The 144,179-nt window shown below is 37.7% G+C and overlaps 2 protein-coding genes, 1 non-coding gene and 1 pseudogene across 14 annotated transcripts; 2 read left to right on the forward strand and 2 right to left on the reverse strand.

Annotated features, from left to right (window-relative positions):
• Positions 1-9,087: 9,087 nt before the first annotated feature.
• ATF2 (activating transcription factor 2) lies at positions 9,088-111,777 on the reverse strand. 12 transcript variants are annotated; one of them, XM_041773731.1, is made up of 16 exons: positions 111,573-111,773; positions 110,679-110,794; positions 96,918-97,002; positions 96,208-96,304; positions 81,621-81,695; positions 79,269-79,338; positions 72,957-73,053; positions 69,824-69,942; positions 69,560-69,688; positions 64,641-64,819; positions 63,696-63,810; positions 61,146-61,232; positions 43,080-43,229; positions 39,827-40,033; positions 30,133-30,238; positions 19,765-25,687 (listed from the first exon to the last, which is right to left on the reverse strand). In XM_041773731.1, exons 5-16 carry the CDS (start codon positions 81,650-81,652, stop codon positions 25,461-25,463), a joined length of 1,518 nt encoding a protein of 505 aa, XP_041629665.1. In that variant the 5' UTR covers positions 81,653-81,695; positions 96,208-96,304; positions 96,918-97,002; positions 110,679-110,794; positions 111,573-111,773; the 3' UTR covers positions 19,765-25,460. The 12 variants fall into 12 exon arrangements, with proteins under 12 accessions (XP_041629671.1, XP_041629665.1, XP_041629668.1 ...); XM_041773734.1 differs by lacking the exons at positions 96,918-97,002; positions 110,679-110,794 and adding an exon at positions 92,560-92,615; XM_041773732.1 differs by lacking the exon at positions 110,679-110,794.
• Positions 86,062-86,271, forward strand: LOC121501567 (annotated as a pseudogene).
• Positions 111,778-122,939: 11,162 nt separating the features above from the next.
• ATP5MC3 (ATP synthase membrane subunit c locus 3) lies at positions 122,940-126,012 on the reverse strand. The gene is made up of 5 exons (XM_041773742.1): positions 125,947-126,012; positions 125,700-125,807; positions 124,608-124,685; positions 123,886-124,079; positions 122,940-123,199 (listed from the first exon to the last, which is right to left on the reverse strand). The coding sequence occupies exons 2-5, from the start codon at positions 125,736-125,738 to the stop codon at positions 123,085-123,087; spliced, it is 426 nt and encodes a 141-aa protein (XP_041629676.1). The 5' UTR covers positions 125,739-125,807; positions 125,947-126,012; the 3' UTR covers positions 122,940-123,084.
• Positions 126,013-133,768: 7,756 nt separating this feature from the next.
• Positions 133,769-133,870, forward strand: LOC121472387. Its single transcript, XR_005982873.1, has one exon. It is a non-coding gene; the product is annotated as a U6 spliceosomal RNA (small nuclear RNA).
• Positions 133,871-144,179: the final 10,309 nt, after the last annotated feature.

Consider the following 144,179-nt stretch of genomic DNA (forward strand, 5'->3'; position numbering starts at 1 on the left):
TCCACTCCTCCCTTCTGGCAGACTTGGGCTCTTTCCCCCCAGATCCCAGGGACACCAAATACCCACAGGGCAGTACTGCGAACCTTCCCAGGGGTTGCTGGGCCTGATGGTGCAGGAGCTGGGCTTCCCTGGTGATTCCTGCTTGAATGAAGGTAGTGGCCGCGGAAATGCAGTCACTTTTACTTTTATTGATAACTCCCTCCCTTTCACTCCTCATGAATAGATTCAAGTGCATGAGCTGTAGACGTGAAGACTGAGTCCCAGGCCTCTTATGTGGGCAATTGTATCAACAGCTAAAATTCCCTGGGATGCAGCATATGCCAGGAATGGTTCATAGTGTTTTATGTGCATTTAAACTCACCGCGATCTTCACATGGAGGAAGTATCATTACTCATATTTTAGGAATTAGAGAAGCAAGATACAAAGAAGTTAAGTAACTTGCCCAAGGTTACCAGCTAGAAGGTAGTGGGGTTGTGCTGCAAACCTAACTGATCTGCTTTTAGAGTCATTACGCCAAGGGGGTGCCATCTATTGAAACAGGAGAAATGAGAAGAACAGACTTTATGAGGGAGGACGATGGGTTCAGTTGATGAGCATAATTCTAGGGCGCCTGGGTAATGCCCAAGTGGAGGTCTTCATCGGGCAGTTGAAAATCTGAGTCTAGAGCTCAGGACAGAGACTGAGCTAGAGATAGAGATGCAGAATCATCAGTGTATAGATGTACCTGGAGCCATTAGGAGTGGGAATGATCATCCAGGGAGAGTGTCTAGAGTAGAAAAAGAAGAAAGGTTCTGGAAGAGACATTTGGGGATTATAAGAATAAAAACCTATCAAGAAGTCTAAGAGAGGTGGAGGAAAAACAAGGAGAGTACAGTGATCTAGAAATCAAAAGAAGAGATTATATCTTAGGAAGAAGTGATGGCCAGTGGCATGGCATGCTCCTGATATGCCAAGTGTAATAAAGGGTGGAAAATGTTCATTAGATGTGGCACCACGAGGGCAGCTGGAAATCTTGGCAATACAGAATCAGTGGAAGGGCATCGATTAAGGCCAGACTGGAGGGGCGCATGGAAGGAAGCCCTTTAAAATTGTCTGATTAAGAAGGGGAGGTGTAGTAGGGTGACAGTAGAGACACGAAGTCAGGGGAAGGCTTTTGTTCACAAAAGGAGAGGACTGGAATTACTTACATAATTATGGGAAGAAGGATTAAGGATGTCATCGGGTGGTCAGCAAACACTGGTGGTCCTGAAGTCCTGGTCGTGCTCCCCAGGCTGGATGTCAGCACAGGGCGACAAGCGGGCAACCAGAATGCAGAATTGGGGCTTTGCCACACAGGGCAGCAGAAGTTCAAGAACATGAGCTTAAAAATCTTGGAAAGAGTGTGATTGAAATGACAGGCATGGCATCTTAGAAGAGACAGTGGAGGCAGGGGAGGAGGGGCTGATGGGAAATAGGCAGGGAGGAAGGAATAAGAGCTTAAGGTCAAAGAGAAGGATGTTTGAGCAGGGAGTTCCAAAGGGGGGGAGGAGTTTTGGGTCAGGATGGCCCAAGGTGGGGCCATGGAAGCTGAGCTGAGATCTCAGCATGAAGGTGACGTCCCTCAGTTATCAGCCCACACTTGTGGGTTAGAGGGACAGAAACTTCAGGTCCTACCAAGGGACGTAATAAAACGACAAGGCAGCCTGGTGCACATAGACTCTACGATGTCCGAAGGCTGGAAGAAACGCTGTTATGGGTGGAACTGTGTCCCTTCAAAGTTCCCGTGTTGAAGTCCTAACCCCCAGGACCTCAGACTGTGACCTTATTTGGAGGTTCAGTCTTGAGAGGTAATCAGGTTACAATGGGACCTAATTCAATATGACCCCCCTTGTAGAAGGGGGTGGGGAGTCTGGACAGGGAGAAACGCGCTGAGGGAAGATCATGTGAAGACACAGGGAGAACATGTGAACATGAAGACGGCCACCTCTGAGGCGAGGAGAGAAGCGCGGCCCGACGCCTCCTCACATCCTTCACAAGGACCCAGCCCTGCCCACCACCTTGATTTTGGACTTCGATGAGACGATAAATGTCGTTTCTGCCATCCAGCAGCCCCAGCCAGTGAGTACAGATGCCCTCCCCAACTCTCCCGGGGCCTCCCCTAATTTACATTACTGAATAGAAATTAGGCCGCTGCTGCCAAAGGGCCTGGGATTACAGCGATGGCTCTGGGTGTGTGTGTGTGTGTGTGTGTGTGTGTGTGTGTGTCTGTGTGTGCAGAGTTCCCTGAAGTGCACAGATGCCTGAGTCCTGAGCAGAGTCAGGACTCACTGGACAAAGAAGACGGTGGGGACACAAGTGGGAGGACGGGCCTGGTGTCTGCTCACCACCTGAGGTCCAGTCCTCAGGACTCGCTCAGCCTACTACTGGTTTTGTGGTGTTCTCCTCACTCCCATGCCTTTGGGTCTTGAGGAATAGCCACACACAGGCTGCTCACGGTGATGAGGCATTGAGCAAGGATCCTCCAGAACATAAGCTCGAAGAGGGACGTAGGGTTTCAGGCAAGAACTCAGTGGACGCTGAGAGGAGCAGCCAGTTCCCCGTACCTTCCCCCGAGCTGTTTGGTTACAGCCAGAAACACTCAAAGACACACTCTCCCAATCCACGTTTCAAATTAAGTAGCTTTTAAATTTTATTTCTTCCTACCGCCAAAGGGATTCTTGATCTCCAGTCTTCCAAAGAATAAAATGAGGAAAACTTTGCTAATTTAATATGAGCAGCCGTGGGGAGACTCCCACTCCAACCATGTCCAGGACCGTTGGCCACCAGCCTTCCGGCGATGGTCACTGCAAGGACAAAGCAGAAAAACAAGGACAGCTCCAGAGGACACGTGACCTGGGGGACTTTCTCGCGGCCGACGGTTCTGGGCCTAGAATTCTTCGTCCGCTCTCGCCTAGATGCCTCTCTCCTGAGCACCAGCCTCTGCTAAGTTTCCAGCTTCCTTTGGTGGGAGTGTCCACCTTTCAGGGGGTTTGCCTGCCTCCACCTTGCTCTTCCCAAGTGACATTTGGGCTCAGGACAAGGCTCAAATTTCATAATGGCACCGAGGAAGGATGGCCCGGTCCCTAAGCTGTCATCCTGTCTTGGTCGGTATCCTTTGAGGTCTTGTCTGCCGTGTGGCCTGGCGCCCCCTGGCCGTGTGCCATGGGTGGGTCCTGCCCGAGTGACCCTGCCACTTTTCCAGGCTCTCAAGTCTCTCAGCACTTCCGGGCCCCTTCTTCGCAGTCCAGGTCCTCCCAGCTGGATTCCTTGTCCTATTCTGGAGGGTCTGGGCCCCGGTGAAGCTGCCCTGCAGACAGTCCTGCCATCCACTGCTAACCCGCTTCCCGAGATCATATTGTTCTGGCACCATCCTAAACAAGGCATCTCTAGGAGGCTTAGCACCATTTTTTGTTTTTCCCCATGTCCTGGAAACCAGGAAACAAGGCCATCTGCTTTGAGTTTCTCCAAATCTATCTGCCGGCCATCATCACCCCCTTGCATCAGAATTTTGGCCCCAAAGTGGGGGTCAAGGAACAGACCCTCACATGTGTTGAGTACGCGCCCCCTCCATCCCAATCTCTCCAAGTTCCTTCCTAACCCAGAAAACATGACCTTTATGCCCCATTCTGCAGTGGTCTTCTCAGGAGCTCTTCCGATGCTCTGTGATTCAGTTTCCAAATTTAATTCTCAGTGTTTGGACGCGTCGCGAGAATCCTCGCCTCATTCAAGTGCTTCATTCTTGCGGTGGAAACCCGTGACTAGGGATCCCTGGGTGGCGCAGTGGTTTAGAGCCTGCCTTTGGCCCAGGTCGTAATCCTGGAGTCCCGGGATCGAATCCCACGTTGGGCTCCCTGCATGGAGCCTGCTTCTCCCTCTGCCTGTGTCTCTGCCTCTCTCTTTCTCTCTCTCTGTGACTATCATAAATAAATTTAAAAAATTAAAAAAAAAAGAAACCCGTGACTAGCTCTTCTACACGTGGCTGTAAAAGGCCAGTTTTGAAAGTTAAAACCAAGCTGTAACTTCCTTGTTCTAAACTGGATCCATCAAAAAAAAAAACCAAAATTAAATAAATAAATAAATAAATAAATAAATAAATAAATAAATAAAAAACTGGACCCATCAGTCCTCGGTCGCTCATGCCCTTAGAAAACTGTTCTGCGGGGGATCCCTGGGTGGCTCAGCGGTTTAGCGCCTGCCTTCGGCCCAGGGCGTGATCCTGGAGTCCCGGGATCGAGTCCCACATCGGGCTCCTGGCATGGGGCCTGCTTCTCCCTCCTCCTGTGTCTCTGCCTCTCTCTCTCTCTCTCTGTCTATCATAAATAAATAAATCTTTAAAAAAAAAAAAGAGAGAAAACTGTTCTGCTTGATGGTTGGGGGAGAGGGTGAGGGTCAAGAAAGGAAAAGCCTATCACTTAATATTACACGTTACCCCGGTACAGAACCCTAGCTCTGTCACTTCCTGTGTGACCCTGGGAAAATTATTTATCTGCCCCGAGCCTTGCTTATAATCAGCAAAATAGAGAAAATAAATAGAAGTTTACTCATGAATTTGTTTGGGGCCTTCAAGTGAGGTAATTTGGGTAAAGTGCTCAGTGTAATATGTGGCACAGTTCTGGCTTTTGCACACGCACACTGACTCCTCAATTCCATTTTACAACAAGGCAGAGTATCAATGGACAATGACAAGAATGTTCTAGATATGTGGAACGACGAGGTGGTTGTATATGGGAGAGGTACTAAGAGGTTGCAGACTCCAGTCCACCAGTAAATTAGGCCAGGGGTGGGTTAAACTCCCAGGAGAACGTCTGGAAGAGTCGAGGGCCGTCTCCAAGGCACGCCAGTGTTCCGAGGGGGAGCAGACGAGGCGTAAAGGGTGAGAGGGACGGGGGAAAGCAGGGGAGTGTGACATTAGAGAAGTGGAGGCACGAAATCCCTCCAGTAAGGAAGGACCGAGTGCTTGAGCAAATGCTGCAGGGGGGCCCTGGGAGCCCAGATTCCAGCCCACTGAGGCAGGCAGGCCGTGGCTGGAGGCGGGAAGGGCCAGCAACCTGCAAGGAAGGGAATAGGGCTAAAAGCAGAGGCAGTCACTGAGGAAGTGTGAGGTTTGTCTGTCTCGATGGGACGGGAGAGACGTCCCATCGTCACAGGCCGCAGCCTGGGGAGTCAGTGGGGGGGAAAGCAGGGAGCACAGAGGGAGGGCCATCCTGGGGCGGCATCGGGCCGGGCTCCCACAGCAGGACGGGAGGAGACCAAGTGGGCCCAGCTGTACCTAAGTGTGTAGACTCAGGGGTGGGGAGTTGGGTGCCTCCCCAGCCCCTGGCTTCCCTTTCATCTGTGAGGTCATGGGCAGGGCCATCGCCTTCAGAGAGATGGCACATGGATAAAGGGCTGGAGAAGGAGGGGGTGGCGGTGACACGGGGGTCGGGGTGCATACAGAGAGGGGGCACCGCAGGGCTCCTTGATCACCCAAGAAGGCAAATTGTCATCACACGCTTTGAAAATGCAACATTTTAAATGTGGGGAGGATATTTTGGGGAGCCTCAAAGTGGAGACTGTGTTTATCCCATTGGCTATGAACACGCTATTGGAACCCATGCGTAAAGCAAGGAGCATTCAATGATATTTGGTGCGACAGGGTTTCATCTGTCCAGGTTTTTACAGTCATAAGCCTGCCCCAAACCCCAACTACGTAAGCTCTTTAATGTTTTAATATTAAACTAAAGTTACCTGGTAAAATAAACCAATAGTGAATGGAGTCCAAATTTTCTACAAGAAACTTATGTTCTCTGGACTTTCAAAATATGTCTACCTACCTACCACTAGGTGGGGTTTTGTTCAATTAATTCAAAAGTAAAATTTTCATTTGATTCCTTCCAGAAGGAAAATGTACTGGAAAGTAAACATGCTGCCAGTTGCATTTCAGCCCTATTTACCTTCCCACTAACTCCAGTTTTCTAGACTAGCTATGGTATAAATGGAAACTGCTTCCAAAGTGTTGCACACCGTCGCTTTGTCTTTAAATGGAATGGAAATGAGTAGGTCTCTCTTTTTTCTGCCCTTGAAAGGATCCAGGGAGTGGGATGATGCAGGGGGCCAAGCCCTATGTGGAAGAGAAGTATAAATGTTGCCTGGTGGAGAGATCACTTTGTGTTTATAATTTTATATCTTCCTTTTAAAATGAAAATTTTGTACTTAAAAAATCAAATTCCCTTTTACATAAAAAATACTGGCTTTTTTTTTTACCTTCTTATTTAATAGTGCCTACCACTCCTAAGGTAGACATACTAAGTCTTCTGCAATTTCATTATTTCATTAAAAATGGGGTGTCTGGGTGGCTTAGTCGGTGGAGCATCTGCCTCTTGGTTTCGGCGAACTTTATTAGAAACCAAAATTACGGATCTCCGATGAAAGTACTCCAAGCTAGAATGAACTATTTAAGTAAAATAAAAACATTTTTCTCTCACTAGAAATGGCAACTAGGATTTTATGCATCAACCCAAAGACGTCCTTTCTCTCTGTGTCCAACCTGGGTTGGAACCTGAATTCTGCTACTTACCAGCCCCACGACCTTGGACAAGCCTCTAAACCGAGGCTCTTCTGCCCCTAACGCCAGTATCTGTCTCCCAAGATTGTCAGGTTGAACAGATTTTTTTTTAATGTAATGTTGTTTTAATGTAGTGTATCAAGTTTCTTGATAAAAATCAGAAATTAAGTACGAGTGCATTTTTTCTTTATTTTAAAGATTTTATTTATTTCAGAGAGAGAGAGAGAGAGGATGGGGGGGCAGCAGGGGCAGAGGGAGAAGCAGACTCCCCACTGAGCAGGGAGCTAGGCGTGAGACTCGATCCCAGGACCTCATGACCCAAGCTGAAGGCAGACGCTTAACTGACTGAACCACCTACGCGGCCTACATTTTTTCTTTTAGAATCGTTGATATCTTTGCTTGAAAATGCTAAATAACATATCGCAGCTGTGCAGGCTCTCTTGTTTGCTTTTCCCCTTCTGTTTGGTTCAGGTGTAGACTAGACCCACAGTGAGGCTCCTCCATCCCTTCTCCGTTGTTCTAAGAACTCCAAACATTCCACATTTTGTGATGCTCTTTGACTTTGCTGAGGAGTAGGGGTGACAGGGCAGGGACCTCATAGCTTCCCTCTGACTCCAAGCATCTTTACTGCCTCCCAAATCCTGTCCCCCTCCCAAATGAGCCCCATTAGCTGTCATCTTATGTCATCCAACTCCCTCACCCCTCACTCTTTTTCAGGTTGGAGCACCTATGACAGCTCAGTCTGCTTTCCCCAGTCCCTTCTAGACTTCCACGAAACAAAACATCTGATCCTATCGCCCCTGGGGAAACAAACAGAGGGACTCACCCGATGTATTCCACATTTATCTCACTGACAACGATGCCCCTATGATCCCACAGCAGACGCTGGACGAGTGCGCACTTTGGAAGCAGTTGGCAAGAAACAAAACAAAGGACTTTGAGAACTGAACATTTACCCCAGGACTCTACGCCAAACCCCAGCCTGATGGACTTGGGGCTTTCCCTCCAGTGTACCCAAACCTACTCTTACCCAGTTTAAATAGCTCTTTCTAAATCAATGATCAAATCCACACCTCCCACTCCCCCTCCCCCCTGCTGCCCAAATGAGCAGAGCAAATCTGGCTATAGGAGAAGCTCTGGCTCAGGGCTGCACACACTTTGCCTGAGCCCCTTCCTCTTCTTGTAGCAGGAGGCGGGCTGGTGATGAGGTCCTGGGCTGGAGCCTCTTTGGCAAGGGTGATGGCAGGTGACTGCAGACCCAGAGGACGAGGGCCCAGCCAACTGCCTATGGCAACGGCATAGAGTCCAAAGAGTGCTCAAGATGATGGGAGAGCTAAGAGGCCACATGGACTCTCGGATGGTCACTGGCCACCCTCCCTACACCTGCCCTCCTGATGGCAAGGTATATTAAAAGTCTGCTATATAATGTCAGGTGAGCTCCAAAGGACACCTAACTGCAAATCCAACTCTTCTGTGACACTCTTTTTGCACTCTAGCTTGGCTATGTATTAAAATATTTCAAAAAAAAAAATAAAATATTTCAAATATTGGGGCTCCTGGGTGGCCCAGTCAGTTAAGCATCCAACTCTTGATAGAGTTAGATAGACCTGATCTTAAGATCTTAAAATTTTAAAAAATTTTTAAATTTATTTATCATAGTCACACACAGAGAGAGAGAGAGAGAGAGAGAGAGGCAGAGACACAGGCAGAGGGAGAAGCAGGCTCCATGCACCGGGAGCCTGACGTGGGATTTGATCCCGGGTCTCCAGGATCGCGCCCTGGGCCAAAGGCAGGCGCTAAACCACTGCGCCACCCGGGGATCCCTTGAAATTATTTTTAAAAATTTCTTGATTTCAGCTCAGGTCATGATCTCAGGGTTATGAGATTGAGCCCTATATTGGGCTTGCTCTGGGTGTGGAGCCTGCTTAGGATCCTTTCTCTCCCTCCCCTCCCTGTGCCCTCCCCATCGTCACATGCTCTCTAAAATTAAACACACACACACACACACACACACACACAAATATTATATACCTATTTTTATGTATGGGGAAGAGACAGAGTTGTATTCCACATTAGCTCTATCTGCCATCCTGAAGTTCTCCCCAACGATAATAAACCTAGAATTCCAATATTAAAAACAAAAAGTTAATGAGGAAAGCAGAAGCACTAGTTTTATTTTCGTTTAAAATATATTTATTTCATCTTACCCTATGCATCTTTTTACATGGTTATAATTAGAACATAAATCATGATTTTAATGCTTGTTTAATATTCATTGGGTTCCCATGCAATGCTTTTGTAGTGAATTTCTTAATGGCTTCTGCTTGTTGTTCAAGTAGAACATAAATATAATCTAATTTAGAGTTAGATACACCTGATCTTAAAATCTTGAAATTATTTTTTAAAATTCCTAATCTGGGGGTGCCTGGGTTGTTCAGTCGGTTGACGTCTGCCTTTGGTTCAGGTCCTGATCCCAGGATCCTGGGATCGAGTCCAGCATCGGGACTGCTGCTTAGTGGGGGGGTCTGCTTCTCCCTCTGCTGTCTGCCCCTCTCCTCACTCATGCGGTCTCTCTCTCTCAAATTAATAGAATCTTAAAAAAAAAAAATTCCTACAAAAAAAAAAATCCTAACTATGGCTTTCCTTCTAAACACAATTTTTCTAATAGACTTTCCCTTTAGGAAGATACAAAGTTGTTTTAAGTTTTAGAAAGAAGTTCTATATTTTGAGATGAGTTGCTTAAACTGGGGCTATTTTGGTTTGTCTTGAAGGAGGATGATGTAGTACTGGGTCGGTATCCCTCCTCTGTCCAAAGGAGTATTTATATTTCACTCAAATGAAAGAATGGACCTCGGAAGCATGATGAACACAAGAGAAAATCTCCACAGTGGCAGTTTAGGGCATCAAATCACTGGCCATTTCTTTCAAATGTTAGTCAAGTAAATGTGCTCTTGCTGTAAGGATTTGCAATTGTTTAAGATTACAAACAGCCTCATGAGAAGTAACATAAGGGGACAGGAATTTGGTCATGGTGTTTGAGTGATCTCAGTCCTACAACTAAGAAACTGAATTCTGGGCAGCCCAGGTTGGCTCAGTGGTTTAGCGCCGCCTTCAGCCTAGGGTGTGATCCTGGAGACCCGGGATCGAGTCCCATGTCGGGCTCCCTGCATGGAGCCTGCTTCATCCTCTGCCTGTGTCTCTGCCCCCCCCCCCCCTCTGTCTCACCAATAAATAAATAAAACCTTAAAAAAGAGAGAGAGAGAGAGACTGAATTCTGTAAATAAGCAGTGAGCTTGGGAGAGGATATAGAACCTCGATTGAGATTACCGGCCCAGCCAACACCTTGATTTCAGCCTGTGACACTCAAAACAGAGAAGCCAGTTCTGTCAATGCCCAGACTTCTGGCCTAAAAAAAAAAAAAAAAAAAAAACTGAGATAACAAATAAGTATCGTTGTAAGCTGATAAGTCGGTGGTAATTTGTTGTACAAATAGAAAAATGAATGCATCTTTTACCCAATGATCTGTTTTATTGAGTTACCATTGACATTTAACATATTAGTTTTAGTTGTACAACATAGTGATTTAATATTTGTATATATTGCAAAATGATCACCACAGTAAGTCTAGTTAACATCCATCACCACACATGGTTATAAAAATTTTTTCTTCGGCTAAGAACTTTGAATATTTATCCTCTAAGCAACTTTCAAATACGCAGTACAATATTATTAACTATAGTCACCATGCTGTACATTCTATCCTCACTGGATACGGAGTTTATACATTTTGACCCCTTGCACCCATTTTGCCCACCTCCCCACAGCCCCAAATCTGGCAACCATCAATCTATTCTCAGGAGGTTTTTCTGTTTTGACTTTATTTTTTAAGATTGTACATAAAAGTGAGATCATACAGTATTTGTCTAGGTCTATCTGACCTATGTCATTTAGCATAATGCCCTCAAGGGTCATCCATGTTGTCACAAATGGCAAGATTTCCTTCTTTATAATAGTACTCCATTGGGTGTGTGTGTGTGTGTGTGTGTGTGTGTGTGTGTACATTGGATATACATACACACTCATCCATCTGTGAACACTTAAGTAGTTTCCATATATTGGCTCTTCTAAGCAATGCTGTAATGAACATGAGGGGGCATATATTTTTTCAAGTTAGTATTTTAATTTTCTTTGGATAAATACTCAGAAGTGGAATTGTGCACCATATGATATTTCTATTTGTTGTTGTTTTGAGGACCCTCTATACTGTTCCACAATAGCCACCCCAATGTACATTCCCAACAGTGCACAAGGGTTCCCTTTTCTCCACGTACTCATCAACACTTATTTTTCTGATAATATCCATTCTAAAGTGATACCTCATTGTGGTTTTAATTTGTATTTCCTTGCTGATTTGTGATATTGGCCGTCTGTAGGTCTTCTTTGAAAAAATATGTTTCCTCTGCCATTTTTATATCAGATTTTGGGTTTTTGCTATTGAGTAGGAGACCTTATACTTGCTTGGTATGAGTTCTTGATATATTTTTGCTATTTCTCCCGACCAGACATATGATTTGCAAATATTCTTTCCCATTCCATAGCCTGCCTTCTCATTTTGTTGAGGGTTTACTTTGCTGTACAGAAACCTTTCAGTTTGATGTAGGCCCACTTGTTTATTTTTGCTTTTGCTGCCTTTGCTTTGATGTCAAATCCAAACACTCATCACCAAGACTGATGTCAAAGAGCTTACTGCCTATATTTTCTCCTAAGAGTTTTAGGAATTAATTTTAGTGAATGGTTTAAGATATTGTTCAGTTTCATTCTTTCGCATGTGGCTCTCCAGCTCTTCCCACACCATTTCTTGAAGAGACTGTCCTTTCCCCATTGTATATTCTTGGCTCCCTTGTGTAAATTAATTGACCTTATTTGTGTGACTGTATTTCTGGGCTCTCCCTTCTCTTCCATTGATCTGTGTCTGTTTTTATGCCAATCATACTGTTTTGATTATTATAGCTTTATAATGTAGTTTGAAATCAAGGAGAATGATGCCCCAGCTTTGCTCTTCTTTCTCAGGATTGCTTTAGCTAATTGGGGTCTTTTGTGGTTCCATACACATTTTAGAATTATTTTTTTTCTATTCCTGTGGAATTTTGATAGGGATTGCAGTGAGTCTATAGATTACTTTAGGCAGTATGGACATTTCAACAATATCAGGACATTTTAACAATTTAATTATTTCAGTCTCTTTCCATTTATCTGTGTCTTCTTCAATTTCTTTCATCAATATTGTATAGTTTTCAGATAGGTTCTTTGCCTCCTTGGTTAAATTTATTCCTAGGTATTTTATTCTTTTTGATGCAATGATAAATGGGATAACTTTCTTACATTCTCTTTCTTCATTATTAGTGTATAGAAATGCAACAGATCTTTCTGTATTCATTTTATATACTGCAACTTTACTGATTTCAATTATTAGTTCTAACAGTTTTGTTGTTGTTTTGGTGGAGTCTTTAGGGTTTTCTAGGGCTCACCTGTAAATAGTGACAATTTTATTTCTTCCTTTGCAATTTGGATTCATTTTCTTTGTCTTGCCTACTTGCTCTGGCTAGGATTTCCAGTACTATGTTGAATGAAAGAGCAAAAGTAGGCCTCTTTACCTTGTTCTTGATCTTACAGGAAAAGCTTGTAGCTTTTCACTCCTGAGTACGATGTTAGTTGTGCCCTTGTCATATATGACTTTTACCATGTCAAGGTACGTTTCCTATATATTCACTTTGTTGAGAGGTTTTATCATAAATGGATGTTTAATTTTGTCAAATGCTTTTTCTGTGTCTTTTGAGATGGTGATAGGATTTTTAGCCTTCATCTTGTTAATGTGGTATCTCACACTGATTGGTTTGCAGACAGTGAGCCACACTTGCATCCCTGGTATAAATATCATTTGATCATGATGTATGATTCTTTTTTTTTTCAGATTTTATTTTTATTTATGAGAGAGAGAGAGCAAATGTGAGAGCAGGGGAAGGAGCAGAGGGAGAGGGATAAGCAGACCCCAAGCTGAATGTGAGGCCCAACGTGGGACTTGATCTTAGGACCCTGAGATCATGACCTGAGCTGAAATCAAGAGTCAGATGCTTCACTGACTGAGTCACCCAAGTGCCCCTGTGTGATTCTTTTAATGTTTTGCTGAGTTTGGTCTGCTAATATTTTGTTGAAGATTTTGAATCTATGTTCATAAAGGATATTGGGACTGTATTTTCTCGTGGCATCCTTGTTTGGTCTTGGCATCAGAATAATGCTGGCCTTGCAAAATGAGTTGGGAAGTGTTCCCCCTCTTCTATTTTTTGGAAGAATTTGAGGAGTGTTATTGTCTTTAAATGTTTTGTAGAATTTGCCAATTTGGTTTTGGACTTTTGTTTGTTGTGAGGTTATTGATTACTAATTAAGTCTCCCTACTTATAACTGGTCTCTTCAGATTTCATATTTCTTCCTGATTCAGTCTTGGTAAGTTTAATGTTTTTAGGAATTTATCTCTTCCTTCTATGTTGTCAATTTATTAGCATATAATTGTTCCTAGGGGCCTTTTATGATCCTTTGTATTTCTGTGGTACTAGTTGTTGCATCTTTTTTATTTCGAATTTTGAATCTTCTTTTTTTTCTTGGTGAGTCTAACTAAAGCTTTGTCAATGTTATCTCCTCAAAGAACCAGCTCTTAGTTTTATTGTTCTTTTCTATTGTCTTTTTAGTGTCTATTTAATATATTTCTATTCATTTAAAAAAATATTTTATTTAACAGAGAAAGAGAAAGAGCAGTGGGGAGTGGCAGAGGGAGAGGGAGCAGACTCCCTGCTCAACAGGGAGCCTGAGGATGTGGGGCTCCATCCCAGGACCCTGGGATCATGACCTGAGCCAAAGGCAGACATTTAACCAACTGAGCCACCCAGGGGCCCCCATTTATTTCCATTCTGATCTTTGTTATTTAGTTCCTTCTACTAAATGTGGCTTGCCTTTGTTCTTTTTCTAGTTCCTTGAGGTGTAAAGTTACATTGTTTATTCGAGACTTTTCTTGTTTGTTGATGCAAGCATTTATCAGAATTAACTTCTCTCTTAGGACTGCTTTTGCTATGTCCCATGTTTTGCTGCATTGCATTTTCCATTTCAGTTTGTCTCAAAATGTTTCTCTTTTGATTTCTTCTTTGGCCAACTGGTTGTTCAGTGGCATGTTGTTTAATCTTCACCTAGTTCTGAATTTTTGAATTACATTTTCTGAAAAATTATCTCTTTATCAGGTTTTTAGGTTATTGTTATGGAGTTGTTATTCTACTATTTTATGTCTCTGCTAAATTTAATCCCTTCTCAACATTGTTATTTTTTTGTTACAATTTAAAAAGTTTATTGAAGTAGAATCTTATATAAGGAAAAGGACACTAACCATAACCCTTTCTTTCGATTTTTAAAAAATATCTTCCCCAGGGGTTTGTCTTTTCCACCGTTCCTTCTTCAGAAGCCAACTTTGAGCGTTGTAACTACTCTCATTTAAAAAAAAAAAAAAATCCATTTCCACTGGCATTTTCCTTTATCATTTTTTTAGTGTTCTTTGTTATTGTTTTCATAACTTTAGATTGTTAGTTCATTTTCAACCTTTCTTCTCTTCCTATTTATGAAATTCCAGCTACACACTCTATGGTCCTATTTTAGCAGGAACTCTCAGGCTTTGACATCTTGGGTTTTCAAGATCTTGCACTCTTAAATAACAGTTAAATAATAGAATTCTGGTCTGTTGTTTATCTCTCAGTGTTTTTCAATTTTTAAAATGAACTTTTTTGGGTTGGGGGGGCTTCAAAAACACCATCAAGTAGAGAAAATACTCCTGTGTTAACATTTGGCAAGGATTCTTCAGCACTTTAAAGATATTATTCCCTTTTTCTTCTGACATCCATTACAAATTCATTGTCATTTTTTGGTTCTTGTTCCTCTGTTGCTCTGCTTTTAAGATGGTCTCTTGGTCTTTGGTGTTCTAAAGTATTAATGTGGTATGTCCAGGTAGAGATTTAGACTTATGGAAACTGTTTCTTGATTTTGAGGACTCACGTCTTTATTGTAGATAATCTCCAGTCATGATCTCTTTGAAAATAATTTCTCCCATTCTTTTAGTTCTTTTCTTCTAGAATCCCTATTAGACACACATAGGAGCTTCTTAATCTAATCTGACTCACAACTTCTCTCTCTTCTATTTCCTTCATTATCTCTTCACACATTGTATGATTTTTAAAAAAAGATTTATTTTATCATGATAGACACACAGAGAGAGAGAGAGAGAGAGAGAGAGAGAGAGAGAGAGAGAGAGAGAGAGGCAGAGAGAGAAGCAGGCTCCATGCAGGGAGCCCGACGTGGGACTCGATCCCTGGTCTCCAGGATTGTGCCCTGGGCCAAAGGCGGGCGCTAAACCACTGCGCCTCCCAGAGATCCCCAATTTCTTCAGGTCTAATTTGAGTTTACTATTCTCTGCTTCTAGTCTACACTTAGCATACTTGCCTTTTAATTTCAACATGTATATTTTTCACTGGTAAACTTTCTAGTGATTATTTTTCAAATCTCCCTGTTCATATTTCATAGTGTCTCATTTTCTTACAGTTTTGAGTTCTTTTATTCCTTAGTCATTTTAATGTGTTTGTATTTTCTTTCAGATTATTGTTTTATTAGCTCAAGTTCTCGGTGCTCTAATCCTCCTGTTGTTTGCTAATCCTATTTTGTGGCAGTTTTGTTCGTTTGTTCCAACATACACTTATTTTTAGTCAGGCAATTTTTTCCTGATGCGACACTTGAGTATGACCTGGACTGCAGGAATGTTCACTTGTAGAAATGTTTCATTTGTCCCCAAAATTATCCCATTAATTTTTCAGCTTGATTTCATAGATCATGTGGATGGTGCACATGGAAACAATGGAACTCAACTACACAGAGCAGGGGTGTTCCATTTTTTAGGGGAGACTTTCTTTTAAGATTGTATTTATTTGACAGCAAACAAGCATGAGCAGGGGAAGCAGCGGGCGGAGGGAGAGAGAGGAACAGGCTCCCCGCTGAGCAGTGGGGCTTGATCCCAGGACCTTGAGATCATGAACTGAGCAGAAGGCAGATGCTTAACTGACTGAGCCACCTGGGGCCCCCCCATGGAACACAGGCAGTAACAAGTTTTCTTTTGTCTTTGTGCTTCCAAGGTATTCCTTTAATATAAGGGTGTAGTTTCAAAAATCAGAAAGCCCAGTATTTCTCTGCCATCCCCTGATGGGAGATAAAATCCAAGTGCCTATTGTCACTTGCTCAAACCATTGTACTGTCCCATAGGTTTAAAAAAAAAAAAAATCACATTGCTAAATTAAGTGGCAATTTTCATCTTCACAACCTTTGACATTTTTGTTGCATGTAAATCACTTGTTTTAAATTTTGCTTCTCGTGTCTGTGGTGGAAAACACACTTTTATTTGGGATTAGGAGATGGGTGTATATACTGATCCTGCCACTTACTGGCCGTGTGGCAGATTAAATAACAACTTTTGAGGTTGATTTCTTGTTTAAAATGAAGATGGGGCGCCTGGGTGGCTCAGCTGGTTGAGCATTCGACTCTTGGTTGTGATCCCAGGGTCGTGGGATTGAGCCCCGTGTCGGGTTCCACACTCAGTGAGGAACCTGCTTGGGATTCTCTCTCTCCTCTCTTTGCCCTTCCCCCCTATACACACTTTCTTTCTCCAAAATAAATAAATCTTAAAAATATATATAATAAAGTGAGATAATGCCATCCTCATAGGATTCAGAGGTTCTAATAAGTTAATATCTATAAAAGTATGTAATATATTGTAGAGCACCACAGAAACGAGTTATTATACTATCTGGGTTCTCTCTCTCTTATAATCATATGATAATATTCAAGACTTGATCTTCCACCTGTCTCCCATTACATCTTGTCTTTCAAATAATTCAAGATAATTCAGCCTCAGGATTTTAACAATCAACTTCTAAATTTGCTGTCAATTCTTTTTTCTTAGTAAAACCGTAGTATTATCATAGGGTTGGGATAATGATTGAATGAGATAAATGGAGGTACCCTAGTCAATGATATACTCACTGGAAAGTATTACTACATTTTTATGTGCTTCTTGGATATTTACATTTTAAAAAATTCAGTATAATTAATATACAGTGTTTTATTAGTTTCAGTTGTACAATATGGTGATTCAACAATTCTATATATTACTGCTCATCCCGGAGAGTGTGCTCTTAATCCCCTTCACCTACTTCAACCCCCACCCCCCACCGCCTCTCTGGTAAGCACCAGTTCTCTATATTTAAGTCTGTTTTTTCTTTGCCGATTTGTTTTCTCAAATTCCACGAGTGAAATCATATGGTATTTGTCCTTCACACGACTTATTTCATTTAGCATTATACCCTCTAGATCCATCCATGTTGTTGCAAATGGATGTTGCAAAAGATTTCATTCTTTTTTTACAGCTGAGTAATATTCTATTCTATTCTACACACACACACACACACACACACTACTTCACTCCATCCATTCACCTATCATCAATGACTTGGGTTGCTTCCATGACTTTGTTATTGTAAACAATGCCGCAATAAACATAGGGGTGCATATGTCTTTTTGAATTAGTGTTTTCATATTCTTTGGGTAAGTACCCAGTAGTGGAATTACTGGATCATAACCTACTTCAACTTTTTACGGAACTTCCATACTTTGTTCCATAGTTTGCCTTCCCACCAGAAGTGCAAAAGGGTTCTTTTTCCTCCACATTTTTGCCAACACTTGTTTTGATTCTTGTGTTTTTGATTTTTTTATTCTGACAGGTGTGAGGTGCTATCTCAGTGTGGTTTTGATTTGCATTTCCCTGATGATGAGTGATGTTGAGCATCTTCTCAGGTGTCTGTTGGCCATCCGGATGTCTTCTTTGGAGAAATGTCTGTTCATGTCTTCTGCCTGTTTTTTAAATGGACTATTTGCCTTTTGGGTGTTGAGTTGTAGAAGTTCTTTATGTATTTTTGGTATTATCCTCTTATCAGATATCTCATTTGCGAATATCTTCTCCCATTCAGTAGGTTGTCTTGTTTCCTTTGCAGTGCAGAAGCATTTCATTTTGATGCAGTCTCAACAGTTTATTTTTGCTTTGTTTCCTTCAACTTAGAAGACTTATCTAGAAAAATGTTGCTATGGCTGATGTCAGAGAAATTACTGTCTATGCTCTCTTCTAGGATTTTTATGGTTTTAGGTCTCTCATTTAGGGCTTTAATCCATTTTGAGTTTATTTTTTATATATAGTGTGAGAAGGTGGTCCAGTTTCATTCTTTTGCGTGCAGCTATCCAATCCAATTTTCTGAACATTTGGTGAAGAGACTGTTTTCTCCCCCACTTGTATATTCTTGCCTCTTTTGTTGTAGATTAACCAAATAACTGTGGGTTTATTTCTGGGTTCTCTACCTATGTGTCTATTTTTGTACCAATACTATATTGTTTTGATTACTATAGCCTGATAGTACATTTCTTGAAATCTGAGATTGTGGTATCTCCAGTTTTGTTCTTTTTCAAGATTGCTTTGGCTATTTGGGTTTTTTTTTGTGTGTGTTCCATACAAATTTTAGTATTATTTGTTCTAGTTCTGTGAACAATGCTGTTGGTATTTTGAAAGGGATTGCATTAGACCTGTAGATTATTTGGGGCAGTATGTTAACAGTACTTGTCCAACCAGTCCATAAGCATGAAGTATCTTTCCATTTGTTTGTGTCATCTTCAATTACTTTCACTGATGTTTTATAGTTTCCACAGTACAGGTCTTTCACCTCCTTGGTTGAGTTTATTCCTAGGTACTTTACTCTTTTTGGTGCAATTAGAGATGGAATTGTTTTCTGCTACTTCATTATTAGGGTATAGAAATGCAATAATTTCTGTATGTTGATTTTGTATCCTGTGACCATACTGAATTAATTGCTTCTAGTAGCTTTTTGGTGGAGTCTGGACATTTGTATTTAATCTCCAAAATACTAATCTCCTGTCCTGCCCAAATTAGCTCCCTTTCCCAACTTATTCTTCCACCATTCCCATCTTTTAAGCTTGAAAAACGGGAGTCTTCCTCTTTTGCTTTTCATCATCTTTTAGTCTATACATTCTAAAGGTATTTCTTGCAAACTATTTCTTAGACCTATTCCTTTTGCTACCCATTGGCCCTTCTTCCCTAGTCCTTATTACAACTCATGCCTGAATTACTGCAACTTGGTAGCTGATTTTCATGTGGGCCAGCCTATTACTGTCTGTTCCTTAATCCACTTTTCTCATGTCCCTTTTCTGAAATGTCCCAGTCAACTTTGAAGACCTCTATAATCTTGACCTATTCTAGCCACACAGTATCATTTCTCATTCCCAATCTTTTTCCAGTTTCTCCATTGTCGTGTGAACATATTTCTCTAACCTCTTATCATTCCTTTCTTCTTTCAACCCCAACCTCATTCATAATTTAAGGTGAAGCTCAAATCTAATGTGGTCTGTCTCCTTTTCTGAACTTACAAAAACCTGTTTCGTAAGTTGTACACTGTGATTATTTCCTATCATATGTGTAACAAGTATGCTGTTTTTCCAAATGGATCCTACTTGAAAGTAGGATCCTGGTCTTTATTTCTACTATGGTCTCTGTAGTCCAACACCTCAGTACAAAACAGGTGTTCACTAGTACTTAACAGCCAAATTCTTCTCTTCCATGGCCTGTCATTTAGTGGGCCAATCAATGCTCATAAGTACTTCCACCAGCAAGAGAAACCTAAAATATTTTTTTATGTTAGAAATTCTAGCAAAGGGGCACCTGGGTAGCTCAGTCAGTTGAGCATCTGACTCTTTGATTTCAGCACAGTGATTTCAGCACAGGTCATAGAAGGTCATGAGATCGAGCTCTGTACTGGGCTCTTTTTTTAAAAAAAGATTTTATTCACGAGAGACACACAGAGAGAGGCAGAGACACAGGCAGAGGGAGAAGCAGGCTCCCTGTGGAGAGCCTGATGCAGGACTGGATCCCAGGACCCCAGGATTACGACCTGAACCAAAGGCAGATGCTCAACCACTGAGCCACCCAGGTGCCCCCAGTAAATATATCTTAAAAAAGAAATTCTGGTAAAAGATTGGGGTGGGGGAGAATTCTGAGAGGGTAAAATATTTTTAAATTAATATGATTTTATATATGCCTCTGATTACAGCAAGCGTACAGATGTCTTTTATGCAAGTTCTTATATTACAAAACAATGTCAGTTTCAACAACAGCTATTTTTGAGGCACTCATACAGCTTCTACAAATAGGACACTTATTAATGAAAAATGATAATGGAAACATCTTTTCAAAATTGTTATCTAATGTTACCTTGTCACAAATACACTCTAGTCCATAAAAAAGAACTGCAGCCAGTTTTATTCTACCTTTAATATTATGGAAAAGATTTTAAGAGCTTTGCTTGTAATGTGTTAACTTAAGCTGTTGACAAGGATGTTTATGCATTAGCAGATTGACTCATGGTGCTGGAAGTCACCTCAGAAACCATTAGCTGAGCTGAATAAATTGAGATGTAAAATAAGTACTTTCCTAAAAATTTAGCAGTTGGGGAAAGTCAATAGTTATTGGATTTTTTAAATGTCCAAATTAATGCTAGGATAGTTATATTACCCCCATTTTTTCACTGATGTTAGTTAGACCCTATGACAATTTTAACAAGTACAATTTATCAAAATGGACAAAAGAACTTATTAGCTACATGTTTAAATTAAAAGATTACTAGTAGAAAAACATGAAACAATACAGTAATAATGGGTAACGCGAAAGGGTTTACTTTTGAACATAAATGTATTGACAAATTTCATTTCCTCATAAACATAATGCACTTGTTCCCAGTGGAGAAACTTACAACAAATAACTCTATCATCTTAAATTCTGCTAAGTAAACCCCATTAAATAATTATTGCTTAGATTTTGTGTCAGGCTATAGAAAATCACATCTCTAATTTACATGCTTTTAAAAAAATCAGCAAATATAATTTTAAAAGGTCCTCTTTTGGGAGAACATTCTTTTTTGGGTGGTGGTGCTGCGTCTACTTTCACAGAAAGCAAAACCTAGGATTAGTGAATAAAGTAAACCAACCTTTGACGTGACAAGTTAAAAATGAGATTTAGACTCAAATATTTTGTCAAACAATTGAGATAATGCATGATAAAGCCATGGCAACTATTTTGTGAAATTCTAGCTCAAGGAATGATCTTAAACGTAAAATTTAATACAAAATAAAGAGGCAAGGGAAAGCACTGTGACAATGACCAGGTTATACTAATGACTTCCCCTTCTCAAAAAGCCACTGGAAAAATTTTCATGTTTGAGAAAAAAGATGCAGCCCACTGGCTCACTGCTGAATAACAAAACCCTTTTAGAGTGCCATGACATATTTGATATTTTACAATTAACTTTAGATTTGGTGCTTTGGACTGCTACAATACAATAAAACTGTATTTTCTTTTATTGTAGGTTCCAGTGTCACATGGCCTTTGTTATTTTAGAATATATCTTTTAGTTTTGAAACATTTTCACTGATTGTGCTTTTTCTATGGCAATATATATAATTGGCAACTCACCATTTACTTAAATGGTAGGATGCTTTTTCCAGAAAGGTCTTTATTCTAAATTTTATGTGTGCTTTTCTCCACATAGAAGGATGTTAACTCTCTAAGATCTTAATATTTTGCCTCAATGAACACCCATGTCTCAGTCAATTATTAGACTGGAAATACTTGTACTTTTTTTTTTTTGTAAAGTGAGAATTTGTATTTAATAATAGTTTAAAGAAGAAATGATTTTCTATAACTACATCAGACACAAAATAGTAGAACTTTCCTTCAAAAGTAACCATTATCCTATGGTCAAGGTATCTAGAAATGTCAGACTGAAAATATTTTTCTTCTAAATGTCTTTTAGAATTAATTGTCTTGATAACTGTGTTCTCTAGGCATTTTTTCCTGTGTTTCTGTGCATGTGTGTATTACATAAAGGAAGGCCTAGGAGTAAACAGGGTTCTCCCATAGTTACATTCTCACAATTCTTAAAGTCAAACATTAAACACTATAGTAGTCTGAGATGCAGAGTTAATAAAACTACATTTAATAGTAAGTATACACCAGAGACAAGATTATCTTTCCTGTCCTCTGAAACAAATCAATGCAAATGTGAGTTTGACCTTTTAAAATTTCACCAAATTTTGTTAGAGAAGTACATCAGATTGTCTTCATGAAATCTAATCTCACGTAATCCAGATTATGTACATTTGTTAGAATGTGTACCTTAAAGTAAAAAATTGCCATGTGATTTTTCTTTTTTTTTTTGCATTTCTTTCAGATTGGCTCAATCTGAAAAAGACTGAAATACCACTTCATGTGCTCTCTAGCCTATTTCTTCACTTAGCCCTGACCACTTCTAACATAATATACAATGTACTTGGTATGTTAATTGTGTTTCCCCAACACCTTCCCACCCACCCTCTTTAGAATGTAGCTCTCCACAAAGGCAGGGATTTTTGTGTTTGGGCTACTGGTGTATCCCAAGGGCCTAGAATAATGAGCAACACACCAAGTTAGCACTCATTCACTGAATAAAACAATGTTGTACAAGAGTTCAGAGATATAACAGCACGGGGGTCGGTGAGCAAATCATGTTGCAGGCCACTTTAAGGACTCCAGCTTTGAGAGTACAATGAGGAGTGGGCTCCAGGACTTGGAGTAGAGACATGCTAAAAGTTGAGTCATATTTGGAGAGCACAAATGTTGTGCTTTTGTAGCTGTTGTACTGAGGATGGGCTGCAGTAGGAAGGGTGGAAGCAAGGAGACAATTACAAGGCAAATACAGTAACATGCGTGAGGAATAATGAGTGCACGGATCAAGATGATAGCACTGTGCAGGGTGAGAAGTGGTTGAATTATGGATTGTTCTGAAGGTGAAGCCAATAGCATGTCCTGATAGCCCGGAGGTAGGATATGCGAGAAAAGAGGAATCAAGGATGACAACAGAGTTGTCCTGGCTTAAGCAACTGGAAGAATGGAGCTGTCATCTGTGCCTTATGAAAGACGGCTGGAGAAGCGTACTTGAAGAGAAGGTGGGGGATGATGAAGAATCAGTGCTGGACATGTTACACTGAACTGCATTTGACATACAAGTTGGACATGTTATATTTAAGATCTTTTGTTAGGCAGTTGCCAAGAGATGCCAAAGGCTGGTGGATCTGTGTGTGGCTGTAGTTGAGGGAATGTTCCAGGCTGGGGATCATTAAAGGTTCACTGTATATGAATGGGGTTTAAGGAATGAATGCAGAGAAGAACAAGGCCTGAGCACCTTGCGGTTGAAAAATTTTTGAGAAGGAATGAATTTTATCACAGAAAGAGACTACCTGGTTCTTCTCAGGTAATAAATGTCCTGAAGGAAAAAAAAACCCCGTATCATTATCAGGTGATGTTACTTTATGAAAGATAGGTAAGGACAAGCAAATTATGAACATAATTTAAAGATAGAATTTATTCTCTGATGGTTTACTCATGCAAACTGCACATAAAAGAAAGTAGTACAGTTTGTGTAACATTGCAAATATAAGGACTCAAAATGCTAGGTACAGAAGTAGTGTGACATCCTGAAAGTCAAAATGGAATTTGTGTTTATACAACTAATAATGATTTTTATTTGCTGAGTACAGACTGATTTACAATGAAAGTTTTGCTAACCTTGATAAAAGTTCATTAACCGTTTACATGACTTCTTACACCTATGTAGTTTTATTTTACAGTTGCAAGAATTCCTGTTACCAAAAAACTTTAACTTGCATAAATAATAAAATGAAAGAAAAATGTACTGAAGGACTTAGGAGAGTGAAAAATTGAGGCTTTTCCTAACCCATTCAAACTACAATAAAAAATAGCCTTCTTGCAGAATTCATATTTTGTGCCTTTGAGATCAACTCCTTAGCATAACTATGGCAAAATCACGATTAAAAATTCATTACTTTAAAATTATAAAATCAGTTAAAAATAAAAAAAATTTAGAAGTAGAATTATCAACTAAAAACGCTCACTTTTAATAAGCCAAACAATAAAAATCCTATTATCTTCATACTTAAAAGTCCTGAAATGTCATTTGTATAATTTGAATGTTTCCCAGTCTGGAACTTAGGCAGGTGGGATATTTCCTTGAATTATCAAGGATCTTCGATATAGGTTTTTTAAATGTCAGTCTCATTAGGAGATGGCACTGAGACGTTCGTAAATAGTGTAGTATAGATGCAGAACAAACTACACAACTTATTATAAATGCATTACAGATATTTACATAATGGAATCCTGCTTGAATGCCAGAAGTTGCTACTGGGTAGGACTCAACTATTTTACAAAGTTTTCTTACACACATCTACTACTTTATTTTTAACAATTTAGTCTATTTTAAAATATTGTACTGTATTTTGAACATAACTGCAGAATAAAAATAGATAATGGCACATTAGAAAACTCAGTATCCCACAGATGATTGGATAATGAGGAAAGTGTACCTACAATCATCTCATCAGAAACAAACTACATCATGGAATGTTAGTTATCCAAGCCTGCACAGTAATGACATTTTAAATTGCAATCATCTATTGGCCAGCATCACACTGAAGGCATCGTTAAACATTCAAGCAAAGACTGCTGGCATAAACTATTGAAAGAAACATACATACACACACATTCATACACTCTCTCTCATTCACTCTTGCTTCTCACATTATAATTACATTGTTCTAAAGATAGATACTGATTTTTTTCCCACGAGAAACGTTATCAAAATTTGCTACTAAAAGATGACAGTGCTTTCACAAGAATAAGTACAAGTTAGCTTGCAAGTACAAGACAATGGGGGGTAAACAGTCTTAAATTTTCTAAGTAATTTTTAGGCTTTTTCTGGCAACCATACCATACTTGATTATGCATAAACTTCTCAGTTTGTAACCTGAAATCTGCAAAAAAAGAAAACCAAAACCAAACCTAATTTCAAAAAATTATTATATCGGATAACCCTGTATCATAGATTATGTAATTTCGTATTTTATTAGCCTCAAAACATACGGTCTAAAATACTGAATTTAAGACTTGAAAAATAGTCATTTTGAAATGATAAAGGATTCCAAAATTCATGTCTACTTAAAATCTTAAAAGAAAATGCACGATTAATGATCTTGATTTAGTTTCAGAGTGTGCATAAAAGCACCGTATGTCTCTCACCATGTTTCACTCACTTAAAAAAAGTGTTCGCTAATGTTATTCCTTTTGCATAATGTGCAAAATAAAAGGCAAAAAGATTAAAAGCAAATCTCTATCTTTCTCTTGCTAGTGCTTTATGACCTTGTTATTATTACAAAGTCAATAGGGACTATGCAGAACTTTGGTATAAATGATAAACAATACTACCATCACAGCTGAGGATTAAGAGGTGGTCAAAAGAAATGGAAGTGGGAAGAGATTCAGTAACACCCCCATTTATTAAAACACCACCAAATTAAAAGTGAAATAAACCACAATGAATTATAATACAATTTACACATTGAGCACAGAAAATTAATAAATCTAACAATATTTATAAAAAAAGCAAAATCAGTCTTTTTCCAGAGACTAAAAACTGTTGTTCAGTCTATCATCAAATGCTGCTACACCAACTTTAGAGCCGAATTTAATTTCAAGTAAAAAAAAAAAAAAAAATTTACAACCACAGATTTCGCATAAATGGAAACTGGTCTTTCCTTGATTTCCCTTTGAAGTCACTAATGAGTATCTAAAACTGCTGCACTGCAGGTTTCTAATCAACTTCCTGAGGGCTGTGACTGGGAGGCAGGAGCCATAACAATCTGCGAAAGCGCAGGCTCTGTACTCTGGTCCGCCATCTGCGTGAGGACTGAGGTGGCCACAGCTTCGGCCTTGGAGGTTGAACTGACTCCATTGGATGTGCTGACAGAACTATGCTGTATAGCTTCTGTATGTGGACTACTTGGCACTGACAGGTCTTCTGAACTATCATCTTTATCGGCGGCTGAGTGGAAAAAAGAAAAGTTACTGTTTCTTAAAAACATCTCTAGGAATGTGTCAACAGTTTGTCAATATACAGAGTGAAAAGTTAGGCTTTTGCAAAAATTGGTTATTGAGTTAAAGTGGAATGACTGGAACTAAATAAATGAAAGGTAGCTGCAAGGAAGGAAGCAGGCAATTTCACCGCAACAGGTCAGATGAAGGTACAACCAGACACACGGAGGCATCTGTATGCCCAGTGCTTCACCGAACAGAGCTGAAGTATTTGCTAAATAGTGTTAAAATCAGGTACGAATTTAAGAGACAGCCTCTTACAGATATAATCAAACACTTATCAAGTAACACATCTAACAAAACCAGTGTGTTTGCCTACATGCTATTCTTATTGAAAGATAAAAAAATTATAACCACATGCATAAACAAAATAAATTCTTACGTACAAATTACATTTTCAAATTATTCCCTCTGCATCTCCAGAACTATATTTATTCTGGCTGACTCTCCATCTACTGTAGCAATGGGTGATTACAACACCTGATTCTAATGATGCATCCACATGAGAATAAGCAATATTTAGAATCTAAATGCCACCAGCTGTTATAGCTGCATGAATTAATTGAGGTTCTAATAAAAAACTATATAAAACTCTAGACACTGCAATGGAAAAGATATTCAGAAAAGGGCTTAAGTATTTATAAAAAGCTACCAACTTTTAGGCTTGAACAATGAAATTCCTACACCTTTCTCATTTTAACAGGATAGAATCCAGTTATTTCATTTAGTGAAAAATTTGATATGTACAACACCCAAGTAGTTATAGTGTATGTAACTCATGAGATATAATGATAACACGAACCAGTAACTATAAACCCAGTGCCAAACTTAAGAGAACACTGCCAGTAACAATGATGCTTCCTAGAGAATCCTCTCATCAAAAGTAATCACCATTCTGATTGTTAACCACTCACTTAGTTTTGGTTTGAAGCTTTATCAAATGGGTGTGTGTTCCTACACAATAGCATTTGGCTTTATCTTTGAACATCCTGAAAACTGTACCATACTGGATGTATTCCTTTGTACTTTTCACTTGGCATTAAAATATTTAGTGCTTTAAAGTCATAAGCAGGCTTTCTACCAAATCTCGCAATGCATACTGGCCTGCTTACTGCACAGGTGCCTATTCTAAAAGTTAAGCATTAAAAAGACTGTGGATCCTATGCAACAGGACTCATCCCATGATCTGTAATGCAGAAGGCAAAGGGGCAAGAACCTGGCCAGCTTAACTTTAGTTCAAATAAAATTCCTCATTTTGAGAGTTTTCTGAAATACAGTACTTACAGAATTTTGACAAGTTTGCCTCAAATCAACGTATTTTTGGAAAGCAGGTTTTAAAATGTATCTTCTCTATACATCTGCTATAAATGCAAAATCACACCTCAACATAAAAGCTTGACTTCAAGATACAATTAAAAAAATCACAATAATCCTTTTAAAATTATATAAAGCAGAAAGGATACTTTTCTGATGAAACAATAACAAAGGTTCTAAAATATTTATATTTCAGTTAAACAGCCAATACAATAGTTATGTGTTCAAAGAAACCCAAACCCTGGCAATGACTGAAAAGAATACTAAAAAAAAAAAAAAAAAAAAAAAGGTTCTCTTTATTTCACCACTCTTCTTCCACAGGAAACAAACTGACCTTTCTCTCAATGTTAAGTTCTAGGGGATACACCAGGTCTCAAAAATAAAGAGGCTGATCTGTGACAAAAGGTATAAGTAAATATAAATACACAGTGGAGGCAAGGACTCAAAATGAAACAGTAAATTGTGATGATAAGTGCTTACCTCCAGACTTTAAGAATTAGGTAAAGCAAATCTTTAGGCTGTACAAAGCATCAGTATACAAAATATCTTTATAATATGATATACCTGCACCTTTGTCTACTTCTAGAGGTGAGGAGAGAAAAATCACTAGTTTAATAATAAGCACTAAAAAGATACCAGATCTTACTGCACTCTAAGAGCCATTTTCAGCCCTACTTAAAGCTACAAAACCCCCAACTGTTTGACAATTCACTCTATGAAGTTTTCTACCTAATGTTCATACATATTTTCATTAATGAAAATATAAATTCTCAATTACATTTAGGCCCAAGAAGCTTTCCTTCCTACTTATAGTTATGGAAACAAGTATAAAACCATTTTAATAATGCCCAGAGATCTACAAAATATGAATTAATGGTAGTAATAAGATCACTCTTGTGCTTATTCTTAATAGAATCCAAACATTAAAAATTTATTCCTATTTTCATTCACATTTTATACTATATCTGATTGTTAAGGTGACCAACTGTCATGGTTTTCCCCTTTCATCCTATAAGATAGGGACTTTGAGTATTAGAACTGAGAACCTATGTGTATGCTTTATACTGTCACCTTTACCTGAAGGATTTTGTAATATTCCTTAATTTTTATAAAACCTCAATTCCACAAATGCTTTAAAAGTATTAACTATTACAACTCAACACCATTAGCAACAGCTGTGTGCTACAACATGAATAGTGTCAGATATTTGTGAATCTCCCCACATTTTCTCCAAGATTTAAATATTCACTTTATCTACCTTGACCACTAAACAGAGAAGTCATATTTTTCTTCTAAGACTTCAAACTTGAGAAATTACTTTAAAATCTCTACAAAACCCAATTATCTCCCCAAGAGCTGAAGGAACTAATTTTATGCTAAAACTACACTTTTACTTTAGTCAGTTTGTCTAGATGACTAGACAGAAAAAATGTAGGAATAACTTCAAACATCAAAAATATCTTATTCATTTCTTATAGCCCATACAATCTAGCCATAATATATATTCCCTAAAAATTTATTAATCTAGACTTTCAGTGTATTCTAAGGGTATGTATGGCACATAAATCCATACATCTAGACCTTAAAAATATCTTTATAAATTATTACTTAAAATGAAAAATTGGCTTGCCTTTCCTGAGCATATGCTGCCTTGATTACAGAGATAAAACTGTTGAGATTATCTAAGAGATTATCTAAGATTAAAAAACTGCAGATGAGATAAATTTTTAGTTGGATGTAACTGAAGAATTCATTTTCCTTCTAACTTTATAGATTCATTTGTATATTTCTTTTTGAACTATCAACATTCAAGAGAGCTCTCTTGTTAAGAAAATCATATATGCATAATGCTGAACTCAGTAGCTTCTATAGGAAATTATGTTGTTAAATCAGATGGGAGCCATAATGGCCTCATCCCCGCAGCAATCATTGTTAATACAAACCTCAAACATATTTCTATATGAGTCCAATTTACTTCACAATGTGTTTCACTATCCCGTGAAAATGACTAGATATCAAAGGACTGAGATTTATTTGCTCAAAACTGACAAAAATCAATGTTCTAAATATATATGGCAATAGAGAGTTGCTAAATCTACTGAATCTTTTAAATTAAAAAATATTGCCCATTTTGATGAAACTGCTTACAATGACTACAAGTAAAGATGGTGGCCATTAAGTTTTATCGTGAGCACCTGAGGAACTGTTTGCATCCAATACAAAATGTTTCTTTCTTTTGAATTACTGACACTGGCAAATTAAAATGAAGTGGATACATATGGTTGAAACAATCTTCACATTTACAAATATCCTGAAATGTCACTAAATCATAAAAACGAAAGCTGTGGGTTATATATTATGAATGTTGCCTAATGCATCCCAGCTCTGTTATTTGTTACAAATTTGTGTACGATGGACAAAATTGGCCATTTATTCAAGAGTAACAGCTGGCTCCAATATTGTGCATCTTAACAAAAAAGAAGGACATTACAAGATGGAAAAAGCACAATTAACCTCTAAAATGCTGAAAACAGAAGAATCTCATTTTGGGGAAAACATGTAAGAGAAAATTAAAAAGCAGATAACTTAAATAGTGTTCTATTTTAGAATTTTTATGACTAAAGGACTCAATATAAAGATTCACAATAAAAATGGCACAATGCTGAGACTTAAGAAAGAACAAAAGGATCGGATACTGGAACTGGGTACTATGTATTATTAAATGAAGATAGTTAATTTTTAAAAACATTACTGAATGGAGGCTGGAACAGAAGTAGTGTTTCACGCTAAGACAAAATGTTACTCTGGAAGATAAAATACCATCAGTACTTAACAGTTTATTTTAAATTATTAACCTGTTTTGTTGATGTATAATAATCCTCAGAAAAAAAGCCAGAAATAGGAAAACTCAACTCTCTAGATTCTAAAAAGTATATTACCCATTCCATAATAATCTTGCAGAAGTTCTAATATTTAATATTAAATATTATACTCCAGTCTGTTTTTTAAATGGTAGCTTGTTCGCTCTGGCAGTATTTCACTCATGTAGCCTAAGGCTATAGGTAATGGAACATTACTCACTATGATAGCCAGATTTCTTCTGCATGGCGGTTACAGGGCAATCTTTATGAGCCAGAAGAAGCTGTTTCAGCTGTGCCACTTCATTTCTCAGCAGGGTGACTTCACTCTAGAGAAGAAACAACTTATGTACCTTAACAGCATCAGACTAAACATTTCTTACTGTTTATAACAAGTGAAAATTAAGAACATTGGATATCTTTAACAGAATATCAAGGAATAAACAAAATATACTGCTTAAATAGGTTTGTTCAGTACACATCAGTTTTCATATTTTAGCATTTATACAAAAAACTTCTATAAAAATTTAAATGAGGTAATGACATGACTGGATAACATACTTCAAAGTTTTTTACATTACCATTTGCCTTGGAACTGTTTATGTATTACAGGTTACCTGTAGAAGATACTTTACTTATGTTGCATGCTCTTTTGATTATTTGAAAAATTAGAAACATCAAGGGAGTCAGAATGAATTTTCACTGACTCTATGTACTTGAAAATTAAAAATTTATCCTAGAAACTCAATTAAGCAAGTTTCTAGTTTTCCAGAAACTATGAAAAGCCCCACAGGGGAAATCACAATAACCAAATAATCATGGATACCTAAAATGCATCAAAGTACTTACTGTCTCGGACACGGAACCAATGAAAGGAGATGTATTATTGAAATGGCTTAGTTGCCCTTGATCTAGGTAATTTGTACACATCTAAATTTAAATCTGATAAATGGTGATTTGTCCTAGTCTTTTACTTTTTAAAAAAAATTTTTTATTTATTCATTTATTTTAGAGAGAGAGAGAGAGAGAGGGAGAGAGAGGGGGCACAAGTGAGGAGAGGAGCAGAGGAAGAGGGAGAGAGAAGGGGGGAGAATCCCAAGGATTCTGGCACTGAGTGTGGAACCCAGCATGGGGCTCGATCCCATGACCTTGAGGATCACAACCCAAGCTGAGACCAAGAGGTGGATACCTAACTAACTAAGCCACCCAGGCACCCCTTGTCCTAGTCCTCACTAAAAGATGAGCATTTCAGCCTTTGTTTTGGATGCATATTAATCTGGTATATTCTATATAAAAGTTCCAAATTAAGAGATTTCCTTTGATTCCTTTTGGTTACCCCTAAATATTAAAGATGCAGAAATTAATGATAATTACCAATACTCAAGAGTTAGAATTAAGGGGCACCTAGGTGGCTCAGTTGGTTAAGCATCTGCCTTTGGCTCAGGTCATGATCTGGGAGTCCTAAGATGAAGTGCCGCATCAGGCTCTCTGCTTAGTGGGGAGTCTGTTTCTCCCTCTGCCCCTCTCTCTGCTTATGTGCAGTCTCTCTCTCTCACTCAAATAAATAAACTCTTTTAAAAAAGTTAGAAATAATATGAATTAATAAAATGGTTAAAAATGCTTAATTTACAAACACCTCTACTCACCTGGACTTACATTAACTTTGAGTATTCAAATTTCATCTATGAATCCAAAATTAAATAAAGAAATACAACAAGCATATGTACTTTTGTAAAAGCTCAGGCACTTTGTTTTCCATCCCTTTGTCTCTTAACAAGAAAGCTGAATATAAAATAATTTAGCAGACTAGTTTCATTAGGTCCCCTTAAGTGGTCAATGACAGAAACATAAAAATTCAGAGAATAAAAGTTAAGCAAGTCTATTGGTTCAAATAGTTCCTCGCACCCCTATAACAACAAAATACAACAATGTATTAAAGCACAGAACAAAAAGTGATGATCACAGTAACTCTAAACATTAAAAAAAGGTTAAATTCTGTTCACAATATTGTATTTGAGACAAGAATGGGTGTGTAGTGATCAAAAATACAAAGGGAAATTTTTAGAGTTTAGAGTTTTGCTTTAAAAAAATACGCTATTTAGAAAAAAAGCAGCTGTTTATTTCTATGGAAGACTACAGTCATTAATGTATCACTAATTACAGCTCTTTATTAGTGACATCAAAGATGAGAAAGCACGTTATGAATAATCTAATATAAATCCCAAATTTCTCCCTCTCTGCTGCGTCAGCTTGATTTTGAGATTCCTAACAAGTTTCTCTTATTAATTTCTGTGATATGAAATAGGACTGGGTATGTATTTTTAGTCCACAGTAATATTATTTTATAATCTGGTACCTGTGACCAGATTCACATTAGTCTGAACCTATGAAAAAAATATTTAATCATTCTGACCTATACATATTGAAGTTTTATAAATACACATTGCTGTCCATTATCAAGTAAAAAAAAAAAAAAAAAGATAAGTTTTCTTCTTTATCTCATCTTGCTAATTTTTTCATTCATCTTGTCCCCAGACCCATATGCATATATGTGTGTACACTTATGGAGTATTTACTACACAGGACTGTAATTTATTTATTTGTTTGCTACCTCTGCCAGATTGGGAATTTCTCAAGAACAGGGATTATCTTGCTTTTTGTATCCCTAGACTACAGCACACAGCCTTAGCACAGACTGAGTACATAGTTATATTTTAGAACCATGTAAATCTATGTCCATGAGGTTGGGGGAAAAAGTCCAAAGAAGGTGAAATTGCTTAATTGCTTATATAAAACCAGTCAGAGGTCCTAATTTCATTATTTAAACCAACAATCTCACCAACATAGCTTACACTATTCATTTCCTCAGACATAAAATGAAAACTGGCATATTTTACAGTATCCTCTCAATTATAGAATTTTAAAAATCACAAATGCCCTCTCTCCTATATATTCTAGACACTCAGCATAAACGATATTATGATTTATTTTGTCAAAGTAAAATATTTGTGGTAAGATAAAGCAGATGCTGAAAAAATTGTTAATGCTAATCTAAAATGAAATGTAAATTACTTTGGCAATGTCTGTATCATTGCTCCATTCCATCTCAAAGGTTAATTATATACTAACGAACAGTTTGTTTTTGTTTTTTATTACAGTTTATGTGAAGCAGATTAGGCTGATAAAATCATGACAGATTAGCCAATTGATTAATCGATGAAAGCTTTTCATGGATACTTGGCCATAGACTGAGGACCTGGTATTCCAAAAATTTATGATCTTTGATTTTCTAGTTGAACTACTACCCCCCAAAATAAATAATATTGGATAATTTCTTCTTTGGGGAGTTTCTCACTGGTAAAGGTACAGTTTTCTTTATGTTAGGTCTTTCCAAAAATCAATGATTAGGTATCAAGATTCCCATCACACAATTCCAAGGATTGTCATGGATGTAAAAATCTTACACTTGAGAAAACATTCAATTTATGTCTGTAACAATAGAAAAAGAGATAACTGGGTTCTTAATATTTTGGAAATACTTTGCCAAATGGACTCTTCTCTTACTCTCTTTAGAGTATTTTCAGACTTTGTTTCATGTCTGTCTCCTCTGCTAGACCACAAATTCTGTTAAATGCAAGGACAATGTCTTTGTCACTGTTGTATCTCCTGTGTCTAATAACATGCCCTGCACACAATAGATGCTTAATGACAGAATGAATAATAAATAACTAGCATTTGCATAGTGTATTTATAACAGACTTCTCTATACCCTCTCTCTCATTTGATCTTCATAATAGTACTTATTCTATGAATATGACATATGGGGAAGTAAAGGCTCAAAGATTTTTAGTAAGGCCTAGTATAAAGAAGTACTAGGTCTCAGGCTCATAAGAAAATGCATCAAGTATAAGTGGCATCACTATTACCCGTTCTCCCTCTAGAACATAGTTAAAAATCAGGGAAAAGAAGGAAGGCTGTAATAGCACAGAATACTTTTTTTTTCTTCAGGAATTAAAACCGGTGTAGCATCTTCCAATTGTCACCATTCCTTTTTATTTCAAGTGATAAATACTGAAAAATATGGTTTGGGTATCAGAAATAAAAGATTTGATCCTATTCCCTTTTGAATCAATAGAGCAATAACCAAACTTTTTCTGTATCATTAACTTATGAGTGAAAACTCCTCACGTATCCGGCTATGAGGAAATGCTTCTATTTTTTTAATTTATTGAGCTTCTACTCTACACATATTATCCACAACAAAAACTCCTAAGTTTTATATACAGACCAACTGTTAAGGAGCTACGGTTAGTAAAGAATCTACCTTTGATCACAAAGGAAACATGCTGAAATTGTAAGCTGCAAACAAAATTCCAAAATGAGTATAACTGAAAAAGCCATAAAGAGGTGAAAAATTTTCAAGTAAAAGACAATAAAATCATGTATTACCTTGAAAAAATAATAATTTATAACCAACAGTATCCCAGTTTTGGTCTAGATTACCATGTCTCTGATGCAATTTGATGCAACTGTCTTTTTAGCAACAATTTTAGAAAGTCAAAATATAATCAATCAGTGAGTGGGCAAGAAAGTTGAATAATTAATGTTCTTTAAAACCCAATATGGGAAAAAAAAATTAAAAAAAAAATAAAAAAAAATAAAACCCAATATGGGGACGCCTGGGTGGCTCAGTGGTTGAGCGCCTGCCTTCAGCCCAGGGCGCGATCCTGGAGACCTGGGAACAAGCCCCATATCAGGCTCCCTGCATGGAGCCTGCTATTCTCTGCCTATGTCTCTGCCTCTTTCTCTCTGTGTCTCTCATGAATAAACAAATAAGATCTTAAAAAAAAAAAACCCAATATGTATTTGGTAAAAATATGAACAGTTACACCTCAACACTCGTTATGATTTATCTATAATATATAAGTAACCATGGGTCATTACTGCCCACTATACAATCAGCTAAGCCTATGTCACATAAAGGATTATTAAGGAAATGTAGAATTGATGAATGTTTTCACATAAAGTAGAGTTTAATTATTTCACCGACATTCAATTTGCTTTACAAGTCATTCTGTTCTTCACAGTTAATGGTTTTGCTGTTGGCAGACTGAAATTTTTCTCCCTGAATCTATCATAAGCATGTTAACTCTTTATACTCTGAAAACAAGAATCTGTCACTTTTTTTAAAACATTTTTTTAAATCTTTATTTATTTATGATAGTCACAGAGAGAGAGAGAGAGAGAGGCAGAGACACAGGCAGAGGGAGAAGCAGGCTCCATGCACCGGGAGCCCGACGTGGGATTCGATCCTGGGTCTCAAGGATCGCGCCCTGGGCCAAAGGCAGGCGCCAAACCGCTGCGCCACCCAGGGATCCCCGAATCTGTCACTTTTTAAAACTGTTTAATTTGATAACTAAAAAACAAAAAATAAGAATCAGATATCCACCTAAACAATAGAGAAAGTCATAATTGAAGCACACTTCCTTCCTAAACTATTCATGCCCTCAAAAGCCTCTTCATTTTCTCCTGCTACATGTCATTCCAAAATTCGATTTAGGGATTCATTCCTATATCGATTTTCATATTTACACATTTATCCATCTAATTATAAACTCTTTATTAATGAAAAAGAGCTGTGCTATTTTAGTGTACAACTATTTTTTTTGAGTAATTTATTGAGGTGACATTGCCGTGAGCTAGAATTAACCATTTTAAAGTAAACAATTCAGTTCAGTGGTGTTCAGTACATTTATAATGTTGTACAGCCACCTCCCTCAATCTGGTTATAAAACACTTCTGTCAGTCCAAAGTAAAACTCCTCACCCATTAACCAGTTTCTCCCTATTTTCTACTCACCTCCCCCTGCCACCACTAAACTGCATTTGTCTCTATGGATTTCTATTCTAGATACTTCTTTTTCTTTTTCTTTCTTTTTCCTTAGAGAGAGAGAGAGAGAGAGAGAGGGAGTGAGACAGGAGTGGGGAGGGGCAGAGAGAGAGAGAGAATCTTAAGCACGCTCCACACCCAAGCGGAGCCTGATGCGGGGGGAGGGGGGGGCTTGATCCCACTACCCTCAGATCATGATCTGAGCTGACATCAAGAGTTGGACATGACAGAATGAGCCACCCAGGCAACCCTCTTCTTTGTATTTCATATAAATGGAGTCATAGGTGGCTTTTTTCTGGCTTCATTTAAGCAAAATGTTCAGAGCTTCATCCATATTCTAGCATGTTCATCCACATTCACTCCTTTTTATGGTTGAATATTCTATTGTATGCATATACCATAATTTATTCATTCCTCCACTGATAGACATTTGGGCTGTTCTCAACAACTTTCCTTTTACCCCTAACAATATATTATAGGTAATTTCCCAGGTTAGTATGAACATCATTCTTTTTTTCTTTTTTTACAGAAATATTTTAAAGAATATCCTGCTAGAGGATACCTGTGTGGCTCAGTCTATTAAGCATCCGACTCTTGATTTTGGCTCAGGTTGTGACCTCAGGGTCCTGGGTTTAAGGCCCACATTAAGGCTCTGTGCTCAGGGAGGAGTCTGCCCATCCCTCTCCCTCTGCCCCTCCCCCCATGCTCACGGTCTCTCTCAATAAACAGTATCTTAAAAAAAAAAAAAAAGAGAGAGCATCCCTGATAACACATCATTTCATCACCTATCTTCACATTCTGATACACAGTTCCAAAATTAATAACACTTTCTTATCTAACCATGATTCCATCATCACTTAGTGTTTTTGATTAAAAACACGGATTTTAGTAAAAAAAAAAAAAAAAATACGGATTTTAGGGCAGCCCCAGTGGCCCAGCGGTTTGGTGCCGCCTTGGGCCTGGAGTGTGATCCTGGAGACCTGGGATCAAGTCCCGCGTGGGGCTCCCTGCATGGAGCCTGCTTCTCCCTCTGCCTCTCTCTCTGTGTCTCTCATGGATAAATAAATAAAATATTTAAAAAAAAAAAAAAACAAACGGATTTTAGAGCCTGAGTGGATCAGTCTGTTAAGTGTCTGCCTTTGGCTTAAGTCATGATCTCAGGGTCCTGGGACTGAGCCCCATGTTGGGCTCTCCCACTCAGCATGGAGTCTGCTTCTGCTTCTCCCTCTTCCCTTCCCCTGGTGCTAAAAAATAAAAAAATAAAAAAAAATAATGGATTTTAATTTTGTTTATAATTTGAGGTATTAACATTACATTCAACTTTAGAGCTTAATTTAAGAATTTCTTGAATTTGATTTTTTTAGATTTCATTTATTTATTCATGAGAGACACAGAGAGAGAGAGAGGCAGAGGGAGAAGCAGGGTCCATGAAGGGAGCCTGACATGGGACTCGATCCCGGGTCTCCAGGTTCAGGCCCTGGGCTGAAGGTGGCACTAAACCGCTGAACCACCCAGGCCGCCCTTGAATTTGACTTCTATTTGAAAGTTTCGTGCTTTGAAAATGATGCATTTGTTAACCTTTACCTCAAGGATGAATCTTGCCTTTATTCCTCCAATCAAGAAATTTCTACCCAGATTAGGAAACACAAAAATGTAAATATACTTTACAATAATGACATTTAATCATAGTTTGTATGGTGGAAAAAACATGAGATGAATGAAACAAAGATTACATTTATCTTGAATACTGAATTTTCCAGGGTTTTCTGAAATAACAAAGTCCTGTTGCTATTGGTAATGGGCTGCAATTAAGGAAATAACAATATCTCGTGAAAGCTGTTAATACTGCTATACCTTAGGTCAAAGCAGAAAACTGGCCCAATCTAAAGTTGAAGACTACTCTGTAAATGATACTGTACATTTCTATGCCATTGTACAGTTTTCAACCTTCTTAAACTTCCTAAAAATTACAATAAGCCAAATCACAAAGGAAAATATTGATAAATTTAAGACTTAAAATTTATGTATTTAAAAATACTTGCACTCATTCTAATTCAATTGATTTATGCAAAAAATTCTCAAAGAAGTAGGATCAACAGGTATATTCTATGGATAAGACAAATGAGGCTAACAAAGAATGACAACTAAAAAATAGCCAAGCTATTCAGAAGAATAATTTTGTTAAGAACAGAAAAGAGAAAAAGAGCTAAATCATTTTGTGAATGTAACATGAGTATCTGAAAATTTAAATGACAATACTTCATATTTTAAGAGAAACTTGGCAAAGAATAGCCATTTTTTAAGAATATAAATAAGTTAGTAACTATAACCTGTTTCATTGTATTTAAGAGGAAAAAAATCAAGTTTTTTTTACAAAGTTATAAAAATAGTTCTTGAATAAGAATCTATCAGATGATAATACAATATTAAGATATCCTCATATGTATTTATTTCAAGTCTCTGATGTGATAAATCATGTTTAAATTTTTTCTAAAAAAAATAAAATAATTTTTTTTCTAAATGGTTAAAATGACTAAAAATAAATTTTGCAAGACATTTGTTCTAGAACTCATGCATCAAATATCTAAAGCACAATATAGAATCTTAAAAAAGGATTGTCTCACATATGAAACAATTTTTATAAAATTTACATTAGGTTAAGTGCTGTGTCTTATGTTAAAAACTTTTTCCTAAGAATTGAAACAGACATTTATATTGGTGACATATTTAAAGATAGATTTTTAAAAAGAGCAAGTTTCAACATCAATTATTATAATTATACGGAAAGATCTGTTTTTCACTGGGGATGGCTTACTCAGAAGACTGGCCAGTAACAACTACAATTCATTAACATCAATTTTCTAGTTAATGCTCATCAACTGGTTCACAAGATCTTCCTGAGAATATTCACAACATTAACAGAACAAAGAGAGGGCGCCTCGGTGGCTCAGTTAAGCAACTGCCTTCTGCTTGAGTCATGTTCTCAGGGCCCTAGGATGGAGCCCCAGTTGGACTTCCCACTCAACGGGGAGTCTGCTTCTCGCTCTGCCTTTCTTCCTTGCTCATGTTCTGTCTTTATCTCCTAAATAAAATCTTTAAGAAAAGCAAAAAACAAAACAAACAAAAAACCCACAAAAAAAATGAGGGCGCCTAGATGGCCTGCTCTGTTAAGCCTCCTATTCTTGATTTTGGCTCAGCTTCTTTCCTCCTCCTTCCCTCCCCTCCTTCTGCCCCCCCACCCCCAACTCGCGCGTGCGCACGCTCTCTCTCTCTCTCTCTCTCCTCTTGCACTAAAATAAATAAATCTTTAAACCAAACAGTAAAAATAAAAGGAAGAAAGAAAAATAAGAATGAAGAAAATAGACTTCATGCTATCTGACATAATCACTGGAAATCTTAGCAAAGACTGAACAAGAAGGAGCCTTAAAATCTGTATATCCCCATGATGTTCCTAAGAAACCTATCTGAGGTGCATTTGCACGACATTATGAAATCATTTCTACTGCCATTGGCTATATTGTACCTGTTCTGTGGATGATTAGAGCTCTTCAGTTTCCAAAACTATCAATCTGACACTTTTCCCAAGCACCTATATTCACTCCAAATAAACACAACAAAATTTATAATTCAAAGAACCAAAGAACTTTAAAATGTTACCGAAGCAACTTTACAGTTGTGATAGAGACCAAATTAGAAAAGTGAAACACCAGCCATATTTTAAATTTTAAGATTCTTTGTTTGAACTTTATACACCAGAACTTTACAAAGTTTAAGCCAAGCAGTTTTGTTACTTTTGTAGCACACAAGTGAAAACTTATATTTAGTATTTCCTCATTGTGTCAGTGTTGCAAGTTTTGTATTACTTCACCTCAGTATTCAAATAGTTTTATAAAACTATGCTTCACTACAGATCCCATACACACCCAATATTGTGTGCTAAAATGTCTAGATGGCTAAATGGGAAAAACAGGAAAGAACTAAGTTCACAATTATTAAAATTAGACAAAATATATATATATGCACCATACCTGCAGTTGACCATTTAATGAACTCAAGTCTTCTGCTTTCTTCTCTAAAGACTGAACCCACACTTTCCTTTTTTGTCGGCATCTTGAAGCTGCCGCTCTATTTCGCTCTAGAAATTTCCTCCTTTTTTCATCAGGATCTTCATTAGCTGCTCTTCTTCGACGACCACTTGTATTTTGGGTCTGTGGAGTTGTGTGAGCTGGAGAAGCCTACAGTAAACACAAATGGAAGTTTTTTATGTTTGTATCCAGTGAGAACACAGGCACAGTGAAGGGTGGCAGAAGAAAAGAGCTACTAACTTTGTTTTCTAAGTCTCACTGTATATATCAACATTTTGGGGTGACATGAAAATCACCCTGTGCTTTAACAAATTCCTTGAAATAAATAAGCACTGCTAAAATAAGATTCTAATTCACTACATAGTGAATATATTTAAAGTTTGTATAACGTTTTCATTTATATAGAAATAATAAGAAGTTGAAAATGCAACATAAATGAACATGCATAGATCTTAAATTTTTCCAAGTGTACTTTTTAACATTACGGTATTATATAATCCTTTGAAAAATTATAAGGTACTAAAGTAAAAAATTTAATAATTTATTTAAATTCACTGTGAGAAACCATTTACTTGCTATTTTTGAAGTAAAACTTTAAAAGTAAAAATCGTAAAATTTTCTCTTAAAAACTAGTTTCTCTAAAATTGAGAAGTACAGTAGTGCCCCCTTATCAGTAGGGAATATGTATGTTCCAAGACTCCCGTGGATCCCTGAAACCACAGATAGTACCGAACCCAATATATACCATGTTTCTTCCTATGCACATATTCCTATTATAAAGCTTAATTTATAAATTATGTACAGTAAGAGATCAACAATAACTTATAATAAAATAGAACAATTATAACAATATACTCTAATAAAAGTCATGTGAATGTGGTCTCTTTTGCTTTTAAAATACTGTCTTGTACCCACACCCTTCTTCCTGTGATGGTAGGAGATACATGCCTATGTCACGATGTGAAGTAAAGTGACTGATAAAGGCATTATGACATAGTGCTAGGTTACTAGTGACCCTTCTAACAATCTGTCAGAAGGAGAATCCTCTCCTTCTGGACCATAGTTGACTGTGAAAACTCAAACTGCAGAAAGCTAAACTGCAGGTAGGAGGGAACTATATAGTATGTACATATTTTGGTATACTCAGCTTTTCTTCAGTTTTTAAAATTTAGGGTCAGGGACATGTGATTATTGATGCTCATTTTCCTGGTGTGTAGAATCCCACAGGTGTCCAGATTTTAATTTTAATTGCTTCCCTTTGCCTTTCAACAGATCAGCCTAGTTATCTCGGATCAGCCAGAGACAGTTTTCGGTCACTGGTAATATTATCTAGTATCTGGGATTATAGAACAGCAAGTATTTCCAAGCCTCTCTCAAATCCCAAAATTATGCCACAGAACACTTGAACTTGGGATGTAGGAAATGAACCCCTGGAAACAGTGCAAAGGAAATGGCACTTTGTGATCACAGGCTCATGACCCAAGGAAGCCTGAAGACAATCTTTTATGTATAATTATATTCCAAAATAGTGTGAATAAATAAGACTTCTATCTTCTAATCTACATAATAAGCAAAAGCCTTATATATAAGCTCAACATAAGTTCTGCAAGGAAATCATCAAACTACTTTTCACTCTACAAACTCCAAAAGACATACATTCTCATCTAATTCCTTTTCCAAATAGCTAGCATTAAAAATTCTGAGGGTAATTTAATTTATACTTTAATTGTAATAAAGATTAAGTATTAAATTAGACCAGTTCTTTTACGTACATAATTGCAAGTTAATCTTTTAGAAAAATATTTCTATGGCTTGCTTCAAGAATGGCAACCTTGAAATATTTTCTTTTCTTCATCCTCTTAACTTATTGATAATAGCAGGTTTTTTTCTTTTACTCATTTGGCTGAATAGGAAAGAACAGTTTTTAAAAAAAGTTGACAACTCAGTTATTACAGCAAAGGCTAATCACAAGTATTATAAGCAGAAACCAATAAAGAGCTATATTTGTACATTTTTACAACTAACAAGGATTAAGGCTACTAAAAAGCATATAGTCCTCTCCCTTTCCCTCCTTCCACCGATTCATTCATTCCACATTATTAAAAAGAACACAGGAACTATCTTAGAAACTAGTGATATAATAGTTAACAGATAAAGTCCTGCCTTCATGAAGCTTCCATCTAAATACAGTTTAAGGATATAAATAAAAGTGAGATCCAGATAAACTATAGAGTTAGTGTAAGAAAATAAATTATATATTCATTTCAAGAAAAATTATATATTCATTTATTTTAAATTATATATTCAATTATTTTAAATAAACTTTTAAAGATGTAAAAACCACACATATAGCTTGCAGACCATATGAAGAAATTCAGAAAACATGAATTATCTCTGAATTACGACATTAAAAATAATACACTTATTTTCCTTCTCTCTTGGTCCCTAAATTGTTTAGTAGATGACTACCACAACTACATTCCACTTTATTCTAAGATCTGTGAAGGTAAAATACAGTTATTTAAAAAGTTACAATTATGAGGTAATCTAAAACTTGTGATTTACCTGTTTCTTTAATTGCAAAGTTTTGCTGTTTAATGCCAGTGGTAATATTCTTTAAGTATCTATATCTTTTATCTTGAAAGTTCTAAATAAAGTTCTAAAACACTTAATACAGTAACCCTGCCATGTAGAAATGCAGTGTAGACAAAATAGACATATCAATTATCTGATACACAGTCACAAACCAGAGATAAATGAAAAGGACCTCTAGTATTAACAGTTTCCATAAAAGCATACATATCTGCTCCTTTGGTGATGTTTCTCAAATTTTAATTCAAGTATCATTTGATTTATGTTAGTAATGTAATAAATACACACCATGTAAACATTACTCGTTGAATACAATCAACGGGAAAAAAATGATTTAAAAAGTGTCGATGTCATGTCAGGCTAACACATATGGACACCTACAGAAGCATTTATAGGGTGTTCTAATCAGCAACTTGACTATTTTATCTATTTTTGGTATCAATACTTTTACACTGAATTATCTTTTCCAAAGATTTTTGGTACACTTTTGAATTATGACCAGAAATATTTTTTTCAAAGTATATAAAATAATCATTTAAATTACACTGTATTTGGGTTTTAAAGGATGATAACAGAGCATGAATGATAAAAACCACACACATACCGGTGTTTCTGTAGTGGATGTAGCTGGCTGTTGTAATGACTGTGGTCGAGATTCCTCTGACTGAGTTCTAACCAATCCGCTACCATGACCTTTGACAGTATCACCATTGGTAACTGGAGGATGTTGCTGGGTCAAAGCAGCTTTTAATCTCTGAAATGCAAACACCAACTTAAAATAAGAGTTCCCCCGCTTTCCATTCAAATTCAACTCCCAGCAAACTCTTTGGTTAACAAAAAAGTTAAGGAATGCGTGAATACATTTGATACCAATAGTAAGACAAACACTTGGGGGAGCTTTCTTGAGTTTTTCTGTCTGGTACTAGAGGATTTCACACTTTGCTGTTCCTAATCAATTTTAAGAAGAGTGAAAAACAAAAACACTGTTGACTGAAAATAACTAGTTCTGTTCAACTAAAATAAGCAACATAAGTTAATTATGTACACTTTTACCTATTTTCTCCCACCTCATTCCTGTATCTCCATCTTCTCAGGCTCTGCCTAGATTCTTAAGCCTAAATCTCTTCCAAATTTGGGACCAATTAATCTCTGCTTGATGGTCTGATGTCAGTGCCTATTTGGATAATGACCTGATGTTGCATTTTTTAGGCCACTATATTAAAGTCAGAATGAACCTCCTAGAATCTACAGCTAGGTTCACCTCCCTTAGGTCTTCCCTGTCTCCAGTAAGCAGATTTAGTTCCAAGTCTATCCCCTCTACTAGGTTCCATTTGCCATTAACTGAATTGCACTTGACCCACTGTCAGAGTATGAACGATCGATCTAGTGTTAGAATGAGGTCCTAAACATTTATGGCTACCTCTTAATAAAGGTACAATTTGCATAAAACTTATTATTCTACCAGCAAAAATGTATATGTGTCTTATCTCCTCAACCAGATAGTAAGGTCTTTCAAGAATAGAGACTGCCCAATCTTTCTTTGCACCCGGTTTAAGCAACTGGTACACTGATTGATTTGCTACATGGCCAAGTAACAGATGTATTTGTTAAGTGACATAAATTGGATTCTCTGACAAAAATGGCACAAGTGATATTTGGGGTAGTTTTATTATTAAAAATACATAAATATGAAATACTTAGCACAACATAATCATACTGTCTTAGAAATGAAAGGGACTTGAGAGATCTAGGACTATGATTGTTGATATTGTTTTCGTAACTGAAATGTAGTCCTTGAGCCCAAAATAAAGTTCCAGAGACAAGTGCTTTTAAAGAGGCCTCCAGATGATTTTAGTACAACTGCCTTCATTTACTCGAATTAAGAGCAACTTAGAAAACTGTACAACTGTCTTTAAATTTCTAATATCTTTGTTTTTCTCTATGCATATCTCCTTTCCATCTGTAAGAGATCCAGACCCCTTAAAAACTAAAGCATACATGAAAAAGTCACTACAACTTACCAAGGCAATAATTATACCTAGACAAGTGTTAATGGACATTTTCTCTATACTGCTTTCATTATAGATGCTACGTATCATTTTATTTTTATTTTTAATTTTTAAAAAAATTTATTTATGATAGTCACACAGAGAGAGATGAGAGGCAGAGACACAGGCAGAGGGAGACGCAGGCTCCATGTAACGGGAGCCCGACGCGGGACTCGATCCCAGGTCTCCAGGATCGCGCCCTGGGCCAAAGGCAGGCGCCAAACCGCTGCGCCACCCAGGGATCCCTACGTATCATTTTAAAAACAAGTCAGTAGTTTAAAAAACAAGTTTTCTGGGGCACCTGGGTGGCTCAGTCAGTTAAGTGTCTGCTTTCAGCTCAGGTCATGATCCCAAGGTCCTGGGATAGAGCCCCCAAGTTGGGCTTTGTCGGACTCCCTGCTCAGTGGGGAGTCAGCTTCTCCTGCCTCTTCCCTCACTCATGTCTTCCTTCTCTCTCTCAAATAAATAAATCTTAAAAAAAAAAAGTTTACTGAAGTATAAATTACATATGGTAAAATGAAGTCTTTTTTGTGCACAGTTCTTTGAGTTTTAACAAGTGCATACAGTTGTGTAACCACCCTCTACAATCAGGATACAGAAGAGTGCTATTAACCCCCCAAATTCCCTCGCACTCCTTTCTTGTCAAAGCCTCCTCCCACTCCCAGCCCCTAAGAAACCACTTATCTGCTTTCAGATCCCAAAAGTTTTGTTTTCTCTAGGATATCATATAAATGGAATTATACAGTATTACAGCCTTTTGAATTTGGCTTTCTTTTAGCATAATACACTTGAAATTCATCCATGTTATTGGTACTTTTCCAAGGAGTTTCAACGAGGACAGTGTCCCTACTTTACAGATTAGGAAACATGAGATCATTTGCCCAAGGTCACATTAGTGGCTAAGACACAAGAAATTGAGACACCCGTAACTGCTGGGTTAATATGGACATGGATGTATTAAACTAAAGTTTGATAATGGGCCAAAGTAGTTGGCTACAACCAACAGGACTACTTAGACTAAGTGGTCAAAGAGCTCAAAATAGAAAGACAAGAGTTTAGGGATGCCTGGGTAGCTCAGTGGTTGAGCGTCTGCCTTTGGCTCAGGTCGTGATCCTGAGGTCCTGGGATCATGTCCCACATCAGGCTCCCTGTAGGGAGCCTGCCTCTCCCTCTGCCTGTGTCTCCATGTCTCTGCCTCTCTGTGTCTCTCCTGAATAAATAAAATCTTAAAAAAAAAAAAAAAGACAAGGGTTTGAAAGTATAGGTCAATATAAACAGAACAAAGGAGGAAAATCAGGGAAGGTAGTCAGTCTGCGTAACTGTATCTTTTAAAAACAGCGTTATACATCAAAGTTCAATAAATAGTCTACACTATTAGGCTATAGGCTTTCATTTCTGGGTATAAAATGTGTATAAATATAAGTAGTGGTTGAGATGTGAAGCTTGGTAAGTTATGTGTTGATAAAACACTTTTAAGTCCTTAGGTAGAAAACATCATAGAATTGAAGAGCATTTAAAGTTTTATAGTGAAGAGCTTAACTCTTAGAATTAATGAAATACAGTAACTGCACATAGGGGAGTCTGAAGTACATAAACATCACTCTCTTGAATAATCTTTAGTAGGGCAAGTTACTACCTTATAGAGCACTTAAAAGCAGCATCAGTATTCATTCATTATCCTCTCTTGACTGCCCTAGTGTATACAGTACTCACCTAGTGAGGAAGCTCTAATGTTTGCTTCGTGCTGTTACATTGATTACAATGGGTCTGACTTAGAAAGTGTGCCACTGGGTACAAAATTTAAGAAGAAAGATTTTCAAGGGTTAATTAACACTGCTCTGAACTGTGTGTGTGTGTATGTGTGTGTGTATTTATTTTAAAGAGCAGTAAAAAAATACATGTATGCTAAAAAATTCAGAATGGGCTAGGTGAAAAAAAAAGTCACTAAATAGAATTCATAAAAATTTTATAATATAAGGATATCTATAATCCACCCATATATATTTGTTAGAGACATCTTAAAAAATGACAAATAGCATGGGTCAAAAATATTAATGAAAACATATATAAATACCACAGGTATTTTGGAACTAGAAGATATAATGATGATCAATTAATACAATCACCAGGTTAGAGATAGGCTAACTAAGGTCCAAAGACTGAATGAAGTTACTTCTCCAAATCAGAGAGTACGTGAGAAGAAGAGCAGGGACCCTGGTATTCTATCTGTTTACTCCGAATTCATTGAATATATCTTAAACAAAAGTTTTGCCTAACTAAAGCTTTTGCCTATATTAAGTATTCTAAGTATGTTAGCAATCAATAAGAAGAGTATCAGACACTGGTCAGTTCATTTCTCTCAATACAGAAATTTAATATAATAAAAAGATTAAGTATTCAGAGAAATTTAGTTAAGATCCAAAATGTATTCTCCAACATGTAAAATAAAACTTAAGTATAATTTTAATTTTAAACTAGAGGCATTGTTTGAAAGAAAACTAAAATATCTTTATTACTGTATTTCTAAGCAGACTAGTGTTTTAATGTTTGGAATTAACTTTTAGCAATGTAAAATTCAAGAACTATATCAAAAACTTTTTTCTTAGGTATAAACTGTGTCAAAGGATCAATAGTTACTTGTGCTGACCAATATTACTTACTCATTTTTAAGAAGTAATCTGCTAAAAATAATTTGCTATTCAAATTCTAGGTTATATTTCACACTCCTGAAAACAAATTCTATCACATCTGTCAGAACTTAGTAGGAACAAACTACTCCATCATAGTTCAAAGAAAAAACATAATGTTCTCTAGAAACAATTTATGAAAAAGTCAGATCCATATTTCATATGTGCCACAAAAGCTCATCAGAGTAATAACCCTCCTTCTCCTGGGTGTTATCCTACCATCTGCTGCTCTATTACTTATCTTTATTTTGCAACTAATTAACAGCATAATCTTCTAAATTCAGCAAGTTAATTATCATTATTGTGGTCTTTGCAGCATCATCAGTCCTCATGAAGTCTTGTCTCCCCACCCCCAGAGAACATATGAAAATGAAGTAGGTTGGGAGAGAGTCTGTTTCTTTGGAGTGGGCTCATTAGGTGTTTGCTGATTAGCCTGGCATGCAGAGGCAGGTCAGAAGAATTCTGCTGAACATGAGGTTCCATGCAGGGCCCAACTAAGTTAATGTAGGTTTCTGAACATTTGCCAAGATGCCCTCTGTCAGCTCTCAGTAGAAACCCCCCGCAGAAAACCTACTGGCTACCTACCGTGTGCAAGGATATTTCTGTTTGTCACACAAGACTTAAAGGAACGACTGTGGAGAATGCTACATAAATACTTTATTAAATCTGAACAATACTCTTAGATGATTAATATTTTCTTATTCATACAAGTTACTTTTTGATTACAAATAATACATAAGAAAGTTGTTTTATTAGAAGAGTAACACAGATGGAAAGTTAACTATGGTTTATGTGCTTAATTACAAAATTCCTAAACCTAAATTTAGTGAAGTCCACTGAAATTCTGTGGAAGACTGTAGATCCTAGGAATCTTTCTGTAGTACTAAAATTTAAAAATACTAGATAATCTTATATTTGTGGACCCCTACCTACACTTCTTTTTCTTGGCACATTCTCACTTTTACAAAGACCTAATGTTCCAAGAACAAAAAAGCTTGCTCAGGAGAAATTTCTTTAGCAAAAAAAAAAAAAAGGGGGGGGGGTGGGGAATCCATTTCAATATTTATAGTAGACATAGACAATGCATATCGTCTCCCTATGAGCCGTAGGCATCTGAAAATAAGGGCCCCACAAACACATCCCTGGCTATCTTGGAATACAAATAAGTTTCTCTTTAGCTATAGTGTGCTAGTCATTCTTAGGTATTCCAATGCCATTTCTCCTACATTTATTTTTTAAGGTATCTTCCACTATATTTCATCTTAATTTTAATGTAGTTAATAGAAAGTAGTATATTCATTTCAGGTGTACAATATAGTGATTCAACAATTCCATATATAGCTTAGTGCTCATCTAGGTAAGTGCACTCTTATCCCCTTCATCTATCTCACCACCCACCCCCTTCTCACTGGTAACCATCAATCTGTTCTTTGTAGTTAAGAGTCTGTTTGGGGGTTTGTCTTTTTTGTTTTGTTTCTTAAATTCCACATATGGGTGAGATCACACGGTATTTGTCTTTCTCTGACTGGCTTATATTGCTTAGTATTATATTATATCCTCTAGATCCTTCATGTTGTTGGAAAAGGTAAGAGTTCATTCTTTTTTATGGTAGAATACTATTCCATTGTGTGTGTGTGTGTGTGTGTATACATATATACATACACACGTATGTATGTATATATATTACTTCTTTATCCATTTGTCTATTGGACACTTAGGCTGCTTCCATAATTTGGCTATTGCAACAATAATACTGCAATAAACACAGGGATGCATATCCTTTTGAATTAGGGTTTCTGTATTCTTTGGGTAAATGCCCAGTTGTGAGATTACCCTGGGTCATAGTATAGTTCTATTTTTAATTTTTTGAGGAACCTCCATACGGTCTTCCACAGTGGCTGCACCAGTTTGTATTCCTGCCAATAATGTATGAGGTTTCCCTTTTCCCCACATCCTCGCCAACTTGTTTCTTGAGTTTTGGGTTTTAGCCCTTCTGTCAGGTGTGAGGTGGTATCTCACTATGGTTTTGATTTGCATTTCCCTGATGATGAGTGATGGTAAGCATACTTTCATGTGTCTGTTTGGCCATCTGGATGTCTTCTTTGGAGAAATGTCTGTTCATGTCTTCTGCTCATTTTTTAATTGGATTATTTGTGGGGGTTTTTGGTATTGTGTAAGTTCTTGATTTATTTTGAATACTACACCTTTATTGGATATATTGTTTGCAAATATTTTCTCCCGTTCAGTACGTTTTTTGTTTTGTTGTTTCTTTTGCTGTGTAGAAGCTTTAGATTTTGATATAGTTTCAATAGTTTAATTTGCTTTTGTTTCTCCCACTTCAGGAGACATACCTAGAAACATGTCATTACAGCCAATATCAGAGAAATTACTTCTTGTGCTCTCTTCTAGGATTTTTATGGCTTCAGGGCTCACATTATGATCTTTAACCCGGTATGCCTGGGTGGCTCAGTAGTTGGGCATCTGCCTTCAGCTCAGGCCATGATTCTGGAGTCCCGGGATCGAATCCCACATTGGACTCCCTGCATGGAGCCTGCTTCTCCCTCTGCCTATGTCTCTCTCTCTCTCTCTGTGTCTCTCATGAATAAATAAAATCTTAAAAAAAAATCCTTAATCCATTTTGAGTTTACTTTTTGTGTATGATGTAAGAAACTGGTCTACTTTGCTAACACCATTTGTTGAAAGACTTTTTTCCAATGCCTCCAATGTTGAAGATTAATTTACTATATAATTGTGGGTTTACTTCTGAGCTCTCCATTCTGTTCCATTGATCTGTTTGTCTATTTTTGTGCCAGTACCATACTTTTTGATTACTACAGCTTTATGATATAACTTGAAATCTGGAATTGTGACACCTCCAGTTTTGTTCTCTTTAAAGATTGCTTTGGCTTTTTGGGGTCTTCTGTGGTTTCACACAAATTTTAGGATTGTCTGTTGTAGTCTTGTGAAAATTGCTATTGCTATTTTTGATACAGATTGCATTAAATTTGTAGATCGCTTTGGGCAGCATAGACATTTTTACCATATTGTTCTTCCAGTCCACAAGCATGGAATGTTTTTCCATTTGTTTGCATCATCTTCAATTTCTTCAATGGTTTATAGTTTTCAGAGTACAGGTCTTTCACCATTTTGGTTAAATATATTCCTAGCTATTTTATTATTTTTTTGTGTAATTGTAAAAGGGATTTTCTTAATTTCCTTCCCTTTCTGCTGCTTGTTACTTTATAGAAATGAAACCAATTTTTGTATGTTGATTTTGTATCCTGCAAACTTAATTAATTCACCAGTTCTAGTAGTTTTTTGGTGAAGTTTTTAGGGTTTTTCTATATATAGGACCATGTCATCACCAAATAGTGAAAGATTTACTTCTTCCTTACTATTCTGGATGTCTTTTATTCCTTTCTCTTGTCTGACTGCTGTGACTAGGACTTCTAGTACTGTGTCAAATAAAACTTACCTTGTTCCTGACCTTAGTGGAAAAGCTGTTTTCACCATTATGATGTTAGCTGTGGATTTTCCATATAAGGGCTGTATTATGTTAAGGTATGTTCCCTCTAAGCCTACATTGTTGGGTGTTTATCATGAATGGATGTTGTACTTTGTCATATACTTTTTCTGCATCTGTTGAAAAGATCATATGGTTTTTATCCTTTCTCTTATTGATGTAATGTATCATGTTGATTGATTTGTAAACATTACATCACCCTTGCATCCCTAGAATAAATCCCACTTGATCGTGGTGAATGACTTTTTTAAAGATTATTTATTTATTCATTCATGAGAGACACACAGAGACAGGCAGAGACATAGGCAGAGGGAGGCAGAACTTGATCCCAGAACCCTAGGATCATGACCTGAGCCAAGGGTAGACGCTCAACCACTGAACCACCCAGGTGCCTCTGAATAACTTTTTAAATGTATTGTTGGATTTGGTTTGCTAATATTTTGTTGAGGATTTTTGTTCATCAGAGATAGTGACTTGTTCTTTTTTTGTGGTGTCTATCTGGTTTTGTAGCAGTGTGATACTGGCTTCCTAGAATGAATTTGGAAGTTTCCTTCCTCTTTTATTTTTTGAATAAAGTTTAAGAAGAATAGGTTTTAATTCGTCCTTAAGTGTTTGGCAGAATTCATCTGTGAAGCCATCTGTCCTGGACTTTTGTTTGTTGGAAGTTATTTGATTAGTGATTCAACTTCATTGCTGGTAATCAGTCCGTTCAAATTTTGTTTCTTCCTGATTCATTTTTGGGAAGTTACACATTTCTAGGAATTCATCCATTTCTTTTAGGTTGCCCAGTTTGTTAACACATAATTTTTCATAATATTCTTACAATCCGGGAAGCCCTGGTAGTTCAGTGGTTTAGCACCTCCTTCAGCTCAAAGCATGATCCTGGGGACCTGGGATCGAGTCCCACATCAGGCTCCATGCATGGAGCCTGCTCCTCCCTCTGCCTGTCTCTCTGTATGTCTCTCCTGAATAAGTAAATGAAATCTTTAAAAAATCTTTAAAAAATAAAGATAAAAAAATAAAATCTTTTTTTTTCTTACAGTCCTTTGTATTTCTGTAGTTTATGTCTCCTCTTTTGTTCCTGATTTTGAGTCCCTCCCCACCTCCTTTTTTTTTTGGATGAATCTGGCTATAGATTTATCAATTTTGTTGATCTTTTCAAAGAACTAGCTCCTGATTTCATTATTTTTTATATATTCTTTATCATTTATTTTGGCTTTAAGCTTTATAATTTCCTTTCTTCTAATGAGTTTTGTTTGTTATTTTTCTAGCTCCTTTAGGCATAAGATTAGGTTATTTGAGATTTTTCTTGCTTCTTCACAGATCAGTATTGCTATAAACTTTCCTCTTAGAATTGCTTCTGCTGCTTCCCAAAGATTTTGGACCAGTTTTTTTTTTTGTTTGTTTGTTTGTTTTTTGTTTTTAAGGATTTATTTATTTTTTTCAGAGAGGGAGAGAGGCAGAGACACAGGCAGAGGGAGAAAGCAGGCTCCATGCAGGAAGCCCGACGTGGGACTCGATCCTGGGTCTCCAGGATCACACCCTGGGCTGCAGGTGGCGCTAAACTGCTGTGTCACCAGGGCTGCCCGACTTTTCATTTTCATTTGTCTCCATTTATTTTCTGACTTTCCCTTTAAATTGCTGATTGACTCATTTGTTGTTTAGTAGCATGTTTTATTTGTTCTCTTTTCAGATTTTTCCTACTGGTTGATTTCTAGTTTCACTACAATGTGGTTGAAAAGATGCACAGTATAACTGATCTTTTTGAATTTGTTGAGACTTATTTTGTGACCTAATATATGATCTATTCGGTTCCAAGTGTACTCGAAAAGTTTGTATTCTGCTATTTTAGGATGGAATATTTTGAATATGCCTATTAAAACATACGGTCTAATGTGTCATTCAAAGCCACATTTGTCTTGTTTTTTTTATCCATTCTGTCACCCTATTTCTTTTGATTGGAGCGTTTAGTCTATTTACATTCAGAGTAATTACTGATAGGTATGTATTTACTGGCCTTCTGTCATTTGTTTTGTTTTTGTAGATCTTGTTTCTTTCTCCCTTGCTCTCTTCTCTCACCATAAGTTGGCTTTCTTTAATGATATACTTGGATTTCTTTTTTTTCCAATCTATTACTGGTTTTTGATTTGTGGTTACCATTAGGTTTGTATATGACATCTTCGGAACCACATGTCATTTTAGCAGAATCACTAGTACACTATTTAGCATGGCATTGAGAGATTATGATGACATAGGTCAAATAAATCCTTAGGAGAGATGAAGAATCAAATAAGAAGGATGTTTAAATAATTTTCAAAGATTTGAAAACAACAACAAAGCAAAATCCAACTGAAGCACGAAAGAAAAAAATTTTAAGTTTTACTGAGGAAGGGTAGCAAGCAGACTGACAAAGAGAAAAATTATTTAATGTGTAACATGAATCTAAGAGATATGAGCTGGATGGAAACCACTCATTTGGAGAGTATGGATTTGGAGTCTTATCATTAATGGAGAACAGTCATGTCCTGTGATCATTTATCTAGTCCTGCGTAGGTCATTAAGAAACCTACACATACACTGGGATCTGAATCGAGTCTCAACTTTCTTCAGGGATGATACAATTATTTCCTCATTTGTTAAATCTTTTTTTAGCCCACAGGTACTTAATACTGTAAACTAATGACACTGACATTTAATTTAGAAAAAAACTGTAGCTATTTGGTATTTTATGTCCTAAAAGTAATTAAAATAACTTGCCACAGAGTTTAACAGGTTACCTTTGAATTTCAATTTAAAATGTTTAAGAGATCAATTTAGTCTTGTCAGTTGGAAAAGCTAAAAAAGCTAAAAGCTTTACCAATCTTCTAATACTAGACAATTTAGGAAAACCAAACCTCACTATAAGTTTAATTAACCTTTGAAGTTATTAAAGTATTTAGGGAAGTTTGTTAGACAACTGAGTTACCTATAGGATTTATTAAGTCTCAAATGAAGTTTAGAATGTTTTAGATTAATTGTATTTGAAGACCTTTAAAAGCAATCATTATATAATTGGATTTGTAAACTGGCCTTGAGAATTCAGGGAAGAATTAAATTTTTGAATTTGTAACTTTAATAAATCTAATGTTTTTTGTTTTTTTTTAAAGTAGTCCCTCCAAAAAAAAAAAAGTAGTCCCGCCGGGGATCCCTGGGTGGCGCAGCGGTTTAGTGCCTGCCTTCGGCGCAGGGGTGATCCTGGAGTCCCAGATCGGGCTCCCTGCATGGAGCCTGCTTCTCCCTCTGCCTTGTGCCTCTGCCTCTCCACGCACCCCCCGGCCCCCCCCCCCGCCCCCCCCCCCCACCCCCCCGGGCTCTAGTGAATAAATAAAACCTCAAAAAAAAAAAAAAAAAAGTAGTCCCTACATAATGGTTTTTGTGCACATGGGCACCAAAACCAAGAAAAAAAAAATCTCATTGATATGATATAATCCTAACTGTTGAAAAATATAAGTAATGGCCTTTAAAGGTAAGAAGACTTTCTATGTTCACCAGAATCATTTGCAAGAAAATTTTCAAAATTTAAATTTAAACTGCTAAGTTTAAATTTAAACTAAGTTTTTTAGTACCTAAGAAATGTTTGTTAAATAAATAACAATAGAAAGAAATAATTGTTATAGAGGCTGAGACCAAATATATGAACATGAATCAAAATACAATAACCAAACTATTTTCAGGTTATTTCCTAATGTTGGTAGACTGGTTTTGTATTTATAACAATATGTAAGTATAGTTGATGATGGCATGCAAGCAATGAAAATTCTTAGTCAACAATGTTCATTTTATGTTACTAAGATAGAGAAAATAGACTAGTAATATTTGATAAAAATATAAAACCAAAGGTGAAATGTACAGTAATTTCTGTATAACCACCACCAAAAAAACCCCAATTAATCAGAATTCCTTTAGCATACCAGGCAATTGGTAACAAATTGGTAACAAAATTGTTACCAGTTCATGTTACCTGGATAGAAATGAGCCAAACAGGTATGATATATTAGAAAACAGACAGGGCAATCAAGTATACCAAAGGTGGTTAAGTTCCCAAATCACGATGTAATTAAAACAGAAATCAGTAAGATAAAAAAAAAGCCTCCAGATATTTGGAAATTATACAATATACTTTTTTATAACCCATAGCTCAAAGAAGAAATCACATATTAGAAGATAAATAATTAAATATAGCAAATCAAAATTTGTGAATAGAAAAATTTACAGCTTTAAGTGCCTATATAGGAAAGGTAAACAGATCTAATCAATAAAATCTAAGCTTCCACTTTAAGCCAAAAGACATAGGCAAATTAAACCTGATTAAGAGAAAGGAAATATTAGAGATAAAAGTAGCAATCAGTGATAGTACAAATATACTATTAAGAAAAATAAAGGCAGGCTACAGACTAAGAGAAAATATCTGTATGTCACAAAAGTTTTGTATTTATTATATCTAAAGAATTCCTATAACATGATAACAAGAGACAACCCAATTTAAAAAATCAGCAGAAAGATATCACAAAAAGCATCTGGAAAAATCAGAAATGCAAATTAAAACCATATGATATTGCTATAAACTCCTAAAAATGTCTACAATTAAAATGACAGATAAAACCAAATGCTGGCAAAAATGTGGAATCAACTTGAATTCCCATACTCTACTTGTGAGAATATAGACGTCTGGCAAAGGATCTGGCAGTTTTCTTACGAAGTTAAATGTGTAACTATCCTCTTACTCAGCAATTGCACTCTTCAGTAGACATACCAAATGAAAATAAACATCCACATTAAGAGTTATACAAGAATGTGTATAGCCATTTTGTTCATAAAGCTCAACACTGAAAACCATTCAAGTGTCCATCAACAAGAGAATGGATAAAGAAATTGTGGTATATTTGCACAATGGAGTATTACTCAGCAATAAAAAGCAGCAAACAATAATATATTCAACAACATGGGTAAGTCCCATAGACATATGGTTGGCTGGACAGAAGAGTATATATTAGCTCTAGAATTTCATACAAAAGGAATCAATTGCTGGCGACAAAGATCAGAACAATTGGGAAGTTGTACTGACTAGGGAGGAAAATAAACTTCCTCGGTAGATGTTAATCTTCTATACCATGATAGTAGTGTGAGTTACATTAATGCACTTATATATCAAAATTAAAGTTGGTTCATTTCAATGCATATAAATTTTACATTAAGAAAGGCCTATTACCAATAACCAGGGAGGAAATTGAAGCAGTCATCAAAAACCTCCCAAGACACAAGAGTCCAGGGCCAGATGGCTTCCCAGGGGAATTCTATCAAACGTTTAAAGAAGAAATCATACCTATTCTACTAAAGCTTTTTGGAAAGATAGAAAGAGATGGAGTACTTCCAAATTCGTTCTATGAGGCCAGCATCACCTTAATTCCGAAACCAGACAAAGACCCCACCAAAAAGGAGAATTACAGACCAATATCCCTGATGAACATGGATGCAAAAATTCTCAACAAGATACTAGCCAATAGGATCCAACAACACATTAAGAAAATTATTCACCATGACCAAGTAGGATTTATCCCTGGGACACAAGGCTGGTTCAACACTCGTAAAACCATCAATGTGATTCATCATATCAGCAAGAGAAAAACCAAGAACCATATGATACTCTCATTAGATGCAGAGAAAGCATTTGACAAAATACAGCATCCATTCCTGATCAAAACCCTTCAGAGTGTTGGGATAGAGGGAACTTTCCTCGACATCTTAAAAGCCATCTACGAAAAGCCCACAGCAAATATCATTCTCAATGGGGAAGCACTGGGAGCCTTTCCCCTAAGATCAGGAACAAGACAGGGATGTCCACTCTCACCACTGCTGTTCAACATAGTTCTGGAAGTCCTCGCCTCAGCAATCAGACAACAAAAAGACATTAAAGGCATTCAAATTGGCAAAGAAGAAGTCAAACTCTCCCTCTTCGCCGATGACATGATACTCTACATAGAAAACCCAAAAGCCTCCACCCCCAGATTGCTAGAACTCATACAGCAATTTGGTAGCGTGGCAGGATACAAAATCAATGCCCAGAAATCAATGGCATTTCTATACACTAACAATGAGACTGAAGAAAGAGAAATTAAGGAGTCAATCCCATTTACAATTGCACCCAAAAGCATAAGATACCTAGGAATAAACCTAACCAAAGAGGTAAAAGATCTATACCCTAAAAACTATAGAACACTTCTGAAAGAAATTGAGGAAGACACAAAGAGATGGAAAAATATTCCATGCTCATGGATTGGCAGAATTAATATTGTAAAAATGTCAATGTTACCCAGGGCAATTTATACGTTTAATGCAATCCCTATCAAAATACCATGGACTTTCTTCAGAGAGTTAGAACAAATTATTTTAAGATTTGTGTGGAATCAGAAAAGACCCCGAATAGCCAGGGGAATTTTAAAAAAGAAAACCTTAGCTGGGGGCATCACAATGCCAGATTTCAGGTTGTATTACAAAGCTGTGGTCATCAAGACAGTGTGGTACTGGCACAAAAACAGACACATAGATCAATGGAACAGAATAGAGAACCCAGAAGTGGACCCTGAAATGTACGGCCATCTAATATTCGATAAAGGAGGAAAGACTATCCATTGGAAGAAAGACAGTCTCTTCAATAAATGGTGCTGGGAAAATTGGACATCCACATGCAGAAGAATGAAACTGGACCACTCTCTTTCACCATACACAAAGATAAACTCAAAATGGATGAGAGATCTAAATGTGAGACAAGATTCCATCAAAATCCTAGAGGAGAACACAGGCAACACCCTTTTTGAACTTGGCCACAGTAACTTCTTGCAAGATACATCCACGAAGGCAAAAGAAACAAAAGCAAAAATGAACTATTGGGACTTCATCAAGATAAGAAGCTTTTGCACAGCAAAGGATACAGTCAACAAAACTAAAAGACAACCTACAGAATGGGAGAAGATATTCGCAAATGACATATCAGATAAAGGGCTAGTTTCCAAAATCTATAAAGAACTTATTAAACTCAACACCAAAGAAACAAACAATCCAATCATGAAATGGGCAAAAGACATGAAGAGAAATCTCACAGAGGAAGACATGGACATGGCCAACATGCACATGAGAAAATGCTCTGCATCACTTGCCATCAGGGAAATACAAATCAAAACCACAATGAGATACCACCTCACACCAGTGAGAATGGGGAAAATTAACAAGGCAAGAAACAACAAATGTTGGAGAGGATGCGGGGAAAAGGGAACCCTCTTACACTGTTGGTGGGAATGTGAACTGGTGCAGCCACTCTGGAAAACTGTGTGGAGGTTCCTCAAAGAGTTAAAAATAGACCTGCCCTACGACCCAGCAATTGCACTGTTGGGGATTTACCCCAAAGATTCAGATGCAATGAAACGTCGGGACACCTGCACCCCGATGTTTCTATCAGCAATGGCCACAATAGCCAAACTGTGGAAGGAGCCTCGGTGTCCATCGAAAGATGAATGGATAAAGAAGATGTGGTTTATGTATACAATGGAATATTACTCAGCAATTAGAAACGACAAATACCCACCATTTGCTTCAACGTGGATGGAACTGGAGGGTATTATGCTGAGTGAAATAAGTCAATCGGAGAAGGACAAACAGTGTATGTTCTCATTCATTTGGGGAATATGAATAATAGTGAAAGGGAATATAAAGGAAGGGAAAAGAAATGTTGGGAAATATCAGGAAGGGAGACAGAACATAAAGACTCCTAACTCGGGGAAACGAACTAGGGGTGGTGGAAGGGGAGGAGGGCGGGTGTTGGAGGGGAATGGGTGACGGGCACTGAGGTGGACACTTGACGGGATGAGCACTGGGTGTTTTTCTGTATGTTGGTAAATTAAACACCAATAAAAGTTAATTAAAAAAAAAAAAAAAAAAAAAAAAAGAAAGGCCTATTAAAAGAATAATGGAGGGATCCCTGGGTGGCGCAGTGGTTTGGCGCCTGCCTTTGGCCCAGGGCACGATCCGGGAGACCCTGGATCGAATCCCACGTCGGGTTCCCGGTGCATGGAGCCTGCTTCTCCCTCTGCCTGTGTGTCTGCCTCTCTCTCTCTCTCTCTCTCTGTGTGACTATCATAAATAAAAAAAAAAAAAAAAAAAAAAAAAGAATAATGGAGGGAATGCCTGGCTGACTCAGTGGTTTAGTGCCTGCCTTTGGCCCAGGGCGTGATTCTAAAGTCCTGGGATCGAGTCCCACATCAGTCTCTCTCTCTCTCTCACGAATAAATAAAATCTTAAAAAAAAAAAGAAAGAAAAAAGGAAAGAAAAAGAAGAAGAATGGAGTTGGGTAGGGAACGGTCTGAGGCACAGATAAGAATGGCAGTTATATTCCTAATAATTGAAGTTGGAGATGGGTACATGAGGGCTCATTATACCATACTGTTTACTTTGTATATGTTTGAAATTTTCCATAATGGAAAGTTGGGGGGGTGGGGAAGGAAAGACTAATTTCTGAGTCTTTCTATTTAATTAAAAAGTACAATCTTATTTACCACTTCAATTAAAATAGGCCATCACCTAAATATGGCTATTTTAACATTAGCAAAATTCTAATAAATTTAATTGGATTGTTAAATTTAAGTGTGGCAATCTGTGACTCCCCATGCTACTTTTTGGGCCTTCAACCAATGATTGTTTTCCATATATAAATTTATTAAAGTTATAGCTTTGATTTTTTTTCTAACATATAAGCACACAAAACATTTTTATTCTTCTTAATTTCCTGATGACCTAAAAGTTACTCAAGGAAGTATTAAATGTAATAGTTTCTACAAATATGGCCTACTCTTCTTACAGCCAAAAGTATTTCTTTAAATTTGAATTGTTCCTTTTGAATTAATTTGTTAGGAAAAAAAGTCCAAAAAAAAAAAAAGTCCACTGAATATGTAAATATATTTTTAGATGCAGTGTACAACAGATCTCTTTAATTCCTACTACTCCACTCAGTTCTCACTAATTGAATTTTTCACTAGTACAGTATGTCTATAGTAGGAAATGTAAAAAACATTCCCCATGAAGCTGTTTTGCTCTCAAGTGAAGAGGATTCATCTTGTATTTCCAAAGCTTTGAGCCAAACATGCTGTTATGCAAAAAAAAATTCCCTTTTGGGTTTTCAAAAGTTCTCTCCCCCCAATCAATGACCAGCTAATTTTCATACTTTTCAACCACTGTTCACTTAGATGTGTGTAAGTTTTACTGGCAAAGTCATCACATGCCAATTTCAGACTGATTATTTGCAATAATGGAAAACAGAGGTAAAGACTTAAAGCTTTGCAATATATTATATAATCGCTTTTAAACATGTAATTTTATATTGTTATTACAGTGCCCAGAGACAACAGGTATCTAATAACTACTGATTTTCTAAGAATGTAGAGTCATTAATTGATGTTAAGAATTAGCCCTAAAGTAAGTTAGGATATAGAAGGGAGAATTACATGGATTAAAAAAAAAAAAACAAAAACAAAATCAACAGCACCTTTAGGTTTTTTATCAAGGAATTTAGCATGTTTATGGAATCTGAGCTAAGAGAAACTCTAAAAATCAAAGTTTAATCTCTTTATCTTACAGATAAGGAAATAGTCTCCTCAAAGTCAAAATGGCTTAAGAGTAGTAAATAGCAGTTAGGATTAAAATTAAAACACGTCTCCTGACTCCTAATCTATAGCTCATCCCTTAAACAACACCAATTTCTTAGTGTCAATACACAACCCCAAACTATGGTTTTTTTGGGATGCCTGGGTGGCTCAGTGGTTGAGTGTCTGCCTTCAGCTCAGGATGTGATGATCCCTGAGTTCCCGGATCAAGTCCCACATCGGGCTCCTGCATGGAGCCTACCTCTCCATCCTCTGCCTATGTCTGCCTCTGTGTCTCTCATGAATAAATAAAATCTTTTAAAAAAGAAAAAACTATGTTTTTTCTTTGTATATTATGTGTAACATTTGCTAACTTGTATATGATTTCAGAATTCTTAACATTGTTCCATAATTTGTGTCACTGTTTATGAAACCATCTGTACTGCCTTCAGATGATTACATCTAGTTTCAGCTGTAATATTCCCAGCCACCACCAGGAGGAGATTTTGTTTAAAAAGCTACAGCCAAAAAACCAAACCAACTGCAAGAGCTAGAACTTTACTCCCAAATCCATCCATTTAAGGTACCACTAACTAGTCTTTACATTTTCTGGTTCTTCTAAAGTGTGATGCATTCCAAATTTTATAAAATGTGATATATCTTGTATATTTGAAGCAGGCTTTAATGGAAAAACTAATTCAAAACAGGCTCAAGAAATGTACAGAACAAGTAAATCTTGCTTACCATTTTTGCTTCTGACTGTACTGGTTGAGGGGAGGAAGGACCTGGAATTCCTGGAACACTAGGCACCATGGTGACTGGTCGAACAAGCTAAAATATATTGAAAAATAATTGCTAGAGAGTATATTCAAAATGATTGTGCTATATCTGCACAATGGCTATAAAAATTTGAGAGTTCAGAACCAGAAAGCTGTAAATCTTTATTGATCTTCTGTCCTGATTTATCCTTTAAAACTTGTCAATTTCTGAGACACTTGCTTCTCCAATCTCTAATTTTCAATGTCTTTTTTTAATCGTTTCTTCTTACAGAAACTCATAATTTTTAAACCGATGCAAAATTTCCCAAAGATCTGTCATACTGACATTTTGAATGTGAAAGGAAAAACATGTCAAAACTTGTGACAAGGAGGCAAATAACTTCACAATGAATTTTGCTCTTCTAATGCAGTTTATAAAATACATAAAGAAAGATTTGTTTGTATATTAATATGCACATAATGACAAATAAAGAACCTGGTTACCTCAAATAATTTCTCTAGAAATAATATGGAACAGATTGTTTTCATTTTGCATACCTTTTTAAAAAAAGCTAATATTAACATTGGTAATTAGTTATTATATAGCTACAGTAGCTCTCCTTGCATTTTAGTTTTATCATAATTATATTTAACAGGATAACTATATAATCTCAAATTCAAGGGCAAGAATGTTTCCCCCTTCAAAAATATCCTAGAAAAATAGGAAGTAGTCACCTAATATCTGAGTCCTTATAAAGTCACTCAAATAATGCATTTTGAACAGCAAGGTTCTGTCTGAAGATGATACCTCATCTTATAATTATGCCAATCAGTGCTAATTTTCAATACTTAGCAAGGCCACTTGGAAGAATGTATTAATAAAAAATATTTCATATTAATTTTAATAATTTTCCTGGGGGTATAATCTCACCAAAATGTTGGAAGTTATTGTAAATAGACTTTTAAAAATAATTTTTAGGGATCCCTGGGTGGCGCAGCGGTTTGGCGCCTGCCTTTGGCCCAGGGCGCGATCCTGGAGACCTGGGATCGAATCCCACGTCAGGCTCCCGGTGCATGGAGCCTGCTTCTTCCTCTGCCTGTGTCTCTGCCTCTCTTTATCTCTCTCTATCATAAACAAATAAAAAAAAATAATAATACTTTTTAAAGGCACCTGGGTAGCTCAGTCAGTTAAGCGTCTGCCTTCAGCTCAGGTCATGATCCCACAGGTCCTGGGATCCAGCCCCACATCGGGCTCCCCGCACAGTGGGAAACCTGCTTCTCTCCCTCTGCCTCTGCCCATCTTCCCTGCTCATGTTTCTGCTCCCTCTCTCAAATAAAATCTTGAAAAAAAAATTTTTTAAGCTATATAATAAATGATTATATTGTACTGATCAGAAATAAATATCTGTAAGGTAAAAGAAAAAAACTGTCTTTTTATCATATGAAGGAGTATTAGGGCTTGGGTAAGATTTCTAGGAAGATATACATTCAGAAAGTGTTATGTTGAAATTACTTAGGTGAAAACAAAAAGTGTTTTGAAAAAAACTGTGGTAGGTGTTTTAAAAAATCCTTTTTTTTTTTTTTTTTAAGATTTTATTCATTTATTCATGAGAGATACACAGAGAGAGGCAGAGACACAGGCAGAGGGAGAAGCAGGCTCCATGCAGGGAGCCCGACGTGGGACTCGATCCTGAGTCTCCAGGATCACGCCCTGGGCTGCAGGCGGCGCCAAACTGCTGCACCACCAGGGCTGCCCTAAAAAGTGATCTTAATGATGAAAACCTGAACACTGAAGACACATTTGAAGAAGAGTTTGAATAAAATTGTTATATGAAAAGTGAGAAAAGAAAAACTATTTCTTACTCAAAAGAATGTGCATTTAAATATTCTCTATATTATTAAGTATTACAAGTAGGTGTTTAACTTGCCTATGACTTTCAAAATTTATATATTTATATTTAACATGCTCAAGAAACTTCTCTTTTGGATCTTACATGCTGATTTACCCTTCAAATGGTCAATTTCTCTGAGACATTTGCATTAGCAAACCGAAGGACTGTCTACTGTTTTAGACTGTTTAGATTTTCACATGCCTGGGCCAGCAAAGGAATTCTGTAAACCCAACTTGACCAAGTTCAGAGAGTGTTCTTATAAACAATTCCTACAATAATCGAAGTATCATGGAGTTACTGGACATGTGTTCTAGTATAAATATCTTCTTAAAGAATAGAACTATGTGTTAATATTTTAATTCTATGAACTAGTCAAATTGAAATGGGTTAAATAAGGATAAATTTCTTAATATTAACAATTTAAGGAAAAAAATTTTTGGAAGATAGAAAAACATTTTCTAGTCAATTATGTTTCCCTTTACTGGTATATGCTACCACTAAAAGGGGAGTAAATAATACTAACTACTACTAAGTATTTTGTTGGATTCAGTTTCATAAACCAATCAAGCATCTGTAAGTGTATTTTCTGATTACAAAGATCAGTTTGGTATGAAGAAAAGATTTAGTCTAAATCTCAAACTTACTGGGACTGCAGCTGGAACATGCACATTAGAACTTGTAATTGATGCAGGAATAGCAACAGGCATGGTCTGTCCATTAGGAAGATGCAACAGAAGAGGAAATGGGCCTGGTACAGGACTAAGAAAAATAGAAGAAGGAAAGTTAAAGATAAGAAATCCTTATTAGTCATCTCTAAAAATATGAATATTTTTACTATTTTTTAAAAATATATTTTAAAAATATTTTCTAACCATCACAAAGCAAATTGCAAATTTTTACTATTTTTAATTGCATCTTAAATGTATAATACATAAAGCAGTGTGGAAAAACAACAGGGGAAAAATAGGAAAAGTTAATGGATTTACTTAGGACAAGCTCCAATGTTAAATGAGAAAAATTCTTATCAGAAGCTCTTGAGGGGCACCTGACTGGCCCAGTTGGTGGAGCATGCCAACTCTTGATCATGGGATTATGAGTTTGAGCCCCACACTGAATGTCAACATTACTTAAAAATAAAATCTTAATAACAAAACAAAGAAAGCTAGAGGGATATGTGTTAAGAACTGAAAATAAGAGACTGCCTTAAATTCATAAAGTTGATTTGTTTTTAAAACTAAATTTTAGTTGGGGTGCCTGAGTGGCTCATTTTGTTAAGTGTCTGACTCCTAGATTTTGGCTCAGGTCATCATCTCAGGGTTGTGAGAGTTTAGATTCTCTTCTCCTCTCTCTGTTGTTCCCCCCTCCCCCAATTAAATTTTATATATTTGTTTTCTAATCTATTAGATAATATGAAGAAAAAAAGACAACCCAAATACTTTCCAAAAATCAAAGCATGCAGAATATGATTAACACATACCCACACATACCCCTAAGGCTACAATTTGAATAATTAAATGTCTTAAGAAAAACTGTGACAAGAAAAACTTAATTCATAAACAGTTTAATGACTAGCCCAAATCATCACTTACACGATTGGTCTGTTGGAGGATGGTGCCTGGGTGATTACAGTACTTGAGGTTGGTGAAGGTACTGCTTGCTGAATAATTACACTTGAGTCAGAACTTGTAAGCAGCACGTTGGGAACCTGTAATGATGCTGGACGAACGATAGCTGATGTGGGCTGTGCAGTTTGTGCCAATGGTACCTCCTATTTAATAATGAGATAGAGAAAGAGTAGGATTTAAAAATGTAAGTCAATCCATGACGTTAGAGTGAACAGAATATAACACACTTTGAAAAGTGTCCACAGGATAAATATCCTCCCCCAAAGTAATTTCATGTTAACTTTATTTAAATAACTTAAATATAGTATAAAGAAAATTTTGGAAGTAGCTATAAAGCTTTTCAAATGCAAAGTTCATATTTTAATTTAAAGACATCAGAGTGGCTTTTTGTTTTGTTTTTCTCAGTACAACTTGTTTTCCTATCAATCCAGAAATAGGCTGGGCAACTTGGCTATGATTCCATGAGAATTTCTGTGAAAAGTAAAAATATAATCTATTCTCATGGAATTGTAGAGCTTAAAATCCAGAGAGACTGCCTAGTCCTACTTCATCATTATACTGTAAAAACAGGAAACAGGTCCAGGGAGACTGGGTTTATGGTTGATACAAATTCAGTAATAGAAATGGTTAAAAAAATTTTAACACAATACAAATGTTTGTAAATTTCAGGTAGCTATTACTATCCCCCACTCCTGATAATTTCCCAATGTCAAAAGGGCAAGGAATACTGATTAATATCCTGAATGGAAAATAAATAATTACTAGAGTGAAATCTTTCTAAATTAAAGGAAAACACAGGGCAACCTGGGTGGCTCAGCGGTTTAGCGCTCGCTGCCTTTGGCCCAGGGCATAATCCTGGAGACCTGGAATCGAGTCCCATGTTGGGCTCCCTGCATGGAGCCTGCTTCTCCCTCTGCCTGTGTATCTGCCTTTCTCTCTGCTGCTCATGAATAAATAAAATCTTTAAAAATTAATTAATTAGAGGAAAACACAGAATCTGTGAGTTAGTCAGGACTTTAAAGATGGTTTTTCCCCCCAGTTTCACAGATTAGGAAGAGATTAAGGGCTTTACATAGAACTTCTTAACTAGTTAGAGTAAAAATTGGGTCCATTGTGTTCTTAGAATGGGTCTTTATGCTGCCTATTACCAAATCTTATTAAGCCCCTTGGAAGAAAGATCAGCTAGTACTATTGGAACTTCATTTATTCAACAGGTTTGAGAATTTATAGCATACCTTTAAAGGGCTAGGGGAAGAGACAATAAATAAGTAAAAGAAGAAAATTTCAGATAATAATATGTTACAGAGTAATACTACAGCGTAATAAATGATGAAAGATTAACTGAGGGAAGGTTAGAGTTGGCTACTTCAGAGAGCAAGTAAGGTGAGCTTCTTTGCAAAAAAAAATGGTGCTGAATGAATGGATACTGAAAAAATAACAAGCGAGGGGGAGAGGGAAGCAGTACTAAGAGTAATGTCTTCGAGGTAGGAGATAACTTAGAATATTTGATGAATGTAACACAGTGGCATGAGGTGAGGGCTGGATGAGCAGATAAGCTCAGATCAACGAGAACTTAAGAAAGGAGTATTAGTCTTTTTTTTTTTCTTTTAAAGATTTATTTGAGAGAGAGAGAGAGAATGCACCCATGAATGGGAGATGCAGACAGAGGGAGAGGGAGAGAGAATCTTCAGCAGACTCTACGCTGACTGCAGAGCCCAACACTGGACTTGATCCTACGATCCTGAGATGAGCCTAAACCAAGAGCTGGACATCCAGCAGACTGTACCACCTAGGCACCCTTAAGAATATTTAGTTATCTTAAATGTAATGGCAAACCACTGAAATATTTTAAGCAGAAAAGTGACTATAATGTGTTAAAAACAAAGCCATCTATAGAATATTGGAGATGGAAGCAGCAAATCCAATTAAAAGATAATTGTTACTAATCCAAGTAAAAGATGATGATGGCTTGGAGTAAGGTGGTAACACTGAAGACTGAAGATAAATTGAGAATATTTCAGAAGGTATATCTGATGTCTAAGAAGATTTGCTGTTGCTTTGGCGTAAAGAAAAAGAGGGAGGCCCTTGAGTGGCTCAGTTGGTTGAGCATCTGACTTTGGCTTCTGTCATGATCAGGGGGTCCTGGAATTATGCCCTGCATCGGGCTCTCCACTCAGTGAGGAGTCTGCTCATTCCTCCCCTTCTTCCCCCACTTGTGCTTTCTCAAACAAATAAAATCTGAAAGAAAGAAAGAAAGAAAGAAAGAAAGAAAGAAAGAAAGAAAGAAAAGAAAGAAAAGAAAAAAAAGAAAGAAAAGAAAGAATAAAGAAAGAAAGAAGAGAAAAGAGAAAAGAGAAAAGAGAAAAGAGAAAAGAAAAGAAAAGAAAAGAAAAGAAAAGAAAAGAAAAGAAAAGAAAAGAAAAAAGAAAAAGATGGCACTAAGGATTCTTGGTTTGAGCAACCAGATGGGATGGAGAGAAAATTTACTGAGATAGAGAAAACTATGGAAAGAATCAAGAGCTCTGACTTAGATATATTAAATTTAAGATGTCTATTAGACATAGAAAAAGAAATGTCAAGATGGGAGCTGTAAATGAGTATGGAAATCCAGAAGATATCTTGGTTGACATAAGTTTGAGAGTCAACAGCATGTAGCTGGTTTTTTAAATTTATGGGTGTAGATGAGATCACCTAGGAAGAAAAGTGAGAAAGACAAGAGAAGGCAGCCCAGAACAGACTTTTACAAGTTGGCACAACTATGCCCTATCCAGAGAGAGGCTATAGACCTATAGACAGAAATGCAGGAAGAAGGATTACCCTAGAAAGATCTAAAATAGCAATGAAGAGGGAAAAACTGTTGAGTGTGGAGGAACTGGAAAGCTCTTTAGAAAAAAAGATATTTATATCACAGAGTTAACAGCATTTTCTATTAACTGTGATTCTGTGGAAACGATCTTTATGTCCAAAAAGAACAGGATAACACATTAAGATAATGATAAAGTGCAACCATTAAAAATTTTTCTAATGACATGGGAAAGTGTTCATTATACTACAAAAGTAAACTAGGATCAGGCTGCCTATAAAAATATTTTTTATTGTTATTTTATTTTATTTATTTTTAAAGATTTTATTTATTTATGAGAGACACAGAGAAAGAGAGAGGCAGAGACACAGGTAGAGGGAGAAGCAGGCTCCATGCAGGGAGCCCGACGTGAGACTCAATCCTGGAACCCCAGGATCATGCCCTGGGCTGAAGGTGGTGCTAAACTGCTAAGTCACCAGGCTGCCCTATTTTTTAAATGTTATTTTAAATTAGAAAGTAAACTGCCCAGCGAGAAGTCTGCTTCTCTCTCTGCCACTCCCCAAGCTGTGCTCTCTCTCAAATAAATAAAATTTTTAATTAATTAATTTATTATTATTTATTAAAAATTTTTTAAAAAGTAAACTACGGTTTTTGAATTTTCTTTGTATCCATTTAATTATTCACATATATATGTACATATATATTCACTTATATATGTGAATTCTTTTTTTTTTTTTTATATATGTGAATTCTAATTACTCACTTATGAATGTGTATTTGTATAATGTTTGCATGTATCTATGAAAACTGTTTCAAAATATTGGTAATTCTTATCACTCAGTTATGGGCTAACAAGATTTTGGTTTTCTTCTTCATATTTTTCTGTATTAAAGTATTTATAATGAAACTCACTTTATAATTAGGAAATGAGGAAAACAACCGACGAAACCTCTTAGGTCAAAGCATTTATTCTTACGTAGAAAGTTACTTTTTCTACCTTACTTCTAGATCCTGTCATGACAGAAGTCCATTAATTTACAGTTTTAGAATAACATAGTATACAAAAAGAACAAGATAATACATTAAGATAATGATAAAGTACAACCATTAAAAATTTTTCTAATGACATGGGAAAGTGTTCATTATATTTCCTCTTAATTGCCATTGTCATTGCCTCTTAATTGTGCCACACGTAGCACCCCATGTATTCATTATACATGCTTATGAACAAAAAGGGATCAAGAAATACCCATGGGGACCTGGGTAGCTCAGCTGGTTAAGCATTCAACTCAAAGATTTCAGCTCAGATTATGATCTCAGGGTTGTGAGATAGAGCTCCGTGTCGGTTTCTGTGCTAGGATTGGAGACTGCTTAAGATTCTCTCTCCCTGTGCCCCTCCCCACTCCTCTCCCTCTCCACCTCTAAAAAAAAAAAAAGAAAGAAAGAAAGAAAAGAAATGCCCACAGTAATAGCCACATAACACACACTATAGCTCAGGGGGTCCCAAGTTACCAAGGTATTCAAGATCCAGAAATGAGGCCCTAAACCATCTACAAAAGGCTTGTACCAGAGACAGTATCATCATCTTAGTTGGTAGTACCAAAGATTCCTTGTAGAGAATGAGTAAACTACTCCTTTAGCTCCTAAAAAGCCTAAATAACCTTGGTTCAAGAATTTTAGTTGTAAATAAAAAGCTGTCACTAAAAAAAAAAAAAAAAAAAAGAAAAAGCTGTCACTATTTAAAAGCAGAGAATAAAATAGAAAAACCCAGAAAAATTAACTTCACTTTATAAATTCATGTAGCCTTTAAAAAAATAAATTTTATCTAAAATGACTGCTGTTTCCCCTATTATTTTTCTGCATGTAATAAAAAACAAATTATCTATAAAGGTGATGTTTTCTTTCCTGAAATTCCTGAGTATTCCCAGGCTTTCACAAATAAGGCTATTACAACCTAATACTCAATTATGTATAACTTATCACATTAACATTTTATGTAAATGAAACATTAAACTTCACTTGGGGGTGCTGTTTTTTTTACACTAAGTTTGCATTTCTACCCAAAATACAAATTTCTAACCTTTTCATCACTGGTAGTAGACTCTGGGTGAGGTAAAGGACTATCCTGGTGAGTTGTTTCTACAACAGAGGGCTCCTCAATTTTGCTTCTTATGATAGGTGTTGCAAGAGGGGATAAATCTAGAGGCATCTAAAATGCAAACATTAAAGAAAATATCAGAAGTTCAAAAATGCCAGTCAGTATATCTAAAGTAAGAAAGCAAGAAGCATAAGCTATGATTACTACTTTGTTAGAAGTACTCTTTTAAATTCATGGTTAACATACTTTTTTAATGTCGTCTTCTGAGGCTTTCTTGAATTCATTCTCAAATGGACTTGCCAACTCATTAAATAAACCCACTTCTTCACAGTTTTTCAAGAATCTTGTTGGTGTAGGGGTCTGATCTGAAATAAATGTCAGAAGCAATCACATAGATTTAAATATGCAGGACTCTCAAATATAGCTAGTAAGTTAACAAATTAGCAGGACTGGTTCAGTCAGCTGTTAATTCTCTCTTTGGAAAGACCTCTTCCTTTAAAGCAAACAAAATTTGGTTAAGTTTTTGTTGCAATTCAAGATATTTCCTCCAACTTTATGAACCATAGAAGTATGAAAAAAGTCCTTCTTGTTCCTTAGTCCAGACCTTCTGAGTAGAGTGACCTAAGCATCTTCTACTCAGATCAACTATTATCATTATTAAGGCAATAAGAATTTTTAAAAGTTTACATTATTAAAAATTATGATTGTTTAAAATACATGCAGTCTGGAGAAAACTAGGACAAGAGCATGTATATTCACTCTAGCTCAGCCCTTCCACTAGTGTTCATAATCTATTATGAAAGCAAGCTTAAGATAAAATGGAATTTTTAGTAGGTAGCCCAAAATACTACAAGGAAGAAAAAGAAGGTTAAAACAAGAGCCCTAAAACAAAAACAAACCAAAACAAAATCCTCCTTATCACTATCCATAGAAGCCAATTTTCTATTTTAATACATTTTTCAAGGTTGGAACAAGGAGCTATATTAAGAGTTACATATTTATGGAATGCTCTAACTTAATTTCTAGGCAGTAGAGGAATAGTCAACTCTACTTTCTCACAACGTGAAGTACTTTAACTATTCTTGAATATGTACTCATGCAATGTACATTAACACATGTACTGGTGATGGAATAAATGTCAATTAAGATCCATGTTGAATGAAAAATAGTATTTTTATGGATTTCTCCTTGGTCTTATTACTTTCCAGGCTATTTATTCATACTGACCAGAGCTGGGGACACATTAAAATTCTATTCATATTTTATGTATTTTAGGGCATCAAGTCTGGTTTTATCAGGAATCTAGCCTAAGCTAAATAGAAGTATAAGGATGACTCCCAGTTTAAGATTTTGTAAAATTAAAATTCATATATTTATTAAATATATGTCCCAGAATGGGCATTACTTATTGTTTCATCTTTGCCTCACATATATGTAGAGTACTAATATGCTTATTACATATAAATATATTTAACACTAAAATGACCTACTTGTCATACACACTGGATAATGTAAGCCTATCTTAAACGCTATTAGTATTACCTAAATTACTAAAGGGACTATCTTGTGTCATCATTTTACATATTAGTCTATAACATACATACCCACTAACTCTCAAAAGACTTCTAAAATTGTATTATAGTAAGGGTTCAGAGTACACATATTAGCCTAAATCCATTATAGCTGAATTAGTAAATTAAATATAAATTTATCTCTTCTGTTCACAATCAAAGGGTTTGTCTATCTCAGTTCAACAAAAGGCTAGTGTGGTAAAGGGAGAGAAAAGTCTTAAAAATAAAATACATATGAATAAAACACTGTTATCAGTGATTACTGGAATGACTAGGTGTGAGAAAAAAAAGTCAATATAGGCACAATTGCTTAATCATGCAGTGGCTTATGGCAATTGATCATCAAATATATACCACACACATCATGCATTATACTTATACAGTAATGTTAAATTACTAACTTCAACACGTTAGTAAAAAAATCGTCAAGTGCTGTGTTGAATGTGTTCTATTTTTTTTTCACTGTAATAAAGGTAAACCAATAGGAAATTTCTATAAGCCAATCTTAAAATATTTTTGAGTTGAAAAGTTACAGATAATTGCTCTATGGCAGTTAAGTTTCAGACAAGCAAAGACCCTCATGCCTAGGAGAGTGAACTGTCCGGGTTGTTGTTACTTTGCTTTTTTTTTTTTTGGTATCAGCTCTTAATAGCTGATGTACAATATTCAAAAGAAATGCATACCTCATTCTTCTTTGCTTCCTTTTACTTATGGAATTAAAGATATGCTAAATATGCTCTTTCATTTTTCTTAGTTTTTGACAAATAACCAACTTTTTGTTCCCCCAAATTTTTTTATTACAAAAATCATGATACTGAAAGTACAGGAAAAACCTTTTGCCTCATTATCTCTCCAAAGCATTGCATATGACAATTTAATCTATTATGTTGGGTAATAATTTCAAAATACTAATAATACTCAGATTTCAGGATTATTTCCAGACTTACAAATAGTATAACCCAAACTTCAGAAGAGAAAATATTTAGGGTTGATTTTGAATACTTATGTAACTCTGTGGTTATGCCATGATAGGTTCTGAAATTTATAGAAATATACTAAGTTTTATAGAAAACGTTTTCTTATAACAATACCTATAAAATATACAAAATGCAGTAAACCTATGCATATTTTGTATGTGTCCATATACATAGATGTGTGTTTATATATTTTTAAATATCAAAAAAGGGGCGACTAATATAAAGCACGAGAAGACAAAAAAGAAGCATGAATTTTCTCTTTTCACATACTATGACAGATAATCATCTGCTTTATGATACTGTATGTTCATATAATCAAACACACACAAAAAAGCACTGACTGAATTTAGGCCCCTTTATTGAGAGTATTTTTACTAACACAGATGTTTTAGTCCCAAAAGAAATATAAACAAAATTCTAGTGAACAAGTCTGCTAATTGATCTTTCTCCAACAGGAGGAGCTTGATCATTTCCTATCTTCCCACAGCATTGCAAACCAGGTGTAAAAATCTACAAGAAACATTGACTAATCATCACATTAATTCAATTATCAATTAAATGTAAACTTTGGAGATGCTATAAATGCTCCCGGGGTTCTAATTAACTTCCACAAAACATTGAAATCTACATTTGAAAACCACACAGAAAAGTGAAATGAATGGTCAGAAGGAAACATGGAAATGTAATGGGTAAAATACATGTTGCCAACATTTACTGTAAATGAAGTAATTGGAGTATCACCAGACTATATTATTTACAGAGAATACACAAAAATTGTGCACATTCCAGGTGAAATATGTATATAAGCTATTAATAAAAGCATATACTAACCAGCCACAATGACACTGTCATTACGTGCTGGACCAAATTTCAGTGTCATCTCATGTTTATGTTTATGGACAGCCAAATGATCCTCGTTGGTAAAACGCTGTGGCAAAAAGTTTTAAAATATAGTTAAGATTTTCAATTTGATCAAATAAAGTAAAATGATAAGGAAATTCATTTCCACAACATGTAAAACCACCATTAACAATGAAATAGTTTGTTAACTATAAAAGAATCTATTGTTAGTATAGATAAACATACAAGACTTCAAATAATCAGAAAAACCCATTACCCAAGAATAAGCAATACTGATGTATTATTAAGTCACATTACTCATTTAAGAGCATTTAAAAATAAAACCTGAGGCAAAGAAACTTCATATAAATTTCATCTGGACACTAAAAATAGACCACTAGTGATTTTTTTTTGCCATGTCATAGAAATATATATTTCATGGTTCAGTGATTTTTGAAGAAAGTACTGTATTTACACAGACTTCAGGTTACTTACCACTTTTAAAATGAGAGTTCTCTCATAAAAATATTACTCCTGGACAAATTAAGAAGTAAAGCAGGTTCTTTATGTTACCACATTAAAAAAAAGAATGCTTTGGTTATAATCCAGCAAAGAAATAGCAACCAATACAAAGCAGTTCATTTTAAAATAAAATTATGTCTGGACATCAACTTTTATGAGGATGCTCCTTATCAAGCAACAATTATAACTGAAAATAAGGAGCACTTAAATTTTATTTCAGAGCAATAATTATAAAATGCCAAATTAAGATATATAAGCTCTCTACCCTACCATCTTTATAAATGGGGATGTTAAAATTATAAAATATTTGAACTTGGTTCTCCCTAAACTATCATAACGGGATTCCTAGGGTGGCTGCATGGCTCAGTCAGTTAAGTATCCAACTCTTGATTTTGGCTCAGGTCACAATCTCAGGGTCATAAGACTGAATCCCGTGTTTTACGGCTCACGCTCTGTGGGGTGAGTCTGCTTGAGAGTCTCTCTTTCTCCCCCGCCCTCTGCTCCTTCCTCAGCTCATGCACATGTTCTTAAAATAAATCTTAAAAAAAAGAAAAAGAAAACCAACAAATTCCTCCTTTTGTGGAAATATTATTCCTGGACAAATTAAGAAGTAAATCAGGTTATGTTACCACATTATAAAAAATGCTTCTTATAATCCAACAAAGAAAGATCAATATGATAACAAAAGTTCATTTTAGAATAATCAAGCTCTTTCCCACTCAAGTGCTATCTTCCTACTGCTTTATCATTATAAGAATCCCTCCCAAATTTGGAATAAAAAGTAGTTGTCTTTTATAAGACTGTTGAGTAACAGCTCTTAGAGAATGGACATATGTGTAGAGTTTACAGAATAATGTAGGCATTGTATCATTAGTTTCCATTAGAGTTTTAAATATATGTATATTAAATTCTACACTAAAAGTATCTTAAAGCCAGATTCACTTTATGTCCAAAGAACCTAACAATGTAGGAGGTAGTAATTGAACATTTGTGAATAAATGCATTTTGGGAGAGGTCATAATTAGTAGATAACCCGGAAAATTATCTCCTAGGAATTTATTCTACTACTATTCTCTGCTTGCAATGGTCTGACCACAAATATCCAAATCAAAGAGCAACCACATAGACAATTGTACCAACTGTACAAAACATGTAAAAAATGGTGCCAAGATTGATCCTAAGTGAAAAGGAACAGCTATAAGGACCCTAAAAAAAAAAAAAATCACTTAGGATCATGTGAATATTATAAGAGGGAATGCAAGAAATATGAATTTACAAAGTCTCATATATAATCTACAGATCAAATTTACCAAAATACTAAAGAGATTTTTGATATATTATTGATGTACATGGATAAAATACACTGAAACTGGCACTTCATCATAGATGAGTTTAACCTTAGCTGTCAACTGAGTTAATTTATTTACCTGTAACAAGAAACTCAAAAAAGTCAAAGGCCATCTTGTCAAAAGGCAGTCACCAGGAAAAAAAAAAAAAAAAAAAAAAAATATATATGAATGAAGTTATTTTTTCAACAAATGCTTATAAAATAGCTACTGCTACATGCCAAGATAAAATTTTTGCAGAATCTATTTGAATTGCTTTCTGAGCCAAATTAAAAAGTTCATTTTAAAAATAAATTTTGTAGAAAAATATAACGATACTATACTTTTAATAAATACATTAAATTCATAATTTATTTCTTCTAGGCAATGTACGGCACATGTCCAATGCCAAATGTTACAGATGTACACAATATTCTGTTAAACAAGACTCTGAGTATACAGCTGAATAAACAATGGGAAAGGCAGTCAAAGGTAGGACAGGATAACCATCTCTCTTAAAAAGTTAAAAAAAAAAAAAAAGGGGGGGGAGGGTAACTTGACAGATGGGAGGGAGGTAAACCAATTGCTTTTATAATGAATTTAAGCTCTGATATCTGAGAAATCTGTTTCTAAGGCTTGAACACTCACCAGAACTAACTTCCTAAGAAGTCAGTCATTCTGCATTTAATACATGCATTCACATCCATGATATATATTTTTTTTCCTATTTAACAGACTAAATAGATACAACTAAGTTATAAAGCCACCAGGCTCAATTAACTGCTTCTTTTACTAGTTTGAAGGAAATTTATTCAACATTAGGAAGTAACACACACACATTTACACACCTCCAGTGAAATTTTAGACTAAATAAAATATCTCGTTTGTAAAAGTTTATAATGTATAAACATTCTACCAAAGAAGTGATTTTTCAATGAAAGCATCACTGAAAACAAAGATACTGCCAATAAAATAGAAGAGGTACAATATAATCTTTCATTCAATTATCTTGCTTTGTCTCTTTCACCAAATTCAATGACCCGTAACTTTAAAACAAATCCATCAACAGAACTTTCTGTAAAATACCTAATAGTGACTGAGGCATATAAAAACATTTTTAATAGCAAAAGTCAACAGCTAAAATTCTTTGTTTGCACTGATTTCTATAGGTCTCTCTCCAAAATACCATTCTCAAAGTTTTAAAAAAATTTAAAATTTATCTGAAATTTTATGTCAATTGTGTGCATTAAAGCTAAAATTCAAATTTAGAATAATGTCAATACTCATGACAAAAAGTAACTTGTACTACCCACTACCAAATTGGTGATTCTAAAAATCAATTCTTATTTGAACTTTCAATTTCATAGGAAATACTATTCACAAAAAATTCTGGGAAGTATTTTTTTAACCTTTCTTGAATTTATAGAAAAATGAGTATCAAATATATCTCCAAAATATATGTCAAATCAGTCTATTTCTCTATATTGTCCACTCTTAGTACCGAGCAAAGCCACCATTACCTCTTGCCTGACAGGTCTCAGTTTCTACTCTCCATTTCCACTCTTAGTTCAGTAATGGCTTCTCACCTTACATGAATAAAGCCCACACACTTGATCACAGTCTACAAAGCTTTACAGGGTATGGACTCTTACTCTACCCGAGACAATCTCTTACCCTTATCTTTGTTGGTCACTATATACTCCAGCCACAATAGCTGTCCTTCTGTTTTTAAACACACCCAAACCATTCCCTCCTTTGAACCTTTATTGTTCCTTCAGTCTGAAAAATGTTTTCTCCAAAAGTCTGCTCCTACATTTTCACATCTTAATCCAAATGTCACCTTATCAGAGGCATTCCCTGACCAACCTATCAAAATAGCACTAATCCCGGTAACTTCCTACCTTTACCCTCGTTCAACATCTTTGGATATATCATGAAAATTAAGATCAAAATGAGATACCACTATATCCTCACTGTAATGACTAAAATTAAGAGACTGTTGAGAACAATCTCACAAAGGAGAACTAAACTGATAAACTTATTACCTCACCTGACTGGAAACATTACTATACAGCTAGAGTAACCATTGTGGTACTAGCATAAAAGCTGACAGACGGATGAATGGAACAGAGAAGAAACCACAGAAATAGACCTACACTTATACCATGATTTGATTTTTAATAAAGGAGCTGAAGCAATTAATGGAGAAAGAAAAATCTTTTCAATAAATGATGGTGGAATATCTGAAAAACCACATGGGACAAAAATGAGCTTCGAATCCTACCTCACACGAGTATATATATATACATATATATATCACACGAGGGACAAAAATGAGCTTCAAATCCTACCTCACACGAGTATATATATATACATATATATATATATACACATATATATATCACACGAGTATATATATATACATACATATATATTTGTATATATATGTATATATATATACAAAAAGTAATTCAAGATGAGACAGAGGCCTAAATGAAAAAACAACTTTCAGATAAAACCAAGGAGAGTGCCTTTGTGACTTAAAGGTAGGCAAAGATTTCTTAGTCACAGAAAACAACCATAGAAGAAAAAAAAATTAATACATTAGACTTCTTTAGAATTAGATCTGCTCATCAGACGCACTTATCATGAAAATTAAGATGCAAACCACAGACAGACTTGGAGAACTTTTTGAAACTGGACTGGTATCCAGGACATAAAAAGAACTACAAGTTAGTAATTAAAAGAAAGACAATCTGAGTTTTAAAAACAGCAAAAGATTTTAAAAGACAGGTCACAAAAAATAATGCAAATGATCAATCAGCACATGAACAAGTGCTCATCTTTTCATCAAAGAAATGCAAATTAAAACCACATGATATATCAGTATACACACAATGAAAACGGCTAAAATTAGAAGACTGACAGCACCAAATGTAGGCAAATATGGCACAAGACCTCTTTATACACTCTTGGTGGAAATGTAAAGTGGTGCATCCATTTTGGGAAACAGTTTGACAATTTCTAAAAAGTAAACATATATCTAACAAATGATCCCACCACTTATTTCATTCCTATGCATTTACCCAAAAAAAAGAAAGTGTGCACCCACACCAAAGACTTGTACACAAATAGTTATACCAGCTTTATTTGTAATAAGTAAAAACTGGAAATAAGGGAAATGTCCACAATTGTATAATAGTGAAGTATTACTCCTCAACGAAAAGGAATGAACTACTCGTCAAATAACATGGGGAAATTACAAGTTAATTATAAAGAACAAAAGAAGCCAGACAAAAGTACATATGGTAGAACTCTATTCATATAAAATTCTACAAAATGCAAACTGATCTGTAAGGACATATGGCAGAGTAGTGGTTTACAAAGGCAGGAGGGAGAACAACTGGGCATAACAAAACTTTTGGGGTGATGAGTATGTTCTCTATCTTAATTATGGATTATGGTTTTATGAGCATATACATGTTAAAACTAAATTATATAAATATGTGCAGTTCATTGTATATCAATTATACCTCAATCCAAAACACCAACTAAAGAAAACAAATAAGGGGCATCTGGGTGGCTCAGTCAGTAAAGTATCTGTCTTTGGCTCAGGATCCTGATCCCAGAGTCTTGGGATCAAGCCCCGAGTTGGACTACCCACTGAGTGGGGAGTCTTGCTTTCCCCCTCTTCCTCTGGTTCTCCCTCTCCCCCCACTTGTGCATTCTCACTCTCTTTCTCTCAAATAATAAATAAAATATTTAAAAATAAATAACCAATGAAACACTAATGCTTATTTATGATTTATAGTTTGAATATTTAAGTACTCTGTAATTTGTCTACACATTACATTTATTCTTTCATTTCTTGGTGTCTATAATTATTTTAAAGTTAGAATTATTACAACAGTAGATTAATAATTTAATGGCCTGTTACAAACATTGAAATATTTTTTGATATAATGTAGGAAGATTGTTTCCTGCAAATGCTTTCATACCTGCTCTGAAGATGTTAGACTTAGGTACATTAAGAACATTACTGCATTAGTGATACTGTCAGAAGTAAATATTAGTTAATTTCATAAGATTTAGTAAGTAAAATAATTTTCAAACAAGATAATGTGTATCTGATTTCCAATTAAGTAATTTACAATGATTTTCAAACAATAATGGTCAAATGAAGATACTGTTAAGCTCTGGATTTTGTCTAGGTATCCATCTTTCTGTTTTAAGACTTCGAATTTTTTTTCTCCCTATTAGATTGTGTCTTTAAAAACTCAAATATGCTATTGAGGAAAAAGAATTTCTTCTCAAAATTTTTCTGGGTTATTTTTTACATTCTAACTTCAAAATTTTATAAAAAAAAAATCATAGGAGAATCTTTTTAGTGACAACATAAACTATCATCAGGTTTAATGAGAAGTTACAAAATGATTTAAAGTAACTTATATATTACCTGTCCACATCCAGGGGCAGTGCATAGAAAGGGTTTGTCATCACTCATATTCCACAGGTCCTTGTACTGCCTATAATAAAACATTACGAGATAGCTTAATGTTTGAAAGTACAGATTTTTAAACAAAGAATCATTTAAAATATAATATTATATGATTTTCACTAAGGTTATTACCTTTTACATTTCAATGTGAAATAAAATACTTTTACTGACATTTTAGCCATATTTCCTTCCATCTTTTTAAAATGAGTAGACAAATACACATAACACGTAAATTTTACACTATAGAAAAAAAGAAAAAAAAAGTCAGGAAGCCTGGTTTATCAGGCTAAATCATTCTTATTCAGCAGTTTAAGTGAAGAAAGAATGAAATAATTAAAAAATCACCACTTTAATACCCAATGAAATAATGCATCTAGGCCACTATCACCAATGTCGAATAAAAACATTAGGAAAAAAGGTGATTGGGAACTTTATAATGGTTTAGAGTGAACTCATAGGTCAATCTTAAATTAACATCATTAAAAGTGGGACAGTTAGACATTATGTGCCATCTGATATGACACAAGAGAAAGCATGAGAAATCTTCTTGGGCAGGGGTAGGGGTAGTATATGTGTGTGGACACAGTGGGAAGTCAAACCTAAATTTAATTAGGCATCCCTAGATTCAGCTACAGGAAATATAGGGGTAGAAAAACCAGCAACACTATCTGGATGCAGTCAGCCAAATTCTATAGGAAAAAGACTTGGTCACTTCAACAAATAAATAGGATGGAGAACAAAAGAAGAGAGGACGTAAGTGGAAACTGTTACAAATTAAAGGAGATTTAATAAACATACTAACCAGAGGCACCTGGGTAAGCTCAGTCAGTAAAGTGGCTGCCTTTGGCTCAGGTCATGATCCCAGAACCAGCTGAGCCAGTGTCATGCTCCCTGCTCAGCGGGGAGTCTGCTTTTCTCTTTCCCTTCCCCCTCCCCACCACTTGTGTGTTCTCTCTCAAATAAATAAAATCTTAAAAAAAAAAAAAAAAAACCTAACCAAATGTAAATCCTTTCTGGATCCTGATTTGAACAAAATAACTATAATGAAATTTCTGAGTTAAGATTATTTTCCTATATTTGATTTAAAGTCCCCAGTCGGGACGCCTGGGTGGCTCGGTGGTTGAGTGTCTGCCTTTGACTCAGGGCGTAATCCTGGGGTCCAGGATCGAGTCCCAGATAGGGCTCCTGTGGAGAGCTTGCTTCTCCCTCTGCCTGTGTCTCTGCCTCTTCCTCTGTCTCACATGAATAAATAAGTAAAATCTTTAAAAAAATAAAAATAAAAAATAAAGCACCCAGTCATTTCTTCCAACAACTTTTAGGTTTTAATTTTGTCTTGGCTTTCTTTCTAGAAATTATATACAACAATTGTATTTGATTCAACTAAAAATCAGGTAACACTGTTCCTTTTTCAACACTGGCTTGCTAATCCTTCAAAGCAATGTTTCCCAAAGCATTTTCAACAGGGATGACAATAGCTATATAGAAAAAAAGGTATAAAATCAAACAAATTTGGGAAATGTGGAGTATTTTTTTTTGTCGGACTTTTCAGCGTCTTTAATATGTTCAAGTGAAATGACTAGATGAGCACCTAGCATATGGCATTTTTGTCACATCTGTTTGCTATTCAAAATGCTTTTTCATAGAACATCTCATGGGACTAGTTATTTAAAACTCTAGAAATCAAACCCTAAAATATGTTTGTTTGATATAGTTAAGTGTGTTTTGATGCTCAGTTTGATCATTTGAAGACATAATAGGGGCACCTGGGTGGCTCAGTTGGTGCCTGCCTTTGGCTCGGGTCTTTTTCTTGTTTTTTGTTTTGTTTTGTTTAAGATTTTACTTATTTATTCATGAGAGACAGAGAGAAAGAGAGGCAGAGACACAGGCAGAGGGAGAAGCAGGCTCCATGCAAGGAGCCCGACATAGGACTCGATCCCGGGACTCCAGGGTCACGCCCTGGGCTGAAGGTGGCGCTAAACCGCTGAGCTACCCGGGGCTGCCCTTGGGCTCAGGTCTTGGTCTCAGGGTCCTGGGATCAAGCAAGTCAGGCTTCCCGCTCAGCTTCTCCCTCGCCCTCGCCCTCTGCCTCTCCCCCTCCCCTGGTTTGTGCTTTCTGTCTTTCAAATAAGTAAATAAAATCTTAAAAAAAAAAAAAAAAAAGACATAATGGGAGTATCAGCTAAACTAATATACAGAGATTTGTTTTAAATTTATGGAAAAAATGCTGAAATATTTATCTAGAAATAACTGAGAATTTTTATAATCTAAAATATGAAAAATGGCTAACCATTCCAAATACCGCATACATACCTGGCAGAATTCACATGTAACTTGAATTTCATAAGTTGAGCAACTTATCACGTCCTCTGTTTCATGGCAAGGATACTAAAAAACAAAGTGGTTTCACACTGTTAAAAATAGTTTTGAAACACTGCTTGAAACACAGGAAATAAAAACACCTGAATAATTATACTCTTTTTAACACTGTCAACCCCAAACCTTGTCACTATTAAGAATCTTTACAGGGGAAAAAAAAAAAAAAAGAATCTTTACAGGGCAGCCCTGGTGGCTCAGCGGTTAGCGCTGCCTTCAGCCCAAGGCCTGATCCTGGAGACCTGGATCGAGTACCATGTCGGGCTCCCTGCATGGAGCCTGCTCCTCCCTCTGCCTGTGTCTCTGCCTCTCTCTCTCTCTCTGTGTGTGCCTCTCATGAATAAATAAATAAAATCTAAAAAAAAAAAAAAAAAAAAAAAGGAATCTTTATAAAGAGTAAAAATACTGCTCCTACAATATGAATACCCATATAAATGCCTTAAACACAGATATGTATATATCCAACTCAATCACAGAGGATAAAAGGAGAAAAAACATTAAATTCAGTCCTTTGGACTATGGTTGAAAGTAAAAATCCTGACCTTTGAAGTCTGATGAGAAAGAGGAGATCCAGCATTTCAGAGATCTGGAAAGTTTTTATTTTTATTTTTTATTTTTTTTTTATTTTTTTAATTTTTATTTATTTATGATAGTCACAGAGAGAGAGAGAGAGGCAGAGACACAGGCGGAGGGAGAAGCAGGCTCCATGCACCGGGAGCCTGATGTGGGATTCGATCCCGGGTCTCCAGGATCGCGCCCTGGGCCAAAGGCAGGCGCCAAACCGCTGCGCCACCCAGGGATCCCTGGAAAGTTTTTAACTTCTTAAAATATAGTCGGAGGTGATCAAGCTCTCAGTCTAATTTATCAAAATCTAATTGTCCCAAAATATAGTTGATCTATGTAAGTATCTCCCTCTTCCATACCCTTATAACTTGTTTATTTGATATTAGTTTATTTTTTTAAGATGTATTTGAGAGAGAGAGAGAGAGAGAGAAAGGGGCAGAGGGAGACAAGATCCAAGCAGACTCTCAGTGAGTGCAGGGCCTGATGTGGGCCTTGATTCCTTGATTTCATGACCCATGAGATCAGGACCTGAGCCAAAACTGAGTTGGATGCTTAACCAACTGAGCCACGCAGGTGCCCCTGAATATGAGCTTAAAAATAAGTACGTGTTGAAACTATCCAGGTTAGTGCCCATTTTAAAAACTGCTAGGGGCACCTGGCTGGCTCTGTCCAAAGAGCATGTGACTCTCGGGGTTACAAGTCTTAGCTCCACATTGGGTTTAGAGATTACATACAAACATACATATATACATACATAATTCTCCTAATACCTCATCTTACATTAACTAAAACTCCATCCTGTGGTGAAGAGTAACTATATGTTTATTCAAATAAGATAATAATGCATGGACAAAAAATTTTCATAATTTTGCTTATACATGTGGTATTGCTCTGGACAATTTAGGAAACGTATAAATAGCCACAGTTCTGAGTCTTAGAGTTAAGAGTGAGCTGGTATAGGAGACAGAAGGTTTTTTCCCTGGTTTCCAGGAAAAACTTGTATCTGGTTCTATTCCTGGTTATCTGGGTTCTATTCTTCCATTCACATTTAACTTTGCCATGCTGTCTATGAAAAGAAGGTAAAGAATACTCGAATAAACCAAAGGAAATCTATGAAGGTTATACTTCTGTTCTTCTGTTGTTACCTATAGATGTGAGCTTAATGAGGGCAAGGAACTTATCTTTTGGGTTAACTACCTGAAACAGTGCCTACTCCACAGTAGCATGTATTCATTAAATATTAAAGAATGAATAAACAGCCATATGATATGAACAGGTCAAAATCAGTTTACCTCAAAAAACTCTTCTAAAACTGGTAAGAAAATGTAGTTCATACTGCTATGAAAAATCAAAGCAAAATTTAAATTCAGTTAAGAAACATTTAAATACCAAATATAACCCAAGACACAAAGATGAAACAGTCCCTACCCTTAAGAGACTTTCAGTCTAGCAGGAGAAAGAGTACTACAGAAATATAATTTCAATTCCTTTGGTAAGAATTTCAATTCCTTTGGTAAGAATAAGAGTTAACATACTATGAGAATACACAGGTAGTGCAAGGACCAAACTGGTAAGTTTGGTTTTCTAGAAGGCATTCTAGAAATTCCTTCTGAGGGAATTAGCCCATGGTACCCTTTTCTCTCTTATCTTTTCCACTCCCCCACAACTGCCCCCTTTCCCTACAAAAGCAGTTCCTTACCTACATATCAGCCCATTTCCTAGCTAACCAATAAAAATTCCCATTCCTTATTACTATTTTCTAAAACCTAGCTGAGGTAGTTGTAAACACAACAGTTGAAGCACCTTGAGACATAAATGATGATATTTGTTTTGGGAGGCTTAAATGCTATCTTTTCCTTAAACTGAATCTCAAGCCTCTACATCTAGGCTTATCTCTCTTTTTTAAAATGAAGATTTTATTTATTCGAGAGAGAGAGTGAGAGAGAGTACGTGTGCACACAAGCAGGGGGTGGGGCAGGAAAGCAGGAACAGGGAGCCTGATGAGGGGTTTAATCCCAGGACCCTGGGATCATGACCTGAACTGAATACAAATACTTAAGTGACTGAGCCACCCAGGCATCCCTAGGCTTACAACAAGGTTGAAAAGAGGCTCTGTTCAACAATAAACTGTTGGAGAAGTCAATGACTATAGACAGAGAATTGTTAATATACCACACCACTCTGCCAAGCATCCAAACCAATACCAGTAGGAGAATCCCTATCCTGAGGAATACACAAGAGGGTTCTAGGCAAAATTTAAAAGTCCTTTGTGTTCTCTAATTTCACTCTTAACTCTTCTTCTAACAGTCCTTTATCTTCCTTGCCCTCATGATCTACTACCATCAGTTTCCTCTTTCCTTCTTTCAATTAGCAAATATCTGAGTGTCCCTTCGGGCTTGGCACTCTGCCAGATGCCAGGAATGTAGCAGTGAACTAAGGTAGGTACCTGTCTTCAAGAAATTTCCAGGAAAAAAAAAAAATTCCAGGACAGTGAGGGAGTTCACACAGGCTAATCAAACATGCAGTACAGACTTCTTTCCAGGTTTCTAAGACAATTCCACATGTAAACATGTATATGTTCTCCCCAAAATGTTTCTCTATTTCATTGTTCTAAGGCATTTTATTTTAGGACCCAAACTTTAAGGTATACTTTGAATTGTTTGTTACAAATAGCCAGAGCAGGATCCCTGGGTGGCTCAGCGGTGTGGTGCCTGCCTTTGGCCTGGGGTGTAATCCTGGAGTCCCAGGATTGAGTCCCGCATTGGGCTCCAGGCATGGAGCCTGCTTCTCCCTCCTCCTGTGTCTCTGCCTCTCTCTCTGTGTGTCTATCATAAATAAATAAATCTTAAAAAAAAAATAGAGCAATTTCCACCATTAGGTATCCCACATAAATGATTAGTCTTACATAATTCTAAAAAACCTTTAAGGCAGAAGTTCGGGATTTAGAAGGAGGTCACGTATTTCCCGATAATATGAACTAAATCCTACCTATTGAACTACGTAAGACGTAGTAAGGAACTTTAAGTTTGCTTCCATAAAAATACAGAAGAGCAAAAAGAAAAAAATAAACATCATCTAAAATCCCACCACCTACTGTTTGACATTTCACAGAGTATTGCAGTCTTATCACTGCATGGAGATATGCAGCTTTACACACTGTAAGAGCAGTGTCACAACTTTCTTTAAAATGCAACTCTCTAAATCCTGCCACATCATTAAATAGTAAGAACATGAAATATGAGAACTGGGACGCCCGGTGGCACAACGGCTGAGTGCCACCTTCAGCCCGGGGCCTGACCCTAGAGACCCAGGATCGAGTCCCGCGTCAGGCTCCCCTTGCACGCGTGTGTGTGTGTGTGTGTGTCTCTCTGTCTCTCTCATGAATAAATAAAATATTTAATTAAAAAAAATTAGATGCCATTTTTAATGGCTATAAATTATTCTATCATACGATTATAACATATTTATTACTAATTCTCTATTAGTGAATTTTTATCATCAATAAATATTTTTGATAACAGGGGTGCTGTGGTGGCTTAGTCGGTTAAGTGTCTGCCTTTGGCTCAGGTCATGACCCTGAGATGGAGCCCTGCATTGGGCTCCCTGCCCCATGGGGAGTCTGCTTCTCCCTCTCCCCCTGCACCTTGCCCCCACAACATGCTCCACTCATGCATACTTCCTCTCTCAAAGAAATAAAATCTTAAGAAAAAATATATCCTTGATAATAAATCTTTGTGCAGTATCTATAATTTTCACAGAAGAATTTCTAGAAATGAAATGAAATGACTATGTCAAGGAGGTCAGCACCTCTGTCATGTCTTCTGAGGCCAGTGTGAATGCTCTGCAGTGGTGGCCTGGTGGAGCAGGTCAAGCTGGAGGCTGGCATGGAAAGGACCAAGGCGCCCACGTGGCTGCAGGGCTGTAGCAGTACTGCATGCAGAATGCCTACAAGGACGTCCTGCTGCTAGGTGTTCCAGCTGGAAGCAAACCCCTTCAGGAGCCTAGATCCTGTGCCTTATTCTAAAGGCTTTTAGGGAAGTAGTCCACTGAGGAATGCACTTAAGTGCAAAGTGATGAATGACTGCTTCCAAATCTCAAGAAAACACTTTTTTCCAGCCAAATGACTTTTAGATATTTTAGACCTTTCCTGTGGTCTGGTCCTGTAGTCAAAATTCTACAGAAATTGATGAGTTTCTACTCAGATAAGAAAACTAAGAGAAGGAGTAAGCTTTAAATAATAATGACCTGATTCTTTTGGTAAAGCGCTTTTATATATAAGACAAACAAAAATGTTACCACCAAACGCAGTATTTCTATACGTGGAATATAATATTTGTTTTATTTACTAAATGTTTACATTTTGGGAAGGAAAACATTTTTGTTAAAAAACTGAATATTTGAAATTTCTTGGTCCAGAGATTTTTATACCATAGAAAAACTTCTTTTCTCATGAATTTACAGTTTCTAAATGAAGATAAGCATTTTTACAACTGGGGGAAGAATAGGTTTTATCAAATGATGTCTTGATTTTTAAAATTTTTTTAAAGATTTTATTTATCCAATTCATTAGAGACACAGAGAGAAAAGTAGAAACATAAGCAGAGGGAGAAGCAGGCTCCTTGCAAGGAGCTGGATGTGGAACATGACCCCAGGAAGGCAGTCGCTCAACCACTGAACCACCCAGGCATTCCTTCATCTTGATTTTTCTAAATGAGAAGATTGTTTTATTTTTAACACTAACATGGGAGCTGTTTCTTAGCAAACTTTTTTGGGAAGATTCATGTTATATCGGGTTTAGAATGCTTGTTGAAACAGACATGTTCTTTGTCTTAAGTTCCTCTATTTTACAGTTGTGGTCATCCTTTAAAAAATAAATATACCACATTATTTCCTATCTTTATTTTTTTTTAAGATTTTATTTATTTATTCATGAGAGACAAAGAGAGAGAGAGAGAGAGAGAAAGGCAGAGACACAGGCAGAGGGAAAAGCAGGCTCCATGCAGGGTGCCCGACGTGAGACTCAATCCTTGGACCCCAGGATCATGCCCTGAGCCAAAGGCAGACACTCAACCGCTGAGCCACCCAGGCATCCCTATTTCCTATCTTAAAAAAAAAATGTTTAAATGTGATCTTGAGAACACTGTAAATGATTAAAAATAATGTAAAAATACAATTTAAAAATTTTTAAATATTTTTATTTGAGAGTGCGTGTGTGAGCACACTCCGGCGAGCATCCACATAAGTGGGAGGGGCCGGGGACGGGAGGGAGGATCTCAAGCTGACTCCACACTGAGCATGGATCCCACAACCCTGATTATGACCTGAGCTGAAATCACCAGTCCAAGGTTTAACCCACCGCACCACCCAGGTGCCCCAACCTAAATGAATTCTTAATGTCACAAGTACTTTTACTTTGATGATGTGTCTTTGATTTAATTTGGGACACTTTTAAAAGGATATTCTGTGTTTGCAATAACTTTTGATGAATTTGGAAATTCATCCAAGCAAATTAAGCAAATTTCTGCTTAATTAAAAAAAACAAAAAAGAAAACCAACAACAAAAAAATTACTATGGGAAAGTGAAGGCATATTTTTAAGACTTTTGATTTACATTGTTAACTGCCCTTCAATATGTAGTATTGACTTCTACTTTACCAATATTGTACAGAAAGATCTCATTTCTCAACACCCATACTAACAATTAATATTAACATTTTTTGTTTAACTGAAAAAAGACCCTAATTTTAAAGTTGCAAATCCTGACACCCTAATAAGGTTATTAAACTTTTTCGTTTGTATAATGGTCATTTGTAGTTCTGAAATGCTTCCTTTGCCCATTCTATAAAAATAAAATTTTAATCTAAAATTCTCTCTTGAATAGGCTTTCTTATCACATGGATTTCTGATCATGTACCTTATTGTATTCTTGATGTAGTCCTAACTACCTAACCTACATAAGAGGTGCCAAAAGGTGACTTATTCAAGGTAAAAAATGGGACAAGAACATTTTTAATGTTCTGCCAGCTGGTATACCTTGCCATACACTATGTTTATCAACTGTTAAGCCTTGTTATTCTATGCCTACCAACCATACAGAAATTTTATATAAACCACCTTTTAAAAAGTAGTATAGAAAGACCCTTCAGGACTTTAAGAATTATTCAACAGACCTATTATCAAATAAAATCACACATGAGATGCCAATAAGAAAATAGTAAAGAACAAGAAGACTTCTAGGAACAATGACAAGAAGAAAATGAGAGAAATTAACTAGCAAACCATTTCTTATAGTTTAAATTAATACAAAGGCCAAGCCTCCATAAAAAACATATATAAGGGGGTGCCGCCTGGGTGGCTCAGTGGTTAAGCATCTGCCTTTGGCTCAGGTCATGATCCTGGGGTCCTGGGATCCAGCCCCGCATCAGGCTCCTCGTGAGGAGCCTGCCTCTGCCTATGTCTCTGTCTATGTCCCTCTGCCTGTCTCTGCCTCTCTCTCTCATGACTAAATGAAATCTTAAAAAAATATATATATGTCTTCCTGAAAAGCAGCTTAGGGTATTGGGGAGCAAACCAGTGCAAAGTGGCACGGTGAGAAAACTGTCCATGGGAATGGAGAGTGGCTGGAGGGAAGTCTAATACGGCAACTACATGAGGTGAGGAACAGAGTTGGTACTAGCCCAGCACAGGAAAACAAGGCCCAGGCTGGAGAACATGTAGTTGGGGAGGAGGAGTGGGCCTGGTGGCAACAGGTGAGTCATTAAATACACACACAGGGACTGAGAGAATAAGTAGATATATCAAGGATGTATTGGGTAAAGGTAAATTCATACCACAGGTGAAGGTAATTATACAGAATGACTCTTGGTAATTAGATGAAATTTGGAGATACTGGTGTGAACTCATGACTTTCAACAGAGATATAAAGGTACAGAAATAGAGATATGAAGACAGAGAAGACAGTGAAGACAGTATGTGCATGTATATATCTGTATATATGTTCATATATTACCCTAGCTGTGTCTACTGAAGGGGGGCTGGTACACCAATACCTGCAAAGTAATATACCCACTAGGCACCCAGATCTTGATGTCTAAATACCATTCTCTACCAAAAGGTACCTGGGCTCCTTCAAGAATTGTCTGATTCCAGGGATAGGGAAGGGCAAGTACAGGATGGGCCTTGAGTGTCTTGTGCAAGAAAATAAAGAAGGACCTAGCTAAGAATCTGGCCATAAAGTGGCCCGAACTGAAACAATTTGAGAATCAAAAGAAATGATAGTTAAAAAAAAAAAAAAGAAAAGAAAAAAGAAATAATTTTTTTTTTTTAAGAAATAATTATAGTAGTGAATCATATTGCAAATAAAATAGGATTTCGTTAATCCACATTGATATAAAAGAATTCAACATTCAATAAGATATCTATATCCTCTCAAAGTATCTCCTGATAAAATGTATTTTAATTATAAGAGTCTAGGGAACCCTCCTGCACTGTTGGTGGGAATGTGAACTGGTGCAGCCACTCTGGAAAACTGTGTGGAGGTTCCTCAAAGAGTTAAAAATAGACCTGCCCTACGACCCAGCAATTGCACTGTTGGGGATTTACCCCAAAGATTCAGATGCAATGAAACGTCGGGACACCTGCACCCCGATGTTTCTATCAGCAATGGCCACAATAGCCAAACTGTGGAAGGAGCCTCGGTGTCCATCGAAAGATGAATGGATAAAGAAGATGTGGTTTATGTATACAATGGAATATTACTCAGCAATTAGAAACGACAAATACCCACCATTTGCTTCAACGTGGATGGAACTGGAGGGTATTATGCTGAGTGAAATAAGTCAATCGGAGAGGGACAAACAGTGTATGTTCTCATTCATTTGGGGAATATGAATAATGGTGAAAGGGAATATAAAGGAAGGGAGAAGAAATGTTGGGAAATATCAGGAAGGGAGACAGAACATAAAGACTCCTAACCCGGGGAAACGAACTAGGGGTGGTGGAAGGGGAGGAGGGCGGGTGTTGGAGGGGAAGGGGTGACGGGCACTGAGGTGGACACTTGACGGGATGAGCACTGGGTGTTTTTCTGTATGTTGGTAAATTGAACACCAATAAAAATTAATTAAAAAAAAAAAAAAAGAGTCTGGCAAATATCACCTTACTCAAAGGATGCAAGTTAACAAAACTAGAAGGAAAACCAATAACATGTACTCCCAATAGGATGCAACGAGAAGGACACAGCATCACTTCTATGAGAGTCCTGTCAAGATACATAAACCTAAATCTAATTACGAAAAATATTACACAACCTCAAATTGAGGTAAACTCTTCAAAATAACTGGCCTTTAATCTTCTAAAGTGCTCGTCATCAAACTCAAGGGAAGACTGAAGAACTATTTCAGATTTAAAAAGATGAATGAGACATGACAACTAACTGTAATGTGAATTCTAGACTGAACTCTTTTGCTATAAAAGGACATACTGGAACAACTGGCAAACTTAAATGTGATTTGCAGATTAGATGGTAGCAATATATGAATGTTAATTTCTTGATTTTCAGGGCTGTATTGTGGTTTTGTAGGAAAAGGTCTTATTGCAGAAAATAAAGTATTTGGGGTAATGGGACATCACGCTGGCAACTCACTCTTAAAAGGTTCTGAACTATAAAATTAAAAACAGAAAAACTTACAAAAGGAGTTTATAGTAATTTGCACTATAATAATGGACTATATAACCATTATATAATTAGTGTCATTTAGTGTTTAAGAGTAGTTATGAGGAAAACACTACAAAGCATGGATTCTCTAATGATTCTCTGCTTGTTTCTGGTTTATAACTTCCATGTTATGAGATGTCAGAGTAGAAAAATCACTTCTGCTGCAAGGTTAAGAGCAAACAGAATCATGATAGAACAATGACCATACCTGAATAAAAACTTAAGAGATAATATCAGTCAATTATTTATTCTATTGGATCCTTTTTATTAATATAAAATGTTAATCAAGATGATTCTTTAGTTCATTATATCAGAATTTAAAATGGCATGATTCAGCTAATAAAAATATTTGCTTTTCTTCAATCTCTATCAAAAACCCGAATGGGGGGGGAAAAAAAAACCCGAATGGGGCAGCCTGGGTGGCTCAGCAGTTTAGTGCCGCCTTCAGCCCAGGGCGCGATCCTGGAGACCCTGTATCAAGTCCCACGTTGGATTCCCTGCAAGGAGCCTGCTTCTCCCTCTGCCTGTGTCTCTGCCTCTCTGTCTCTCATGAATAAATAAAATCTTAAAAAAAAAAAAAAAAAGTAAGAAAGAAACCAGTTCACTTCACAGAAAATAGGATGGGTAAATGAAGCTTTAAAAATGGGAGGGAGTGGGGTGCCTGGCTGGCTTGGTGGGTGGAGCATATAACTCTCTCGGGGCTGTGAGTTCAAGCCCCACGTTGGGTATAGAGATTACTTAAATATAAAATCTTAAAAAAAAAAAAAAAAAAAAGGGAAGAAGCAAGTCAATTTCTGGTGACTAATTTGAAAATTTTCTAGATTCTTTAATTAAAAAGAAATTTTTTAAGTTGTGGTATTTAACTGGTAATCTATACGTCTCATGTGGGCTCAAACTCACAACTCCAGAGATCAAAAGTCGCATGCTCTTCTGACTGAGCCAGTGAGGCACCCCAAAAATCTCTGGATTCTAAAATGTTAATTTTACTGATCCTGTAGTTAGCCATATAACTATAAATGTCATAATTTCTTACCTTTAAAGCATGTACTCAAGTTTCAAAGCAGATTTCTAAAATATGGATAACACTAAATGTTACATACAACGTATAACATTCTCAAACATTTCTAATACAAATATTTTATAAGACGTATTTGGAAAACACCTGACTGCCTATTTTGTACCTTATGCCTTGCCCTCAAAAATCAGATTAGTAAGGACAAGTAAGTATAATTCAGTGATATACAAATAGTAATAAAGATATGGGACACCTGGGTGGCTCAGCGGTTAAGCATCTGCCTTCAGCTCAGGTCATGATCCTGGGGACCCAGAATCAAGTCCCACATCGGGCTCCTGGCATAGGGCCTGCTTCTCCCTCTACCTATGTCTCTGCCTCTCTGTGTCTCTCATGAGTAAATAAATAAAATCTTAAAAAAAAAAAAAAATTAAGTAAAGATATACACAGGCACAATGGGAGCACAGGGGATTAAGATTAAGGAGTATATTGGAGCTAGTCATCTCTCTTCAGCACCCATATTTCCCTCTTAGAAAGCCTGATTACCAGGGAAGGGCAATCCTATAATATCCATGACCCTGACATACCTGCCTCAGGTGAACCAGGGGAGACATCTCACCAAGTTAAGCCAATCAGATGATCTCTTCAAGAAATTTGAAAAAGAAAAAAAATCAGCTAAACAGAGGTAAGAAGCAGAGATTCCAAATCATACTCCGGACTGGTGGATATTTACTATCCTGTTCATACTGAGAAGAAATTAATGAAAACCAGAAAGGGAGTAGGCACAGAAAATAGACATGAGAAACTATGCAGCCAAGAAGAAAAGTAGTTTCTGTGATGCCTATGCTTTCTGTGACTGAATTATGCAAGTCTTCTGTATTCTGAGTATGAGCTTTTTTTTTTAAACACGAATTTATCTGATTAATTTTCCAACCCCTAACTAAAACAAGTACATAGTCAAATGTGAAGAGAGGGTCTGGGAGGGCTACTACTGAAGGAAGTAATGCCTGAGTGTAGCCTCAAAGGTAGAGGCCTCAGCCAGTCAGGGATGATGTTCTCAGCAGAGAAGACAGTAAACATGTAGAATCACAATGAAGCAGAGTACATTGAGGGATCTCTAAGAACTTCTGACAGCTGAAGCATAGGATATAAGGTTAAAAGGAAGAGAGAGAAGTCCAGAAAGAGAAGCAAATCTTGAACAGCCTTTATTACCCTGACAAGGAGTTTGGATTCCACCCTTACCACCCCCATCCCACTGCTACTCTGAGGTTATAAATATAAGCCTGTGTCAAAATGTTGAGCTAAGCAAGTTTTTCACATTTTTATATGGGCGGGAGTGGGAGGAGAATAAGCAACAGGAACCATATGTGGCCCCTATAAAGTCTAAAATATTCACTATCTAGCCCTTTAAAAAAATAAGTCCGCTTAATCCTGCTGTAAAAAATGGGAAGATTTTATGTTGATTAACTAGATAAAGAGGAATTTTTGCAAGATCTAATAGAAGTGTGGAGAATGGACTAGAGGACAACACTATACATAAGAAAGCCAGTACAAACTACTGCTAAATTCAGAAAAGAGAATGATAATTTGCGTATCAGCAGTATCCATCAAAATGAGAGGAAAGTACTAGTTATGGAAAAAAATGTTTAGGATAAGGCCTCAAATCCGTAACATTGACTCCAGACCAATGCAGGGACTGACCCCTGACTTCTACTCTGGTTTTATACTACTCCTTAATCCCTTGGGTCTAGTTTCATGCAGGTTTTTTTTTTTTTTTCATGCAGGCTTTTAATCAGCTCTATATCAGCCTAGAATGCTCTCACTTCCCATTTATACATCTCTCTTAGTAAACACTGCTCACCTCTATCCACTCTCTACCCTGAAATTCAGATCATTCATTTACTTAGTAGTTTAGTCAATAAATACTTATTGAGTACATGCAACAGGGTAGGATAGACTCTTGGGGGGGGGGGGCACACACACAAGTGGGGATAGTAGCAAAGGAAAGAGAAGAGAGAGAAGTAAACTCCTTACTGAGCACACACAGCTAGACATGGGGCTCAATCCCACAATCATGACCTGAGCTGAAATCAAAAGTTGGACACTTAGCCGACTGAGCCACCCAGGTGCCCCTGGAATTTACGTTTTATGGAAAATATTTCTAACCAAATCAGGATTTGAACATTTAAGTTGGTCAAGTAGCTCAAAAATTATTCAACATATAAATATCAGTGTGCAAGAAGTTTGCCATCCTTTCCTCCTCAAGGAATTTCCTGCTTACAAATTTTTACTTTTTCAGTCGAAACAGAACTACCCTACGACCCAGCAATTGCACTACTAAGTATTTACCCCAAAGATATGAATGTTGTGATCCAAAGGGACACTTGCACCCCAATGTTTATAGCAGCAACGTCCACAATAGCCAAACTATGGAAAGAGCCCAGCTGTCCATCAACAGATAAATGGATAAAGAAGATGCGATACACACACACACACACACAAAATGGAATACTACTCAGCCATCACAAAAATGAAATCTTGCCATTTGCAAGGACATGGATAAAACTAGAGGGAAATAAGAGAAAAACAATTATATCATCTCACTCTGTGGAATTTAAAAAACAAGAGAGGATCATGGGGAAGAGAGAAAAAATAAAGATAAAATCAGAGAGAAGACAAACCGTAAGAGACTTAATCACAGGAAACAATCTGAGGATTGCTGGAGGGGAGGAGAATCAGGAGATGGGGTAATCAGATGCTGGGCATTAAGGAAGGCACTTGAAGTAATGAGCACTGGGTATTATATATGAAGAATCACTGAACTCTATTTCTGAAACTAACAATACATTATATGTTAATTGAATTTAAATTAAGAGGGAAGCCTGGGTGGCTCAGCAGTTGAGCGCCTGCCTGCCTGCCTGCCTGCCTTTGACTCAAAGTGAGAACGAGAGAGTCCCAAGAACAAGAACGAGTCCCATGTCGGGCTCCCTGCATGGAGCCTACTTCAACCTCTACCTATGTCTATGCCTCTCGCTCTGTCCCTCTCATGAATAAATAAAATCTTAAAAAAAAAAAAAAAAAAAAAAAGAATTTAAATTAAGAAAAAATTTTTTTTATTTATTTTTTTTTTTTAAGAAAAAAAATTTTTTTTAATTTAAAAGAATATATTTTTACTTTTTCAAATATGTTGTATTTTTCTAATTTCAAATAAATTTCAAATTTGTTTAGGAAATAAATTTCAAAATTTATTTTCTAAATTTTGTCAAGATTAGAAGTATATATTTACAGGTTTTGTTTTTTTTTATCTGAATCTTCAGGTTCAGGTGTAATAGCATGCACTAATCTGCTTGTATATCTTACTATATCTGACAACCATGTTTTTTAAAAATTTTCTATGCCAGATCACATTTATTACATCAATATTTTCCTTCTATTTTTAGAAGCTATATCCTCGAACTTGCGACCAGAAACCACTATATTTTGTAACTCTAACATCACCACACTGTGGCTGACACACAGAAAATGTTCCATAAAGGTATATTTGAGAACTATATAACTTCCTATTAATATTTCTGATCAGTGTGAGTAATCTTGGAACTAAGTTTATGAATTAATCCAATCCAAAATTCAATGAATTTTGACATTTTAGTGCATACGGCCTTAAAATGGGCAGTATTTTTTGTTCAAAATATTTTTGGAATATAGAAAATACTTTGGGGCATTTGGCTGGCTCAGTCGGTAGACCATGTGACTCTTGACCTTCAGGTCATGAGTTCAAATCCCAACTGGGTGTAGAGCTTACTTAAAAAAAAAAAAAAAAAAGAAGAAGAAGGAAAAGAAAATACTTCAAGGAGTAACTCTTGTTACTATCCTTCATAAAATTCTAGAATTGGGACTTTCATATGGGGACCCTTCACTATAGAGAATTCTCTAGTCAGTTAAGTTTAGGAGGCTCTGAGTTAAAAATTAAACAATTTAATGTTAAATCTTCAGCGTGCTTTTATAATATGTGGATATGCATTTTAGCTCCAAAAGGACATTTCCAAATTGGTGAACCTCCAATTTAAAAACAATTTTTTTTCCTTTTATTTTTATTTTTTTAACAAAACACTATCAGGAAGGTAGGGCACTAGCATCCTGAGGATACTACCTAGAAGCATCTGTTGAATTCAGCAATATTTGAGACAACTGCAAAAATCCAAACCACTTTGCATTAAAAGCTTAAAATCTCTTACCTTTCTAACTGATGGGCCATGAGGTTTATTCACTGTTGCCAGGAATCCCTCAGCTCTAATCAAGTAAGCAGTCCTTCTCAAGTCTCCATCCAAGTATCTCTAGGGCAAAGGAGAGGCAGAAAAGAGAGTGAACTTACTCTGTGAGATCTAAAGAAATAGGCTTGTACAGTTTAACTTCGATACAAAAATTTTTTAATGTTTACTTTATAGTTAAAAATTAGGGATGCCTGTGTGGCTCAGTGGTTGAGTGTCTGCCTTTGGCTCAGGTCCTGATCCTGGGGTCCTGGGATTGAGTTCTGCATCGGGCTCTCTGCAGGGAGCCTACTTCTCTCTCCCTCTGCCTATGTCTCTGCCTCTCTCTCTGTGTCTCTCATAAATAAATAAAATCTTTTTAAAAAATGTGTGTGAAGTTTGCCTTCCATTTCCTTATTTTACGATACAGAAATTAAGGTTCCCTCCAAAAGTTGTAACGCTCCAGGAAGAGGTTTATCCTGTGGTCTCCTGTAACTCCTAGCAAAATGACACCTAGAGGTCTAATAGTTTTAAGGATGGAAGTACAGCAACGGAATCTCGGTGAAAGGAGAAAAATGAAGCTTTTTAATAGAAGGGAGAAGTAGCCACAGATAAAAGGTGACAGACACAGCAGTGCATCAAAATTCTTAAGAGGAGATGAAAGAGTTTTTCATGTGTCAGTACTGCACCATACATACCATCCAGGGGGCCCAATTCAATATGCTTTTCATTTGGAAACAGCTTGATTTTTTTTTATGCTTATATCAGTTGGATTGGGTTCAGCTATGAGGGACAGAAAACTCAAAATTAACAATGGTTTAAAAGATTCAAAAGTTTCTTTCTCTCACATACAAGCACAGGCAGTCCCAAACCATGATCATTAGTAACCCAAGCTCCTTCTATTTTGTTTTGCCATCCTCAACATGTGTCTCCTTCACGTTTAAAATAACTGCTTAAGGTCTAACCATAACATCTGCTGATCAGACAGCAGGAAGGAGAATGAGGAGATGAGCAATAGCTTCCTTTTAAGGAAACTTTTCAACAACTCACAGGAAACTTCTATTTACATTCCATACACCAGAACTTAAGTCACAACAGCTATACCTAGCTGAGAAATAAATTTTTTATTTCACCATATGCTCAGTTAAAAATTGGAGCACCTATAATAAAGAAAAAGAAGAAAATGAGTATTGGTCAACATTTGTCATCATACACTCTCATCTTAAAATGTAAGATGGTTGGGTACCCTGTAGAAATGCCTTACCATCCAGTGAAGGATGTTTTCATTTTTTTTTTTTTTTAAGATTTTATTTATTCATGAGAGACACGGAGAGAGAGGCAGAGACACAAGCAGAGAGAGGTGCAGGCTCCATGCACCAACTCAGGACTTGATCCCAGGACTCCAGGATCACGCCCTGGGCCAAAGGCATGGCGCTAAACCACTGAGCCACCCACGGATCCCCCTGAAGAATGCTTTCAAAAATAGAAGTCCTGCCAGTGACCAAGGAGCCAGACCAGTGTCCATAAAGAACTTCTCTAAATATAAAAGGCCAATCTGTAGGTAACAGGGGAAAAAGGGGAAACCTGAAGACCAGAACACCAATGCAAAAGCAAAAAAACAAGTAAGTTGTAGTTTGGGAGGATAAACTCACATATGCAGTCCACAAAACTCAGAAACTAGAACATGGGGCCATTATATTAAGTAACAGAGTGTCCAAACTGAGTATGCATAAGAATCTGGCAGAAAACCAAGTTTTTCCATTAGGAAAAGGCAGTAATCCTTGGAACAAGATGTTAAAGGGAAAGTAGACTTTCCTCTACCATTATTTAAGGACTGATTTCTCATTATTAGTCTGTGTATGAACTTGGAAGATGTCCCTATTGCAGACTGTTGAAAGAATTGCACTTTACCTTGAATAAGTCTGACTTGAAAACAGTCTTCATGTTTAAAACTTTGATGAGAATACTAGAAGCTGGAAAGGCTCTCATTTCAAAGCTGGCATCAAAATTCTGTTTTATACAGACTGTTCTTTAAAGGGAAAGGGACCTGAACAGGACAGTTAGCTATATGTATGTAAAATAGGGACTATACATGGAGCAGCAATTCAAAGGACAAATGTCTCTGTGTAAAGGTAGAGATAAGTTTCTGCAAATTGTTTCTTTCAGGGAAATGTTTATTTTTAAGTAGGGCCTCAGATTTTCCTATGGAGTGTTGTATTCTTATTTTAGCAGTTGCTCACAAAAGACCAGGAACTAACACCCTAGAAAAACAGCAAGATGGACTTCTAGTCTTCACTTCAAGTGAAAGGCAACAAGATTAAGCTAGCAAGCTGTACCTGGCCTATACAGCTTATGTTTTATGCATGCAATGTCAGATTACCATCCAGACTTTGAAAGACATTAAACAATGACCTTTGGGTTGGTTTCTTTTTTGTTTGTTTGTTTGTTTGTTTGTTTTTTTTGATAACTTGCAACACAAAGATGTAAAGAACTTCTCTTTTTTAACCACTGCTACCCTACCCTAGCTACTGTATATGTACTTCTTATACAGGCGTACCTTGTTTTTTTAAGATTTACTTATTCATGAGAGACACAGACAGAGAGAGGTAGAGACACAAGCAGAAAGAGAAGCAGGCTCCTTCCTCTCAGGGAGCCCAATGTGGGACTTGATCCCTGAACTCCAGGATCACGCCCTGAGCCAAAAGCAGAGCTCAGTTGCTGAGCCATCCAGGCATCCCATGTGTACCTTGTCTTACTGAGCTTCACTTTATTATTCTTCACAGATAGTGCACTTTTTATAAATTGAAGGTTTTTAGCAACCTTCAGTGAACTGCATTGAACAACTCTTAGTGCCATCTTTCCAACAGCATTTGTTCATGTCTTTGTGTTACATTTTGGTAATTCTTGAAAATTTCAAACTTTTTCATTCTTATTTTATCTGTTATGGTGATCTGTGATCACTGATGTTACTATTGTAATTGTTTTAGGGCTCCACAGACTACACCCACATAAAAGTTTAACTGAGAAACGTTGGGTATGTACTAATGTTCCACCTACCAGCTCCTCCCCCATCTCTCCCTCTCTTTAGGTCTCCCGGTGCCGAGACACAAAAATATTGAAATTAGGCCAATTAATAATCCTACACTGGCCTCTAAATGTTTAAGGGAAAGGAGGATGGGCATATCTCTCACATTAAACCAAAAGCTAGAAATGATTAAGTTTAATGAGGAAGGCATGTTGAAAGCTGAGACAGGCCAAAAGCTGCACCACACAGGTAGTGAATGCAAGCCGTGAATGCAAAAGTAAACAACTTGATGGAAATCAAAAGTGCTATTCTAGTGAACACGCAAATGATAAATGAAACAGCTTTATAATTGAACGTTTTAGTAGTCTGAATAGGAGATCAAACCTGCTACAACATTCCCTTAAGCTAAAACCTAATCCAGACTAAAGCCCTAACTCTCTTTCTTAGAAGGCTGAGAGAGGTTGAGAACGCTACAGAGGAAAAGTTGGAGGCTATCAGAATTGGTTCATGAGGTTTAAGGAAGAAGCCACCTTCATAATTATGAAAGTATAAGGTAAGGGGGTACCTGCATAGCTCTGTCAGTAGAGCATGCAACTCCTGATTTGGGGTCATGACTTTGAGCCCCACATTGGGTGTAGAGATTACTTTTTTTTTTTTTAAGTACAAGATGAAGCAGCAATTGCTAATATAGAAACTGCAGCAAGTTACCTAGAATATCTAGCTAAGATCATCATTAATGAAAGTGGCTACACTAAACAATAGATTTTCAATGTAGATGAAACAGCCATAGTTCGGAAGAAGATGCCATTTAGGACTTTCATAACTAGAGAAAAGTTCACGCCTAATTTTCAAAGCTTCAGGCTCTCTTGCTTGGGGCTAACACAGCTGGTAACTTTAAGTTGAAGCCAATGCTCCTAGATCATTCTGAAAATCTTAGTAATTAGGCTCAGTCTACTCTGTGCTCTGTAAATGGAAGAACAAAACTGGATGACAGCATATCTTTTTACAACAGGGTTTACTGAATTTTTTAAGCCCACTCTTGATAACTGCTGCTCAGGAAAAGATTCCTTTCAAATGTTACTGCTCACTGACAATGCACTAGACACCCACAAGCTCTGATGGAGATGTATAAGATTAACGTTTTCATTCTGCTAAACACACCTATTCTGCCACCCATGGATCAAGGAGTAGTTCTTTCAAGCCTTAATAGATTTTGTAGAACTGTAGTTACTGAAGATAGTGATTCCTTTGATGGATCTAGACAAAGTAAATTGAAAACCTTCTAGAAAGATGCATCATTCTAGATGCCATTAAGAGCATTTGTGATTCAAAATATCATTAACCGGAGTTTAGAAGATGCTGATGCCAACTCTTATGAATATTTTGAGGGGTTTAAGACTTCAGTGGAGGAAGTAACTACAGACGCAGCAGCAAGAGAACTAGAAGTGGAGTCTAAAGATGTGACTGAATTGCTACAATCTCACGATAAACCTTAATGGACGAGGAGATGCCTTATGAATGAGCAAAGTAATGGAATCCACTCCTTGTTGAAATGATAGCGAAGAATTTAGAATATTAATAAAAGTAGTTGATAAAGCAGTGACTGGGTCTGAGAGGACTGACTTCAACTTTGAAAGTTTCATGACTTCACTGATGTCATATTTAAAGAAACTGCCATAGCCACCCCAACCTTCAGCAACCACCACCTGATCAGTGAACAGCCATCAAGGGCAAAACCCTATACCAGCAAAAAGATTACAAATGGCTGAAAACTCAGATGATGGTTAGTGCTTTTCTTTAAGCAATAAAGTATTTTTAAGTTATAGTCTTTATTTTTTTAGATATAATACTAGCACAAAATTAACAGGCTATAACATAGTGAAACATAAATTTTATTTGTCCTAGGAAACCAAAAGATTCATCTGATTTGCTTTACTGTGGTCATCTGGAACCAAACCTGCCATATCTCTAAGGTATGTTTGTATGTGGATATAGTTAACCTGAGAGTAAGAGGTATGGTCTCTGCTGGAGGAGGCAAACACTGCTAATGGTATTTTGGAAAGCAGAGAACTATGCCCAAAAAACCAGAGCTCAAAAAGTACATATTTGTGTGAGAAAGGAACTAAGTCTCTCTTGACATGGACTTAGAAGGGTCTAACATATTCAGGGGCAACTGCATAGTAGAGAATCCTAAGTAGTAGGCTTCTGGCCTTGTGGGAGGATAGGAGCTAGGCAGGAAGAGGACAGTCTTCTCAAAGCAGTGTTCAAACAAGTGTATGTATTACTTAAAGTACACTAATGCAAGGGACACCTAAGCAGGATAAGTTTAAGAAAATTTCCATATCTTTAATTTCCCTATGTTTGCTTTCCTAAGAATGATCTGCCTACTTTCCCTAAATCCTCATTCTTCCACAGTTCAAAAGAAACCCATACTTCTCACCCATAACCAAATATCATTACCATGCATTGCCCCAGGTTGTAAAACCTCCATAGAACAAAACAAGGGGATTATTTTAAAAGTTTCTTAAAACCCCTTAATCCAGGCACCACTAAACCTCAGGCTTGTGTCTTTGCCTGTCTTATAAGTACTCCTGTTAAAGCAAAGCTTTGTTTTTAAGAATGGCATTTTGCCCTGTGTTTAGGAATGTTCTGAATTCATATATATTGTTTAGTGTGATGACAGGAACAATAAAAATTCTTCATGTAATGATTGCTTCTTCCATTCTCAAAATATTGCCCAAAAATGCACTGTCCCAATAGAGTTCCATGAAATCAATAAGAAAGTTAGAAAAGTTCAATTTATATTTATTGCAGAAAAGTGTAAGTTGATCAATACTTTAAAACATTAAAATCCACTGGATTCAAATAAAAGTATGTTGAAGAAGTAGAAAAAGATTACAGATCCTAAAACAGGAAGATTATCCTGGGTTATCAAGTGTGCCTAATCTAATTATAGGAGACTTTAAGAACAGAAAACTTTCCGGCGCCTTGGTGGCTCAGGGGTTGAGCATCTTCCTTCTGCTTGGGTCATGATCCAAGGGTCCTGGGATTGAGTCTCCCATCAGGCTCCCCGCAGGGAACCTGCTTCTCCCTCTGCCTGTGTCTCTGCCTCTCTCTCTCTCTGCCTCTCTCATGAATAAATAAAATCTTAGAAGAGAAAACTTTGTCTGGAGTCAGATTCAGCAGCATATAATTCACAGAAATTAGAAGCATGAGAGAGACTTGACATTACTGGAGTGGGCAGGACTGAAAGCCTTTCAGCTTCCATGAGCAAATACCAGCCCTGGTTGTCAGTCCACAAGGGATCTGAATTCAACCAAAAATTTGAATAAACCTGGAAGTGGATTATCCCCCAGACATTTTAACATGGAATACAGCTCAGCCAACATTAAATTTTGGCTTTGTAAGACCCTAAGCAGAAGCCCCAGCTGAGCCTACCTGGACTTCTAACCTACAAAAACTGTGAGATAAATTTGTGTTGCTTTAAGATGCAAAGTATGTGGCAAATTGAGATGCAGGAATAGGAAATAGAATGAGCAAAAATGTTAAGATACCCAGGAGGTCAGGCTTGTGTCATAAGGTTTCAGGGCCGCAATACCTTATAGACACAGAACTCTGTGCTGTAATTTCCTTCTTGTATCTTGGTCTAGAGCCACAAAATGCAAAAAGTGATCCTAGTGCAATCCTGAAGTCTTGGGAACATCATGATGGTCATAATAACAAAATTTAAACCTAAGAGCTTGAAAATCTATAACTATGAGCTAGTAGGACTATACTCCCTTTCAAAGTTAAGATATCTTAGAGTTGGGGGTTTTTTTAGGTTATTTATTTGAGAGGGTGAGAGCACAAGCCAGGGGCTAGGGAGGAGGGAGAGGGAGAAGAAGCAGACTCCCTGCTGAGCTGGGAGCCAGATGTGGGGGCTTGATCCCAGAACCCTGGGATCATGACATGACCTGAGCTGACAGCTGATGCTTGACTGACCGGGCCACCCAGGCACCCCTTAATTTCTGTATTAGGAAAAATTTAAATGGTGTGATTTCACTATGATCCTAGTTCACAAGAAATAATACATCACTTTCACTGTTGTCAAAAAGAATAAAGGATAATACTATATATAAAATACATAGCACAGTATATGGCACTTACATGGTATCTATTAATTTTATTACAAGTTTTACTGTATTTTACTTTGACATTAAGTATACATTTTCCTAATGCTAATCAATCCTAATCTTACTACCTTCTTTAAAGCCCCAAACTGAGAACTACATGTTTAGTTTAACTTTTAAATAAAAGGTTTTTTTTTTTTTAATTTTTTTTTTATCTATTTATGATAGTCATACAGAGAGAAAGAGAGAGGCAGAGACACAGGCAGAGGGAGAAGCAGGCTCCATGCGCCGGGAGCCTGATGTGGGATTCGATCCCGGGTCTCCAGGATCGCGCCCTGGGCCAAAGGCAGGCGCCAAACCGCTGCGCCACCCAGGGATCCCTAAATAAAAGGTTTTTAATCTTTAACCCATGAATTTGATGTTATCCCATACTGTCTAGTTCATCTATGTAAGGAAATCAAATGCCTCAAAGTGAGAAAAACAGAAGCCCAGCTTTAATGAGGAAAACAGCTTTTAATTTTGCCCCACTCACAGCAGACATGACATGTTCTTCACACTTATCACCAATTCCCAAGAGTACAGAAGCGTTTTGACAAAATTCCTCAAAGTTGATGGCAGATATAAAGAACACCTCAGGCTTCCCAATACTGTATACATGAAAATGTGAATATGTGAATATTGAGATCAGCCCCATATACGGAGATATTCCTTAATAAAAATATCAGTTTTAAGTTAAACTTTATTTTTTAAGTGAGTCTTAATTATTCCCAGACCTCTAATCCCTGGGTGATGTAAGATAAGCAAGTTATTGTCTTACAGCTTAAAATTACAACAGAACGTTAGAAATAGACATAGGGGCACCTGGGTGGCTCCATTGGTTGGTTAGGTATCTGACTTGGTTTTGGCTCAGGTCATGATCTCAAGGGTAGGATAGAACACTATGTCAGGCTCCACACTCAGCAGGGAGTTTACTTGAGGATTCTTTCCCCCTCTGCCTCCCTCTACTCACCTGCATGCTCTCTCCCTCTCTAAAATAAATAAATCTTTAAAAAGAACTGTACAAGACCTTGCAGATTTATGGTTATGAACATAAACAGTGCTAATACAAGTTTTTACTAATAATATCATTTTAAATTTGGTTATCTAATAATGCCCATAGCACTATTTTTCTAAAGGTAGATTAACAAAAAAAAAGCAATAAGTACATTTTTTTACAAGATTTTATTTATTTATTCACGAGAGACCCAGAGAGAGAGGCAGAGACACAGGCAGAGGGAGAAGCAGGCTCCTCAGAGGGAGCCCAATGTGGGACTCCATCCCCAGACTGGGATCACACCCTGAGCCAAAGGCACTCAACCTCTGAGCCACCCATGCGTCCCTACTTACTCCTTATTAAAAACTTATCTTTTGTAAAAGTAAAAAGAAAATAGAAATTCATAGCTCACCAAGAATTACAGTAAGTCCTAGCTATCACTGCTATTAAGAGTATATTTGATATCAATTTCTCATTACGAAGAGGGCACAAAGTAGATACAGTATAGGTTATGTATAATTCCCACTACAACATTAGTAAACTCCTCTCTTTCCTCCTCTCAAAGTGTATCAAAATTAAGTGAAAGAATATTACTATAGGAATAACCCTTGGGATGCCTGGGTAGCTCAATGGTTGAGCGTCTGCCTTCAGCTCAGGGCATAATCCCGGGTCCAGGGATCGAGTCCCACATCCGGTTCCCTGCCAGGAGCTGCTTCTTCCTCTATGTCTCTGCCTCTCTCTCTCTCTCTCATGAATAAATAAATAAAATCTTAAAAAAAAAAAAAAAAAAAAGGGATCCCTGCGTGGCGCAGCTGTTTAGCGCCTGCCTTTGGCCCAGGGATCCTGGAGACCTGGGATCGAATCCCACATCGGGCTCCTGGTGCATGGAGCCTGCTTCTCCCTCTGCCTGAGTCTCTGCCTCTCTCTCTCTCTCTCTGTGACTATCATAAATTAATTAATTAATTTAAAAAAAAAAAAAAGAGTAACCCTCAATCCAGCATATGTCAATAATCTTAAAACCTTCCTTACAAATGATAAAAGACACAGTGATTCTCAAAACTGTGATTGAGAACTGATGGTACAGTTACATTAGTTGAATAATCGTAAAGAATACAAAAGAACATTAGAAGACATACGGATGGCCAAAAGACGCTCATCGTCACTTATCAGGCAAATGAAAATCAAAACTACAATGAGGTATCACCTCACACCTGTCAGAATGACTAAAATCAAGAACACAAGAAATAATAAGTGTTGGTGAGGATGTGGTGAAAAGAGAACACCTGTGCCCTCTTCGTGGGACTGCAAACTGGTGCAGCCACTGTGGAAACCTGTATAGAGGTTCCTCAAAAAGCTAAAAATAGAACTACCTTAGGATCCAGCAATTGCACTAATGGGTATTTACCCCAAGAATACAAAGACACTAATTCAAAGAGATACATGCACCTGTAAGTTTATAGCAGCATTATTTACAATGGAAGCAGCACAAGTGTCCAACAATAAATGAATGAAGATGATGTGATATAGACAGACACACAGACACAAACACCCCTCGGAATATTACCCAGCCATAATAAAGAAGGAAATCCTGCCATTTGCAATAATATAGATGGAACCAGAGAATATTATGCTAAGTGAAATAAGTCAGAGAAAGACAAATACCATATGATTTTATTCACATGTGGAATTTAAGAAACAAAAGAAATAAGCAAACAGAAATGTGAGAGAGACAAACCAAGAAACAGACTCTTATAGAGAACTGATGGTTACCAGAAAGGAGGGGGGGGGGGGGGTTGGAGGAGAATGGATTTAAATAGGTGATGGGGATTAAGGCAGGCACTTGTCATTTATAATGAGAACAGGGTTATGTATGGAAGTGCTGAATCACTAAACTATATACCTGAAACTAACACTATATAAACCATGACAGTCTAGCTCCTAAAACATTATATACATATTATGTACCAGAAGAGGACACTAAGGAAACAACAATGCAGTCAATTTGACTATAACATACCCATTCATTTCAAAGATTACCTATATGGAAATAAATGTCATCCTGAGTTTTAATAACTCATCAATCTATAGGTCAGAGAGTAGCTCTTATATTAAAGCAAACTAGCATGAAACATTCAACATGAAAGCCATGTAAAACTACATCAAATTTAAGGATTGCTGTTACCAGACCGTCAGAAGTTTCAGTAATCTTTATGAGAAATAGTGAAATGACAATAAATATATATATATAGTATCTGTCCCAGCACATGGATCACTCGTAGGCAAATAACTATAGATTGGTCTACTGAATAATTGATATGGTCTACTAAGTAAAACTGTTAAATAATGCAATTTATTTCCATTAATAATTTCTAATTAAGCAATCCTACTTTATTAATCAGCACAACTCCAAAGTTGTTGCACTCAGATTCTCTTGACAGTGTGGACTTGCTCAACATTTTGGGGAGGTAAAAATTTGGCAATAGAGAAATATTTATATCCTCTGACCTAGTAATCTCAACTGAGATTAGTATCCTACAGAAACAATTAAAAATAAATAAAAAGATTTAAGCACAGAGATGCTCAATTTAATATAAAAATAGAAAATGAAAATTATTTTCCCATTGGGCATTTAAATTGAGGAAAATTTAATGGTCAATGGTAAACTATCATGTAACCACTATATATTACAAAAGTTAGACAATATGGGGAAATGCTAAAGCTATAAAAATAAAACACAACTGTCTCTAATGATATAATTCTGTCGCAGCTATAATTTATTTTGAAGCTATAATTTATATGCAAAAATTAGAAGGCAACAAAAATAATGAAAAGTTATTTGTCAGTAGGGCAAACTTGTAGTTGATTTCTAGTAACACTATTTTAAGTGTTCAACAAATAGAAACACACTAGCCCACACACAAGAATTAGAAAAAACCTACAAAACTAGAAGAACAAAGCTATGAAGTTGGAATGACAAAGGTAAGGTTTAGGTTCAGATAAGCAAACTAAAGAACATTTATGGAATTTGTAAATTAAGGTAGTATTATCAAGATAACGAGATCCACTATTAGTCAAATAACCAAAATACACTTGGTATTGTGCCAATTGGCTTTTTGCCAATTTTAAACATTCCCACCCTGTTTTCCCCTATTAATCTTGTTGAGAATCACTGTGGTAATAAGCTACTACTACTGTTGGGACTGTTTCTATTCCTTGGGTATTAAGAGAGAAAAAAATGAGAATCACTATCTTTGTTAAGATACAGAACGCAGCCATGGGTGAATAAGCCTCAGCCCAAAAACATTCTATTTACATCCCTTCTTGTTACAAAAAAATGTTTTGGGCAGCCCAGGTGGCTCAGCAGTTTAGTGCCCCCTTCAACCCAGGGCCTGATCCTGGAAACCCAGGATCGAGTCCCACATCCGGATCCCTGCATGGAGCCTGCTTCTCCCTCTGCCTGTCTCTGCCTCTCTCTCTCTCTCTCTCTCTCTCTCTCTCTCTCTGTGTCTCTCATGAATAAATAAATAAAATCTTAAAAAAAAACATGTTTTTAATCACTCTACTACCACTGCCAAAATGCCAAGGAAAAAAAAAGCATCACTTAAACATACTTAAAAATGTAAATGAATGTTTCAAGATTGTTAAAAAGAATAAATGAAAAAGTATATATAATACGTACATAGCTATAATTATATAATACATGACACATTTATAGTAATATATGTAAAGTAATTTCAGTTATTGTTAGCCTTAAAAATCCACAAACTTCCTTAAATTTTCTGAAATTATATTTTACTCTTTTTAACCCTGAGCTCAAGAAACAGAGCAAAAGAAATAAAATGTTTTGTGGGTTTTCCCTTGGATGTAAATAAGTGAATATTATCACTATATCCCTCATTAAGAATTACATTAAGAAAACATACAGCATTTTAAGTAAGTCCTTAGTCTCATGGAATAGGTGTGAAATACTAAGTTAAAGTGAAAAACTAAGTTAAACTAAAATAGTACATTTTAATAACAGTGAACAGTGTAACAAGTACTAAATGTATTAATTTCTAAGGATCAGTTGACTATCCAATTACTGTTATTCAATGAGTTTTTAAAAAGAGATTGTCAGAGGATAACATTATATGGTTTCATTCACTGGGGGAATATTAAAAAATAGGGAAAAGGATTAAAGGGGAAAGGAGAGAAAACGAGTGGGAAATATCAGAGAGGGTGACAGAACATGAGAGACTCCTAACTCTGGGAATGAACAAGGGGTAGGGGAAGGAGAGGTGGTGGAGGGGATGGGGTGACTGGGTGACGGGCACTGAGGGGGGGCACTTGACGGGATGAGCACTGGGTGTTGTTTTTTTTGTTTGTTTTGTTTTAAGATTTTATTTTTTTATTCATGAGAGACAGAGAGAGAGAGGCAGAGACAGAAGCAGGCTCCATGCAGGGAGCCCGACATGGGGCTTGATCCCAGATCTCCAGGATCACACCCTGGGCTAAAGGCGGCGCTAAACCGCTGAGCCACCCGGGCTGCCCGGGTGTTATACTGGGTGTTATACTATATGTTGGCAAATCGAACTCCAATAAAAAAATATACAAAAAAAAGGGGGGGGGGGATTGTATTATTTGTTCAAGATGACACAGATAAAATCGACACATTTGATCTAACATAATCTAACAATTTATCAGCAGAGAACATCTAAATCATTAAAACCCAACTTTCTCAAAATACAATTTAGGTAGGAAAAAATGTACATTATTTCTTGAGACTTAATGCTAGTTATAGGTAGTAGACATTTGATGTGTAGCATTTTTTTTTTTAAGATTTTATTTGAGAGCGAAGAGAGAGCAAGCACTAACAAGAGGGAGAGGGAGAAGCAGGCTCCCTGCTGAGTAAGGAGTGGGACGGGGGGCTCATCCCAGAACCTTGGGGATCATGACTCCAAGGAAAGGCAGACACCTAACCAACTGAGCCACCCAGATGCCCCTAGCATAACATTTTTAAAAATGATATTCAGATAGCTCTTAAATCCTGAATACCAAGAAAAAGCATCCCTCCAAATTATGTTAAAGAGCTGACATAATAATCTTAATTTGTACTGTTTAAAAATATGAAACAAATACTCCAAGTAAAGAAAATACAGGAATTTCTGGATTACATATTTAATACATTATGATATAGTGCCCCAAGGATGAAATATAGATTCTTATAAGGTTAAAAAGAATTTCCAGGAAATGCAATGATATCTACAGAAGACACATGTACCTTAAAAACACACACACACAGTTCCTGAAAGCTCCTTCCTTATTGACAAATACAAACATCTATGTTCTAAATTACAATATATTTCAAATAATTAAAAATCTAATGGCCGTAATCCTCTCGAAGCAAGATAAAACAGGTCTTCGGAAAGCAGCATACAAACAACCATAAATTTGAAAGATTCTTATAAATTACAAAGACCAAGATTTTTGGGACGCCCGGGTGGCCCAGCGGTTGAGCATCTGCCTTCCGGCTTGGGGGCGTGACCCCGGAGTCCCGGGATGGAGTCCCAAATGGGGCTCCCTGCATGGAGCCTGCTTCTCCCTCTGCCTCTGTCTCTGCCTCCCTCTCTCTCTCTCAATAAATAAATAAATAAATAAATAAATAAAATTTTTTAAATAAATAAAATCTTAAAAAAAAAGACCAAGATTTTTAATTGTTATTCAATTACTGATGACCTTAAAGATTCAAGAACACCCTTAACTAATTCTTTATCTGTAAGAGGGCATCTCTTTTTTTTTTTTTTAAACATCCTTTACAAAGATACTCTTGCAGTTCTGCAAAGTGTTTACAGCGGATTCCTCAAATCAGTGTAACAAATGTAATCACAAGATGGAATTGCTACTGTGTTTGCCTTTCAGGTCACTTAACCGTGTAGGGCTGACTTTTGAACAAGCTTATTACCTTCAAGTTCTGGTACAACGGACCAAGGTTACATGGCTATTTAAAAACGACGCCTAGAAAGGCTATTACTTACTGACAGTGCCAGTGGTTTCTTCACACAGGACACAAAGTGCACTCAGAGAGGTACAGGTTTGTCTGGACATCAAGTGTGTATATTAAAGTCAACGCACGGTTACCGTCTCCATAATTTAAAACCCCCAAGAAATTATAATTTAACTATCAGTCAACAGGGCGAAGGTCGTCCATCAGGTGTAATCCCTTTACCATATTGACGGTAGTCTTGCGCTTGGCCTCAACCAGTTTTCAACTCCCCCCCCCCCCGCCCCCCAAGCGAAAGCAATTTCAGACTACCTAAGGGCACAAATGATCCCCAGCTCCTCCGCCTTCTCCTTCCTCTAGCGTCGGTTCAACGAGCTAACACAAAAAATACAGACACACACATACAGTCACTCCCTCGGCCCTGGTCCCTAGGGCATAAAAAAAAAAAAAAAAGGCACAGGTTATTTACCCTACAGAGGCTCTGCAGTCCGTGCGGGGAGGTTAAAAAAAAAAAGAAAAGAAAAGAAAATGGGGGAAAATACCAGAATCAATCTGCACCCACACCTCGGCCCCGCCCCACAGGGAAAAAGCGGGGGGTGGCGGGAGTGTGAGGGGGCAGAAAGGACAGAACCGGCGGGGACTTCCAGCTCCCGGGCTGCCCAGGCCGTCGGTGCGGCCGCAGGCGGGGACCCCGACCCCCCCCCGCCGCCAGCATCACCCACACACAGTCCCCGCACCCCCGAGTCCTGGGCGGGGAGACCCGAGCCGGCCCTCTCCCTGCAGATCCAAGGGCTGAAGGCGGGGGTCTCCCTGCGCCCCCGGGGTGCGGCGTGGGGGCGCCCTGAGACCTCCGACCTAACCGGGGAAGGGGAAGGCGAACCGGGGGGAGGGGTCTAAGAGGCGCCGTTATTCCTTTTTCCTCTTCGTTAGGAAAGCGCGCGAGCGGGGAGGGGCCGGAACGACGAACGCCAGTTCCCTATAACGGGCCCGCCCGGCCGGCCGGGCTCCCCGCCGCCGACGCCGCGCCGCCGCGCAGCTGGCGGGACGGCCTGGGTCGCCCCGAGGGCCGGGCACCGAGGCAGGAGCGCCCGAGGTGATGGGAAGCGGGGGGTGGGGACTACGCGGAGCGACGTCGCCATGTTAGCGCCTTCTGTCTCCCTCTCCCTCCGGCCGCAGCCCTGCGGCCTCCCCCCCAGCGCTACTCACCTTCCCAGGGCGCTAGTTCATGCTTCTCGCGGCCGCCCAGGAGGCCCGAGCCCAGCCGTGTTTACAAACTACCCCTGGAGGAAAGGGCTGAACCGCACTTTAAAGGCCACGGGCTCCCACAGGCTTCCGTCCTCTCTCGCGAGATCCGACTGACACCCCTTTCTCCCCGCCCCGCTCCCGGCATCCCCCCTTTCTTCTCGCGGCCCTCCCCTCCGCGCACACGCCCCTTCTTGCCTTCCTTTCGACCGAGCGCCTCCGGGTCAGGTGATGCCGTCAGCCTTCAGCGGCAGGGGGCGGGACCTGAGGAGGGTGGGGGCTGGAGGGGGCGGGAACCAAAGGCCACTCGGTCGCAGACGATTGGACAAGGAGCCCAGAGGGCGGGAAGCAGTTCCGGAAGGGGGCGGGGCCGAAGGAGCCGGAGGGGAGGAGCCTCCGTAACCTGCGGAAGGCTGTGATTGGCTGGGGCTGGAGACTGGGGCTGTGGATGCTGGAACAGGTGGATGTCGGGGTGGCCCAAGGGCTTGACGGTGCGCGCAGAGGACGAGGGGACCTGCGGAAGAGGCTGCGAGTGGCGGGAGAGGAGGCGCGAGGAGGCCTCCGAGCTCCGTCACGGGAGCCCGGTATTTCTGCTGCCGTCCCTTCCTGGCCCTGGGTAGGAAGGAGGGCAAAACGTTAGGCGGGCGCGCGCCTGGACCCACTTTTCTGCTGCCCTGAAATGTGAGACGGGGAGGTTCCGTTGAGCTGAGATTTGGGAGAGGCGGAGTTTGCAGCAAATTGCCCCTCCCCCCCAAGGCGTCCACACGCCTGAAGCGGGAAAGAGAAGTCAGTTTTTTTTTTTTTTTTAAAGATTTTATTTATTTATGTATAAGAGATGGAGAGAGAGGCAGAGACACAGGCAGAGGGAGAAGCAGGCTCCATGCAGGGAGCCCGACGCGGGACTCGATCCCGGCTCTCCAGTATGACGCCCTCGGGTGTCCCAAGAGAAGTCAGTTTTGCAAAAAGAAAAGAAAAGGAAAAAAAAAAGCAGTTTTGCAAAAAAAAATTCAGTTTTACAAAGAAATGAAAAAGCCTTTGGATGGCATTTGTTCAAATTTTACGAAGCTATCGCTGATATTGGTTGTTCCGGCTCCTGAACGCCTGGTACCCGGAAGGATATGAAATGCAGCGCCCCCCACTATATAACTGTAAGTTGAAACAGCTCAAGGAGTTGCTTGCAAGAGAAAATCTTCCTCAGGAAGGTGTATTCTATCAATTTCCCTTTACTTAGTAGTTACAGATTTTAAACGTATCACCTTTAATGCAGATAATTTCAAACTTTTAAAACATCAACTCCTTAGTAACCTTTACTGGGGACCGAAGAACACCAAATTAGAATATGGACTAGAAATGGCTCTTCTCATAATACTAGCCAGTGCTCACTGGGTTGCTACGATGACAAAGAAATGTCTGTCAAGCTTTGAAAGTAGTTGTTTAAAAAAGAGAGAAGGGAGACCATTTGATTAATTTAACTTGAGGGACAAAAGATACCATATTTACTGTTCTGCAATCGACACAGATACACTCATGAAAACACAAAGAATAGTACTGAAAATATTTCTTTTTAATGTTGCTCTATGATTCTTTATATAACTTAAATATTTCGACGTCAAGTGTGGGGATATTGATTGTTCAATAAATGGACACAATGAAAAGTATGATCAAGGGCTCCCGCAAACATTTGTTATAATGATTTTTTTAAAGTTAGATTTTCTCAGTGCCTTGGTTTTTCATGTATTATATGGCTTCTAGTCTATGACAAGTTATGAGTAAAGTTTGTGTATTAATGTAAAATGTACCCTCAAACATCCAAGTCAAAGTGAAACTGAAATTATTGGAAGTTTGTGGGAAATTGTATTTGAAAAGTTAATAAATTTGCAGTTTAATAATGGTATCTGGCATAAAAGTGAAATTCTCATGGCACTGAACATTTTAGCAGGTTTCTGGCCTGTGTACACATATGTGAGCCAACTCACTCGTCTTTTAAAACTAATTTCACTGGGCAGCCCGGATGGCTCTGTGGTTTGGCGCCTGCTGTCGGCCCAGGGTATGATCCTGGAGACCCAGAATCGAGTCCCACATAGGCTCCCTGCATGGAGCCTGCTTCTCTCTCTCAGCCTGTGTCTCTGCCTCTCTTTCTCTCTGTCTCTCATAAATAAATAAATAAATAAATAAATAAATAAATCTTTAAAAAAATTTTAAAAATTTAATAAATAAATAAAATCTTAAAAAAAAACAACTAATTTCATTATTCAAGAGACCAAAAAGAAGCCAGAATATTAACACTATTCATATCCCAAATTAAAATGAAAGTACTAGTCCTATCTAGTATTAGAATTGTGGTAGTGTTTGGAGTCACATAGCACAAATTATATCAGTTAAACCTCAGCAGGTCAGATTACTGACACTAAATATGATAATGGGCAGGATGTGCAATTGACAAATCACAAGTTGTTAGGTCAAGTATGTATTCACTAAAATGGTACTTCTTCACTCCATCTCTCAAAATGCCTAATTCTCTGAAAAAAAGAACTGTCAATGTTTTGGCATTTCGAGACTGCAAGTTGGTGCAGCCACTTCAGAAAAGTGTGGAGGTTCTCAAGAAGTTAAAAACAGAGCTACCCTATGACCCAGCAATTGCACTATTGGGTATTTAGCCCAAAGATACAGATGTAATGAAAGGATAGGACACTTGCACCCCAATGTTCATAGGAGCAATGTCCACAGTAGCCAAACTGTGGAAGGAGCCTCGGTGTCCACTGACGGATGGATAAAGAAGATGTGGTCTAGGGCAGCCCTGGTGGCTCAGCGATTTAGCGCTGCCTTCAGCCTGGGCATGATCCCGGAGACCCGGATCAAGGCCCACAACCGGCTCCCTGCATGGAGCCTGCTTCTCCCTCTGCCTGTGTCTCTGTCTCTCTCTCTCTGTGTCTCTCATGAATAAATAAATAAAATCTTTAAAAAAGAAGAAGAAGATGTGGTCTATATATACAATGGAATATTAACCATCAGAAAGGATGAATACCTACCATTTGCTCCGATGCAGATGGAACTGGAGGGTATTATGCTAAGTCAATTGGAGAAAGACCATCATATGGTTTCACTAATACATGGAATATAATAAATAGTGAAAGGGAACATAAGGGAAAGGAGGGAAACTGAGTGGGGAAAAATTAGAGAGGAAGACAAACCATGAGAGATTACTAACTCTGGGAAACAAAGGGTTGCACAAGGGGAGAAAGTGGGGGGATGGGGTAACTGGGTGACCGGCACTAGAGGGCACGTGATGAGATGAACACTGGGTGTTATACTATATGTTGGCAAATTGAATTAAAATAAAATATTTTTTAAAATGTTATGGCGTTTCAAAAGAAGTTTGCGGGCAGCCCAGGTGGCTCAGTGGTTTAGCGCCGCCTTCAGCCCAGGGCCTGATCCTGGAGACCTGGATCAAGTCCCACCTCGGGCTCCCTGCATGGAGCCTGCTTCTCCTTCTGCCTGTGTCTCTGTCTCTCTCTCTCTCTCTCTCTCCCTCTCTCTCTCTGTGTCTCTCATGAATAAACAAATATAATCTTTAAAAAAAAAATTTTACATCAATTTTTTTTTTTACTTTTTTCTTTTTTTTTTATTTATTTATGATAGTCATACAGAGAGAGAGAGAGAGGCAGAGACACAGGCAAAGGGAGAAGCAGGCTCCATGCACCGGGAGCCCGACGTGGGATTCGATCCCGGGTCTCCAGGATCGCGCCCTGGGCCAAAGGCAGGCACTAAACCGCTGCGCCACCCAGGGATCCCCTCAATTAGATTTTCTTAAAACAATTATTTTCCATTCACTTATGTCAAAAAATTGAAATTCTTTTCTCCAGTTGTGAATGAATTATTTTCAATTGACAGTAGGTTTAGTTTTAAATTTCTCCTCATCCCTACTTCTCCAGTCTGTTGTCAAGTAGCTAAATATCTACATATTGGACTACAGGAACATGTTATGTTTTTAAAGATTTTGTTTATTTATTTGAGAGACAGAGTGAGAGAAATCAGAGGGAGATGGAGAAGCAGACTTGCTGCTGAGCAGAGAGCCCAATGTGGGGCTTAGTTCCAGGCCCCTGAGATCATGATCTGAGCTGAAGGCAGATGCTGAACTGATGAGCCACCCAGGCACCCTGAGGAACATGTTACTTTAAAGAAAATCTTTCAGGAGTCCTCATAGAAGAGAGAATTATTATTTAGAAATATAAATAGTACTCTGTTCTGTTGCAAGAAAGCAGTTTTAGCTACCTTTCTTTTTTAAAAAGTAAACAAATGAGAAAAAATGAAGGAGATCACAGGAAAGAAACAGGTGGAAAGGATGTAAATCTGTTCCATGTGCTTGTTGGCAACCTGGTGGTTAGAAAGTGTCTTATTTTACATATTCATAGTTCCACAACAGTTCCTTTACTATAACTTTTCCACAAATGGAGATAACATTCCGCTTAGACAAAATGAATGTAGTTCTTATTTTTGGTTCTGATCTCATGAACTTGTCTCACTATCCATATCTTCATAAAATGCTTTGCTTTTCAATTTTTTTTCCTCATTCCTCAATATCCTCTAATAGCCCTAAGATTCTCTACAACCCTAAAATTTTCTACAATCTTCTCTTCTGCAAATGCGGGAAATTTGTTCTGGATCCCTTCTTTGCCTGTCTCATCATTCCATACATGCATCTAGCCAACTTGACTCCTAAGAAAATTAGTGAGGATCTGGTAAATCTCCTTTAAGAACCCAGCATGACTTCTGAATAAAATTGGTATCCCTTAGATACAAGAGGCTATTTGAAGAAAACTATTTCTACCACAGAAATGTCCATTATTACATACTGCAAGAAACAATGGAGGCCTCTGAATGCTCTCAAAACCTTCCAAATGTCACAGAATGTGGAATTTCCACCTTGTTCAGAAGCTATTATGTGGTTGTTAATCCATTAATCTGCAATGTTTCTTCAGAATTCAACTAAAACCATGCTCCAGTGTATATACGCTTATATGTAGTATATAAATATACAGATATGTATATATGAAAAATAGGGTGAAAAGAAAGATTTAATTTGTAAGACATAGTTTCAGTTTGTAGCTAAACAAAACAGCATACTCCAGGGCATTCCTTATGTTTGGATTGGACTTAGAGAAAGCCTCTACATTTTCACAGGTATCCTCAAGATGTAGCCCAGTACAGAGTGATGAGATGGCGCTAGACATTTTAGTTGATTTTTTTGGTAGCTTCTGCCTCCTGGCAGATCTTTCCTTCCCTCTGACAACCTGGTGTTTTCCTGCACATCCCTGAAATGGCCTATGTTGTAGTTAACCCTTCAGCATCTGGTCTCACTATGAAAATTTCCATTCAGAACATTCCAAGTACAAGGAAGGTCCTTGTCCACTTCCCACCCCGTCTTTGGGTCTCAAAAGAGTTTGTAATTAATTATGTATGGCATTATGGGGAAAAAATTAGAGAGTTCTATTTATCTTCAAATTGTACATTAGCTTATGCCAGCTTCAGTGAGACCAGTCCAAAGAGAGAGAATGGAATTTAAGGGTCTACTTTCCATCCTTCATATCAATGCCTCCTTCTACTTCTTACCCCACTCACTAGAAAAAGGGTTTATCATCATCATACTTAGCTTTCCACACACTGTTAAATTACCAATACAGGTAGACAGGACCACTCCTAGGGCAAAGAATTTTGTCTGGCATTCCAGTGTCTACCCTTGATGACTCCCCATAACTAGTCTGTCAACCTGTGGCCCACATAATACCAAAGCCATGAATTCCTTATGCCAGAAACTAAGAAAGGCCTTGTCATATGGACCCTCCTAGGCCATAGACTAATACCTTGCTCTTTCCAGTTACATTCTCATCTTGGAGACAGCCTCTTAGGTTAACTGTTAACCTAATGCTCCATTTCTATATAGTTCACTACTCATAAAATATCAATATTTATTAAGCATGCACATGCCAGGCACTGTTCTGGCCCTGCCGCTACAACTATAAACAAGACACAGTCCTAAGGAGACTTTTGTGAGAGAGGAGGGGTGTCACAACACATTTATAAACAGTAAGATAATTTAAACAGTAGTGCTATGGAGACCCAAAGCAGAAATGTGATAACATACATTATTATAAGCTTACTCCTTTTGTACAACTTTAGGGATCTTGAGAGCTAAAGATGTTTTAGATATCTCTAGAGAGGTAGATACTTTGAGCTGGACTTTAGGTAAAAGTCTTGAGAGAATAATATTGAGCTGTTCAGCATCTCAGAGATGCAGCCAAACCGTGTAAACTATTTGAGAAGGTAAACCCTGGGACTCTCCTGTAAGAGGAGCAGATCCTGGAATCTCCAAGGCTGGGAAATGCTGACTAAATACTTTTTTTAAAAGTAGCCACTGCCAACAACGGTTAGTCCTCTTAGGAGTCTCTGCCAACATCAGTTGTAGGATGTTAGCTCGTACGAATAGAACAATCAAAAGCCCTTGGATTTGTGAGTCCCAATTGATCTTAGGTCAATTCTTCTCTTCAGTAGTTAAGCTCCCTTGAAAAAGCAGCTCTAAGTTACTAACATCTGAGAGGAGATAAATTACTTGCTTCATTCAGGAAAAAGAAGTGCAGATTCTTACTAGGAATGTGAGATTTTAGAGATTATAAATAGATTGATAGCTGAAAGGATGTGACCTAGGAATAGAGGGTTACCCTCAATTTACAAAACTATAAAGTTGCAAGTGAAATGCTAATATTGGAGTCTGTTTTCTCATTGACAGATTAGATCAGTGGTTCTAATTTTTTATTTTGGGCCCGTGCACTCCATGTTAACATAAATAGCATTTTTTTGGAGAGTAACTATATTTTCCAAAACAAAAATATCACAAAAAAATAGAAGAATGGCATTGTTTTCACTTTTGTAAATAACAGTGTCACACTTAATAGTAGCTGTATCTATTTCTGTACTTGATCTGTAGCAGTATGTTGTTTGGGCTGAAGTTCTGATGACAGTCTAGCCTCATGCAGCTACGTAAGTGGAAGAGCGAAGACCTTGTGAACCCCCTGAAAGGTTCTAAGAGCCCTCAGAAGTTTTCAGACCACACTTTCAGAATCACTGGGTTAGCAATACATTCCAAAAGGGGTGGGGCAGAGAGCTGCCCAATTAATGAGTTGATAGCTTTTTAAAAGATAAGGAGCCTGAGTGAAGGCATATGGGGAATTGTATTCTAGTACATTGCCCTCAAAACTTAACGTATATACAAATCACATGCAATCCTTGCTAAAATTCAGATTCTGATTCAGAAGATTGTGTGTGAAGCTCTAGAACCTATATCTGACAAGCTCCCAAGTGATGCCAACACTGATGATCCTCGGACCTCACTTTGAGTAGCAATGCTGTAGTATATTGTGATACACACAATGCCAGAAAGCCTATAAAAGAATGTACAGGTGAGCTTCTGTGTATGTGTGGTGTGAGAAGAGAGGAGGATATGGGTGGGTGGAGGGAAAAGAAGAGTATAAACAAACTCATGCTATCTACTTTTTAAAAAATCTATAAAAATGATACTGCTTATAAATCCTATACTATCACAAGTTTTGACTACTACTTATTAACTCTCTCTGTACACCAGAGCAAGCTAAGGCATAATGTTGCTATTGGCAGAGACAGAGTCCAACTGCCATGTTTGTTGAGGCAGAAGAGGATGGTAATAGCTCTGAAAAAAAATTATTGGCCCTAATAATGTAAAGAATTGGGCAGGGGCACCTGGGTGGGTCAGTTGGTTAAGCAGCTGCCTTCAGCTCAGGTCATGATCCCGGGGTCCTGGGATGGAGCCCTACATCGGGCTCTCTGCTCAGCAGGGAGCCTGCTTCTTCCTCTCCCAGCTCCTGCTCTCGTCTTTATTTCTTAAAATCTTAAGATTTGATGGACTTTGTATTTAGGTTTTAAGTCCCTATTATAAATAGAGTAATACCACAAAAGTACTAAATTAATATATGCTCAGCATGCAGAGACTTCAACAACTCATAATTTCAGATATTCAGATCGAATCCCACGTCAGGCTCCCGGTGCATGGAGCCTGCTTCTCCCTCTGCCTGTGTCTCTGCCTCTCTCTCTGTGTGTGTGTGTGACTATCATAAAAAAAAAAAAAAAAAAAAAAAATGTCTAAGTCCTTTGACCATTTTTAAATTGTTTTCACTGTTGAGTTTTAGGACTTCTCCATATATTGTGGATATTAATCCCTTATCACATACAGGATTTGCAAATATTTTCTTCCATTTTGTGGGTTGTCTTTTTACTCTGTTGACCGTCTTTTATTGCACAATATTGTAACTTTCATATTCAATTTATCTAAAATTTTTTCCCCTGTATCTTTGGTGTTGTATCCAAGCAATCATTGCCAAATTCAGCGTCCTGAAGGTTTTGCCGTTTTCTTCTAAAAGCTTTGTAATTTTAGGTCTTACATTTAAGTCTTTGATCCATTTTTGTTAACTTTTGTTATTAGCTAAGGGTCCAACTTCATTCTTTTGCATGTGAATAACCAGTTTTCCAGGCACCATTTGTTGAAAAGGCTATCATTTCCCCATTGAATGGTCTTGACCCTCCTGTCAAAAATTATTGGACTAGGGATGCCTGGGTGGCTCAGTGGTTGAGAGCGCCTGCCTTTGGCTAAGGGTGTGATCCCGGAGTCCCAGGATGGAGTCCCACATCTGGCTTCCTACATGGAGCCTGCCTCTCTCACTATCATGAGTAAATGAATAGAATCTCAAAAAAAAATTATCGGACTATACATGCAAGTATTTATTTCTATTTCATTGGTTTACTTTTTTAAAAAACTTATTTATTCAGGGGATCCCTGGGTGGCTCAGCGGTTTAGCGCCTGCCTCCTTGAGTCCTGCGTTGGGGGTCCTGGCATGGAGCCTGCTTCTCCCTCCTCCTGTGTCTCTGCCTATCTCTGTGTGTCTATCATAAATAAATAAATAAATCTTTAAAAAAATTTATTTATTCAAGAGAGACAGAGAGAGAGAGAGAAGGAGAAAGAAGCAGGCTCCATGCAGGGAGCCAGACATGGGACTCGATCCTGGGTCCAGGATCAGGCCTGGGCCAAAGGCAGGTGCTAAACCACTGAGCCACCTGGGGATCCCCTATTTCATTGGTTTATTCTATCTTTATGCCACTAACACTGTTTTGATTACTGCAGCTCTGTAGGATGTTGAAATAAGGAAGTTGGTACATCATATTTTAAACTCTCTTTAGTTCTTTGATCATCTTTAAGATGACTGTTTAATAGTCTTTGTGTAGGAGATCTGCTATCAGGCCTTTTTTAGCAAGATTGTTTCTTTTCCCTTTGGGCCATACTTTCCTGTTTTTTGAACATCTTGTGACTTTTTTTTGTTGCAAACTAGATGTCTGAATAATATGGTATCTCTGGCAATCAGATTACCCTCCTTCCCTAGGATTTATTTTTTATTTTATTATTATTTTTTGGTTGTACACTGTCTCTGTATCAAGGATTAGTTGATATTTAAACTTAATATTTTTTCAGGTCTTTTCTGAGCCTTTTCTTAGGTATGAGTGGTCACTTTCAAATTTTCCCAGTATATATGCAGTTACTTTTATTTTATTTATTTATTTTTTAATTTATTTTTTTAATTTATTTATGATAGTCACACAGAGAGAGAGAGAGAGAGAGAGAGAGAGAGAGAGAGAGGCAGAGACACAAGCAGAGGGAGAAGCAGGCTCCATGCACCGGGAGCCCGACGTGGGATTCGATCCCGTGTTTCCAGGATCACGCCCTGGGCCAAAGGCAGGTGCTAAACCGCTGCGCCACCCAGGGATCCCCTATGCAGTTACTTTTAAATGTCCTAGTCTTTAGCATCCAGTTCCCCAAAAGGGGAAAAAGAAAAAAGGGGGAAATGGATGCCTTTCCCTGAAGTCACTTCAGCTATAGGGGAAGGCGGTTGCAACAATGGCCACTCTCCTCTTTATCTACACTCCTGTAATCAGAAGTAGCAATCAGTGATCAAAGCATTGATAACCAGCATTTGGAGGACATGGTTCTTTTTGCTTACCCTGGCTCCAGAAAGCTGTATGAAGCTGCTCCAGGAAGATGTGCATAGCAGCCTGCCCTGGGCCTACGGCTGAGGGGTGGCAGCTGCTATTCTATGAAGACCTGAAATTACATTAACCCCAATTTACAGTTCAAGCCTTCTTCTGGAAGTTACAAGCCTTCGATAGAGTCCCAATATACTTAAAATAGATTTGGACAGTACAATTGTTGTCTAGGTGGGAATCTCTCTTTCTGGTGCTTCCCACAAATACCCTTGAACTCTCTCTTTTATTCCAACTTACCACTCCTCCTATTGTGGCTTTACTCATTCCTGAGTTTGAAGCTCATAGGTTAGCTGTTGAAAAATGTGCTTGCTTGCTGTCTGCTTAGAGCTCCTTTGACCTGTCATTTCTTTTTGTCAGTAACCAGTCTTGATAACCCTCACCATTCTCTATCAGTTGGTGTTAACATTGCTGAGGAGTCATAAAACTAGGTCACAAAACTTAATACAAATTTATGGTACTACCTGGAGCTGGGTTCTTACTGTTGCTCTGCACTTCTTTTATCCTCATCTACTCCATACCCAGCATACCTTTCCTCTTTTCAAGCCTACAACGCTAAGATTATGCTTCAATTTTGTGCTTTTCAAAAATAAAATTTCTCCCAAATGAGCTTTTCCTTTTTCATGCTTTACATAAACATAGAAAATAAAGAAGTAAGGGCTTTGGAATTAAGGAAGGTCTGAATCTGGATCCTGACTTTGCCACTTATAGTTAACTAGCTGCTAATGAGATTTTCTTCCTAGAAACTCAATACTTTGTTATAGACACTTAATTACTTAATGTTGAGACTGATTAGCAAAAACCACCCGAAACATAGTCTAACAAGGCTTCAATTCCTAAAAAGCTGACAGGATTTATTTTTAGATTTAGCTGTGTAGGACCAGCCAAGTTGGTCTTGGAAGGTAATTCTGCTCCCAGGTATCGAAATTCCTATTAGGCCTTAAAAACACAAAACCATCTTAACTATCTAAGTTTAATTAATCGTATCTCACAGAAGCTGAAAACACTCACATATTTTTCTTCTTTATAGAAGTAACCAAAGCCCTACAAATTACAATGTGCAGAATACTGTATAAAAGAAATCTCATATAAACTGGCTCTTTTTCATAACAGGGCAACTGCTGTTGTTTCCTCTGATTTGTACAGCATCTGCCTGAATGCATATTCTTCTTTGTGATGATCTAACTTTAGGTAGGTACAAATAACAGCAAAAACTAAAGTTTTCATCTTTAATGAAATGACCTTGGAAATAATGTACATTTCCATGACACCAATAGTACAGTTTACGGAGTCACAGTAAGATACACAGAATTACATCCGTAATTAATATGAATGCCAACATTTCAAGCAGTAATTTCTGTTACATGGCAAACAAAATCAAGAAAGCAACCATCAAACAAAAGAGACCCATAGCTTCAGACAAGGCAAATCCCAGGATAGCATATGAAAACAGCTGCTGCTTCAGCGAGGGGTTTCTAAAAGAGACACAACACATGTAATTGTTACTTTGAAATATTATTTGAATTCCATTGTTTGGTAAATGTTAAAAAATAATCAAATTACTAGTATGAGATCTTTGTAAACTGGCAAGTCCTGGAAAAGTATTTGCCTAGATCTCTTTTGCTTCTGCCTGTTTGATATTCCTTTCTCCTCAATCCTAATCATAGGGGGAAAAAGTAAGGAAGTGATTTCTGTATGTCAATATAAATGGTTAGTCCTCATCCATTTTGAAGGGTTCAGAGGCACTTGCTATTCCTGTGAAAGTATGTTCTATACTACTTAAGATCCGACAGTTTAGAAATAAGGTCTTAAATAAAATGGAAATTGATACTTTTAAAGACTGTGGCTAACTATAGTCCTAATATAGCTTAATAATTTAAAGTGTAGACTCTCAAGTTAGAATTAAAATTTGACACTTACTAGCTACTTGTGCAATCAGTGTAATTTCTGTGTTGCTCATTCTTCATAAATAAGCTGGAGTATATCTCCAAGGGGTACTGTGAGGGTTAAGTGAGATCATGCATGTAAAACCCTCAAAATACAAGGCAAGAAACAGAGTGGGCACTTAATACAAAGTAGTTATTATTATTTCACTAGTTTTCTAAGTTTCCAACTATGTTAAGCATGCTCTTAAAGTAGTTTATTTGGTGATAGAAAGTACCTGGCATAACCAATGATAAGGCTGCCAAAGACTGTTCCAATACCAGCACCAGAACCAGCCACTCCCACTGTTGCAGCACCTGCACCGATAAATTTGGCAGCAGTATCAATGTCTCTGCTGATTGCACTGGTCTGAAACTCCCTTTGGATTCGCTGAGACACACCATTCTGGGCCCCATTAAATACAGTAGAGCGCTAGAGAAAAGGAAATAAAGGCAAAGGTTAAATCAGTAATCACAATCAGCTATTTTAATTAGTATACTGTCAAATGTTAACTGCTTCTCTATTTTGTGATTTTGAATGGGAGGCTGTGTGGCACAATGGGAAAATCAAGAGCTTAGAATAATTGCAGCGTAGAATAGGTCTAACAAAATTTATGTCTCATTAAGGTTGTTGAAAACAGTGTATTTGAATATGCTTTTTAATAAGGTAGGCTTTTCAATAACTGCAGCTAGTATAATCTTAAATATAGGTAACTCAAGACTATAAATACATACATATATATACATATATACATGTATATATATATTTATATACTGACTGTATTGCTTAGCCAACTCAGCCAAGTTTCTTTCATTGGCTTATCCTCTGCACTATTTTTTGGATATAAGGGTGGAAAAAGACTGCCTTCAAACCATTCACTAGTGAGGTTTCCTCCCTTTTAATTAAAACCATAAGACTTACTTGGTGGGGTTACTTAATTTCTATTATTACTGCTATTACCTCTCCAGGCCTAGCCTCTGGTCTATATAACACTGATGCAGAAATTGGTCTGTATGCAACTCTGGATCCAGCTCGGATCTATTAAAGAAAAAAAAAAAACATTCCAAATATTAAGAGTAGATAAGATTTCAATAACCCTCTTTTGTACCATGAGGTCTAAAGAAGCCCAGCAAAAAAAAAAAAAAAAAAAAAAAAATTATCAGAAAGCTCCTGACTTCTGTATGTTCTCCTATCTTGGCTGTTTGGTTATTTTCAGTGCACGAAAGACTTTTATTTTAAAGTTGCTAAATTAAAGTTTAAAGGGTGCTACTTCATCTATCTGCAATAACCCGAACAAAACTTCTAAGCAACTGGTTAAAAAGGAAGCATTTTTAAAATTTCAATTACCGTAACGCCACCATTCAGATCAGAAAAACCGCAATGAGCACCCCCGCACCGTCTCTGGTAGGTTTAAGGGGAGCAACAGGTTTACCAAGAGTTGCTATAAGCTGGTCGTTTAAAACAGCCCAGCGGGTCATAGGAGCCCCACAGCTCCCGAGACATTCCTCCAAGTCCATCCATCATAAAACCTAAAAAGCAGCTGAAGCGACTCCCTATGGGGTGAGAACGGTCGCGGACACGTCTGAGCGAGGACACACTGCAGCCCAGCGTCGCTGCCCTTGAGTGTCCACTGCGCTAAGGTCACGGAGAATCCCTTCGGAACCGAGACCTGATGTGTCAGACAAATGCCCCCAGCCCCTCGCTTCCCCGAAAGCCTCCATGACTTGGACCCCGGGCTCCTCCGGCACCGCCCTCCGCCCCGCGGGGCTGCGAAGTCCCTCCCCCTGCAGCAGCCAGTGTGACCTACAGACGGGGCGCGGGGACGCGCGGGGACGCCTAGGCCTCGGGCGCCCGCCTCCCGGGAGCCCCCCGACCGCGCGGCGCGGGCAGCGGGGAGGGCCCGCGGGCACCGGGGCCGCGAGGGCTTGACCTCCAGCGGGCGGCGCCCGACCGCAGGCCTCGGCGGCCCCGCCGCACCCGGGGAGGGGGCTGCCCGGGCCACGAGGAGGGCGGGCGGGCGGGGGGCGAGCCGCGCAGAGCCCGGGTACGCACCAGAGCGGGGGCGCAGGCGAGCTTGGCGCAGGCCAACATGGTGCGGTCCTCGGCGCGGCGCGGCTGGCGGGCCCGGCTGACGGCGACGTGGGCTCCTGTCCCGCTTCCCTGCGGCGGAGGCAAGGGGCTTAGGGCGCGGCGCCCTCCCGGGCCTCCGGGGCGCGCCGGGGCCGCGGAAGGAGGGGGTCCCGCCCGGACGCGGCTCCGCCCGGCCCGGCCCGGCCCGGCCCTCGCGCCCTCCGCTTACCTTCCCGGCGGCGGCGGCGGCGGCGGCGGCGGCAGAGGTCGAAGGAGCGGCGCGGGCGCGCAGGCGCGGGCGGCTCTTATCCGCGGCGCGGCACCCGGATGGAGGAGGCGGGCGGCGGGGCGGGGGCCCCGCGCTCAAGGTCACTTTGTAACAACTTTATTGGCAACCGGCTCGGGCGGACAGCGGCGGGCGCGAGCAGCGCGGGCTGGCGGCGGCGGAAACCCGGCAGCCCCGGGGCTCCGCGGTTAGCGCCGCCTGATCTTGGGACCCGGGTTCGAGTCCCGCGTCGGGCTCCTCCCTCCGCTCGGGTCTCGGCCTCTCTCTCTCTCTCTCTCCCTCTCTGCGTCTCTAATAAATAAATAAAATCTTAAAAAAAAAAAAAAAAAAAGAGGAAACGGAAACCCGGCCCCGGCAGAGAGGACTCAACAGCAGCTGGTTTCCCCCGTGACCTGAGCTGCCCTAGAGGGCCCCTCTCCTGGTCATTGTCCCTGCGAGCCTGGGGAGGGAGTTGAGGCTCTGCTTGACCAGGAGTCAGGGCCCAGGAAAAACCAAAAACAGAAAAGGGGCAGCCCGGATGGCCCAGCGGTTTAGCACCTGCCTTCGGCCTGGGGCGTGATCCTGGGCCGGGTGTGTGTGTGTGTGTGTGTGTGTGTGTGTGTGTGTCTCATAAATAAGTAAGTTTTAAAAAAGGAAAAAAGAAAAAAAAAAAAAGAAGTCAGGGTCCCCAGCAAAGCGAGCACCTTTCTCTAAAGGGATCTGGAAAAATATCCCAGAGGTATGGCTTCTCCTTTGAGCAACCGAGGACCTGACCGAAAACTGCTGGGACAAAGGAATGAGCACATGAATTGATCAGAGAGTTTTGTGACTTTTTTTTTTTTAAGATTTTATTTATTTATTCATGAGGAACACACACAGAGGCAGAGACATGGGAAGAAAGAGAAACAGGCTCCCTGCAGGGAGCCCCATGCAGGACTCGATCCCCGGACCCGGGGCCACCTGGGCCCAAGGCAGGTGCTCAACGGCTGAGCCCCCCAGCGATCCCGAGTTTTGTGACTTTTTGGGCACAAAGTTGCCTCTTGGTAAAGTGAGGGAGGTAATTTTTCCTCCAGCTCTGTGCTTGGAAGAGTATCTTTGGCGGGACTAAAGAAGGTCTGAGTATTTTCAAGACCTACCCGACTTTGACACCTGGTTTTTTAGTAACTTTGGACAAGTCATTTTGCTTGATGAATACAGAAATGTCTCAGAAAAAAATAAAAAAAATAAAAATAAAAAAGGCTTTTACCGAACTTCTGGTAGACCTGCAAATTCTGTACATTTTACTTAGTAGTTCTTAGTAGTTCCACTGGAAGTGATACGAGTCACCATGGATGATTAAACACCCAGTATGCCCAGTTGAAGGGCTAGCAGGGGACTGAAATCCCACCCACTTGGCCTAGAGCCTCGGCATGGGACAACGTCCTACCCGGAAGATCACCCTTTTTCTAGTTAGCACAAAGGTGTGGTATTATCTAGTGGCAACCTTGGGAAGAACCTCTCAGAACTGAAACATGAAGAATGAATAAGAATTTGTCCCTGGGGATCCCTGGGTGGCGCAGCGGTTTGGCGCCTACCTTTGGCCCAGGGCGCGATCCTGGAGACCCGGGATCGAATCCCACATCAGGCTCCCGGTGCATGGAGTCTGCTTCTCCCTCCGCCTGTGTCTCTGCCTCTCTCTCTCTCTCTCTGTGACTATCATAAATTTGTCCCTGATCCAACTTCAAATGCAAATGGTTCAAAATCATGTGAAAGCTAATCATTTTAGGCTCAAACTTTAGCCCATAAAATAGACATAATTCACTTAAATTCACATGTGCAGTTCGAAGATAGATTATTTTCTCAAGTACTCAGTTCTTACCTGAAGTATGTAATGTCCTGTGATGTCTAGAGTAGACTAAATAATGTCCTGCGTTCATCAGCATTCTCCAGAGAACCAGAACCAGTAGGAGATCGCCTAATTATTGATTTATCTGTTTATTTATTATGAAGAATTAGAACATGTGGCTATGGAAGCCGAGAAGCCCCAGGATCTGCTGTCTCCAAGCTGGAGACCCAGGAAAGCCAATGATATAATTCAAAGTCGGAAGGCCTGAGAACTAGGGAGGCAAACAGTGTAATTCCCAGTCTCATCAACCCAGAGATGAGATGAGATGAGATGTTCTAACTCAACAATGAGATGGGGAAAAAGGGACAAATTCTTTCTTCCTCTGTCTTTTAATTTTTTAAAAAGATTTTATTTATTTATTCATGAGAGACAGAGACAGAGAAAGAGGCAGAGACACAGGCAGAGGGAGAAGCAGGCTCTGTGTAGGGAGCCTGACATGGGACTCGGTCCCAAGACTACAGGATCAGGCCCTGGGCTGAAGGCGGTGCTAAACTGCTGAGCCGCCCGGGCTGCCTTTCCTCTGCCTTTTGTTCTATTCAGACCCTCAATGGATTGGATGATGCCCACCCACACTGGGTGGTAAAGTCTACTTTACCAAGTCCACTGATTCAAAAGCTAGTCTCATCCAGAAACACTCAGAGATAATGTTAAATTTAGGTACCCCATGGCCAGTCAAGTTGACCCAAAATTAACCACCACACATCCTATACTTCATTAATAGATCTTTATAAGTGAAAAAGTATACTAATTGGATTTGTGTACAGAGATGGTTTAAGGAAAGTTCTTCTCTCTTCAGCCATAAATCAGTAGCAGTAACTGTTGAATAGGAAGAGGAGGCAGGAGAGAAGCTGGGATCCCTAAGAGGATCACTTCCAGGGTGCACATGGGCTAGGTACCTATGACAGGGAGAGGTGCAGTCTAAGTCCAGGCTTTCACTGTTAGTATGTCAATAAGCAGCTGAACTGGCCTAGAAGAGGAGACAATTCTATCAGAGTTTAAATATTTACAAAGAATATTAGATGTTCAAAGAACAGATGGTGCTACCTGGGAGAATGGCTTGTGTGTGTGTGTGTGTGTGTGTGTGTGTGTGTGTATGTGTGTGTAACAAAGTGGATCTTGAGTGACACCAACCCATGTTGATAGAGGCTAGATATTTGTGCTGAAGAAGTTTGAAGAAAAATGGCATCTTCTGAGAGGAGTAAAGTGAGACCATAAAGATGTACTGGGGACTTCTTTTGAAATATTCAGTTCTGTCTAACTTCTTAAATAGTAGAGACAATCATCTTTTTTTAAAATAAGATTTTATTTATTCATTTATTTGAAAGAGAGAGTGGGTGTGCACATGCACATGTGCCAGCAGGAGTGCAAGTGGGAGGAGGGGGACAAGCAGACTCCACACTGAGCTTGGAGCCCATTGAGGGATGGATCTCACAGCCTTTAGAACACAACCTGAGCCAAAATCAAGAGTCAGATGCTCAATTGACTGAATCACCCAGGCACCTGGGACATGATCATCTTCAGTGATAACATCATAGTTTGGTAGTATCTGATAAACCTGAGTGAAGATGGCATGGAGAAGAAAGGAATGGGGTGGTAAAGAAAAGTATGGAAAATCCTATCCCGATGTAAATGCAACATTGCGATGTGACTTTGCCACTCATCAAGCAATGGAGTCTATTTCCCTTCTTAAATCTGGGCTAATCTTATGACTTGCTTTAACCCAGAGAAGTGACACTGTGTGACTTATGGACTAGAAAGAGGTCTCCTTGTTTTCATTTTCTCCTTGGAAGCCAACCATCATATCCGGAAACATGAGTTAGACAACATGAGTGATAAGAAACCTTCTGGACAGAAAAAAAAAGTCTCATAAAAGAGAACTGAGGTGCCCTGGATACATGAATGAGGTCATGTTGGGTTCTCTAGCTTTAATCAAGTCTTCCTGGCCAATACTACATGGAATAGAAGTGAGTCTTGCCTAAGTTCCTGACTCACAGAATCAAGAGCAATGAAAGGTTATTGTTTGACGCTACTAAGTTTTAGGATGGTTTTTTACACAGCAAGATAACTGAGACAGAAGATATTCTCCTCAAAATATCCACTCTTCCTTTGAGACCTGTGTGGAGGCAGCAGCATCTTTTTTTTTTTTTTTTTTAGTAATCTCTACGTCGACATGGGTCTCAAATCCATGACTCTGAGATCAAGAGCTTCATGCTCCACCAACTGAGTCAGCCAGGTGCCCCTTTTTTACTTTTTAAAGTAAACATTTTTTTTAAATAATCAGGAGGCAGCATCATCATAATGTAGGCAGTTTCAGTTCAGAATTCCAGGCATAACTCAGAGCAAAACAGATAGAAGCACATGTCTTGTGCACTGACTCCTCTTCCCTTGAAATTTGGGGTGGAGTAGGGTTGTTATTGTTAAAACGATTGTAAGGCAGCTCTAACTGGGAAACATGGAAAGATGCTTGATTTGTCTGCTTTTGAAAGTTTTCATTTTAACAGCCTGTAAAGTTTTCACCAGCCTTTTCACATCAGTGTGATTTTAAAAAATGTATTATTTGTGGAAATCAAAATCAGAAATGTGAATTAAAAATATTCTGGGCCTTGTTATAAAACTATTTCGCTTTTATTATTAAAAAATTAGTTTCAAAAAAAAAGAAAAAAATTAGTTTCATATAGGGGCGCCTGGGTGGCTCAGTCGGTTAGGCATCTGCCTTCAGATCAGGTCATGATCTCAGGGTCTTGGGATCGAGCCCAAAGTTGGTCTCTGCAAAGTCAGGGATTTCTCCCTCTTCTCTGCCTCTGCCCCTCCCCCTGCTTATGCTCTCCTTCACTCAAATAAATAAGATCTTTAAAAAAATAAAAATTTTGTTTCATATTATTGGCCTTAATTTGCTATCAATTTGTCTTTTTTATGAAAATAAACCTCTAAACCTGTGCTAATTCTGTAGGATCATTCAATCGAGATGAGCTCCAAATAAATACTGTGTCTCCTCTTTGAACATAGTGAGTATATAAGAAAATGTGAGTTTACATTATAATTGGGGTATATGAAAAATTTAACTATGGTATATAAAAAATTAGAGAAAAATACAAATTAGTAACTGTTTTAGGACAAAGTTGTGTGGTGTGTGATAAGGGAAATAGCTTAAGAAAAGAGATTGGCCTGTTTAGAAAGTGCCTCACTGAGACCGACTTGAGCACGGATGAAAGAGATGGGGTGATTCATTTAGAAAACATTTCTTGGGGGGGCACCTTGGTGGCGCAGTTGGTTAAACATCTGCCTTTGTCTCAGGTCATGATCCCAGGGTCCTGGGATCGAGCCATGCATCAGGCTCCCTGCCCAGCAAGGAGTCTGCTTCTTCTTCTCCTTCTGTCCCTCCCTGCTCATGCTCACATTATCGCTCTCTCAAATAAAGAAAAATTTTTAATAAAAAACAAAAGAAAGAAAAATGTTTCTTGGTGTCCCTTAAATAAAACCTAACACTCCCAAGTCTGCCTAGACTAATCACTTTCTGGTGCAGAAATTTGTCCTTAATCTTCATTTTTTTACTTTGCTAATTATTTAGTTGCTTTCATGCCATCTAGTATAATGGAATAGATTATTAACTAAATGCTTCCAAAGATGTAGTCAGGAATTAAAAGTAAAGATATCTTTATGACCTTTCAGAGGTCCTGACTCAGGTCCAGGCTGAAATTTATATTAAAGAATTACATGAAAACAATATACTAATATAATAAATATTATTCCATTCTTTTTTCTCTGGTAAAACATGCTAGTAATTGAGAAAAAAACAATTTTATGTCACAGTTGACAATTAATATACAAAGAGTGTTTACATTAGAAGAAAATGAATAAGTATGTGGCTATGAGATCAAGTCTCTTTGTTACCTCTTGTCCATCAGGCACAGCATAGGGAATATAGTCAATAATATCATAATAATGTGTGGTGACATTGTGGTGGTGACAACACTTACTGTGGTGAGCCCTGAGGAATGTATAGACTTGTCAAATCACTATGTTGTACACCTGAAACTAATATAAAATTGTAGGTCAACTGTACTTTAATAATAAAGTAAGTTACCCATTTTTCACTTAATTTGTGGCAGGTACAGCTAGTTGCCTATCCAACATATGTTCTCCCTTTCTTTCTTAGTTACAGAACCCCATTCAGGGTTAAAAAATACTGAACTTCCCAAGTTTCCTTACAGTTAAGAATGATCAGTGATATGTGAGTTAAAGTTACTTGATATTGACTCTAAGAATGCATGCAAAGCGTATAGATCTAACTGGCTCATTTTTTTTTCCTTCCCCCCCCCTTTTTTTCCTGCTTGGAAGATGGATCTGGTGTCTGGTGGTAAAGCAACAATCTTGCACCCATGAGTACAGAAACCAAACATTAAAAAAAAAAAAAAAAAAGAAAGAAACCAAACATTAAGGATGGAGAAGTTGGAAACCAAAAGAGATTGAGTTCTTAAACTTTTTTTTTTTGAGTAGTTAGAGCTATTAACTATTTATGGATTCCATGTTATACAAGAAAAAGCCTCTATTTGTTTACGCCACTGAAGTCCGTCTTCTATTACATGCCGCTGAACACAACACAAACTGAGATATAATGCTATGGATCTACATCTCTGGTGCTTTTTGGTCTTTGATCTGTGATTACAGCAGAAATAGCCGTGACAGAATTTTCATTAACTTGGATCTGTCTTTTTTCCATATTCCATGGTATGTCTGATAGGGACCAACCAGCAGACAGAACCATTTTAGTAATTTGAACAAAGAAAATTTAATGTAGAGATTGTTAACCAATAAAAGGTATCTACTAAGAAGGATAGAGTAGATTCTAATTGTCAGAATAGCTACTACCCTTGGCTGAGGAAGAGTGAACAAAAAGGAAGAATTTAGAAATTTAGAGGAGAGGATATGGCTGTCACAGGCACAGAGCCCACTTGTGGTGAAGGAACTTGCTGGAGACACCAGTCACAAGTGAACCAGAAGACTGCTGAAGTGAACATAACCAGACCTCTCTTGCAAACCAACCCATGGGCTCCAACCAGAAGAAAGAAAAGTCATTTCCTCCAGCTCTGCCCCTGCAGGATCTTTCCATTGCCCTCTCTTGGGAAAGCCTAACATTTTGCCAGTTATCAAAGCAGAAATACCTGCAGGGTCCAGCTCTAGATAAGGAAGTAAAGCAAAGAAGGACTCATTTGTAGCTGAGAAGTCATAAGTTAATAACTGGCACAGATGGTAAGATTCTCAAGGGCAAGGATTAGGTCTAATTCATATTTATGTCTCCCATAGCACTTAAGAGAGTGTTAAACATGGTAGTCACTCAATAAATTTTTGCTCAACACATAAGGGCTTAGTATATACAAAGTAATATGAAATAATTTTTTTTCTCTTTTGACGAAGATATTAGTCTCTTTGGACAAATTAGGATGACCTCTAGAATGCCTTTTCTTTCTAGTATTGCAAAATTCAATCTAAGAGAAACTGAAGAATATTTTTTGATTTGTGACATGAGTTTGTTCAAACATTTTTATGTGCTTTTGAAGGACTCTGTGTTTATAATCTCATGTGCTTAATGAATTCATTGAAAAACCAAAACATTAAAGCCCTTTACTGATCCATTCTCTGATACAACTTAATATTGGCAGGAATGGAACATAAACTGAGGCAAGTTGTGAAGTAGGCAATGTCTGTCTGCAGTTCCCTTCCACTTCTTTTTTCATTGCCTTTGGTCCATTCAGAGAAACTTGCTCTTTCTGCAAGCACCTGGTATCCTCATAGTGACAAGTGACTATGCAAGTTTCTCCATGGCAGCACCTACTGAAGCCATCTCTCTCCAGGCAGTGTCCAGCTTCTGAACCCTTATCCACGGAAAATATTAATCTTTTAGTGCTTGCTTCAGTAGCACATATACCAGCATTATAATGATAGAGAAGATTAACACGGTCCCTATGCAAGGATAACACATAAACTCAAATATTCCATATTTTTACACTATACTAGCATTTACCTCAGAAGGTAGGTAGGGCAGGGGTGGTGGTGGATGTCAATGCATCTAAAAAGTTAATGCATCTAAGAAGTGGAATTACAAACGCATTTCCTATATTTAAAAACTAGAAGTTTCATAGATGGTTACCCATGGGAGAAGAAATAGGTTGGAGGGAATAATAATAGAAGCTAGACTTCTTTGAATATACTTTGCTTTGTAGATTTGACTTTGGAATTATGCAAACCATTTATGAACGTAAAGTTTTAAAAATCCTTAAATAATTGAAAGTAAGTGAAATAGATAAATTTAACTGTGCCTAGCTGATATCATAAGTACATAGGGTAAATACAAAGAGTTTCTATAGCTGGATAAAAAGATAGCACCTTGATCACTCCACTTTATGTGTGCTGGTCTCTTTGCTATTCCTCCAACACGCCAACCATATTCCACCTCAGAGGGCTGCACGTTGATTCTTTTAGCATGGACCACCTCTCGCTGTATATTCAATTGGTTTAGGAGTCTACTTTGTTCAAGTCTTTGCTCAAGTCTCCTCTTAAAAGAGGCCTTTCTGAATCCCTTACATATCTTTATATTTCTTTATAACACTTAATGCTACTACCATTATTTGTTTGACTTTCTCATCAGTCTCTAAGTCCATGGCTGCAAGGACCTTATTTTGTTCATTCCTATAGACCACAGAGTCTAGAACACCCTTGGCCCATTAATAGAGACTCAGTAAATTTTGAGCAATGAAGTTGGGGAAGGAAGGGAGAAACTGTTAACTTTTTCTTCACATACCACTGTATTTATTTGAGAAGTTACCATAAGTGGGAATTTCTTTAACATTTTAAAACCCGTAAGTTAGGAAAGTTTTAATAATTCACAATTATTGGGCACCTTTCATGGCTGAGCATCTGCCTTAGGCTGAGGTTGTGATCCCAGTGTCCTGGGATTGAGTCTCCCTGGGGAGCCTGCTTCTCTCTCTGCCTATGTCTCTGCCTCTGTGTCTCTCACGAATAAAGAAATAAAATCTTAAAAAAAAATCACAATCATTGATAGAATGCATTACATCATCCAGTCTGTGGTATTTGCATTAATTAACCCAAAGGGAAGCATTATTATTATTATTATGTTTTAAATATTTTATTTTTTAGTAATCTCCAGACGCAACATGGGACTTGAATTTACAACCCTGAGATCAGGAGTCACATGCTCTACTGACTGAATCAGCCAAGTGTCCCAAGGAAGCATTATTAAATGTTGACTTTTAGTTCTTGGTGATGGGCTTGGGGATAGCCTGACACAATGCTTTTTAAATTATACATGACTTTAATCTGTCAATGGAAGGCTATCCCTGTTTTAGTTTTTTTTGTGTGTGCCTGTTTTAGTTTTTTTTTTTTTAAGTTTATTTAGAGTGTATGTGCATGCACAAGTGAGTGGGTGGAGGAGTAGAGGGAGAGAATCTCAAGCAGACTTCCCATAGAACCTGGGGGTCCATCTTCCAACCCATGAGCTCATGACCTCAGTAAAATCACCAGTCGGGCTCTTAACTGACCGAGTCATCCAGGTGCCCCAGACTATCTCTGTTTTAAAGCACTATATATGTGTGCACATGCGTATACCTCATTTATATCTTGGCTAGAGTTTTTTGTGATTATAAGGCATTATGTCAATTTCAGCTACTTTTAAGATAATCAATTACATGTCCTATTCTCCTTTAAGAAATTAAATCCATCTGTATTCAATGGACCCAGATATTCAGCTTAGTGTTAAGAGATAAGAAGTTTCACAACACTAACAAGATGTTTGAGAGGACTCTTGCTTGTCAAACTTTTCTGCTATTCTAGCCCTAGTCTTTAAGGGCCATATTCCTAGTCCTAGTGCTGTGTGATATACATAGGGTCTTACATCAATTTTGGGAAGTTTAGGGTTTTCATACGGTACAAGTGTACCATGCTAAGTAATACTTCATTTTCTTTTGACTTTTGGATTATCATGACTCTGTGCAGCCCAGTAAGACTCATTTCAGCATTCTTTCCCTCCAAAACAGAAAAGAATTTGTGTTTGTGGTAGTTGGCCCAGTGGTAGCAACCACAGGAAACTAATATAGTCAAATTCTTGTCTGATTCCAGTCACAGGTTATCAACCTGGAGGGACAAATCAAAGATGGGGTGAGGACTTAATTTTGGAATTCAGGCAGCTGAACTGACTGGCATTGTATGGGATGGGTCATTCATAATAGATCTCAGTTTAGTACAAGGCCACGAAGATAAGCAGCAGCAGGGGTGTGCTCTGACAAATGATGGCATGATCTCCAAGAGCATAGGAGGTATACTAGACTAGTTGGCTGGCTAGGTCATAGGACCAGGTCCATTCAGGCCACCCAAAATATGGGAGGATAGGAAAAGATCCAGGTGAATAGACAGAAGTGTATCAGAAGGGAAGATTGATATCTCTGGACAGGTAGATACCAGAAGCTGATGTATAATATTGCTGAAATGCTGTTGAGCATAAAGCAACGGAATACTTTCAGAACCACACTGACTTCTAGGAGAAGAGCTAGGAATATCTCTCTAGGTTGGCCTCCATGTTGCTCTTAGGGTATAAAACCCTGTAGGAAGAGGGCAGCTAGAAGAGAGTCATCAACGATAGGGTGTTAGCCAGAATGGGAACAGAGGGAGCGCCAAGAAATGTGAGGCAGTGTCAGTCCAATGATGAATTAGTTTCATTGATAGCTCACTAGAGTGTAAAAGTCATAGGCTTCTATATTCATATTTCTTGACTATTCAGGTCTTGGCCAGGCACTTACTGGGCAGCAGGTCCCATGTATTCCTTTATTTTCTTCCCCCACTGAAATCCTATTTAGGTCACTGTCTTACTAGTGAGTCTACTCTTACCTAGTCTACTTGTCTTCATTGCTTCTTCAGATTCATGTGTCATACATTCAACAAGCATTTTATTAATTTATTATACACAATTGTGAGACTATTTTCCAAAGAGATTTCTTTGGTGAAAACTCTAGAATAGGGCAGCCCAGGTGGCTCAGCAGTTTAGCGCCACCTTCAGCCCGAGGCGTGATCCTGGAAACCCAGGCTCCCTGCACGGAGCCTGCTTCTCCCTCGGCCCATGTCTGTGTCTCTGCCTCTCTCTATCTGTCTGTCTGTCTCTCTCTCTCAAATAGTATTGGGCAAATTTGATAATTACATGTGAAATAGTTGGACTCTTTACCTTATACCATGTACAAACATTAACTCAGAATGGATTAAAGACCTAAATGTAAGATCTAAAACATAAAACTTTTAGGAGAAAACATAAGGGAAAATCTTTATGATACTGGATCTTTAATGAATAAATAAATAAGTAAAATCTTAAAAAAAAGAAAACTCTAGAATAAAATACATACTAATTAATGTAAAATTAAAAGCATTAAAAAAAAATAAAAGCATTTTTTCCCCCTGCCCTCTTGCCAGTCTGCTATTAAAGCCCTCTGGTCTAGCCAAAACAGGCCACTTCCCATCCTCCAAAAACGATCACATAAAACGTTCTTTGTATTTTTGGCTGCTTTGGTCTGGCAAAGTTCACAGAGACCTAAGTCTTCAGTTACCCCTTACATATAATAGCAAAATATATGTTATCCAAATACAGCTGAAGCTTAAAAACAAAACAAATCAGGGTGAGAGATTGTGGGGTAGGTGGAAGGTTAAGAATTAGGATCAAGTCTTCTTAACCGTCTCTGTTTGCTATTGCTACTGCCAGATTATCTGGACAAACAGCATTACCCTTGAGATCTGCTAATTTCTTCCCACGCTGCAATTCTGCTTCAGCTTTTTTTTATTTAATTTGGCCCTCTAGCTTGCCAAATATCAACCGTTGGCCTACTTGTCCCATGCTTCAACAGCCAATCAACTTTCTCTTAAAAACAGGAAAAATACCCCACTAGAGCTACCTTTTAAAAATTATGTGAGTAATATGTGAACACAGACTTAACAAAATAATCTTAAAAATATAAAATTATATAGAGCAAAAACTGTAGCTCTTATATATTATCCTCCCCAAATTATTTTCCTTCCCAGAAGTAATTAGTACTAACAATATAGTGTAGGAGTGCCTGGTTGGTTTACTCGGTAAAACATGTGATTTTTGACCTCCGGGTCACAAGTTTGAGCTCCACATTGGGTGTGGAACCTACTTCAAAAAAAAAAAAAAAAAAAGGATGGTATACTATATATATATATATCCAGATCTTTCACTATGTTTTTACATGAAAGTGTATGAATATAGTTTAAAATTTTAGTAAAAATTTATGTCTTCTTTTTTTTTTTAACAAATAGTATTGGGCAAATTTGATAACTAAATGTGAAATAGTTGGACTCTTAACCTTATACCATGTACAAACATTAACTCAGAATGGATTAAAGACCTAAATGTAAGATCTAAAACTATAAAACTTTTAGGAGAAAACATAAGGGAAAATTTTTATGATACTGGATTTGGCAATGATTTCGTGCATATGGCACCAAAAGCACAGGCAACAAGAGAAAAAAATAGGTAAATTGGACTTCATCAAAATTTAAAATTTTTGTGCATCAAAGGACACTGTCAAGAGAGTGAAAAGATACCCCACAAAATGGAAGAAAATATTTACAAATCACATATTTGTTAAGGGATTAATATCTAGAATATGTAAAGAACTCCTACAACTACAGGATGAAAAATCCCAAACAACCCAATTAAAAAATGGACAAAGGAATAGGTGTTTCTCCAAACAAGATATACAAATGGTCAATAAGCACGTGAAAAGTTGTGCGACATCACCAGTCACAAGGCAAATGCAAATCAAATGACATACAACTTCACATCTATTAGAATGGCTATTATTTTAAAAAAGGAAAATAACAACTGTTGGCAAAAATGTAGAAAAACCAGACTCCTTGTGCATTGCTGGTAGGAATGCGACTTGGTGCAGCTGTTGATGAAGACAGTGTGATGGATCCTCAAGTTAAACAGATAATTATATGATCAGCAATTCCACTTCTAGGTAGAAGAATTTCAAAAGAATTGAAAGCAGGTACTCAAGCAGACAACTTGTGCACTAGTGTTCACAGCAGCATTATTCACAATAGCCAAAAGGAGGAAACAACACAAATGTCCACCAATAAATGAGTGGATAAGCAAAATGCAGTATACACACACAATGGGATATTATTCAGCCTTTAGATGGAATGAAATTCTGATATGTGCTAAAAGATGGATGAATCTTGGAAACATGCTAAGTGAAATAATGCCAAAGGATAAATATTGTACAATTCTACTTCTGTGCTATTCTTATTTATTTTTTAAAAATTTTATCTAGGGCAGCCCAGGTGGCGCAGTGGTTTAGCACCGCCTGCGGCCCAGGGCGTGATCCTGGAGATCCTGGATCGGGTCCGCATCAGGCTCCCTGCATGGAGCCTGCTTCTCCCTCTGCCTGTGCCTCTGCCTCTCTCTCTCTCTGTCTCTATGAATAAATAAATAAAATCTTAAAAAAAAATAAAGATTTTATCTATTTATTTGAAAAAGAGCAAGAGTGAGAAATCACAGAGGGTGAGGGAGAAGCAGGCTCCCCACTGAGCAGAGAGCCCAACGTCGTCGGCTCCATCCCTGGGACCCTGGGATCATGACCCACGACAAAGGCAGGTGCTTAGCTGACTGTGCCACCCAGGCACCCATATGTTGTATTTAGAGTAGGCAAATTTATAGAGACAGAAAATAGGATAGAGGCTAGCAGGAGCTGAGTGGAGGGAAAATGGGGAATTATTGTTTAATGGGTACAGAGTTTCTGTTTCAGATGCTGAAAAGTTCTGGAAATGGATAGTGATGATGGTTGTAGACATGTGAATGTACTTACTGTTGCTTAAAAATGATACACTTAAAAATGTTTAAAATGGGGGGTGTCTCTCAAATAAAATCTTTTAAAAATGATTAAAATGGTAAATTACACATATATTTTTCCATAATAAAAAACAAACAAGTTGTACTTTGATTTTTCAAAAAAATGTATGTATTAGTAGTATTTCAATTTCAGTAAACACATAGCTACTTCAATCTTTTAAAAATAATCCTTAAGGGGATCTCTGGGTGGTTCAGCGGTTTAGTGCCTGCCTTCCGCCCAGGGTGTGATCTTGGAGTCTTGGGATCAAGTCCCCACGTTGGGCTCCCTGCATGGAGCCTGCTTCTCCCTCTGCCTGTGTCTCTGCCCCTCTCTCTCTCTCTCTCTCTGTCTCTCATGAATAAATAAAATCTTAAAAAAATAATCCTTAAAGCTTTATAATGGAAATTTCAAACACATTAATAAGTAAAGAGAATTGTATATTGATTCCCACCCATCACCCAACTTCAACAGTTAGCACATGGTCATTTTCATATCCTTTATTCTTCCTCTCAACCACTTCTTTCCCTGTCTACTCCATATGATTTTGAAACAAATTTCAAAAGTCATAACATTTATTTATTTTTAAAGATTCATTTAAAACATTTTAAAAGATTTTATTCATTTATTTGACAGAGTACACAAGGAGGGGGAGTCGGGGAGGGAGAAGCAAGCTTCCCACTGAGCAGAAGCCCTATGTGGGGCTGGATCCCCAGACACTGGGATCATGACCTGAGCTGAAGGCAGACACTTAACTGACTGAGCCACCCAGGTGCCCCCAGAAGTCTTAACATTTAAATTATGAATGTTTAGGTGTGAGTTTCTATAAGGACTCTTTCATGAAAAACATAAGCACAGTACCATTATTATACCTTAAGTATCTAACAATAATTTCTCAATATCACCAAATTATGCATCCAGTGTTCAGATATTCCTGATTGTTTCATAATATTAACAGCTGGTTGGTTAAAGTGAAGAATCTGTATAAGTTCTATGCATTGTAATTAGTTAAACAATGTCTTTTAAGTCTGTTTTAACCTGTAGATTCTCCTTCACTCTTCTTTCAGATTTATTAGTTGAAGAAACTTGGTTGTTTAGCATATAGAATTTTCTACATTCTGGATTTTGCTAACTTTATCCTCATGGTGTCATTTAACATGTTCATCTGAACTCTATACTTCCTATAAATTGATAGATGGATCTAAAGCCTTGGTCAGCTTTTTTTCTTCTTAAAATATCTTTTACAGGTGGTGTTGGGTACTTCTTATGTGCTCCATTTAGGAGATACATAATGTCTGGCTGTCTTTTTTCTGATATTAAAAAAATTGATCAATGTGGGTGCCTGAGTGGCTCAGTTGGTTGGGCGTTTGCCTTTGGCTCAGGTCATGGTCCCAGGGTCCTGGGATCTAGTCCTACGTTGGGCTCCTTGCTCAGTGAGGAGTCTGCTTCTCTCTCTGCCCTTCCTCCCTGCTTGTGATCTCTCTTTCTCACTCATTCTTTCTCTCTCAAATAAAATCTTTAAAAAAAATTGATCATTGAGGTCAGCCTGATTTATCTATTAAAAGTTTCCCATCAGCTTTTTACTTGATGATTTTAGCAGTCATTTATGATTATTTCTGAGATCCATTATTCCTTAGGATTGAAGTATGACAATATTCTTTTTCTATCATTTCTTATTCATTTTTTAGCTCAAATTATTCTATAAAGAAGAGCTTTCCCATATCATCTATTTTTATTTCCTTATATTACAGTTAGGATAGACAAGACGGAATAAATAGTTGATTTTTTCTCTTTATTTACAGATTTCAGAATAATGAGTTATATATAATTTAAATCATCAGGAAATGAATACCAAGTGATTTATCCTGTAGATTAAAAGTGGGTGCTGTATCTTTAGGGAAATATGAATGATTTTCTGTTTTTGAAAGAAGCCTGGATTAGGTGATTTGAGGTCCCTTTGAGCTCTTACAGCTCATAATTTTTCTTCCTCATGAAAAACATTTATGCCTTAATTTTCAATTTAAAAAAGAATTAGTTAATATAGTCCAGTGGTCTTTAGAGAGTAGACATTCCTTTAACATGTAGCATAATTTGCCAAATAATTTGCATTAATTTCGTGGGTTTGTCTCAAATACTAGTTATCAGATTTTTTTTTTTTTCCAAGAGAGGGAGAGGGAGAGAGAAAGAGTAGAGGGGAGGGGCAGAAGGAGGGGGAGAGAGACAATCTTAAGCAGACTCCATGCTCAGTGCAGAGGCTGAGATCATGACCCTGAGCCAAAATCAAGAGTCGGACACTTCACCGATTAGACCACTCAGCTGCTCCTACCAGATATTTTTTGAGGGGACTACTTCAGTGTCTTCTCAAATTTTTGTATAAAATATTTAAACCTAGATTGTTAAACTTTAAATATTGCAAAAAGAGAGCAGAAAATATTATTCTTCTGTCCTGATTCACCAGTTTTTACCATTTTCTATACTTTTTCATATTCTTATTCTGTCTGTAAATATGCACACACAGAGCATATGTATAGAGTTGTCTATAGTCATAGACATCTATTATCTATATGTGCATGCACACATAGTACACATTTTTCTGAACTACTTGAGAGTAGGTTGCATGCATCATGCCCCTTAATATTTCTATGTATATTTCTTAAGAATAAGAAGATGAGATGCTCTATATACAAATATTACATCATTATGCTATACACCTGAGACTAATATAATGTTAAATGTCAACTATACAACCATGAAGATAGATTCTGTCATCACAGTTTACCTATCAAATTCAGGAAATTTAACTCTGATAAAATATTTTTATTCAATCTGCAGTCCACATTCTAATTTCATCAGTTGTCCCAGTAAGGTCCTTTATAGAATTTTGTCCCTCTAATACAGGATCCAGTCCAGAATTACATATTGCACTTAGTTGTGTCTCATAACCTGTTATAATCCAGAATATTTCTTATTCCTTCTTTGTCTCTCATGACATTGACAATTTTAAGGACTACAGGTTAACCTCACTCTTTTTCACTACTATAATCATACACATTGTTTAGTTCTCAGTCATAAGTCATAAATTGCTAATTTAAGCAAGAGATGAATTTCATTGAAAAGGTTTTTGGGAGCTCCTAGAATTTCAAATAATCTAAATAAAAATATTTTACTTTGCAAATATAAATCAAATAATATTGTTTACATGAAAAAATGATAAATGATACTTTATTAAGCACTTATAATGTGCTAGACACTCTCCGTATCACATTAAATCCCTGGGTGGCGCAGCGGTTTAGCGCCGCAGGGCAGGGCGTGATCCTGGAGACCCGGGACCAAGTCCCACGTTGGGCTGCCTGCATGCAGCCTGCTTCTCCCTCTGCCTGTGTCTCTGCCTTTCTCTCTCTCTCTCTGTGTCTCTAATAAATAAATAAATAAATCTTAAAAAAAAAAGTTTAAAAAAATAAAATAGCTCCATCAGGTAAGTTTCTTTCAAATATTTTTTTTTTTAAAAAAAACGATTTTATTTATTTATTCACGAGAGATACAGAGGCACAGGAAGAGGTGGAAGAAGGGTCCCCACAAGGAGCCCCATGTGGGACTCGATCCTGGACCCTGGGATCCTACCCTGAGCCAAAGGCAGATGCTCAACTGCTGAGCCACCCAGGGAACCCCTTTTAAATACTCTTAACTCCCAGTTTAACAATGAGGGTAAGTGGATGGCCCAAGGATACACAATTTATTAGGCACGAAGAGTTCAAAGTGAAGTTTTGTCTGACACTAAAGTCCATCCTTTTTCTATCCCACACTTTTTTTTAAATTTTAATTTTTATTTTTTTATCCCACACTTTTAAAAGGCAGCATAACTTGAAAATTTTCTTATATTTGCTTGAAAATAAATGATTTGTGATAATCTGATTCATTAAGTATTGCTTCAGCTAATATATAAGATACATATGCTGAAAAACATATATACTTTAATAGCTTTTATCATCCTTAAAAATACTTCACAGACATGACCTAATGTGAGAAGAGCTGACCAGAAAATCTTCAGCATGCACATCAAAATGTACCCACTTGGGGGCACCCACAATGCAGCTTTTCTGCCTGTTTTCCTGCCCAGAAGCTTCAAGCCCTGCAGAGCTGGAGTGGAGCCAGCTGATGAATTTAGTCTGCTTTCCAGGACCCAGCCAGCCAGATCTGATGTCTCAAGAAATAGCCTTCTGTATCTCCAACTTTGCAGAATATCTCACTTAGCATGTTGCCCACACAATAAACTATTATGTGCTATTTAAAACATTAATGAGTGCATTTGCTATAGGCCAAATGTGCTAGATATGTTAGTAAGATTTAATAACCAAGAACCAAGAAAAAATAATTTGCTGATTAAAAATGATATATTTGTCCGA

The sequence above is a fragment of the Vulpes lagopus genome, chromosome 11 (assembly GCF_018345385.1).
Source record: "Vulpes lagopus strain Blue_001 chromosome 11, ASM1834538v1, whole genome shotgun sequence".
In the NCBI taxonomy this organism is placed as follows: domain Eukaryota; kingdom Metazoa; phylum Chordata; class Mammalia; order Carnivora; family Canidae; genus Vulpes; species Vulpes lagopus.

What these genes read in the sequence shown, in the direction of transcription:
- ATF2 (XM_041773733.1), bottom strand. Translation starts at nt 81,652, where the DNA reads ATGAAATTCAAGTTACATGTGAATTCTGCCAG. An exon ending in CAGAAGACGACATTAAAAAA is followed by an intron (nt 69,689 to 69,823) that starts GTATGTTAACCA and finishes TTTGCATTTTAG; the next exon opens with ATGCCTCTAGATTTATCCCC. An exon ending in TCCTCCAACAGACCAATCGT is followed by an intron (nt 63,811 to 64,640) that starts GTAAGTGATGAT and finishes TATTTTTCTTAG; the next exon opens with TCCTGTACCAGGCCCATTTC.
- ATP5MC3 (XM_041773742.1), bottom strand. Translation starts at nt 125,738, where the DNA reads ATGTTGGCCTGCGCCAAGCTCGCCTGCGCCCCCGCTCTG. An exon ending in TCGCCTGCGCCCCCGCTCTG is followed by an intron (nt 124,686 to 125,699) that starts GTGCGTACCCGG and finishes TTTCTTTAATAG; the next exon opens with ATCCGAGCTGGATCCAGAGT. An exon ending in CTTATCATTGGTTATGCCAG is followed by an intron (nt 123,200 to 123,885) that starts GTACTTTCTATC and finishes TGTCTCTTTTAG; the next exon opens with AAACCCCTCGCTGAAGCAGC.